General features: G+C 36.0%; 1 protein-coding gene across 1 annotated transcript; it reads left to right on the plus strand.

Annotated features, from left to right (window-relative positions):
- Positions 1-10,538: 10,538 nt before the first annotated feature.
- LOC129942839 (uncharacterized) lies at positions 10,539-80,932 on the plus strand. The gene is made up of 9 exons (XM_056051930.1): positions 10,539-11,048; positions 34,193-34,238; positions 62,918-63,364; positions 71,947-72,107; positions 72,219-72,420; positions 72,516-72,767; positions 72,828-73,762; positions 73,902-74,105; positions 79,824-80,932. The coding sequence occupies exons 3-9, from the start codon at positions 62,937-62,939 to the stop codon at positions 80,060-80,062; spliced, it is 2,421 nt and encodes an 806-aa protein (XP_055907905.1). The 5' UTR covers positions 10,539-11,048; positions 34,193-34,238; positions 62,918-62,936; the 3' UTR covers positions 80,063-80,932.
- Positions 80,933-144,179: the final 63,247 nt, after the last annotated feature.

Below are 144,179 nucleotides of genomic sequence, written 5' to 3' on the forward strand. Positions count from 1 at the left end.
ATTTTTTTAGAATTTAAAGATAAACTGAACAAAATGCACATAAATATCGTAAGGCTGTCTCATGTGTCATTTTTTGTTAGTTATCGTCGAAAATAAAGTTAAACCATATCATCCAAAAACTCTCTATGTTCAAGGCTTTTAATAAACAAAACTTGCTTTCAAACAAAACAAGTTGAGACAAAATCTCATTCTAAAAAAAATTCCATTATTTGCAACTTTATTTCAAAGACTATAAAAATACTTACACCTTCGATTCGATTGACATACATTCTGACTTTCATTCTGATTCGGTTATAATTCTTTTATGTTATGATGATGCTATATAGAAAAGCTAGACCTTAACCTAAATCTAAGTGATGCATTTCATCACGAAAGAACTTTGTCGAATTAATGTCATTTTATTTGTCATTAGAGATATACTTATATTCGTATAGGTATGTAGTTAAAAGACATGAAACATTCTTGGCACATATCATTTCCTGTGAAAAAATCTAATGGACCATCAACACAAAACCGCCACTTGCAACATCTGTTTGGATATAAAGAAGAGTGGTAATTTCATTGGAACTCTCTATGATGAACATTTCAATTATCACTGCAGCATTACTTAGACGCAGACGCAAGAATGTGCTGAGCTAATAATGGTATATAGAAACCTTTGTGTCTGCCGCGCACCATTATGTTGTGGCATAGGTACTACACCACTGCGCGCTACCAGTCTTTCAATATACTCGTACACAGTGACAAAGTCTTAAATTGCATGCATCAAGCTACCGTCGTCGTCTTCGCGGTCGTCATCGTCATGGTCGTCGTCGTCATGATGTCTTTTGCTCCCAATTCGCGCAACACCCATCGGGGACAATGGAATCTGCATCATCAAAAACCCTGAATGGGACACCACCACCGCCACTGCCACCGCTTTGACGCGCAATGGAAAAAGTATAAATCAGTCGTGGATGGAGTTGGAGTTTGTGGCTTCACTCTGACCTAAATAAATAAAACTAAAGCACTTAAAATGCAACCTGATTCAAAGTTTTTTACTTTTCTTTGTTTCTTGTGTTGGGATTGGGAATTGGGCTCTGAGTTGCAGGAATCCAAATCCCTCGCTGGCTTCGGCCGAAAATTCTTTGCCATTAACACACTTCTTTTGATCCTCCAGATGCATCGCGCCTCAAACAAAAATAAAATCCTTTCACCTTTTAATGGATTTCGCATGTCAGAAGGAAGTGTCTTGTTTTATGTGTGTACCTCTGTCAATATGTACATATATTTGGTTTAAGACCGTAAAGCCCTTTATGTTGAATGACATGCAACAAGCACATCCAAATCGATAACTACTATGCACGGACACACAATGTATTGTACACCGAATCGAAATCGACGAGAATAATGACCCCAATACTTTTAAAGGAGAGGGAAGTCCTTAATTTCTTTTTTGGGCGTTATCTTTCACATGCAATATTATAAGATGCAAAGATTCGAGATTCAAGATCGAAGATGAATTTTCCAGTTAATTAAAGTTTACTGACCCAGATTGTGCCTCAAGGAAGAAGCAGGAATACATAAGAAAGAAGAAAGGATAAGACAAAAATAAAACATTAATAATAATTAGGGACATGAGTGCATTGATTTAAATTTCGGTGTAAAAGAAAATTTGGGTTAATGGACTGGAATTTGACAGCTTCGGTGTTGGATGGCTTGACTCTGTACCTGCGTTTTTGTGTTTTCTGATTGTGGCTTAAAAAATGATAACCATCATTGGGATTCATGTTCTTTCTGTTGGTTTAACGATTAACAATATTTTGATTCCATCTCAAGATATTGATTTTTTTTTTGTTTTTCGAGTTTAATGAGTTACATTCATCAGAGAGGCCGAAATTTACCTTCCGAGATGTTTTGAGAGTTTACGTATAGAATAAAAAGATACAAATTTAAGTTTTTTTATTTCTGCATACGAGTTTTTGTAAATGTAATATATTAATTTAGTAGTTTGACTTGAGATAATTAAACATCTTCCATTTAATTCAGGATTGACCCACTGCTGAAAATAGAATATGGGTTAAACTTATAAATGGCCATCTCCAAGCTAAGTAAAAAATTGATATTTTTTCAGCTTGAAATCATACAAAATTCAGAATTTGTTTTTTAAGGTATGTCGAAACACAGCTCTTAAAAAACTAATAATAACTCTCCCGCAATCCGCTTATCACACAAAATGCAACACGAATAGAGGTACTCCCGTTTGCGCAAGAGAATAATTACTTATAACACTAACACCTAGCTATGAGCCTTAATTTGACGGCTTATTTTTACACGTGCTGCCCCTCGCATTGTAAATATAAACGCTTAATTTTTGAAATTAACCAAAAGGATTTATGCAAAGATACACTCTTTCTTATTTGGTGAAATGCTTCGAGTGAGTTCCTCTTTCTAAGCTACCAAGACATAACAAATTCACTTTTTTGTTAACCTATGGTATTGGCTTTGTCTATCTATATATTGATTTTTTGAGTAATGAAAAAAATCAATACCCTATAGGATAAACCACAGCCACCACGATACTCTCACAAATAGGCCATCCTAATCAGGGGGCTTTAACATATCTCGTGGTACCACGTCATCAGTAATATGACAAATTAGTCTTTGATGAAGTGACATCTAGGAAAGGTAACCATGGAAGTGGTGGCCCGACATCTTGTGGGGTGCAATCAGCCGAGCTTTGTCTACAATGTTCAATAAAGTTAAATATATATAGAGGGTACGCCAGAGAAACTTACTTATTTGAAAAAATTCCCGCCTGGTGAGTTGGGCGGGTAGAAGGGCAAGAGGGGTCGCATCTGGAGAAGGAAGTTCAAAAGTTTGTTCCTCCCTCCAGTCAGTTGACATCATGCTCTGGTCTACAGAGCAGCGGGCCTTCGCTTCTTTTCTAACGGTTGCTCACTTGTTGCTACGCAACGTGCCTTTCGCGCTCGCTTTGAAATTCCTCCTCACAGACTCGTTCCTGGCCGTAATTCGATTTTTTCGTGGGTTAACTCATTTCGGGAGTATGAAAGTGTCGCTAAACTCAGAAATGGACTTCAACGGACCATCAGAACTCTGGAAAATATCGAAATAGTGAGGCAGTCAGTTGTGCGTCCTTCCCGGCGGCGTTCGGCTCACAAACACGCAGCTGCTATGGGAAATTCTGACACCACTGTTCGACGAATTCTCCAAAAAGACCCTCAATTATATCTCTGTAAATTGGCTGCTGTGCAAGAATTAACTGAAGGCGATTTTGTTGACCGTCAAAATGCATGCGAAATGATAATTGACAACCTGCCTGAAGAAGCGGTCGTTTTTTTCAGTGACGAGGCTCACTTCCTTCCGGCTGCGTCAACAAGCAAAACATGCATTATTGGTGTGGTGTAAATCCGCGTGAGCTTCACCAGAAGCCACTTAAATGTGAGCGAGTTACTATCTGGTGTGTGATGTCGGTAATGTGAATAATTGGCCCTTATTTTTTTGAAGAAAACGAACGCGCAGTTACCGTGAATGGAGCTCGTTACAGGAACATGATCAACGATTTTTTTCTTCCAAGACTCGAAAAAATGAACGTTAGGAACGTGTGGTTTCAGCAAGATGGGGCCACAGCACACACAGCACGAGACTCAATGAATTTGTTGCGACAACATTTCCCCGACAACCTCATCTCTCTCAGAGGCGATCTCCAATGGCCGGCACGCTCTCCAGATTTGACTCCATGCCATTTCTTTTATGGGGTTATTTGAAATCCCTGGTTTATGTCGATCAACTACGGACCATAGCACACCTCAAGAACAACATTCGCGACGCCATTGCCAACATACTATTGATATGCTGAGAAGAGTGGATACGAATTTCAAAAATCGACTTCATCAGTGTATGAGTCGCCATTTATCCGATGTCCTTTTAAGACTGCATAAAAAAAATGGGGTATTGTATTCTCAAATTAAAAAAAAAATTAACACAATAACTAAAATACTTTTTTTTTATTGACCTTTCAAATAAGTAAGTTTCTTTGGCGCACCCTGTATAAAAAAAAGTGAAAAAGTACGACAGAAAATCATGTTGCGAAATTTATATGTAATAAACAAATCACACTTTCTAAAGATGACAATTTTTAAGGACAGATATATCCTTGAGAGTAACCAACACTAGATTCTCGCACTTAGTTTGGTGTCGAAAATAACATTCTCATTGACAGGGAACCTTAGTTGGTGCCTAGTGGAATGGTTTCTACTTTCCACCTTAGTGAAACCAACCCAGACAATCGGTCTGGTAAATTGGAAGCGTAAACAAGAAGCCACTCCAGATAAAGAATATTCCAAAGCAATGCCCAACGTCAATTGCACGAAGCTTTGGGTGTATAGTTTAAAGTTTTTTGTTTTAAATTCAAAAACTAAAAACGCTTTAGCACAAAATTTGAAAGAATAAGAATAACTTAAATTTACTTTATTTATAAATTAGAAATGTAAAGTCTTGTATTGAATTTACGAATGGACAGTTAAGTTATTTACAAATAAAATCCTCATATTTACCAAGATTGACAATCCAAATTCCAGAGCTATTATGTCTTCTCATTCTGTAAACATTTGTAGATTCTTGAGAAAAAATTTATGTATGTATATCGTCTTCGACTTTTCTTCTTTTTGTTTTTTTCGTTTTTTTGGTCGTCGTCGAGGTAAGAATTGGAGGTGGCTGAAAGCAGCTTTTGGAACTGTTCTTACCTGGAAGTAAATCCAACGGTCGGAAAATTATAGGATGACTTGCAATGAGCTGTAACTTTCAAAAGAGCGAGTAAGTAGGATCGCGGGAATCTTATCAAAAGTTGCTCTAAACAAACTGATCTTCGATTGGTTGTTGACCTGTTTCATCATCCCCTGTTGAATAAAGCTAAAAATTGCGGGAAAAAAGAATAAGAGACAGGTCAGATCTTGGAATCTGAAGGTTACTTCATTTTCAGCTTTCAAATGGAAAGGACGATTTCTTACAGTAGAAACAAATTAAGCCAGGAAAAAAAGGTGAATCAACGAAAAGTGCAAGTCTAAGGAAACAAGAGGCTATACATAATAAAGCCGTTGATAAGTCGGTTAAAAGCCGTTGATTAGCTGTTTAAAAGTCTATGATAAGCCTATGAAAACCCGTTTGTAAACCTTTTAAAAGCCATGTCTAAACAGCACCCGCCAAGTAACGTTAATGGAAGCTACCGAGAAATATGGGAAGAGTTAGAAACAAGAAGATGAACAACGGGTCCGATTTGTCAAATTGAAAATTTTGACATTTCAAGACGTTTCAAGGTCCCTAGAGTCGAAATAAAAGATTGTTAGAAAGATGTCTGTGCGTGCGTGTGTACATCCGTACGTCCGTACGTTCGGGACGTTTTTTTCGTCGTCCATAGCTCAAGAACCAGAAGAGATATCGATTTCAAATAAATTTTGTTTTACAGATAATAAGGCAGAAAGATGCAGAAAGAGCTCTCTCAAAAAATTGCGTGGGTGGTTTTTTTTACCACAGCAGTTTGAAAAAAAGGTGAACATTTTGGTTAACCCTACAGATCTTACGAACCAAAAATTGTAGGGAATTGAATTAAATTTTATATAATATATTGTAACGTGATATCAAGGAAGCGTGTATTTTGAAAAAAAAAATAACGGTTTTTTTATAAATCAAAAAAACTGAAAAAAAAAAAAATTGTCACCTCCAAAATTTTAGGACTGAAATATGATTTCATCTCCAAAACAATTTTATGCAAAGAAGAATAATGTTTTTGACATCTGATAAAATTTTGAGAAAAATCGAATTGACAGTTTTTTTTTATAAAAATAAAAATCTAAAAAAATATTACTCAAAGTTGGTAAAAAATGAATATCGATTCAAATATCTTTTCAAAAACTTGAAATTTAGGCTTTAAACTTATTTTATTTTATAAAAAATATTGTTTTCAACATTCTGAAAAATGTTGAGAAAAAACGAATATACAGTTTTCTTACAAAAAATAAAATCCTACAAAATTGTTTTTCGAATCAAATATCTTTTCAAAAATTTTAGATAATAGCTTCGAACTAATGTTTACTTATAAGAAATATTGTTTTTAACATAAGAACAAATTTTTAGAAAAATCGAATTGACATTTTTTTAAAAGAAAAACCTAAAAAAAATGTATAAAAGTTGGTAAAAAATGATTTTCGACTCAAATATCTTTTCAAATGTTTGAGATAATAGCTTTTAACTACTTTTATATTTCAAAAAATATTGTTGTCAACAATCAGTTAAATTTAAAAAAAAATTGAATTGACAGTTTTTTTTACAAAAAATAAAACTCTAAAAAAAAAAACAATACTAAAATTTGGTAAAAATTTATTTTCGACTCAAATAACTTTTCAAAAATTAAAAATATTGGCTTGGAACACAGAATATTATTTTCGATATTCAGTCATTTTTATATAAAAATCCAACAGTCCGTTTTTTCATAAAAAAAAGAGGACGCAAATTTGGTAAAAATTGATACGATTACATATAGACAAACTTTTAAGCAAGACAAATCGACAGACGGGGTGGGAAGTTATCAGTGTGGGTCGCTTCCCAGCTTCTTTTTTAAAATGGTGTCGTCTTGAGAGTTTCATTTTGTCACACCTTCCTCGCTCAGAAAAACTAGCATTATCGGAATACATTTTGCGGGTTAAAATTCCCAAAAGATTTTCGATGGGGTTGTAATCTGGAGAAATGAATGTTGTTTGATCCGAAAGAAACGACTTACATGAATTGGGCCAATATCTTCTTTTAAGAAATGCTTAACTCGACGAAATTGTCTTAAATATGGTACCAAATTCTCCTCAAGGACCCAAGTGTTGTCAGAACTGTTCATTCTTGTAAAGGTTGAGAAGTGCAACAAGTGCAACCTTACCACGCTCGCAGAAGTCCCCCAATACCATACAGCAGCTACCACCAAAGTTCCTCTTGAAAAAAACCTTTTTTCTTTTCTAAAATCATATGCCAATATCCGCTTAAACCATGTGGTTCATCAAGATTAAACTTTTTTTTATCACTGAAAATAACCTAATAAATAACGGTACTTTACTTTCCTCTCAATTTGCTTGATCTGTGATGCCACTTAAAAACAAAAATAGTAAGGAGTCACAAGGCGTGCGGTTATATTTATGCAAAGCACTGTACTATAGCCGAACACCGTACCAAGGTTGTGCATCAAGTGAAATCAGAGTTTAATAATGCAAAGACCTTTACAATTAAGTGACGAGCATGTCTCAGTCCAATATTCCATCACAATTGGACTGGTGTTAAACAATCCGTGAAGAAGACCAGCATGGTTGGGGCCCCAACACTGAGACAACACCCCTTAACAAAAATATACGGAACTACACACCTTTAAAAAGCTGCAATGAACAAATTCCCTAAGCTGTGACAATCCCGAAGGCCTTTGCTATATAATAGGGGACTTGAAGGAATCTGCAGAAAACCGCTCGTATCAATGTGTACATCACCACGTGGCAGGCCTCTACGATTACTTGATATCTTTAAGCTTTAATTGCATATAAGCTCAATAATCGGTGTCTTAAAAGGAAAACACACCACACGTCCAAGCGTGTTTTCAAATGACTCTTGCAGAAGTTGTATGGATTAGAAATATTAAGAACAAGTTCTTCACGTTGTCTGTGCATGACCAGTTCAAAAATTAAAAATCATATAACTATCTAAACTATCTCAAGCTCACTCATAGGTTCAATGAATCTTTCATGTTTCATAAGGAAATCCAATTGGTTTCATTGAGCTCAGGAGATTTAATATTCATGTTTTATCACAATGGACCAAAAACTGGACTAAGTGTGCCCTATTCCATCTCTAGCAGCCCCTCAAACCAAACCTCACTTTGGACGGGACACGGAAAATACCCTATGATTTAGAAAGAAAGCACAAATCAAAACTTTATAAGATTGAAGAAATTGAGATTAGAATTGTTTTAGAATTTTGAAAACATCAATTAACTTTTCATAAATTTAATATTCAGGTTACTTAACATAAAATTGCTTGCGCAAAATTTTATGTAGGTCAAACTCTAATTTTGTGTTTAAATAAAACTTTATGTTCAATTCAACTTGAGTATTTTCCAAATAAAACCTAACCTCACCTATAATTTTTTACGTTTTACATGAATTTACTCACCTTTAACTAAACTCAAGTACCAATTAGTATCCAACTTCAAATTTGTTATTTTCATCATTAAACGCAGATATCTAATTAACTTTAAAAATATTTTCTTAAAACTGCTCTATTATGAAATTCATTTTAAACATCAAAATTCCAAAACAACCCATTTTGAAAAAAAATAGTAACGGAGAGACCCAAGCCCCTTTAATGTGGTGTTGTGCATAATGTGCATACGAATTAGAGGTGTGCATAAATTCTTGAATGTTAAACAAGTATTATTGTATTACCAAGAAAAATAAAATCATTTTCCCATTGTTTAAAATTATTCTCATACCTTTAGTTTTTTTTGGTTTGTATTTTGATTTCCACTTTAACAGCAACTTTACAACATAATTGGTTTACTAACTCAAAGGTTTGAACATTAAATACACAAGAGAAGACTTTGTTTTTGTTCAGGTACCTAAACATATCGATTTTCGAAGATTATAATGGGTTTTGATAGAAATTAATGAAAGGTTCATATAACATAAGGCCCTTTGGACCGAAAAAATGGCCTAAGGGCAAATTTAATGGTTAATCGCGTTAACGATGCTCATGGTACTTTGCTCATGGTACTTTTTGAAGAACCATAACACTGTTTTTTTTTTGATAATCTATGAAATAAGGGGTGTGAGTTTTTTCTCGTGTGCTATAATTATTTATTTTTATCTCCAATCAACCAGAAGAGAATTAAATGAACTAGATCTTTTTTGTAATAAAATATTAAGATCGATTAAGTTAGTAAAATTATTGGTACAAATAAATATTTGCTTATGGAAGGAACGAGAAGATAAGAGAAATAAAGTTGTGTCTCAAATCCGAAGGATTGATTTTTGTATTCCCAATGTTTCTCTTATAGGATTTTTCCTAAGTCACTTCCTTATCCAAACTTTAACATGTCACAGTAAACTTTTTATTGACAAAGACAATTTATTTAAGCTCCAGCTTCCGTTTGACAAAATCTATGCCACAGTACAATTAAACTAAACATCATTAATGCTGTATTTTTGTTTACCTTTCCCATTATAGACGCATTCAAATGAATTTATGAAGTAGAAAGTATTAGAGCATATTAGTCACAAAATATCACGGAAGCCAGACTGTCACACTCAACCTGCTTCACAAAAAATCATAACATTCAATAAAAATCTTATCAAACAATCAAATAAAATATAAAATTCCCCAAGCTCCAATTCTCGCACTTCTTTCATGTTGAAGACATCAACACACCGAGAGATGATGACAAAATGTAATAATTCATCAAATGCAGCAAGATACCTGTTAACACCACCAACCATCGCACTGAAGATGACGGAGATGATGATGATTAAGATGAACAGGTGTTCTCTATATGATGATCCCTGTCACTCACTCAAATCCCAAAGCTTTCATATCATATCACTCACTCAAAACAAACCAAATGGATTTGTGAATGAAACTGAAGACAAAATTCACCAACGTCACGCAACCACCGCACCGACGTTCCTCATTCTTCGTTGGTGATTTTTTTGAGAACCAAAAGTCAAAACAAAACCAAAGAAATGCTTTCACACACATGTTTTGCTTATTTGGCGCGCTTTAACTTACACGCATGTTTGATTCATCTTTTCATTTAACTCAAACCACACCGGGAACATGTGTATGGGAGAAAGAAGATCTCTTTTACTATCGAAGACCGAACGATCCACGATAGTCGTGAGTTAAAAAAAAATGAAGAAGAAGAAAAGCACAACCTCAGAAAAGAAATGAAGAAGAATTCACTCATTCTAACACTTCTTAGCCGAAGAAAGTGGCCAAAAAGATAAGAATATGAAGAGAGAGTCTATCCTTAACATCATCAACAACAAGCAGCAGGCGCAGCACACTCTCTTCTTCCATAAAGAACAACAAAACCACTCAATTGAAGAATGAAACTACTAAAGTTGTCCGTTTTGGTTTTTGATATGGTGAACAGAAGACCAAAAAAAACAAAGACATATGCCAACAATATACCATCATATCATCTTTTGGTCGGCTTATGCTTTTATGGTAGCAATTGAAGCAACAAAAGCACTAGCAGCAGCTCCATCTAACAGCAGCAACAACAACAGCAGCATGAGTGAAAAATAAGTCAACAACTGCAAAAGAAATGAAAAGAAAAGAAAAGAAAAGAAAAGAAAAGAAAAACTGTAGCAACACAATACCTTACCTTGTGGCCTGATGGTGGTGGATGGCAATGGCAGCTCTATGTGTTGTGTTTTGTATACCACCACGGAAATATCTTCTTCGGTTTATTCTTCTTCGTTCGATTTCAAACGAAAGACTTACGTACGGCAGCACAGTGGTGTACCTAGCTATCTCTCGAGCGAGCTTGAACTTCTTAGTACACTACTAACAGTGATCTTGCTTTTAAAAGAAAAGCCTTCGAACTTATATAACTACTTATTAGCTTGGAGTATGCTTTAGTTAATCGGTCACCTTCCAACGGTCAAGTTCGCTTACCTTCCTTTTCTTTTCCAATAAAACAAAAGAAAGAATTTTTTCTTAAAATTAACAGCGAACAAAACAAAAATTGAGGAAATCGATCCTTCCATATTCAACAAAAAATAAAAAAAAAACTTGGCCGAAAGAATAAAAAAAAAAAAACAATCAAGCTCAAGGATATTTTTTCTTTATACCAACACAAATACGGGATTATTGTATTTTTGGTTTTCTTAAAAATTGTGAAGTGGTAAAATAATTTTTAATAAAGAATTAAGGATTTATAGTGTGTGTATCATCTATAAGTGATAAGACGGATACTGTGAAGTGAACTAAGGAGTCCTGCTTAAATAAATTTACAATAAATTGTAAGTGATAACATTAAAATGATTTGAAGTAATATTTTGGATTTGAATTGAACGGATTTTTAATAATTTGATTGAAGTTTAAGGAAAGCTTAGAGAATACTTAAATGATTCACAAAATATTTTTCTTATAAAACGAAAGACTTGAGGATAAATATTTTTTCGAATTTAACGGTTTTTACTCCATTTGATTGAAGGTTCAACTATATTAAGGCAAGTTTGGAGGTAAAGGACTTTAGTTTGATGATTTAATTGAATATTTTGTTCCTAAAATGAAAGACTTGACAAACGAACCTGAATTTAAATATATTTGAATTTAACGGTTATTACTAGACTTGATTTAAGGTTAAATGATATAAATGAATAATTTTCATATAAAACGAAAGACTTGATCCTCGAACTTGAAAATGAATATTTTTGAATTTAACAGTTTTTAACTCCACTTGAATGGAGTTTGAAATAAAGTAAGAAAAGTTTGAATCAAAAGACTATGGTAGATTCAAAGAAGTGAGATTTTTTGGGAAAAAAGTGTCACTTTTAGACAAAAATTAAGAAACGTAATTTAGATTGAGAAGGATATTTTTACCATTCAAAAATAAGTTTTCTTATTTACTTATGACTTTATTATATTTGTCAATTTATTTTTATAAGTGCAACAAAACTCTACTGAAATATTTCACTTAAAATACTTAGTAAAATCAACTCCACGTATGTGGCTATTTTACATTTTTTTAAATATTATTAATTCCTTACAATATTTTTTAATTTAATAATTACGTATATAGTTTATATTTGTTTATATAAAAAGAAAAATTTCATAGAAACAAATGAAGTTATAAACATATTCTGTTTTAAGGAAATGGTCAAAATGATAATAATACGTTTCGTGAACTCATATGCTTCAATGGTGATTTTTAAATCCAAGACGTGGTTTTTTGGCTTTGAATTAAATTAAAAAGCTTTTAAAATAAATTGGAAGAAGTTCATATTTTTAATTAAAAATCGTTCCAAGTATTTTTCTTAAATTTTATAACAAAAACTTAAATTTTCTATACAAGATGTCAAAGCAAAACTAAGACTGTTTGAAAGTTTAAAATGTATTTCCGAAATTATTATTTTTGAAATTTCTTTGTTTATTGAGCTTCGACAGGGTTTGGAACTGCAATTGTTTTAAGGTTTTTTTTGTTGACTAATTATATCCTTTTTTTAATGAGACAATGTATTTATATTACGTAATTAATTTTCTAAACTAGATGTCAAAGAAAATTAAGACTGTTTAAAAGTTTAAAATGTAATTCTGAAATTAATATTTTTAATTTGAAATTTCTATGTTTACATATTCTGCTTCGACAGGGTTTTCAATGGATTTTATTGAAATTGTTGTTAGCTTTTTGACTAATTGTATTTCTAAAGATTAAAAAACATTTTTTTTAAATGAGACGACGTATTTAACGTTGTTTTTTCTTTGTATGTCAAGAGACTCAACTTATTTTTAGAAATCAGTCAATTTGTATACTGACATATACGATATTTTTAAAAATTGAAAAATTCCCAATTCTGTGCCGTAAATCAAAACCAAGTGAAATGAGGTTAACTTTCAGCTTTTGTAATGTGCAAAAGGGGCATTTTTAAGCAGTTGGTCACTTAAACAAAGTAAAATAAAGCCAAACTATAATTATTATTTGAATTTTAATAAAATGATTTGAGATATATGCAGAAGAAACTTTGCATTGCATATACTCAACTTCGCACCTACTTAAAGTTTCTTATTAGGGGGGTTACATACCTTACTTTTTAACTTACCATAAAATGGACTTGGTCTTATTTTTATTTCAAAAGTGCACTATGACCAAGTACTGAAAATTTTAGAGATAGAAAGAAATTCTTGTACCATATTTTTTTAACTATACCAAAACAAATTCATTGAGTTATTACATTGGGCTGAAGTTACTTATTTTTCTAGTGCCAACTTAATTATCACACATTTTTTTGTGTGTTTATATTGATTGAAATCTTTTTTTTTCAAACAAGACAATTCCCTTACTTAAAAAAACATATTTGACAATTTTTAAAATCAACAAATACGAAATCAGTCTTTTTTTTCTTAAATTAAATTCTTGATTGACGAGACGAAAAATTTAAACGTGCACACGTAAGATTCATAAAATTCCTCGTATCATGTTATAGATGGTCAATGACCTGATCATTTTTGTTTTCAAATAGAATCTTTAAGTTCAATTCCCTCCGATTTCTTAAAAAAACAAATTTAACATTTGATGGTATTTAAAAAGTTTCATAACATGCTTATCAATTATTTTTGACACACAGACTTCTGTTCCAGAATTAAGAAGAATCATTTCTTAGATCTTTAAACTTGTAAATTTTTCAATACATTACATGAACAATGGAAGAATTTTGAACGAAAAAATATGTTCCTTAATTTATTATTCGAAGTTTAAAGGACATAAAGTTCTTGGGCCAGAAAATATAATCCAATGACAATTCTAATTTAGAGTGTTACTACCTGTTTTTGATAAATATTTTTTAGCTACACAAAATAAAAAATATTGGAATATAAGTTCTTTACTTAAGAGATAAAATTTTAAATTTTCTTGCAGTGCAGCAATTTTTGAAATCTTGATATCTTACAAAAGAATGAACCGGCACTTTGAACTTTATATAGAAATTACTTCAAATCAAAAATTAAAATTTTCCCAACCTCAAGGTATTTCTGCTGTTTAAATAAATTAAATAAATGTTCACATTATTAAAAAAAAATTCTGATAGCTTGATGGACAAAATTGTTTCTTAATAGCTTTGCCTCAGTCTACAATTCTTATTAGATGCAATTAAAAACCAAAATATGCTGCACGCACGCAAGATTTATCTCTTACAATCTTCTGTGACAGCACTTTCCATATTTTAAGAATTCGGATAATCTATCTTCAGAATTTTTGAATGAAATTTATTTTCATTTTTATTTTTAATATTTATCAAATCAGACATTTTTTTTACTGGCGTAAAATACCATGGTCTGTTTTAATAAGTTTCATAGATCTTGTTAGGTTTGTATCCACCTGTCATCAAGCCTGCATTTTATTTCTTTAAATTTCGTATAGCAGTACGCCTCCGAAAATAGATAAGAAATCTAGATACGTCTTTTCTTGTGCTTTGATGTCTAGCACATCATAAGTATTCATTATCTCTAAAATACCAAAAATACTGTATTAGTAGACATTTAAATAACAAGTCGTAAAAATGAAATAAAAATCTTAAATAATCTATTAAACTGTGTTAGACAAATTAAATAATCTACCTAAGTGTTCTACAAATTATACTGACCAACTTTCTAAGTAAACGTTTTGGTGAATGTAAAAACTTAAATGTGTCCAACTATTTAATAACACTCAAAAGTGATTCGGTTTAAAAATTTTAATTGTTTTTTTTTATTTTCTAAAGATGATTCTATGAGAGATAAGATCCTATTATATTATGTTAAACAAACATCAGATAACTTTTGAAGGGATTTTCCGTGCACGCGACTTTATCTTAAAGACATTCATTTCACTTTATATTGTCCACAAATCTTATACAAGAAATCTCATATCGTTCACCCATTCTTCTGAATGGGTTTTTATCTTTTTTTTGGAATAAGACCACCTGCTTATATTTTCAGCAGAATCCACAGCTATAAAAGCGTCTTCACTTAGAACCAACAAAAAATAAGTCATAGTTCTCATCATTCTTATTTCTCATAAAAATTATCTTGATACTCTCACTATTTTTTTCATTGTAATTAATGAAATAATAATACTTAAAAAATAGTAAAACCAAAAAAACAGTAGCAATAATATGAAGTTCAGAAAAAAACCTACCCATAAAAATAATTTTACTTTCGTTTCTTTTTCCTTTGGATTTCTTTTAACTTCATTTATTTTCCACAATTGAATAAAAGAAAAAATTGATATACTTAAAACGAATCATCAAAAAACAGTCCGATATAATAAAACGTTAACAGCCTCTTTCTTATGGTTAAAGCTAGAGAGGTCTTTGGGCCAACTGCGGAAAGACTTTAAAAACACAGGTACACAAAAAAAATACTAAAAGATAAAACGAACCTGCCTTACATTTCAAATCTTGAAATTAAATTTTTGTTGTTTCACCTCACTTCCGCCTTACTTAAAGTTTTAAAGAAAACAAAAATGGAAAGTGCTATCTACGTAAACTGCATGATCATTTGTAGAGCTTGAATTTTTCTATTTGTCAGTTTTAATGAGACACGAAAATGCTGCTTAGTCATTCATTAAAAAAAACATGGTTAAGATAACCCCAAAAGAATCCGCCATCAGCAGCGACGAGATGATGATGACCATTGACCAGACCATTCTTTTCTTAGGCTCGGTTGCACTGTAGTTATAGATAATCATATGACTTTTGAAATCATACACACATTAAATGACACTCAATGACGATCAAGTTCAAGAAAAATCAATCTTCTAACGGTACTTTTAACAATTCTTGAATAGTATTTATCTCCTGCATAGTCTGTGTGTCGAGATACACAAATTAATATGTGTAACAAAATGATGGACAGACAGACAAATATAAGACTGCAAGCAAATTTGATTATTATACAATTTTCTCTTAAGAAAAAAAATAAAACGAGACTACAATAACAACAACACTAAGAAGAACAACAACTGTAAAGTTGTCAGCTTCAAGAGAAAAACTAGCAGAAGAAATGTTAACTGGTTTGGCATACCAATGGACACACTAATTTCTATTTTACCTGGATTGTGGAATGCATCTATTATAATGCCATGCCATGGCTTGATTTGGCTTGGCTTGACTTTTTTTTTTCTCTTAGCCAAATAGCAACCAGGTGGTGTGTTTTTTCAAGAAGTTGTAGTTGTTTTTTTTAATACTTCAATCAGAGAAATAAACAGGAGAATCATCTAAATGTGCAATTATTTTGAACACCAGCTTACATTATAAGATAAGATACCACCACACCACTTACCATGAAGAAGTACATACTTATGTTTTATCAAAGGATGTTTTGTATATTGTATTTGTTGTTGAGCAAGCTTGAAAGGCATTTTGTCTGTCAAGTTTTTCGAACGAAGTTATTGCTGTTTTTGATACCTCAACTTTGAATTAATTTCACCATAAAAAAATACCCAAATAGCAACTATTCACATCATCACAGTAATTTTCAAAAGAAAGTTTTCAAATGCTTCTTTAAGGATATTTAAGACTTCTCGCGTGGATCCAATATAAGTTAAGGAAAGTTCAACAAAGGAAATATAACGGACTACTAAATTCTTTTTAATTCAATAGTTCATGTAGTTGAAGTGTTGAAGCCCTGCTTATTGACATAAGATGCCAGGCTATTGACATTTTCCCACTAGTGCATCATGCTTCAATACTATTGATATTGAAATAAGCAAATAGTTTTGAATATTTAAGAGACCCATTATGCCACCTTTTTTAACTTCTGACAAGTGTAAGAAATTACCTGCTTGGTTTGTTAATTTCCATTTGCTGGTCATTTGAGAGCGAGTTATGCACTTGTGTTCAATACATTCAATTAACTCGTAATGGGTCGAAAAGGTCTTTTCCCCATAACTCTATTTAAATAATGTCATCATACTCTTGAGCCCATCCGAATGAAAGATTCTGAATGCAGGAGTTTTATGCCTGTGTTTCTTTAGAGTAGATCCAATGAGGTTTTGATTTACCATTTGCCGGCTTCTCTTATATTTCAAAGCTTATTTTCTGTTTTTCTTTCTTTAACATGAAATAGTTTGCTGTTTTAGAATAGCTCAGATTCTAGTCGGTATGTTACAGGGCTTTTTAAGAAAAGGTTTCATTTTGATATTGATTCAGAAAATTTCTGATTGATAACTTTATGAATTCTATCAGGTTGATTGTGGAGCATTCGCTTTAAACTTGTCTTTGATATTCAGCAAAATAAGAAGCTAATAAGGCGTAACGCCTAGGTGGAAAATTGCAATCACAGTCGAGATTCTTACAAAATTAAGATTATTTCGTTACTTGTGTCGCACGAATTTCAGGCTGATTTCATAATGAAGATAAAAGTTTCAGCATCAATATTTTCTATTTCCAAAAAGAATTTTGATTAACTATAGCTCGGTAGCGCAATCCATTTTACTTTCTTACTTACTTATTATTACAGCTCGGGATGAACCTGGCCCTCAAGCAACATGCGACTCCAGCCAGCTAGCTACTAACAGTTTCACACGCCAAGTTGGTTCAAGTGCTTTTCCATTGCTAAAATCACCTCAGTCTATCTCTGCTACGCGCTCCCTCGGGATAAGATTCGACGACTTTCCGGGCTAAAGCATAGATATCCTTTGGCTCGCATGATGCAGTCATTTAAGTCTTTGGACTTGTATTCTTTTCACTATTCATCTATGTACATGAGGCAAAAAATCACCCGAAGAACTTTCCTCTCGGCGTCAAAAATGTCAAAACCGAACGAAAAGTTATCAGAAGTTATCGTCAAACAAAAAGTAACCATAATGAATTCAAGTAACTTAAGCAAATTTGACATTTGTTTAAGCTCGAGCCATTTAAATGACTCTTGCGTAATTGCGAGAAACTGAGCAGAACGTGCGTATTGATTCGTTCTCTTTAGCTAACTTAAGCTCGTTTAAGTCTATTATAGTTGGGCCTTAAGACGTTTTCATTTTTCTTTGATAAGGTCTAAGCCTTAGCGCAATAAATGAATACAGGGATGATAAATGTCTTATTGATAGTGACTTTAGATACTCGAGTGAGGACTTTACTTTACTCAGTTGCTCAATCGTAAGTCCAAAGAAAAAGCGATTTGAAAGAGTTATTCTCAGTTTGAATTTAGCGCTGTTGTCGTTGTCTAAATTAAGGAAGACAAAATCTTTAACTATCCAAGGTTATAGCTGTCCATGATTAAGTTTTGTCCAAAATGTCTCGTTTTGATGGCACTTTATTTAAGCACTAAACTTTACTAAACGTTACTGACATCACACTTTGATATTTCAATTAAGTCAATATCAACGCCGTATCAGAGTAACTGGATGGACTTTAATAAGATTTTTTCTCTAATGTTGACGATTGAGTTTTGCAAAAATTTTTACAGAATCATTTTTACAGAATAATTTTGAAGAATTCGTAAGGCAATGCATTTTTGTTGGCCTTGATAGAGCACCGTGAATTCTCCTTCGTCATTCTGCACAAACTAACAAGCTTGACAGGGATGCAAGAACTAGACATCTTCTTTATAGCTGTCATACGCAGTCTGGAAATTGATAAAAATGAGTTGAGTATCGATTGAAGTTTCTGGGTTTTTTCCAAGATCTGCCGTAATGTGAATATTAGGTCATTGGTCGACTTTCTTGGTTTGAAGCAACCCTGATAAGGACCTATTAGTGTATTATCCTTTTGTAGTTGGCAGAATTCAGAGGGTCTCATTTCTTGAGTATAAGGTGAACTATGCTGGGATTCTATTCATCAAGCATCTTCCGTCAATATTTTGCAGATAAGTTGGTGCATGTACGTTAACAATTCCAATTCCAATTCCGTAATAGTTAAATTACACTTTTACAGGCTTTCGTCAACATTACGGGTAAATCACTGATATTCGCCGATTTTCTTGAGCAGCGTTCACCACGGTTTCTAATCATCGCATTCCTATATCTTGTCAAAACCGCTCAAATTATTCTGCTATTTCTACTATTGTCAGTCGAAAAAGTGCTCAAATGACGATCGAGAAGTGCTTGAGTTTTGTTAATTGTTTCTGCAACATTTACACCATTTTCCAATGAATTTAAGTAATTTAATCAATTGTGTTGTTAAAACGAGTATCGTAAGATTTTTACAAAAGACGTCGTTTTTACTTATCCAATGTCAAGAATTGACAACTTCAAAAGTGATAAATAAATTAGTGAACTAACAGTAGAGAATAAGGATCTAGTGACTCACAAGTCTCTACCTTAACAGTGTTTGAGTAATGTCAAGAATGAATCTGAACTACAGTTCTTATGCCTGATGGGAATGACTTATTTCAGAGAGCACTTTTTATGACAAGAATTACTCTTGGAGGATAAGTCGATTTTCCGTAAGAGGAATTCAACCTTAGACCTTTGGCCTGACAGTCCTTCCACTAACCAATATGGCTAAATTGATAGCTTCCCAAGTATTGGACCATTTGAATTGAAACCTTTTATTTAAAATCATTTTTAAGAAATTTAATTCATTGTGTATGGCTTTTGTAGCCATAGGCTCACTAGTGATCTCATGGTTTGTCTCAAAAGCCAGTTTAGCAATGGTTTCTAGCAATTGATATTTTAGAGGCATGTGATAAAGTTGGCACCAAGCTCTCTTATCGAAAATGAGTTTATTTTGTATCGATCTCTTCTTAGTGAGGTTAGAAATTACCAATATAAGTACAGTTGGACGGGTTTAAATCTAACATCCACAAAATAAACGCTTTAATAACTGCATGTCAATATTGTTCAAATTTGTCGTGATTTATTTGCACCTCTTTTATTTCCTTCGTTTGCATAAACATACAAAATAGTGACAACATCACGTTGAGTTCTAGAATATTCTTTTCAAAAACAACAACTGTTAACATTTATTTCCGTCGATTGTCTAATACGAAAATGACCTAACCTAATCTACTATTTAATGGTGACTTATCAATCAATTTATTCCACATATTGGACTTTGTTGTACTAGATAAGGAAACAACATTGTAATATTTATACTATCATTAAAATTAGTGTTAGCTAGTTTAACCACTAATGGAAAGTGACTAAAAGAAAAACAACTATGTCTCCATTTCATACAAAACCAAACTATTATAAATACACCGGAATAGAGTCTTTGCTGCCAAGTTAAAAGCGGTTGACGACTTTATATAAACTCGTATTGTATTATATGCAATATGCTTTGAACAATTAATTAGTTATAGAGCCAGTTTTAAGAGAATCAAGTTATGCATTCAGCAAACGTACGCGATAAGACTTAATCGAAAAGAAAAAAAATGGGTCAACTTCGGTTATGTACACTTTACACATACCTACTTTTGTTCTTGTATCTTTTTCTTGTTGTTGTTTTTGTTTTTATTTATAGTCTGGTTTCTTTTGAATTCAATGAAGAAGTGTTGACCTACCGCACATTTTAGAATTTTGTTTCTGTCTCCGTTGTCTTATTTCTATCCTTCGCGAAAGCCAAAGCAAACACACAACTTCCATACAATAATCGTGATTGGTTTAATAAAATTCTTTGATATGTTTGTTCTTCTTTTTATTAGTTTTTTTTTTATTAAATGGAATTTAAAATGCAATACCACAGCCATGGATTCTTTATATTGAGCTGTATTTAAGCTAAGAATATGACTATGGTAGTTCTTATATTTTTATTGAGAATATCAAAATCAAATCAGAATCATGTATAATTTTGGTTTATTGGTCGTTGAAAAAGATTCAAGTTGATATTTATGGTATTTTGCTAGTTTGGTGGCATTATGGCCTCATTGTTATTTTTGTTTGTTTTGTTAGATGATTGAAAACAAGAATTTTAATAAGCAAATTTTATAGTCTGTTGTGATGATTGGAAAATTTTATAATAGACATTTGTAAAATTTGGGTTTATAGGTGATGGTATAGAAAAGAAAACAAACAATTTTTTAGAGAGACTCATATTAAGCTGAATTAATAGTGTGACTTCACAAGAGCCAAAGACTGGTTCAAATTAAAGAATATTTTTTGTTAAGAATTCTATAAAAATTGCATTCCATAGAATAACTCTCATATATAGGCGCACCTTTGAATAACTATGCAGAAGATAAACTTAATTTTTGTCATATTTTGTTGATTTCACCTTTTTACCTTTTGACAAATAAACATTAACACAATTTCATATTTTTCTTTACCAGTCTGTCGAAGTCAAAATACAGCAGACGCCCTTTGTTAAAAATAAGTTCCGGTAATTTCTGTCCACCTTCTTTTTAGATACACACCTACATACATAATGCTCACGGGCAGTTCAACAAATTTACAACCACTCAGCCTACATTCTTATTCATTTTTAAATGGCCGCTAATTATGTTATGTTTTGTTCGGTTAAAGATGTGGATTTAAGTTACCCCTTTTTAGATTTATAGCTCATAAATGTTTGAGTGTGTAATAAAAACCACACAATTTAAATAAGTTAAAGAAAAACTTATTGAAGTCAAACGTGGCATACGCAATACCGGCTCCTCTGGGTGAGAAAGTCAAACCAATTTAAACTTTTCTTTACACAAAACATATTAAAAGTTAAAAACTTCAATCATGCATCTAGGTTTCAAGTGAAAGGAAATATTGTCATTTCTACATCTATTAAAAGAAGTTGTGCATATATCTCTTAAGAAATTATTCTAACATTCTTTTCAATTTCCATTTAAAATTTCCACTTTTCCCTAATGGCTTATTAAAAATCCAGCATATCAAGTTTGTAGTTCAACTCTTTCGTTTTATTCTCATGTACGACTTAAACTTATACGAGTATTATTGTTTATAATTCTTCAAATACTCCGATGGCTGGTTCTTCTTCTCGTTAAGAAGAACAAGAAAAAAATAAAACATTCAACATCGTTTTCATGTATCGTTTCTGTGTCATCTGTTCAAAAAGCAGAATATCAACACAACACTAGTCAATTCGTCATCTGTCAGTCAAAAAGAAAAGAACCAAATGCCAAAATGATTGAGCGATCCGCCGGCCATCATGCGGTCGATGTTTTTTTAATATGGCTTTTCCTTTTGGTGCATAACATTATCATATAAATATAAAATGTAAGTAGATACAAGAACATATAGGTCATTTATTTAGAAGACAAGTCAAAAAGTGATATCATAAATCTCTTGTTACTTTGTAATGAAATCGAAGGTCGGAGAGGAAAATTGTTCGTTTTTTTGATAAATTTCTTGACTAAAAATCAAATCAACAATTCTTCTTTGTTTGAGTGATGGTCACAAGGAAAAAGTATTTTTTGTGTCCATCTTTTTTCTCACAGGAAGCTATTAAGCTGAGTCATTTTGCAAAAATTCCAAACAAGTTTTCTTTTCACAAGAAGATTTGTTTTGTTATTTCCAATGAAATTATTAATCTCATGGATATTTTATCTTTTTCTGCAGAGAAGAAATTCCTTTAATTTCGATTTCTTTTCTTGTGTCATCATAGCACATTTCGATTAATTTATAATCATTCTACCCATTGAGGTCAATTTAGCCTTTTGCAAAGTAAAAGATTCCATGTCTGAGTCCAAGTGCAAGTCTAAAGTTAAACTGCGCCATCGAAGCCACCATGGGATACGCTAATACTAAATGTCATCAAGCAAACATCTGCACAAGATACAAGCTGAGTGGGGAGATAGATAGACACACAACTCTTGAGAGGATACTACTATCGTATACAATATGAATGAGAAGCCTCGATTTCATATAAGAAAAACTCCATCCTATAAGCAAGCCTCTGCAATCCGGTGATTGGGTGAAAAGGATAGTCTACAGTAGAATACCACAGCAAGAGATCGTGGTTAGTTCCATGGTGATGCTGGCTACAATGAAAATGGAAGTTTTATTTTATTTTATTTGTTCATCAGTCCTGCACTTCGAACACCTGCCTGCCCCAACCCCACCGGAACTCTCTGACAAGTCAGACAAAAAACTAAAAGGAAAATCTGTATGTGGGACATGCTCAAGTCATATACAGCAACTATACCGCATTACAGATACTTCGGATAGGATGTGTTGTTTTTGTTTGGCGAGGCATCCATCGACCAAACTCACTCTTTGCCATATCGATACCCCCCCACGGTCCGTCTTCGTAGCATTTGGTAACTGTATCTTTTACACACTCTTCACTTCGTTGCTCTCGAAGACGAAAAATCCTCCATAGCTAGTCCAATAAATTAACGAATTATTCAGATTCTTTTAAGCTGCTTGTTGTGCTGGTGTGATCAAGGTTTTGTATTTTGGGCTCGTCTCTCCTACCCTCCATTACTGTTACAAGAATTGTAGAGAAATTTCGCTGTCACTTTCTTTCTGCAAATAGAAGACAAAAAAAAAACAAAGATACAAGTTGAAAATCCTGGCAAAGTTCAATTTAACTTCTGATGTTACAGCTAGATGGTGATGGTAATGGGCAATGGTTTTTGTTGTCTTCGACAACGTTCAACTACGAGGAGGAGGAGGATGGCGACGAAAAAAAAAGACAATTGCAATCCCCCTAATGAAAACAAATCATGCCTCAAAAAACATAACTTTCCCCCATGCGATGCAGTGGACGATGGACGAAAAGTCGAAAAGACGACCACCGACCGATCGACGACGACGATGAGACACCATGTGAAGCACAGACGCCTAGTGATGTTGGAACATCTGTTAGATACACATAGCAAACCAAATGACATTTATTCGCTAGATTCTTCTTCTTCTTCTGCTTTTGCTGATCGGTGCCCCTTATTTTGTGTGTCTGATGTCTGATATTCTTCTCGTGTTCCTTTTTAGACAAGAGGTATCACAAGATGTTATTCTGTTGTCGTTGCTGTTGTTTTTGTTGTTGTTTTTATAATCAAAGTTCGACGGTTAGTGATAAAGTTGAAGTTCCTTCTTGTGTCCACTACACCATAACACAACACATCACATCATACTTGGAACTCTAGTATATAGTTAAGATAGAATTAAATGTGGAACGTTAGAGAAACTATGTCACTGAAACGGATAGTGAGTTTGTTCTTCTTGCATTCGAATAACATTCAAACAAACAAACAAACTACAAAACTACATTAATTTTATCTTCGACAATCAGATGAGGGAGAAGAAATTTATAAGAATTAAATGATGACCAAGAAGAAACTAGCAAGCAATGTTGCAAAGCAAACGAATAAAACAAACGGGAAATGGATGAAAATTAACCCTAATTGCTGAGTTATATTTTGCAAAGTGATCAACTTATGATAAGTAGAAGATGATTTTATGATATTATGGGGGGAAGAGGGGGAGATTTTGGGCTAAGAGTATTTTTATTTTTTTATTTGAACAAAGCGTATTTTTCGAATGGGGTTGAGACAAATTACACGTATTTGCGCGTTATAATAGTGATTACCGCGTGAAGCACTTTTGCAAATATATTTAACGGACAGTTTGCAAAATTGAGGATTTTAGTGTTATAAATTAAAAAGAGAATTATTGTATTCAATTAAGGTTCATTTCTTTTCTGTTTTTCTATTAAAAAAAGTATAAAACTATATGAAAGACTAAAATCGAGTTCGGAAGCCAGCTCTTTTGTTTGATGTACAGAAATGATAATTATGATTGAAAAATAAGAAATATTTGTATTATATTTTATGATGATGCAAATATCTTAGGTAAACGTGTTTGAGCTGATTCATCATTTTTCAAAAAAAAAAAATATTTAATAGTAAAAAAGGAAATAAAAAGGAGGAAAATTGTTTCGTTTTTTGATACTGAATTTTGTTTATGTTTATACTTTTACTAAATTTGTGAGAAAATTGGTCTAAAATCTTAGTTTCAGGAAGAATTTTTGTGTTCATCGGAGGGCACTTAACTTTTATTCAATTAATTGCTCTATTGACAGTTTCATCGATGGCGGTACTAATTAATGTGTTTAAAAACTAAGCAACATTTTTTTTCTTCATAAAAATGCCCTATTTGGTGTCAGCTGATTTTTATTCATAGATTGATTACAATTTTGAGAATGAGCAAAGAGAGCTATTAAAGTTAGTTTGGCATGGCAAGTAACGTGTAGAACTATCATGTTAGAGGTATTGGGTTCAATTATTGTCTGTGCCGTCTAAAGTTCTTTTTACAGTTCTCTTGCGATCAATTGAAAAATTTTCCAAGAGTAATTCTTGTCATGTAAAGTTAGTTTATGCGAAAACAATTCGTACAGCTTTTTGTTTACAGATTCTATCCAGCTTGATACTATCCATCTGAAATGGATAAACATTTGATGTGATTTACTGATATCAAGTTGCGCTTCAATTAAAAAGGGCTTTCAGTTTCCAGTTTCATACACGTTAGATTGGTGGTTGTCCTCTTATGTGGTTCACCTCTACTGAACCTTCTATTATATGATCTTTTTGCGTGTTTATCATAAAGTGAAAATACAGTAGATCTAACAAAATTTCAAGTCACTAATTAACACCTATAAAGAATTTAACTCATATAGGGCTTAGAAAGGTACCTTAGAATTTATTTTTAGAGTTGTCTAGTGAAAGTGAAAAAACACGCATCTTCGCATTTCAAAATAATTAGGCTATTAATCATTTTAGAATCTTTTTTCTGTTCCCAGTTATGGTCTTGTGAGAAGATTAGAAGGTATTTTTAACTACGCTTGACTTAAGTCCAATACTACATGTCTAATTGAAGTGTTGCGATGTCTTACTTGGCCCACAGATAAGAAACGTGTCATGATACTGTTTTGATGATAAATTGTCTAATTTTGTTTCTTAAACAAGACTTGTAATTGAAAACTCTCGAATAGACTTGATTTCTTAGAATTAAAGTCATTATGTTTCTAAGGGTTCATAAATATGCAACATCGATCTAGTCCAACCAAATATATGCCTAAAATAAGATTCTTATTTTGTACTTAAAGCAGATATTTACAGGCGAACAAAAACACACTCAATGTTCCTTTGCTTCAATTTAAATAAGAAACACAAGTTCAATGTTTTTGAATCTTTCCTTTTTTTATAAAATTTCTTGGAAATAGCTTCGCGGTCAACTTTTAATGCTGACGAAAGTTTCTCTGTTTGGCAAAGATACATAAGATTCAGCGTTTATGAAGGCTTTTGGTGGGTCTGTCTTTAAATTGTATTTTTCTACTGTATAGCAATTCTAATTTGAAAAGTTTTAACTCACATAGAACTAGGAAAAACCATTTAAAAATATCAGTAATAAAAGCTCAGTTTAGGGCAACTTTGTTAACCATAAAACTGAAGACGGACTTTGTGCAGGATAGCACACAAACTTAAACTACGTGTTTCATTTGGTCTTACTAGTCACTGGCCGTCAAAGAAAAGTAATATCAACTACCGATGAACGCATCTTCTCCGATAGCCAAGCTGCAATAAAATCAATGGAATCTGTCTCTATGAACTCTCAAACAGCCTAAAAACGCCCATAATCTCTTGTGGTGATGACGGAATGGTCAACATTTAACTTATTTAGATGTCGGGTCATAGAGTCATTTCAGAAAATTGAAAAGCTGACGAACTTGCCTCTAATGGGATACAAATCTATCATTGGCATAGTATAAAGAAGTTTATGCTTGTAGACCAACTTAATTCATTTGGTTAATACTTGATACTAAACGCTATAAGCAACTAATGTTGGTTATTGGATTTTACAATAATTCCGTTCTAAGAGTTCTCACAGGGCACTGCTTAATAGGTTGGCATACTCTTTAATTTGGAGCTCCTACATTCAACTGTTGAAGAAGCTAAATGGATGAGGACGAAAAGGAGAAAGTGTCTCATTTTCTATGCCCTGTCCTATAACAAATACGAAGACTCCACCTTTTCCTACAATGTTGCTAGTGATCTAAGATATTCTCACTGCAACTGGTACAACGAGTAAGGTTGGTCTTAAGATCAGAATGTGGCTGTGACAATAACAGAACGAGGCCCTAATATTCGTGTATGAAATTAACTCTTAATTAATTTGGTTTCTTTCGCCCGAATGTAAAAACCTAGTTGTTCATAATTTTCTAAATCATTTAGAAATGGAAATGAAAAGAGTAATTTAAATGCGCTACTACTTCAAAAAACTTCTATCAGTTTCTAGCATGAAGGTAACTCAACCAAAAGAAGTGCACATTTAGAAATTGATTTGAAGCTGTCCTTAAGGCAAACTACTCAGATGGTATTTTTATAATGTTGGCTCTTTTAGATTCCTTTAAATGCACTCTGTAGGTCTTAGACCACACTCCATCATTGAATAAAAATCACTTTCTTAAAATGTATAAACTCGCACGAGGTGCGTTTTCCCTTTTATCGCCGTTTTGTAGTCATTAACATTGCGATAGTTTTTTTGACCTACTTAATTCAGCATTTTCCAAAACAAAGTTAAATGATGTTGTAGTTTTTTCTCTTAATCGAATTGAACCATTCAAAAGCCAAACTGACAGTCATAAACCAAATTCCTGCGGTCGCTATTGATGCATTTTTTAAAAAACTGCATTTGCTTTCCTCCTAATGACGTTTATGATACGTGCTGAAATAAACACCATCAGTTCAGCTCAGCTCAACTCAGCTCGGCTCAGCAAAACAACAAACAAAATAAAAAACTATTAATCCAAACGTTCGTGACTTCGAGAGTCTTAACCCCGTGATATCGATATTGCGCTCCTGCTAAGTGTTGAGTCTTCTCACAATTTAACTATCATTCATCGAACGTTTACTGATCAATTTGTTGCATTTTATGGGATTTCATCGAACATCGAACCGACCGACGCGATCCAACGATGATGATGGCGATGGTGATGGTGATATTGAATAAAACGTCTTTGCCAAGGTGAGGTCTGTCTATAGAAGATGTTGAAAAGGAGGAATAAGGAGGGTGTACATCCCATGAGGTCATTAGTGATAGATAATATTATAGAAAGCGTTGTTAAAAGGCCATTTAATTTCATTCAAACATTGCGCTATCAACATATCCTCACTCGTATAAAGAAGTTGCAATCGCTTAGAGCGGTGGTAGGCGCTGCGCTTATGCTGATCGGTGTTTGGGATCTAATTCTGCCTTTACCTTATACCAACAGCTATTAAGGTTAGATTGTGGATAAACTGTCACACTTTCGCTGCTGGTTCTTGTCACCAAGCAAGAAATCGATCTATAACTTTACTAAATTGTATCTTTTTTATAATGTTGTTGTTGTTTTTGTTCTTTTTTATTGTTAAGAAATAGAACCAACATAAATTCAGTATGGCACCCACGTCTGACGATGGCAAAGAATGAAAGCAATTACCACGAGTGACTCAATGACACCTATGAATCGTGGTATGTGACTCTCGATCGATTTAGATTGTTCTTTCTTTTTTTTGGTATAAATTTGAATAAAAATGCGGCTTTGAGGGCTCGTCGCGTCGTTATTGTCATCGAGGGGAAAGTTAAGTTTTGTTATTTGCAATTGTGTGATTGAACTTTTCCTCAGGAATTTGCCATACTATTTTCCCGTCGTCGAACGTAGAAGACGAGGAGTGCGGATGACATGAATAGTTTATGCATCCGATAGATACAAAGAATTTGCAAGTATCTTTATAGGATAAGATTCTTATTGTGTAGTTTATCTATTTTTTGATTGTCAATTTTGGATTCAATAGAAAGTAAAAAAAGGTCATAAAATTGGTTAAGCACTTTTGTGTGTCTTTAGAATACAAAATTAATCTAAATCTAAATTTTCGTTTTTTTTTTTAAATGTTTATCACTTCATCAATGGAAAACAAAAAAACATTGGAATTTGAACAAAAACAAAACAATAAATGAAAACTGTAACCACATTTGGTTGGAATCTATGCTTTGAGTATTTGATGACTAATTTACATAATTTTGTCTTTAAGAAAGTTCTTTTTCTTCTTCTTTCATTTTCTGTTTGATTTTTTATTGGTTTTTAGATAATTATAAAAACAAATGTCAGATACTTTATACCCAATCGATCCGATAGTGTTAATCATCATCACAAAATCAATATTTCCGAATTATTGAAGCCATTGTTCGATTTAAACAAAACCAAAAATAAAAAAAATAGAAGATTCATAAATTTCCTGTGGTGGCCCTTAGGATGGGAAAGCTTCAGTTTTACATACAGTGGACGTCCAATATAACGAATGCCCGATATAGCGAATTTGCGATATAACGAACGCTTTTGAAATTTACATTAACATCTCTAAATAACGAACGATGATAAAAAGTTGCTATCCGATATAACGAACGCGTATATATATTGCCTTAAAATGATTTTTTTTCTTGCCATTGTGATCTGTGCATATATTTTTATGTCAACACATAAGTTTATTCTCGTACATATGTATGTGTGTGCGCCAAAGGTTCAAAACTGTAACAAGATTTCTGTTTTTCGTTTAGTCTTCGCATCGCCTACTAAAAACATTTTTGTTAGAATTCTTATTTTTTGGTTTGTCTATCGCTATGCAGTTTTGAATTTTATGTACGGTCTTACACACACATATTCAATGACACGACGGCAAGATAATGTTAGCAGTTAAATAGTGTTTTTGTTGTTTAAAGTCTCGTCTGGTTGAAACGCTCCGTAATAATTTTGTAGATTTAGTTTTGTGTACAAAATATTAAAATGAATACAAAATCTCAACGTACTCGGCTTTCATTAAAGGACAAAGTCAAAATTATTGATGAGTTCAACAAAGGCGTTTCACTTAAGGAAATTTCAATAAAATTCCGTGTGCCAAAATCAACAATATGTGGGATTAAGAAAAGTCGCCCACAAATCTTGAAGAACCTGAACTTGACACACAATGGAGCAAGGTGATGGCAGCAATAATGTTGGAGATCCAATAAAACACGTTGACGCTGCCAGTTCTTTGTCGAATGTGTTACAATGGGGACAACAAGTTAATATTGATATGGCTGATATGTTCACTTTGAGGCGGCTTCAAGAAAAAGCTTTACAATTGAAATCTCAACTTGAAGTAAGACAAAGTCTAATAAGTGATTTATTTTCTTCAAACTAATTTTCAAAATTAGTATACTATAATGGCAGGACCATTCCATTTATCATTATCAATAAAAACATATTAATAAATAAATTAATAAATTAACCACTTACTTAAATTTTTTTGAATGGAAAAGTCGATCGATATAACGAACGCTCTCGATATAGAGAATGACCTCGAACATTATATCATTCGTTATACTGGACGTCCACTGTACTTGATTTTTCCTTCTTTTTTTGAATAACGTTCCACGATTTATTAGGGGCTTTTGTGTGGTTTTTAGTTATTTTTAATTTTTATTACTGAAGGGCTATTTTTATTTGTTGTATTCTGTAGCATTGTGTTGTATAACAAAAAGAACTTAATTTATTTATTGTTGTGGAGAAAATAGGGAAATGTTTTCTTTTTTTTCAAACTTTTTATGGGCTACTGTGAAGTTTGAATGTCGAGAGTGTGTTTTATTGTGGACTTAAGCAAACACATTGAGTATTGAAAAATGGCATTTAATTTTTGAAAAAGTGTAAAATACTAAGACTTGTCGTAAAATTTTGTTGAAATAATTTTTGAGAAACACATGTTTGTGGAGAGCTTATCCGATCAAAGAAGTATTAATAAAATTTCAGAAAAAAAGTATTTAAGCCGACATCACTTTATTAAAATTGACCAAAACATCATTAATTAAATATACTTCTTTTTAGGTATGAAAAACTTTAGGAATTGATTACAAGTAATAATGTTTAATATTTTTCATAAGGGTAAATAGTTTAAAATTTTTTTGGAATTTGTAGATCCTAAAACGAATACTTTGTTATCCACTGGAAACCTCAGGTCATATACTCGATGTCGCCAAAAATTCCGCAAGATGTTTCGGTTTTCTAAGGCGATGCAGGAAGTTTGTCACCCCCTCTGATCTTTCTGTTATCTACAAGACTTCTATACGTCCAAAGCTTGAGTATAACTCTCAAATATGTGCTGGTGCTTCTGAAACTTACTTAAGCCTATTGGACAGTATTGAACGTATAGCATTTAGATTAATTGGTGATAATAACATCATAAAATCATTTACGTCGCTTGAACATCGTCGAAATATTTCTTTGCTCACCCTCTTTTACCGTTATTTTAACGGTTTATGTTCTAGAGAAATAGCCAGCTGCATAATTTTGGTCTTTGAATTTTTATTAAATCTTTTCCTCTTGAAATTGTAAAATCCAGATATTTTGGTCAATATTGGTGCGATAGTAAAATTTAAAGCTTTAAAAGTGGAATGATCAAGTTGTGGTCAGTATACAAAGTGTTTAAGAGATATTTTGAACAGAATCTTAATTACATTCAGAAATGACGTCTTAAGCTAAGATCAACGTATTATAACTCAATTTTTTCGGACTTCTTTCAGAGTGCCTTCAATAGTAATATTTTGAAATGTGTTACTTTAAGATGTGATCCAATAAACTGTGATACTTCAACCTATGATCTCTCTGACTTAGTTGTTCAAGACTATTTATTGAAATCTTTTACTTACTTGAATGATACAAACTTTCATAAGATTATTAATAATGCTGACAACACTGCAAAGTTTATGTCTTACCTTGTCGACACTTCAAGGGTGCATCCAGACTTTTAATCAGTGGCGGGGAGGTCTAGAAAGACCTGTAATGGACATATACGAAGCATTGAATTATTGCATACCCAGAAATTACGGCAAAAAATACTACAATGTCCCAATGGAAGCACAATATTCTGGTCATTTGTAAAAAATATGTGTAACACTACGTCGGTTCCGACACTTGTTTCCAATGACACTGTGAGTGACATGACTCCGCCTGTACTTGAAAGCGTTAACGATTCTATGGGACGAATCTTCTGTCGCACTCGTTCAGTTACTAGAGTACTTAAAAATCTTGACATTCACAAATCCGCTGGTCCGGATAGTATCCCTGCTACTGTTCTGAAGAGGAGTTGTTCAACGCTGCCAAAACCACTGCGTAAGCTTTTCCATCTGTCCTATTCTACAGGTCTCTTTCCGACTGGATGAAAAACTGCATTTGTCCAGCCTGTCCCTAAAAAAGGCGAATCCTCCTCACTATCTAACTATCGTCCAATTGAACTTACATCCCTTTTTTCCAAGGTCATGTAAACGCTGAATAATTTTCATCTTAAGAAATATCTTAAAAAACGAAATCTTCTTAATGACCGGCTTATGGCCGGTCTTGCTTTCGTTGCAAAAGATCCACTGGTGGTTTAATGGTTTATCTTCCTGAACAGTGGAAACATCTTTACATCGTTTTGGAGAGAGTAAGATTGTTGGTATTTGGTAGATTTCGCATCAGGCTCTCTTATTAAACATGCGGGAACTTGATATTGAAGAATCTCTTCTTTGTTGGGTTAGAAAATATTTACCTTCCCGACCTTTTAATGGAAGTAGTATTGGACGGGGTTTAAATTTAATATCTACAAAATAAACGCTGAAGTACCTCAGGTCTTTTTGTATCCGACGCTCTTATAAATGATCTTTGTCTGAAACTTCTAACCCTTTAAATTGTTTCGCGGATGACAGTACCCTCAGCTTTTCATATTCGTTTTTAGATTCTCATCCTTGTTTTCCGGATGTGGATTATCAACGGCAGCGTGTGATAAGCTCATTAAATTCTTATCTGGACAGCATTGTTCAATGGGGAACTAAAATTCGAAAACTCAATGCTGTCTACTGTCGCAAAAGCGTAACCCTCCCCCAAAGCCATTATCCATGAGTGGTACTTGCATCGACGAGACTGAACAGCTATAAGTCCTAGGTATGTGCATTACAAACCACTTGTTGTGGAGTGATCACATATTCGATATCGCTTAAAATGCTGCTAAGTGTTAAGGTTTTCTCCGACGATGCAAGAAGTTTTTTACCCTTTCTGATCTGGCTATAATTTATAAAGCCTATATTCGTCCAAAACTTGAGTACAATTCCCACATTTGTTCAGGTGCATCTATAACCCACTTGAGTCTCTTGGGCAGAATTAAAATGAGAGCTCTAAAAATGATAGGCGACCGTTGTCTAACTGAAACTTTTGCATCTCTCGAGCACCGTCGTAAGGTTTCATGTCTCTCATTATTGTATCGCTACTTAAATAAGCAATGCTCTAATGAAATAGCCAATTGCATCCCTTCCCTCAAATAATTCAATTGTAATACTGTTCTTTTAGGAATGCCCATCGGTTTACCCTTGAGCCCAATTTCGGTCCTACTGTAAATTCTTTTTTTATTCGCACTACACGAATGTGGAATTCTTTACCAGACTCAATATTTCCTGCTCATTACAATGTTCATTGGTATCTCCTTTCAAATCCTATCCTGCCTTCCTAATTACCCGCACTGTGTATAATCATTATAAAGGTATTCATATCCCCTTTAGTGCGCGTACAATATAAAAAAAAAAATCAATCCCAGTTATTTAAATCGATTTTTTTTTGATAATTACTCGGGTATACACAAAATGTAAACAAAGTCTGTAAATCTTGTACTGAAGTGATTTAAATAAATGAATAAATTAAATATAACCTTTTCCCTATCGATCACAGAAATCATCAAGACTTTAAATGTATTAATTACATCCCCCATTCATGAGTGGGCAGAAACACGCCTGCTTAGCTATAATAAATAATAATGAATACAAAAAGCACCATAAACCTTATCTTATCAACTTTTAAAAGACGACTCCCTCATTAGGAAAAACAATATCATTAATAAATAATTTTTCCCTTCCGCTTTGTTAAAAAAAACACCCTATGATAAGTCATGAGGTAATGAATCCCACTCATGAGAACTCAAGAAATTATGTTGTTCATTAAAATTTAAAAAAAAAATGACCACTGCACTAATTAAACTGTTTAGCATATTTTTCGGTAAAGTTAAAAAAAAAAGATGGAAAAAAAACACCAGCCATATATTTCTATAGCCAACAGTACAACGGTCCTTAAGTGATATCTTATGAGTCGAATGAGGTGAAGAGTTATTATGGTCCAATTGCTTATGCAGAGAGAAAGATCACACACCAAAACAGTAGGTGTTCTTTTATTTTTCGTAATATGTTAATTGTTTGTTGCATCGTTAATAACAATTAACGTCTTTTATAAAGTTAAAGTTATGCACAGAGAGATGCATTATGTGGGAAAAGTTGTTGTTAAAAAAGCTCTATTTTCTTTTTTGAGAACGGCTGTCAATAAGTGAAAAATTGTTAATTACCTTCAAGTCTTTCTTATTTTAATATTCATAGAAATAGTAAATGAATTGTTAGCATTGAAAAATCTTTTATTTAAATTTAATTAATTTTAAGCATTTGTTATATGCATAATTTATAGATTTTTAACATTTTTTTTTTTATTTTTTGTATTTTTAGGTTCCCTATCCCTTGAAGGAAGACCGTTATTTTTATAAAGTACAAAGTAAGTCGAATATCAAACAAAAATATTAAAAAATTGGTTGTTTTGTTTTTGTTAATATTTAAAATCGAACAACAATTTCTGCAAATGTGGCACAGATATTACAACACCAGATGAAAAAGTTATTATTTATCAATCTATGTCAAAAAGACATACATTTTGCAAATTTCAAATTTACTCTAGCGGTTATAAAAAAAAAAGTTGCCTCTTCGGACACATTGTATCTTGTAATGGACTATAGCGATCTTTTACTCAGCAGCAGCATTTTTTGATGAGTTAATAATATGATTGATTGAGGGACTTAAAAACTTCTCTAAAATTTCAATTAAAAATGTTGATAGCTTTTGACGTTTCAAAGCCAATAGAAGCCATGGTTTTAAGAGACATAATTTTTATTTACTTAAGGTAACTTTACAGTGCTGTGTGATCTAGGACCTCACACAACCGAATTCTCCATCTTGTTCAGTCAATAGCTAGATATCTCAAGTTGCTGATTCCAAGTTGGGTGAGGTCACTTTTAAGTTGTTTGGGCCAGCTGATCAGCGGTCCGCCCCTGCTGCTCGGCAATTTTTGAATGGATTCGAGAACTTTCCGGATAGGATCATTGGTTTCTATGCGCTCTACATAACCCTTCCATCTCAGTCGTTGGACTTTTATCCTTCTGGACTTTTTATCTTCTATGCATAAAGGACCGTAGAACCCGCCAAAAACTTTTCTCATAAAATTAACATAGGTATTTTCATCCGCTTTTGTCATAATCTATGGTTCTGTACCTTATAGCAAGACTGGGTTGATAACGGTCTTATTAAACAACGCTTTGGTTACTCCAAAGAGCTACTGATCAGCTGCTTTCTCCCTTTGATCTCCGCGCTAGTATTTCTTACTGGATTCATAGTGGAGCCCAAGTAGCCAAGGTCCTTGACTACTCAAAATTATGTCTGTCGCTGATGGACGTTTTGAGCTTTATATACTTAGTTTTGCCCTAATTAACAACTCTGCCTCTATACTCACAAAAGCCCCATTGACAAAACGCTGAGTTCTTCCGATTATTTAAATGTCATCAGCATAGGCTAGTTATTGGCCACGCTTTTGAAAGACAGCACCTCTAGTGTTGAAGTCGAAGATCTTCACTATTATATCAACTTCGATGTTAAAAAAATCGCACGAGAGTGCATCACCTTGTCTAAAGCCTTTTTTGACATTGAAAGGTTCGGTTATGTTCCAACTTTTATGGAGTAGCGTGAATCCTCAATGACCATTCTTAACAAATTCAAAAGAGGCTGGGATGCGACCCACACTGATAACTTCCCATCCCGTCCGTCGATTTGACTTGCTTAAAAGTTTGTCTATATGTACTCGTATCAATTTTTCCAAATTTGAGTACTATTTTTTGTAGATTTGATTTTTTATGAAAAAACGGACTGTTGGATTTTTATATAAAAATTACTAAATATCGAAAACAATATTTTCTGTGAAATAAAATAAGTTTGAAGCCAATATTTTTAATTTTTGAAAAGCTATTTGAGTCGAAAGTAAATTTTTACCAAGTTTTAGTATTGTTTTTTTTTAAAGGTTTATTTTCTGTAAAAAAACTGTCAATGCGATTTTTCAATATTTCTTATAAGAAAAAATAAGTTTAAAGCCTAAATTTCAAATTTGTATATTCAATTTTTACCAACTTTGAGTAATGTTTTTTTAGATTTTTATTTTTTATAAAAAAGAACTGTCAATTCGATTTTTCTCAAAATTTTATCAGATGTCAAGAACATTATTCTTCGTTGCACAAAATTGTTTTGTCATACCACGTTACAATATATTATTTATTTATGATATTTAGGGTTAACCAAAATGTTCAACTTTTTTTCAAACTGCTATGGTAAAAACACCAGCCACGCAATTTTTTTTAAGAGCCCTTTCTGCATCTTTCTGCCTTATTATTTGTGTAACAAAATTTATTTGAAATCAATACCGGTTCTGGTTCTTGAGCTATGGACTACGAAAAAAAACGTCGCGAACGTACGGACGTACGAACGTACGTAAACGCACGCACAGACATCTTTCTAAAAATCTTTTATTTCGACTCTAGGGACCTTGAAACGTCTAGAAATGTCAAAATCTTCAATTTGACAAATCGGACCCATTACAATAACTTCCTATGGGAAGTTAACAAGTTTAGCAGGGATGCCAAAACTATACATGGCTCTATACAGTTCTTCGCTGTCTATGCTGTCATATGCGATGAAAAGATGGTGAGTGTCGACTTGATGTTCTTAATTAAGATTTTATCGACTGTGAACTTTCCTGGTCTAAGACCAGAGTGGTAAGGACCTTTCAAGTTTATGAATATGGATTTAAGACGTTCTCATATTACAGCAGAAAATATTTAAGAAGCGACGTTAACTGGACTTTTTTCTCTCCTTTTTTCTGGGGTTCCACATTGGGTATGCTTTCTTCTAACCATATTATTTCCAGGTGCTTTGAAAAAATAGACATTTAATTCATCTTGTCCAGTGCTTTGGTCAGACTTCAGCTTAGATATGGCGATCTTTACCCGATCTAGGTTTGGAAGCCTAAATGGTGAGTTGTCTACTTATCTTTCGGGTCTGAAAAATGGGAAGATTGAATTATTGGCTCTTATCATCTATATAGAATAGATCAGCCTGCTTGACAGCGGGATTCGGTTCGTCCTCGCTGTTATACAGTCTACAGAAATAGTCCTTCCATATTCTCAGCAGTAATATCTTCAAAAGATTTTATAAGAATCGGATTGGCAGATTCTTTGACAAGAAAGTGCAAATGTACAGAAACCTACTCAAAATTGATATTCGACTAAAATATCTTGAGAAAAATATAAGACGTCAACTCCTAATGAATTCTTTTGAGCAGAAAATTTTGATTTACTTTGTGTAAAATTTAATTTAACTTATTGAATTCGTTAATCGGTTTATTAAATAGTTGTCTCGAAAAGAACTCGCAGTATTCTTTTTCTGACCCCATTTGTGTGACGCAGAGAGCGCATTCATTCTAGCATATTCTCCGCAAAGACTCTATTCAAACTTGTCAACTTAACAATTCACAACGCAAAGGCCGTTCTCGATACATTTTACCTACCTTGAACTTTCTAGAGCACATAAAATTGTTAAATAAAAACAAGGTCTCTATGTCGTCCCGCATATCCGATCCAAATCGATTCTCATCACAATTCTGTCCACTCCTCTCAAAGACTCTACCAGTCTATCTTTCATTCATATTTCTGTGTCCAATTAAATTTTCTTGTTCGACTTCTCGACTTCGACAGAAGAGGAGCCACTAAACAGGTGACCAACGAATTCCAAGCAAATGTACTTCTGCCATCATCATCGCACATACATCACTCCCCATGACAATTTCCAGATCATTGGCTTGTATCCAAGCTTCACTGCTTGGCTTCGTACATTGACTGTGGGGCGCGATATGCTCTCCATAAAGGCCGCGCCATTTGCTCACTCATTTATAAACATCAGCAAAGTAATGTTATATAACAATTTAATAATGAAAATATAATAACAATTTATATTTTCAAAAAACATGCCTTGGTTTGGTGTGGTCACATCACATCTTGAAACTGGGATGAAGCCGGCGCGAGCAGTTATGGTCAACATTCGAAAACAACAATTCCGTTGGGCAGAGTGCAGTGCAACATGCGCTCAACATGCGCTCGTCAATCTTGTATTAGCAAACGGTGCAGACATTTTGTCACGCAAGTTATACAAACTCTGTAGGCCGCGCCGCAGTCGGTCGGGCAGTGCGGTTCAGATTTGCTTCGATACCACAATGGAATGCGATGCGAACCCAATGCGCCATAATGATAGTGATGATTCGTGAAAAGTGGATCACGAAGCTGTACTGGTTTCTTGTTGTTGTTGTTGTTGTCGATGGTGATGATGGTTAGTTATATTATGGAAGCATTTTGACTGAGTAGAGCTCTTGATGGAAGCGATGTTATCCACTATAATGGAGCATATCGAACAATATAATTATTATGGCTTATGCGCGCATTCAGAGGTAATGTTCATTCAATATGCAATGCATCTTTCTCCTCGTCTTTCTATCTTTCTCTCAAGTCTTCGATGATTTAACTTTAAAGCCTGTTTTGATTCGAATAAAAAAGACCAAATAACAACAATTATGGTTTTATAATAACAACAATTTTATAATATTCTTTTATTATTAAATTACATATACAAGTTGTTATGAGGCACATATAAGAGAGCGAATATAAGGACCTTGATGGAAAATAAAATTTGATAATTGAAAGGTAAAATTTAGTGAGGAACATGCCTTCGAAAATTTCCTTGTATCCCAAATAAAATAAATTATACAGATTAAAATATTTCAAAATTATCAACAAATTTCTTTAGATGATAGTTTAAATTATTCTAGAAGATGTTTTGTTCTAAAAGGGGAATAACCTTAAGTTGCATAAAAAAGGCCAAAAACTCCAAGGGTTCATTAATTAGCTATATGGCAAAAATAAATAGATGCTTCTTAAGGCACGAATAAACTTTCATATTTTTAAACTTTTTTTGAACTGATTCCAACATTTCACCAAGAAAAGACGAATGTGGAAGATTTTTCTTAAACGTCTTATTACAGTACCCGTGGCATGGTGGTAAGTTCGTTGAATTGTCATGCCAGAGGTCTTGGGTTACATCCCTGTCTGTGCCATCTAAAGTTTCTTAAAGGTATTGCTAGGAATTGACGTATCCAAAAACAGTTGTTTTTGTCTCTCAAATTTGCTGTTCGTACTCGGCTAAAAACTGTAGATCTCCTCTATCCCTGGCAACATTACTCACACACTGAAATGGTTGGTTGGGAATTGTTAGTGAATAATGCGAAACGTTATTTGTTTTCAGCATTATTACTATCATTATCATAATCGGCTCGCTAACCAGGATCAGGTCATAGCCTCGTGTCTCATGTCAAGTCTCTTGAATTATCCCCCAAAGGATTCCGTCATAGTGGTTTACGCTATTTCTTCAGCGTAACCATGGTCTGCCAAGCTATCACATACTATTAAATGTGTTACAAAGGATTTCTCGAGCTGGATCCTCTTCGCTCATAAGAGATAGTTTTCCAGTCCACCAGAGTTTATAGAGTTTAATTTCTGTCACAATATCAGCTTCGAGGTAGATTGCACATGGTTCATTATTGAGCGTCACCGAAATCGCTCTTCTTCACATAAGTGCCCAAAAATTCTTCACAATACCTTATTCTCAAACTTGTCTAAAATTTCGGAGTGGTTTTTAATAAGTACCGAGGTCTCGGATTCATATGCAAGTAATATAAGAACTATTTACTCGTACAGCAGCAGCAGCTTCAAAGTCATGGTAACGTTTAATGGATTTAAAAAGCTTTGACAAAATGAAGTAGGTTTTGAGCAATCGTCTGCGTATTTCTCCTTCTATGTTTTTATCACCTGCTAGCTGCTACTATTGACCGAAGGTATTTGAAGAAATGCACTTCTTGACATTCATGATTCACTACCTTCATTATTTGACCAACTGATCTTTTCGCAGTTGACGCCACCAAGTACTATGATTTTCCTTCACTCATTCAAGCTAATATCTGGAAGGATCTAATGACGATAGTCCCTCTTGTTGATGTGCAAGAGCCACGGATTGCTTTCTCCAGCACCAAGTTTCAAAAAGACAGGCCAAACCATCCCCTTGTCGGAGTCTATAGTAAGTATTGATTGGTCTGGATAGCAATCTAGCTATTTTAACTTGGCTTGTTATACTGGTCATACTTATTTACTTACTTATGTATCTAATGTGACACAGGTGGCATGATAGTTAGTGCGTTGGATTGTCATGCTAGAGGTCTTGGAATTGATCCCTGCCAGTGCTACCTAAAGTTTTTTTCACGGGTACTACCTCTTGAGAGGAATTGACAATTTCTCTAAGAGTTGTTCTTGTCATGAAAAGTGCTTTCTCAAATTACAAATTCCACTATATCCCTGCAGTTACTAGCACGCAGGAATGGTTAAAAGTTGTAAGTCAATAGGCCCTGGTTCTTTACGAATTATTGCGCCACCTAATTTATTTATTTTTTGCTTACTTAGTTAGTAAGACCTGGTAAGCCCGTTGGGAACCCCTTAAGGAGCATAGATCATTTAGTACCCCTACGCGCCATCGTGTACGGTTCTGGAGATGTGTTTCAGCTCCCTCTAACTCCTGCCTTGTAACGCTGATTCCACCCGACTGTCTTGCCCCATGTGCTTGTCGGTACTTCAGATCTTCTTCCTCTTGTTTGAGCGGATTCCACTACATTACTTGGCCTGCAATGAAGTCGTTAACTTTTCGAAGCGTATATCCAATCCATTGCTACTTAAGCCTTCGTATAATTGAGTCTAGGTTCTTGACCTGTCCTTCTATGAAGGACCTTATTTAAAATACGGTTTGGCCAGAAAATCCTAAAGATGCTACGTAGACATCTATTCACGAAGGTTTGCAGCTTTCTTGTAATGGCTGAAGTAACCTTTCAAGTGCTGCTCCGATTTGAAATTTGTGGGGAACAGTTGGAGCTTTGATCATAAGCTGATAGAGTTATATCACCAAATTTTCATGGTCATGGTCAATCTAAACTGTCGTGTCAATTTATTTGGGATGCCGAATTCTCTCATGCCTTTGTATATGTTCAAAATCTAGTTCATTTATACAAAAAAAAAGTAAAACAAAATCTAATACTTTTTCCTTGCTTGTCACTTTGACATGTACATAGTTTTTGCTTCCTTCTTATCTATCGATCTTTTGTAAAAGTATCACGCATTACCTCGATCTTAATCTTGTAAAATAAAAGTAATCTTTAAATATTATCAAAAGAGTATCATTTGAATTAAAATTAACAGTATAGTTGTACCCTTTTTGGACTTTCCTAGGCGAAAGCCTGTAAACAGGTGAAAACCTAGAACATAAAATCTGATCAGTTCTTGATTTGCTGGGATAAAGAAACACTAACATTGTCCGATGATAGTTTTAGTGTACGGCTTACCGATCTTGTAGGGTTGAAGCAGTATTCAACAACATGATACCTTGTGTAAGGGATTTTTGGCAGTCTTTTGGCATTTCTGCATTTTCCCATAAGTGCACTATAATGTCATGAATTACTCGATAGCATGTTGAAATAGTTCCGCTAATATGAAATCAGATCCTGAGGCTTTGCCTCTTTACAGTCCTCTCAACCTCTTCTTAGCTTGATGGCGATAGCACATGATCTTGCTCTTAAAGTGGTTGGTGGATCATCCATTTCTTCGATCCAGTATGCCCGCAGAATAAATTATCAGTTTTCACCCTTCGTCCTTGCAATATGTGCATCGGTCCTATTGGTAGAACTTCCGCATCTCATGTGGATCTCGACCTCGGCTTTGTTCAAGTTCACTGATCAATTTTTTCTCCCAGGCTGATTTAGTCTGACTGTAAAGCCGTTTTTCTGTTTTTGTAGCAAAATTACAAACGAAATACAACAAAGAAATCATGGAACAAAATTAAATAAAGTTATGGGAACGAAATAACTTCTGAATTGATGAATGCTTGTTCTCCAAATTGAACAAAATTCTATGCACATAAATGAAGAGTGTTTGACTGCTAAAGACTGATGTCATTTAAACAAAGTAACAAAATAGCTTCCAAATATGGTATTGTTGCTATTTTATAAACACATCTTTATTTGGCTTTTCTTAGGCAAAAACCACATTGAATTAGTACTCCTCTTTTTTCCCACACACGATACAAAAATTGAACTTCTCTGGTTTCTGGTATCCAAACCAACTACAATACCAAACATTTTCAATAGTTCACACGACTTTTAAAAAAGAGAACCCTATCCAACGACAACGACGACGGAGCGAACTCCCATCTTGTCCAAAGAAGAAGAGCTTCCTCATCTTAACAATAATTACCAGCTAATTTCCTTAATAGGTTGTCGTTACAAGAAAAGAACAAACATCGCCACAAACAAAAAACAAACTTAAACTATACAAAGTAAATATACACAAAATCGTGCTGTAAAATAAAATTGGGACAGCGACCTAAAGTACCTACCATGCCTATAGTATATCTTATTACAACAAAACCTTACTTACCATCTTACCCACTCTCTTACCTTTTTCTCAGCTATCTTCATGTCAGCCATGATGATGCTCTAATATGGGTCACTGAAACAGTTTTTTTTTTTTTATATTTTATTTTAAATTAATAAATTTTATATGATGACGACTTTTTTTCCTCGTAAACATGAAGGTATGCAAGTCCTATATGTCGAAAGAGTTTTTTATATTGTTGGATGCCTTGAACAGATGTTGAACCATTAAAACCCATGTTGGGTCTTATGAGTTTACATTATCGATCAATATCTTTGATCTTTTGTTGATATTTTTATTTTTGCTGCTGTTTTTTTAAAATAGCCACGAAATGGTTATAAGACTCTAGAAGGAATTCTTCCATTTCTGTTAGACCAATCAGCCTTATAATAGAATCCTCCATAGACCACAGAAAAAGCAAACAAAACAAAAATTAATTCTAACAACAAAACGATTAAGTGCTTAAAACCTCACTACGAGATTTCAGCGCCTTCTTCCATTGTACAATCTGCAATGTACTGTACACCACCTTCAATCACACACTCGAGCAACCCACTCGTTTTTTGGTCTGGTTCTCGAAGTGAGCTTGAGTGTTGTTTTGGAGGATCCTATATCCGCTTGCCATCATCATCATGAGCATAGCTAAGCAAGAGCACGAAACTCTTGTTAGATTTTATTTTACGAGGACATTACCAACAACAGGGAAGTTGTGTATTGTCGGTTTTGAAGCTTGAAACTTTTGCAATATGTTTTCTAGCATCGATATAGGTGAATACTGCACACTCTTTTTAAAGAAGAAATTGATACCAGAGAGAGGTTTGGTTTGGTTGGTGTTGTATTTGTTGTTGTGGCCGTGTGTTTTGGCTAATTTTTGTGGTAAATATTATTGGTAATGGTACTTCGGTTTGTTTGAAGTGGTTTTGGGTTTAGTTTTTATTTTTCGTAATCATCATTTTCAATTATTCGAAGCATGTTTTTGGAAAAAGTTATGGATTTTCGTGAAGAACTTTTTTACACGAATGAGGTTATGTTGTGGATAATTTAAAAGCGGTTATTTAATAATATGGTTTTAAGAATTTTTAAACAAACAAACACATTAAATCATGTAGAAGTTTGCAGAATCCTCTGAAACATTAGAAACAGAAATGTTTAATACTACTATAAACTGTAGGCGTAGCCTCATTGGTAGTGTCTATTAACTGTCGACAAATTGTTTGTTGATAGCTCTATTGAAATAGGAAGACAGTCAAAGAATTAAATTGAGTTTTTAAAAAGAAAGTTGGGGTTCCACAAAGATGAATTCCTGGTCCAGTATTTTTTATTTATTTTTATATTTATACAGTTTTCGCTTACTCTCTTTGATATTTCAGGGTAATGTTGGAGAAAATATGCATTTGATGGCCTTACTGTGTTGCTTTCCTTTTTGTTTTGAATCTGAATTAAAAAAGAGTAGACCGATTAAATACGAAAGAGGGCTATTTTCCGACCCTACTACGTTTTTTTTTTTTTTTGCTGTTTATCTAACTTTCTGTAAGATGTATGAATATTTAAGGGCCTAAATATGTCTCATTGTCATTCTAAAGGAAGAGCTGATGTTATTTGGAACCCCCCTGACGCGAATACTAGCGCGGGCCACACTTTTCGTCCACTAATAGTCTATTGTATTTCCTTACATGGGAAATCCGGCTCGAAGGACCAAAATGTTTTGTGCAATAAATGTTAATTAAAAGTGCAAATAAAATTGACAAACTCAATATTTGTTTTGTACTATGTTAACTCGTTTGAGTTAAAAAAAAAAAAAACAAATTTATAATTCAAGTACTAGAAATATGTGACCTTGTTTTATTTATTTTCAAGCAGAATAGAAGTTTCAACTTTGATTAAGAAAATAATGAGTATTGGTGATAAACACTGCATACATCTAACAAAATATCTTTTCCATCAAATTTTCTATGACTAATTCACGAAGAATTTCTTTTTGACACAGTTGGGCAAGGACGATATTTATCAGTTGACTCTAAAGCAAAACTCCAAAAGTTATAACTCTAATTTTCAGTTGACTCTAAAACAAAACTCTAAAAGTTATAACTCTAAACTGTAATGACCCCTTCGTAAAATACTATGGTCAGGAAACTTTTCCTGCAAATTGTGACTGTTCCTTAAATTGGATAGCCGATTGTTGAAAACAAACGTCTTCCACATTAATATCTTCCAATTCCAGCCTTCAAAAAACATTACGAATAGCTCGATAGCGCAATATTTTTACCATACCAGTTTTCACAGCCTAATTTTTGAATAGGTAAGGTCGAATAACTCGGCCACCACAAACGGGCCAATCTACGAATTACACCAAGGAGAGCCATTTCAATTACCATTCTAAAAATTACTTACTTACTTACTTAAGGTGGCTCTACAGTCTAGGGTGGACCTGGGCCTCAACCAACATGCGTCACCAGCCAGCTCGGTCCCTAGCTAGCTGACCCAGTTTCGCACCCCAAGTTGGTTGAGGTCCTCTTCCAACTGGGTGCGCCACCTGAGTCGCGGTCTTCCTCTACTGCGCCGCCGTCCATCGGGATTGGTTTCGAAGACCTTCCGGCCTGTAGCGTTGATGCCCATCCGCTCTACATGACCTAGCCATCTAAGCTGTTGGACTTTAATTCTGCTAACTAGGTCAGTGTCGCTGTACAGCTCTCGAAACATCCTAAAACGCTCTCATCTTTCTTTGACAGGGTCCAGCCCTCAGCGCCATAAATGAGAACCGGGATGATGAGTGTCTTATAGATGGTGATTTTAGATGCTCGAGAGAGGACTTTACTTCTCAATTGCCTTCTAAGTCCAAAGAAGCAGCGATTTGCAAGAGTTATTCTTCGTTTGATTTCAGCGCTGGTGTCGTTGTCTGTATTAATAGCGGTGCCATGGTAATGTTTTGTCCAAGACGTCGTTGTTCAGTGTTCTTTTTTGATGACAGCATATACTTGGTCTTGCCCTCATTGACCACTAAACCCATCTTCTTCGCTTCCGTCGCAATGCTCAAAAATGCTTCACTGATATCACACTTTGATCTTCCAATTATGTCAATATCATCTGCGTATCCAAGTAATTGGATGGACCTTTGGAAGATTGTGCCTCTAGTGTTGACGGTTGAGTTTTGCACAATTCTTTCCAGATTGATGTTGAAGAAATCGCATGACAGTGCATCGCGTTGTCTTAAATCTTTTTTGACATCAAATGAATCGGTAAGATCTTTTCCGACCTTGATAGAGCAGCGTGCATTCTCCATCGTCATTCTGCACAAACGGGTAAATTTGACAGGGATGCCAAACCTAGACATTGCTCTGTAGAGCTCTTCCCTATGGATGCTGTCACATAAATCGCTTTAAAATCGATAAAAAGATGGTGGGTATCGATTTGAAGCTTCTGGGTTTTTTCCAATATCTGCCGTAGTGTGAATATTTGATCGATAGTGGACTTTCCTGGTCTGAAGCCGCACTGATAAGGACCAATCACGTTGTTGACGAATGGCTTCAGGAGTGCACATAATACGGCAGATCTTTTACGCAATGTTAAGGAGACTGATGCCTCTGTAGTTGGCGCAGTTTAGAGGGTCTCCTTTCTTATGTATCGGGCACACTATGCTGAGATTCCCCTCATCGGGCATGCTTTCTTCCGACCATATGTTGCAGATGAGTTAGTGCATGCTCCCTACCAAATCATTGCCTGCTGTTTTGAATAGTTCGGCAACGATGCCGTCAGCTCCAGCAGCTTTGTTTGACTTAAGTTTAGATATAGCTATCTTCACTTCGTCAAGGTCGGGTAGGCGGAATTGTTGATCTGCGTCGCCTAGGTTGAGTGGTTCTATCTCCCTTACAGCGGAATTCGGTTCGTCATCGCCGTTATATAATTTGGAGAAGTGATCTTTCCATATTTTCAGCATCATTCTAAAAATTACCGAGACAATTTTGCTGATTGATGAAGCCTCATAGGTTTAAATGGGACTAACGAAAACTACTGGTTTTTGCTATGAAAATTCAAATCATTTTGATGAATTTCAGGAACTCAATCAGCAAATATAAGACGTTGCTGCTGGTCGACGAGCTTGGGTTTATTTCCAAACTGAGCACTAATAGTCACATTGATTTGCTCATTAATAAATAATTTAATGTGTATGTGAAATGTGTTATTTCCATTTTTAATTTTGTTGCGAAGTGCTTTCATAAAATGAGTTAATAATTCCTTCACATTGAAAACTTTCAACTTTTCGTTCAATAATACTTTGTACGTTCTTTAAAGTTCTTTAAGTAGAATTAAGTACCAAATTACACCTTTAACAAAAAGGCTAGAATTGAAATGCCAGAAAGGAGATATATCAAAATTTGTAGTGAAAGAAATGGTGACACTAAACTTTTTACATAGTTTAGACTTATAGAACTTTCAATTAATAACAGGAACAGCTATCGACATAAGTACTCATTTTTTACTTTAAAAACTTTTGTTCACAAAATAAGAAGAAAAATGCTCCAATACTTTCTGCAGTACGTGAAGCAGCTTTTTGACACCAAATATGGAGTCCACTTTTTCGCAGTCTCTATCATTGAAGTCGTTTATAGTCGTAAAAGCATTTTGTTACAATTCCGAACACGAGTTATAGACCTAACATACCTAAATCAGTAACAAAAAAATATAGTACCTACATTTTTCTTATGCTTAATTGATGTGAAAACCATCCCATCACTTAAATTCAACACAATTACATATAAATGCAACCTTTTAGAATAACCGATTGACGTATTTAAGAGATCACAGGAAACGAACAGTAGGATAGAATACATAACGAAAAGTTGATGTTAGGCTTAATTTGATAAGCTGTGCTATATTTTCTATGATTTTATGATGAGTTTGTTACTGAAATTTAGACAGAATACCAAAACATACCCAATTTTTTTGAAACGATACAATTTTCCTTCTTTATCTTTGATCTAGAATCATATGTCATGAAACAGAAACATCATTTTGAGAATAATTACAATAAACCGACAAAAGTATATGGTAAAAAATGTAATTGTGGCTTTTATTCGATGAGCATTTCCGTTTCCCTTCAAGCTTATTATATTGTTGAGGTTTACCAAAAAAAAATGTGTGAAAGTTGTAGGCATCAATTGTTGTTATATTTTTTCATCACTTTTTATTGTAGATATTAAAAAAAAAAAAAAAAACGTTGTGTGCACGCATTTCCTCACTTGAAGTGAAAACAAAATAAATAATAACAATAATTATTATACTCTTTATAAGTCTGAACAAAAAAACTATACCCACTCTCGAAAAATGTTAACTATGATAAATATTATTTTCTATTTTTCCATTCAATCAACAACCCATTGCCACACAAATTATAAAGACTCCACCTGTGTAACAAATTAATATCAAACTATTAAACACAAAAACAAAAACAACTTTCCATTAAACAATAATAAAAATAAAGTTCGACTTCCTATAGACAGATCGATCTAATGCAGCCTACCACAATCTAAACTTGAAATCTTCTTAATAGTCCACCACCGCACATTTTATTTAAAAATCTATTGGGTATATTTTCAATTAGCACAGAGCAAACACAGAAAAACACTCATACATAGTATAAACTATTAAACTATCAAAGAGAACAATTAATGCGTTATCCTAGTTTAATTTATGTTCTTTTTCCCAGAGGATTTGCAATGTGTAGAGGTTGTTGGATATTTTTCAAATCATTCGTTTTACTTTCTATTGAATTCTTGTTAAATTAACTACTTTTCGAAAAACTGATCGAGGAGTTGTACCATCGCGATATCGACTCGTATCTTGTATCTTGTTTTTTTATTTTTCGATTGTACTTTAGGATCGCGGTTAGTGTAACGCACAACGCATGGATGCGGATGCAGTAAGGCCATATCTTATATTCTATACGTGTTTTGTGTATTTTTGTTTTCTTCATTTATTTTATTGTTTCTTACAACAATATTTTCTCTTGTCAATGCGTTAATTGGCATTTGAAGTGAAATGTCTTGAGTACGTCGATGTGTAATGTTCACAAAATGTATGCAGAGAATTATGTAAATCTGTGAATAAATTGCTTTTCCTTTTATTTTTGAAGTCATTATACGCATAATGAGTAATAGCTTGTTGAATGTACGACTGCTTTAGAACCAGCTTCTGATATTGAGCTCGAACAGAAAAAACGTGACTCATGAATTTACATATCAATAGAATCTGCATTTAATTGGGCAGATTGAGGTAAGATGCTTAACCAACTCAAATTCAGGCCGAATATATGCATATCAATCAAGAATTTAAGTTTTTGTGAAGCTCGTTTCCAGGATGTGCTCATTTGCTGCATCTTCAGATATCTTAAGAAGGTATAACATTTTTTTGAGAACAAGGGTGGAGAAGGATAATTCAGATGAGTTATATGGAGAAAGGTTCAGATATCATTTTTATTCCCATTATTCCTTTAAAGAGGTAATCTAGCATCAATGCCAATATTTGTCATAGTAACTGTTAAATATTTAATGCTCAAGAAGAAATCAATTTTTTTGATGTGGTTTGAATAAATGAATTCAACATAAGAAAAGAAAAAAAAAAAAAGTTCGAACCTCAGCTCTTTCGTTTTAAAAATGAAAAATGTATTTCATTTGAAGCTAAGAACATTTTGGCCAGAAGTGATGTAACTTGCCTTGAATTAATTAACTTTTAATTCTTAAATTTTTTGGTAATGATTTTTTTTTGACCTAAAACAGCCTTCGAGGGAAGGAGTTTTGAATTAAATGATTAAGAAAAGAAAGAGAAATTTCTTCCCATGTTATTTTTGTGAATAATTTTCAAAAAATTCATTGGCATTACAATCTACATTTGTTTTCCAAACACTAGAAATTGGAATAAATTCAAACAAAAGAGTTGAGTATCAAACTTTTTTTTGTTTGTATTTTCTTAATTTAGAATTCCTTTCTTTTAAAATCAGAATTGTGTTCATCCTTCGAGTTTGTTTTTTAATCAATTAAGGAATCCATTGATTAAAATCAATATAAACTTATTGAACAAAGAGATTGCTAGAAAAACCAAACCTCTTCAAGCTATAATAAATTAGCAAATTTGTTGGCAATTAAGTTAATTTCACGCTGAAAGCATTTTTAATTATGATGATTGTTCCAAAAGGTTTAATTAAACAATTTTAATTCATTCTTTTTTCTTCATACTCCGTATACACTCTTTAGATTAATGATTGATTGGCAAAAGAGGAGTATATATATAGAACTATTTGGAAGATTTTGCAAATTGGACTTGCAATTTTTTCTACACCGCACTTAATTATATCTTGAATCATTTTATTGAAAGCAAAGCAAAACAAAAATGTAAGAATGAAAGTGTTCTTTAGATCAATTTAATAGCTAAAGTCATTAAATCGATGATTGAATGGTTTGATTTTAAGTTCTCACACTTTTATTTTTTGTGCTTATTCATTCTAAATAAATGTAGGATGTGCTTTAAGGCACAGTTACTTTCAATTTCAATTTCACACACTAATCGATAAATAGACCATAGCAAATCTATATCTCCGCCTTAATGAAAGTATAAAGCTTTTTCAGAGGCTTGTCGTATTTGTTTCATGGGAAACTATCTTCAAGCTAGGAACAATTGGTAAAAGTGTCTCTGCTAAGCATGGCGGCCTAAAACCGACAAAAGTCAAATAAGAACAAAAAAAAGAACAAACACAAAAAAAAAACGGATGCTAAAACTCTAAATTGCCATAAAATATGCAACAATCATGTCACCCCAATCCATGGGGTATCCAGCACGAATCCCACAAAAAGTAAGTAGTTCAAAAGATGCATGCATACAAATATCCCCATATCATCAGTTACTACTGCTGCTGCTGTTTCTTCTTCACCTTTTTTGTTATTTCCAGCTTTAGCTTTTCAATTTTCAACCATATATGACCTTCTTCCACCGATACTGACACTCAAATTCAAACTCCACCAAACCACTCCACTCGCAGCATGGGATCCAAATATATAAATAAAGCCTTTTCCTTCTAAAGAAATAGAAAAAGATTTCAATAAATTATGCCCACCAAGTTGAATGTTGAAAAGTCTTTTTTAGCTGCTTTTTGCAAAGACAGAACCTAGAGAGTTAGAACGAACGCAAAACTTGTGTATATGTTTAAAGCCGCGACTCGTAAATGTAACTTTATTGCTGGAGGAGATTCTTTGGCATTAATACCACACCACTAGTTCCAAATCCAAATCCAAATACAGACGCAACCAACAACAAAAAAACAACAACGATCTGCCGGTGAAGGTGACAGCCTTCTTCTGGGAGTGAGGGTTACAAATGCCTGCTGCCACTAATATCATCGTTCACTAAATAGGTTATTAGAACTTGTGACAATGTTCCGTGCTCGTCTTGGTCTTGGCCGTCTTCGTTGTCGTCGTCTCCTTGGTCTTCCTCGATGCGGTTCGACATTGCAAAAATTGAGGTCTTTGTTAGTTTTGGGTTTAAGTAAGTTTCTTCTGTCTGTCTGTCTTTTCTTTCTTTTTTTGTCTGTCTGACAGTCTGTCTGTTTGTCTGTATGTCTGCCTGTGGTTCTAGGCCGACTTGATGGAAAGGAAAGGTGTTATTTGGTTGAGATTCTTTTTTCAGCTGATTATGCATTCGTCATTTCAGGTTTTATTTTTGTATTATTTCTCGTTACACGTGTACCTTTATATCTACACTGGTTTTAGTCCGCATGTGGTATGCAACATGCAATTTTGTTGTATGTTACAGGAAATGATAAACTCCATTTCTATAGTTGTTTTGTTTTTCTTATGATGTTACATACTTGCGTGCGGTCGAATGGTTGAAATGGTTATATGATTACTTCTTTGACACACAGAGAGGCGCTCAGGCTTGTTTCGAATGAACTGGTTAGAGTTGGACGATGATACTGCTTTGGGTGGTAGTTTAATTTATAAGAGTTTGGATAAATTGACTTCCTATGTTATTGACCATAAATGCACAGAGAGAGGGTTTATTTTGATCTTATCAGGGTTGTGAACCTTAAGGGCATTACAAAACTCACTTTTAAAATTCAAGTGGAAGTATATGATCTGATAAAACTGGTTTAGAATACACCTGGTAAAAAATATATAAATTGGTTTTGTAGAACTTGGCTATTTATCTAATAAAATAAATGAATAAATTACATAGTTTTATGATCACTTAACAATTAACTTTTATACAGATAGTTCAAAAAACCAAGACGGGATAGTCGTTTATTTCATCTTCCTTATCACTGTAGCATGTTCCAGGAAGAACTTGTGGAAATCAATGAAGCCCTATCTTGGCTCATAGAAAAAGAAATATCGGCTAGCGATACACGCATCTTTTCAGATAGTCAAGCTGCGATACAATCATTGAACTTTGTCGTGATAAACTCGTTTTAAGCCGGAAACAATCGATTATCTCTTATGGCGATGACGATCAGTTCAACATTTAACTTTTTTGGGGCTAGGTTATAGAGACGTTCCAGGAAATTGCAAAGCTGAAGAACTTGAAAAAATTGAACAACTTTACCTTTGATGGGAAACAAATCCAACATGCTTCTTGTAGACCATGAAACCATAAACAAAGCAAACCACGGATGGTCTAATAGCACAATTTGTCAGTCAAATAATTCATTTAGTCAATGCTTGATGCTTAACACTCAAAGCAACTCATTTCAGCTGGTGGATTGAACAGAAGCTTCGTTAACAGAGTCCTTACAGGACACTGCACCATGGAGAATGATCTTAGTGCTAAAATTTTAAATAGAAGCAACAACAAATCTATTTAAGATAGACGAAGTAAAGGATAGTTAAATTTTAGGGACTGGTGTTGATTTCTAAGGAAACAGAAATTATTTTGGAAATTCCTATCATTTAATTTTATTATGATAATATTTGTATGGTTCAATTATGCGTGAATTAAAATATCTGCCAAATGGCCGCAACGACTTCGGTGGCACACCTCTATCCGATGGACCAAATTTTCGGTGACACTGAAGAATAATTGAGGTTATATACCCGTAAAGTACCGAATTATCTCATTCTTTAGCTCTCGAATTGTTAGTGGCTTATAGACGTACACTTTTTCTTCAATTGTATTTATGCATAATGTTCATAAGCCACGAGCTTGACGAGTAAAGGTAGACAGTTCTTTGACACATTATCCCAAACTGCAGCAGTATTTTGATGCGCATTTGGACGATTAAATTGTCCAAAAAAATCACGAATTGCACGATATGAATTTTGATTCGAACGCCTATTTTCATAATGAGCCAGAATAACTTTAAATCGCTGCTCGATTGTGTATCTTTCCATGATTCAATTTAAATCAGTCTAATATTAAGAATTGTCAAATGAAATGCAGAAAGAAACTTGACGTTTAGATGTGGTTTACATTAAACATCTTAAAATTTAATTACCTTTCAAAAGTGATATCCTCGAGTCTCCTCAAATGAGCTGCTAATGAGACATTTAATCTTTGTAAAAAGTAGTTGAAAACACATTCCATTATCGTAACTACCTCCACACAAAAAATTGTGGTATAATATTGCTCCGTTGCAATGTTAAGGACGGACAAACACGCAAACAAACAAGCTGACTTTTTCATCTATAATTTTAATATAATTTATGAAAAAATACCATGTTCGGGAAACCTTTCTTGCATTATTGCGATTGTGTCATTGCTTTTACTGCATTTTTTCTATTTTATAATAAATATTAAAAATTTATAAAACTTTGGCTATAGCGTCTATCGTAGGTTTAACTTGGCAAAAGTCAAAAGATAACAGCTTCAAAATTAGCAGTTACACAAATATGTAGCTTTTTTTAAATAGAATCTCTCCTTGGAAGACCCTATGCTATATAACTATATAATTTACTATTCTTCATGTATGGAAATGTGTGTTCCTAGACATCTGACAAAATTGTGGGTGTAAAAACAAAAAACACATTTGTGTACTGTGGCGTATACGTAATTTTTTTTTTTGAAACAATCTGGTTTGTATTTTCTATAGACTTTTCTTTTTATTTTGTATCTAAATAAGATGTGATACTTAATTTCTTTTTCTTTTTATGGGAAATATTATCTACGGTCCTTAACTATAGACAAAAAATAAAGAAAAACCTTACTAATAAATATGTACTTTTGTCTAATTACCACTTTACAGGATAAGAAATAAAATTAGGCAGTAATAAAATTCTCAGCAAGGTAAAGCTAATTAAGTTATAAAATTAAAATCATCATATATTCGCTGAGATGTTTTTTAATGTAATTTACTTAACCAGAAATGCTCACACGACTATCATCTGCATTGACTTAATAGCCATATATGTTATCTTGCATGTTGTAATAAAACTGTAAATATCCCTTAACATTGCGCATCATTTTCATCCTCACTATAAACCTTCAATTAAATACCCCTATCTGTCGCTCTTCATCGTCATCTTCATCTATATCTTTATCGACAAAGTCAATGACCATCAAACATGTTCCTTCACATAAATGCACTTTCTAGCTTCAAAGTCTTTCTGCAATGTGAGATCCATCTCTCCAAGTTCAGTTTTTCTTAGCATGATGACATAATTATGTTATATAAAAATTCCTAATTTAATTAGTTGTTGCTTCTGTACGAGGCATTAAAACTTAAAATCACAAAACAAAGGAAACCGAAGAAGAACAAGAAGTGCAATTTTGTAGCCACGCTTCTTCGTCGTTGTTATGTAATTTCCAATGAGGGTACCTTCAAAGAAAATCTTCACTGAATCTCAATTCAATTGGAATTTTCGCTCAAAAGGAAGTCCAGGAAACTCAACGGCATTCTATAAGGTTTAAGTGACCAACCATCCGCCATCAGGAGAATTACACACAGAAATGTATTGTTTTTCTGTTGTTTAAGTTGGTTTTGTAATGTAAACCTTCTGATCAAGACTTTGTTCTTTAATTCAATTTATTACGTGATCATATCCTTAATTCCAATGCCAATGCCACTACCATTTCATCTACCAGGTGATATCTCAAGATTACTTTGATTTTATTGCTCAAGATCAATTTGAAGCCAGGGTTGTTTCTGACTTTGATAACCACATCAATTTCTGAGGTATTGAAAGGGTCTGACTATCGATAGAAAAACAAAAAGAATTTCGGTTTCGGTTTCCAAAACGAATCAAATTAAGCTTGAAATTAAAGTCTAGCTTCCTGTTTTCTTAACAGTATACCAGTTTAAAAACTATCTCGGTTCCATTGGTTCAAATTGAAAGTTCTTGGGTTTTAAAGCATAAAACCGTTTCAATCACTGTTAATTTACCTCTTTTCGTGCAAATAACCCTTCTTTGGTCCATTCAAAATGACTGGCTCGACTTTCAATCACATTTGATTGAATTTTCTCTCTCAAACCGCATCTTGAGATTAATGTAACAGCAAATTAAAATCAAATTACCTACAACCCGGTTTGTTGAACGGTTTGTTGTTGTGATGTTATTGTTATTGTTTTATTTTTATTCTATTCCTTTTTTCAATATACCGTCGACATTGCAGGTCGATGTGGCACTGTAAAATGTGTACGTGCCACCGGAGATGATGATGCAATGCTACCCCATAGCTGATGCGCGCTATACAATTATTTAGATGATTTTTGTTTTTTATTTTCTATTTCATGCGAAACTACTGGACTCTGCCACCTCAGAGAACATGAATCTTAAATTGCAAACATTGCGCATCTTATTCTAAGAGTTCACCTGTGTTTTTACCTATAGATGGTGTATACAGAAGAAGATATAAGTAACTGTTAATAGTATCTTCTTTATATTATTTCAAGTACCGATGGACGGGAGCGATGGCAACGGCGGCGACGCGACGGCTGTCTAGTTGTAAAGCTCTGTACGGTCCATAAGAATGGAGATAGATAATAACAGAGTGCAATGCTGCAACCAAAGACTTTTAATTCCCTTCAATTTGGATACCTATAAGCTTAAAGTTTTAGCCAAAATCCGCTAGTTTTGAGATTGTGATAACAGAAGTATTGTTTTTTTTTTCGCCCGATAATCCTCACACTTGTAAAGAAGGAGCTAATGAGAGAATTTTAATTGGTAGATAAGAAACCACTGTAAAGTTTAAAGGACAAGTAATTCGTACAGGAATACAATTGAAATGCCTTTTAAGGGAAATTTAATTTTAGGAAGGACAATATGGCTTCTTAACGGCACACGAGTTGCTGGAATGTTCTTTTAATTTAAGTTTGAGATAAATTGGAAAGATAAAACGGTTTGGAAAAAGTCCATTTTAAGACTGATTTCTGCAAAAGATTGTATAGAATTGTTTCGCAATTATTTTTGTTTGAAGACTAAAAGGGAAAAGTGTGTCTAAAGATAAATAAATTGATTGAATTTTTGAAATTTTACTTTTCGGACGAATCTTAATTTGTCTGAAAACTAATTTTTCTAACCATTTTTGTCTGAACCTAGCAAATTTTACTTCAAAACTAACAATATGTTGATTCATTAATGTATGTTTTAAGACTTTATACTTTTAGCTATGATAAACTGTAATACGTCAACCTTTGATAAATATGATTCAATAGATCTTGATCTATTGAAATCATCTACTGATTTGACTGATATAATTTATAATTTCTCAATATCATTTTGTAAGTTTCCTTTAATTAAGACTTAGTTAAAAATATCAGACATTTTGCTAAATTATCTGTTTTTCTAAGCTCTTTGAGTCTTTTTTTTAGGTTTCAGTATGATTAATATTGAATCTATAGTCGTTCTAAATCAGCACGGTCTTACTCTGCTTCCCTTTTTTAATGGAACTTGCTAAACAATTGAAAAGCATTATGTCCAACTTCATTAAGGTATTTGATAGACTCTCACTTCCAGTTTTCATTGTTCAATTAAGGAAACTGAGTTCATCTTTTGGATAAATAACTCTTTGATTTTTGGAATGGTTATGCGAATCAAACAAGATAACTCTGGAATTCTTCAAGGCGATTAATGCCTTATGCTCTTTTTTTTAATTATAAGGGATTAACCTTCTGTGTTGAAAAAATACTCTATGTGCACCATTTTTGCCGATGATGTTACAATTTTGAAAACTGTTTCAAGTTCTTGTGATTTTGAAGAATTTAATTGTAATTTCAACTCTCTTAAAGGTGTTGTCATTACTATCTGATTCTTTAAGTTGATAATTGTAAAACTATGAGCTTTACGGAAAAACGTTCTGTTAATTCATTTAACAAAATTTATTTTTTATTTCATACATTCCTCATCTATATAATGTTAAAGAAATTGAAAAACCTTAGATAAGAATAGAAATGTAGGTAGAAATGGCGATCTCAAGGCAACCTAGCCTGAGAAACGCTGTAGTGCGTCGTTTTGATACCAAAAACTCGTTTGACCTGTGATTGAAAAAGACAGATTTATAGAGCGATTATGTTAGAGCCTCTAATCTTTGTCTCAGATAGCTCATCGAGTTCTTGAAAGAATGCTTTTCCAAAGCATTTCGTTCTGTTGTTTTCCAAGAAGGACATTTGCAGAGGAAATGGATTATGGTTTCACTTTCTATTTGGTCACTACAACTAGGGCAAAAGGTGTTGTAGGAGATACCCAACTTCTCTGCATGAGCTCCTATAGGCCAATATCCGGTACAAACCGCAACAATCCTGGCTATGTCTTGCCTTGGTACCACTATGAACCGGAACCCAGATCAGGGTGACACCGAGGTTAATATTCAGGCTCGCAAGCTCATCGCGACATTGCTGGACCAATTAAGATGAGGATGTGGCCAAGAATTTAAGGACTCAGAAAAGATCCCAGAACCAACTCCGCACTCCATCTTTGAGCCGTCAGTAAAGATGGTTGTGTTGAAATCTATCGACACGATGTCATCCTCACAATCTTCTCTGGATGGGAAAATAACCATAAAACCCTTACTAGGGCTCAAAGTAGGAGTGTAGTAGTCAGTGACTACCAAGATAATATCTGAGGGAATCAAGTTCGTTGTGTTGCTGTGACCATAAGGTTTTGACAACCAGCTGTTTGATTCCTTCAGCTTAATAGCGCTGCAGGAAACTATGTATTCAATAAAAAGGTCGGTTGGTAAAGGATCCAAAATAACATTTAAGGCGTCCGTTGGAAAAGTACGCATGGCCCATGTGGTGTCCACGCAAGCTGTTCTCTGAACCTTCTTTAGCTTATCAATATTATGTTAATATCGGACGAACTACAGCTGTGTACGTTCATAAAATCATCTTCGACTGAAGTCCCCACTTTTTGCCGAAAGTTTTGCTGCAGGCTTAGAAGGCAACACAGGCCTTCTTAACCCGTACTTCAATATTTAGTTTCCGGTTTAGTTTAGGGTCGAGTATAACACCCAAATATTTTGCACTGGAAGACAATGATAGGATTTGACCGTTGAGTCGAGGTAGCGTGAAGGGCGGTACATTAGTTTTGGTGGTAAAGAGCAACAGTTCAGTTTTACTTAGGTTAACTCCTAGTCCACAACTCGTTGCCCAGTTGCTAACTTTCTTCTTTCTCCGTGATTTCACTTATAGCAGAGGTGTACTTTCCTGACACCAATAGCACCAAATCATACGCATCATCACTCGACATCTCTCTAATTTAACGAAAATTGTATCCATGATCATAAGCCATAGAAGAGGCGAAAGGACACCACCTTGGGGTGTTCCCCTACCCACGTGTTTTGTTGCGATTGTATTGCCTAGAGAGGCTCGAATCTTCCTGCCACTGAGCATGGAAATAATCCATTCTCGAATGAAGTCTTCTACACCGAACTTAACGAGCGATTCTTCTACGTATTCGGTAAGGACGTTGTTAAAAACAACTTCTTTGTCTAGGAAGGTGGCAAGAGTAAATTTTTTATAATGGATTGTTTGTTCTACAGTACGCACAATCTCAAGGAGGGCAGTCTCCGTAGATATGCCCTTAAGATAAGCATGCTGAGAGCTTTCGAGAGGTCGTCCAAGTAGGATTTCTCTAATATGGTAATCAAGAATGCGCTGTAAGGTTTTAAGCACAAAAGATGTTAAGCTTATTGGTTTGAAATCCTTCGCGGATTCGTGACCTCGCCTACCTACTTTCGGGATAAAAACTATTTTGACCTGTCTCCACTACATGAGCACATGTTTAAGAAGGAGGCATCCTTTGAAAATTTGTTCCAGCCATGGATAGCTGCAACATCATGCGACTTTTGAAGCATAACTGGCAGTATGCCATCCATGCCTGGGGGTTTATATGAAGAAAAAGTGTTGATGGACCACAAAATATTTTCTCTAGTTATAACCGAATTGACTTGCTCCACACAAGCTAAGTTTAGCTTTGTGGTTTCAAGTGATTCGGGGTTATCACTCTCGCAACCCGGAAAGTGTTCTTCATCAGTAGCTCAAGAGATTCGGCTGGAGAGACTGTCCAGGTTCCATCAGGCTTTTTTAGAAATGAAGGATTACAATGTTCCTTCGAAAAAATTTTCCGAAGGCGTGGCATATCAATTAATTTTGGTATGATCTTTGGAAGATTGTAGAAAACAAAAATAAATAAATTGGGTGGCGCAACAGTCTGTTGAAATACTAGGGCCTCGTGACTTACAACTCTCAACCATTCCTGTGTGCAAGTACTGTTTTCAGGGATGGAGGGGACCTGCACTTTTAAGCCGAATCTGAACGGCTAATTTGAGAAAGAACCTTTCATGATAAGAATTACTCTTGCACTTTTTGTCAGTTCTTCGTTAGAGGCAGTATTTGTGAATAAAACTTTAGGTGGCACAGTCAGGGATCGAACCCAAGACCCTTGTATGACAGTCCAACGCACTAACCATCACGCTACGGGTACTACTTCTCTTAAGTAGAAGACATTAATTTGAAAACAACTAACTTAAGATGGTGCTTCAGTCCTATATAAGCTAGGGCCTCACCCAACAAACTTCTCCATCTAGCTTGGTCCATAGCTAGATGTCTTCAGTTTCGCGCTCCAAGTCGGGTGAGGTCACTTGTCAAAAACCTTTTTTGACATCGAAAGTTTCTGTTAAGTTGTTTCCAACCTTTATGGAGCAGCCCGAATTCTAGATGGTCATCCTGCACAAACAGACGAGTTTGGCAGGAATGCCAAAACTAGACATGGCTCTATACAGCTCGTGCTTGTAGATGCTGCCATATGTGGCCTTGAAGTCGAGAAAAGATGGGTTATATGGATTTGATGTTCTTGAGTTTTTTGCCCAGGATCTGAAGTATTGTGAATATGTGATCGACTTTGGACTTTTTTGGTCTACAATCACACTGATAAGGACTTGTCAGGTTTTGACAATGGGGTTTAGACATTCACACATTACGGCAGAGAAGAAAATAATTACTAAATCATTTTTGAGTCTTATAAGAATTGCAAAAACTAAATAAATTTAAGCTTAAATTAAGTTTGAAAATAATTAAAATGGTGTTTCTTCTTCTTAAAATTGTAATTTTCTGAGAATCAAACATTTAACAATTAGGTTAAATAAATAATATTGACCATTTTTTTTAGTAATTTTAGTGTTATATAACTTTGCTGATAAGTCCATTTCTTAAAAATTGGTTAGTCCAACATTTGGCCTATTAGAGTTATTGTCTTTTTGCCATTATTTACCTTTCATAAAATTTCCAATGACACAAGAAATCACGAAACACTCTCCTGTAACATTTAGGTTATAGTGGCTGTCAAAGATGGAAACGGACACACTTAGACCAGTTTAATGGCCCATTGTGATATCCTGTAACATTTGCTTTTCACGATTATGTTTTTACTGGTTTTAGATTAAAAGATATTGAAAAGTGTGAATAATGCCTTTAGTACCGATCAGTAATTTGTTGATGAAATGCGGTCTCAAGTCTCTCATAAAGATTATGCTTATTTCAAACACGAACATTTTTCTTTTTAACATAAACCTGTTAACTTGGAAATAACCTTCATTGCTGAAAAATTGTGAATCTAACGAAGAACTATACAGTCTTCAACTTTTGCAAAATGAACAAGTGACAACTTTAGTAGTCAAATTTCCACTGTTTGTTAACGTAGTTTTGATTTAGTCACACATACTTTCTTAGAAATCAAGACTAATAGCTACTCGTACTATTGTTCCCAAGAAAGAAATCACTGCCTTAGAGTATTTTTTGATATCTTGGGCAATTTTTGTCATTTGAGAGTAGAAAATGAAATTGCATTGATTTTCCTTAAAAAATATCAATAATTGTATTTTCCTAACCCAACCTCCATCTTTTCATGTTTTGAAAAAAAAAAAAAATGTCAACATTTCTTTTATCCACTCAATGCAACTTCTAACAAAATTCTTCGATCTGGTCTTGCTCTGGAATTTATTTGTTTTCTTTATGTACTCGTCCACTACCTAAGAGTTACCTATAGACTCCATCAAAGACGAAAACCAGAGACACTCTTCGAAATGTCTTGATAAACTTGTACCCAAACGGTATCTTCAATAGTTTTAAATGTGGTAATTAGCTAGAAATGCTTTTATTACAAGTCGAAGATTTAGCTAAACTTTCCTTCACACCAGCTTATGCCATCATATACTCTTAGAAGAGTGTCTCATCTCGATCTTGTCTTGTTTGGTAATGCCCATAATTAGCTCATGATGATGATGATGGTCACAAGTTACAAAACATCAACATTTTTCACATAATTGAAAAGATGTGTTTGATTTTCTGTCTGGCAAGCTTGATAATCTCATCTCTAGAATGATGAACAACATTAAAGAAAAACAAGACTACAAAAATAAAAAGAAGAAGAAGAAGCAGAAGAAGTGTTGTCTCACATCAAGAACTCGAATTACAAAAATGCCCCGACAACAACTCACACGATAGAAAATTACTGTTTTTTTTTTTACTTCATATTGTAACTTCAATTAAAGAAAAATGGCGCTGTTTTCCTACAAGGCTAACAAAAATATATAAAAGAAGAAGAAGATACTCTTCGCGTTTGGAATGCTCTGTGTCCAGTCCATGAAGTTTTTAACTACATCTTATATTGCTCCAGAGTTGATGAACATGTCTCAAACTTAACCGAACTATCAATCTGATGGAATCTTTGATCTTTTTTATCGACTCAAACATTTTTACACACAACATTTTTATCGAATTGAGGATGCGGACAGCAATTAAGCATAATTTTCAAGACTTTCAAAGGCTTTAAAACTTCACGCACGAAATTATTTATTTATGTTATTGTTAAGATTTTTGCGCGCACTAAACTACAAAATTAGGACCACGCTTGGGCTGAAGCTTGTCTGTTTGATGGGCTGATCCACTGTTCCGAAAACTCACATCTCAAGCTCAATTTAAGATCGTGCCTTGTCGTCCATGATGGTTTTTAATGTGATTTTTAGCATCATTTAAGCGAGCAAAACATAAATGCGGCCTAAATAATTCTGTGTCCTAAATCCATACATCAAATCTGACGCGCTCTTGACTTGACCGAGTTCCATTTCATGGTCAATCCCTCTCGGAAGTCTTTACCGGAAAAATTTCACTTAGTGTCCGAAAAGCAAAATTAAAAAAAAAAGTGATGTTCTTTACAAAATTTAACAAAAAAGAAAAATGTTATTAAAAAAAGAACAATCCATCATCAACAATTTGTTTTATGGGCCAGAAAATTACCATTCGTGCATAATTCTATATTTTCTTCTTCTTCTTCTTGTTTTTCCTGCTGCTTTTAAAGGTTTTGAGTTCTTTTGCTAATTAATTGCAGTTTTATGTAAACTTATAAGAAAAAAAAACCTAAGAAAAGAAAAGACGTGTCAAAAAAAGTAGCAGCTCACACGTTACATGACCGGCGGCAAGCGGCGGCGCGGCGCATCATAGGCATGATGGTGATGGTGGTTATAAGAACCATCATTAATTAGAGCCTCTCTTAGCTGAGCTTAGACCTGAAAGAGCCAACACCGTCACTAGTTCCCATTCATCATCTCTGCTGATTAGGTATTTTTCCGCAATGTAATTTAATTGTTGCTTTGGTTCGGTGGCGTTAGCCAAGAAATTTAATAGTGGGCCAAGCCATAATGGAAAATTAGGATGAAATCGTATTTGTCTTTAACTTTAAAGAAGTTTATGTTAATTGACTTATTCAAGGGATGAAGGTTGAAAACTGAGTCCCAAAAACTGCTGTTTTAAGGTTTTTCGTAAATGTTAAACATGAGTCTGCTCATTTTTGATCAATTATTCAATGATTTCAACATTTAATAGAATCTGTCCCACTGTGTTACCACATGACTTTGACGTTGTTAGACAAGACAGCCATCAATCTGGGACCATAATGATGACTATGGTGATGTTTGATGTTTGATGATGAGAATGAGTACGTCTAGCTTTGCTCTGATTGCCTCATACCATATAAAAAAAAAATTGCTAATGATGATTAATTAATTATGCAATCTTATTTAATTAAGTTACATATGTCACTCTTCTTATATAAAATAAAATTAATGATTTTTTACTTTTTTCTTTTTGCAGACTTTATTTTTGCTTCAAAATGTTCTTCCAACGCAAACAAATCGTCTTTTTGATGCTGGTGATGATCGTGAGCTCAGCGACAGCAGCGAAAAAGATGCGACGACCTGTCAAGCCAGCGAAAACATTTCCCCGAACAAATGTAACACCTTCGCCAGCTCCAATTGTTGCATCGACTACCGCAGCTCCTGCTGTTGCGGCTCCTGCTGTGGCAGCAGTGACAGATAATATTGCTGAAGAATCTTATCAATCGATGTCAGTTGTTGCACCAAGTGGGGCAGCTATTGAGGGTGCAGATGGTGAATTGCCAAAACCTTTGATTGGATTGAATGGTGGAGATACCTCCGGAATGTCGTCGGAGTCGAAGAGTGAAAAACCAACTATTAGTCCAGTGGGTATGATCGAGGAGGAATGCGATCCGGATATGATTGGATTCGAAATTATAACAGGGTAAGTTTGGAAATTAATACATTTGCTTGAATAGAGGATTACTTTTTATTCTAAATAAATAATGAGCCTATAGGTGGCACTGCATTATTTTTTATTTTGCATTCTAAAACAGATTTAAATCGACATTTTTGTTATTAAATGGTTATAGCAAAATGCTTAGAATTGAATGTTTCTTCGGACATTTTGTTTCAAAGAACATTTTAGCAATGGTTGACTTTACGCCAATTTAAACAAATATGATTTAAAAAAAAAAACAGAATACAATTTTTAAAAAATAAATTAGTTGGTGCAAAAGTCCGTAGAGGACCAGGGCCTAGTGACTTACAACTCGCAACCATTCCTGTGCGCGAGTAATTGCAGGGGACCTAAAGGAATCCGACCGGCTTATTTGAGAAAGTACTTTTTCATATCAAAAATTATTCTTGAAGAGTCTTTCAATTCCTCGCAAGAGGCAGTACCAGGGAATTCATTTTTAGGTGGCACAGTCAGGAATCAAACCCAAGACCTCTTGCATGCCAGTCCAATACATTTTTTTTAAAACTTTAATCTTGAATGCATTTTGACGTAAAAATTCATAAAAACCTTAAAATCGTCTCTAAAATAGTTCGTAGTAATTTATTTTTGTCAAGAACCGGAATGTGTAAAGACATGTGTTCTTATATAAACCTTATGAAGAATAAAGTACTATACAGATGTTTTTAAAACATTATTAAGTATTTTTACAACAACTTAAATTTATTTGTTTGTTCCTTAAGAACTATTGCAACATGCGACGTGGTATAAGCTTGCATGAAGATTGGCATTAGCAAAATGTAACTAATAGTTTGGCTTAAATGCCTATCAGTATCTTCAAACTAAATTTATAAAGGCACTGCTTTTCTCACTCAAGAGATTTGGCGGTGCTAGAAGATACCGAATTCTCAATACCCTTTTATTTCCGAACTTATTAAAGCTCAGTTATTCGAGGAAAAAATCACATCTGGTATTCAAACCAGGTAGCATATTCTTTTAAAGATAAGCTTTTAGTTTTGAAAACTACGAACGATTTTTAACTGTATTCGTTTTCAAATTGACACAACTTGGCCCTATTAGTACTTGATAACCAAATTATTTGATACCGATTTTAGTGATTTAAGCAAGTACCGTATTCTATTACAAGTGCAGAGCCACCTGTCAATCAACTTACGCGCGACAATGATGGGGTGAGCCCCAACTTTTCTCATCATTGTAAATTTAAAATTTTATGCTATAATATCACGGGTCTTCAGTTTTTTTAAAATTAGTCTTAAGTTATAAGAATCTTTCTTAGAGGAGGGAAAAGAACGGGAATATCTAGAATATTTGGAAAATTTAAGCGTAAACTGCTTTCCAGCTGTAAGAAATAATAGACTTGGGAGAGCAAGTAGTGGAATATTGTGCGGTTTTATGTTTATATGTGTTGATAATAAAAGTTTCAACAATTATGGAAACTAAATTTTGATTGATATAGTTTTTTGGTTCAAATCATTTTCAAATTTGTCCTGTTTTTAAATTATTCTAATTGGAGCACAGAATATGATGAGCTACAAAGTTTTTTAGTAAATAGTAATTTAAAAAACCTCATGATTATTGGTGATTTCAATGGTCGTATTAGCAATTTTCAAAACTCTCAGATTCAGAACGATGGGAGGTTTTTCAATACGAAAAACTCACTAGATGAATGTTATAAGGGTAACGGAAAGTTACTGTTAAAAAATGTTTGAAAATTTTGGTTTTTTGTATTAAATGGGGTTACGAACGAAGATTCTAGTGGTAACTATACATTTATTTCAACCCAAGGATGCTCTGTTATAGATTTGTGCGTAGTAAAGCGAGATTGGCTCAATTTAAACAAAAGTTTTGAAGAACACCCAGAGAACTTTTCAAATCATTTTACAATATTAGTCTCATGTGAGTTCCATTCAGAAAAAAAAATGGAGAAGTTGAAGAATATCCAATTAGCAATAAAATAAGATGGGTTGAAAACAAGGCTGGTGTGTTGATGGTCTGTTATCAGAATGTATAGAATCTGATACAGTTTCTTTTTTTGAGCTAATAAGACTATCAGCAACCCACAGATTTCGTCCCTCAACACTAATGCCAAAATCAAAGTGGTATGACGATGAATGTAAGAAATGTAGGGAAAAGTCTTTCTCTTACCTAAAATTATTTAGACAATCTAACAACGAAACTCACAGAGGAAATTACTTTGAACAGAATAAAAAATATACAGATTTGTGTAGACAAAAAAACCTGGCAAACTTGTAGACTGTAAGGATTCAAAGTTATTCTGGTACAATGTACGGATTTTGGGAGGTCGCAGCAAGTCTTTTTCTTTAAGTATTAGTGTTGAAGACCACATACTTTGAAGGTTTACTACTGCCAGATCCTGACCAGAATTCCATCAGTTTTGCCCTGCAAAATGTTTTAATGGATGAGCTAGACTCTTCTTTTACCATGGTTGTGATGTTGGCACCTATAAGCAGAATGAAAAATAACAAGGCAGTGGGTTTGGATGGCATTCCTATCGAATTTTATAAGAATTAAACAAAATGTTTACAGAAGAGAAATTTCCTAACTACTTAATTAATATCTTTAAAAAGGGTAATCCGAGTTCACTAGAAAATTATAGAGGCATTTCAGTTCTAAGCTCACTAAGAAAACTGTACGCACAAATGTTGTACGTTAGGCTTGTAAATTGGATTGAAATAAATAAATTGATAAGTCGATATCAGGCTGGTTTCTGGGTGGGCCTTTCAACGATTGACCTAATTTCCCCCATACGAGCCTTGCCAGGAGTTTTATCGACAAAAAGAAGCCTCTATACACTTTTTTCGTCAAATTTAAAGCTGCGTTTGATACCATCAACAGAAGGTCACTTTTAAATAAGCTAGCAGTTATTGGTCTTTCAACCAAATTTATTCAGATTTATGAAGACATTTTATTAAACACATCGAAATCCTTTAATACCGAAACAAGCGTTCCACAAGGCTGTATATTGAGTCCGCTGATGTCCGCTCTGATAACCCAGTGACATTGCAGCTTCAGATAAATAAACTTAAACAATATTGCTGTTGGTGGGATCTCAAAATCAAAACTTCTAAATCTAAAATTATGATTTTTAAACACAAGAACCGTTCAGATAATATTATACGAAATTGGATATTATGTGGTACCACTATTGAAGTTGCCAGCGAGTATTAATATCTTGGTTTTACTATCACTCATAATTTGAACTTCAAAAATCATATTAAAGAGAACTTGGTACTAGCCACATCAGCCTTAAACTCGATGTGGTCACATTTTTTTTTTCATTAAGCTTCGTGGACCCTACATCGCAATTTAAGGTCTTTGAGGCTTCCGTGAAAAAGTTGCTTTTGTTATGGGAATCAGGTGTATGGATACCAATTTCTAGAGGAAGTTATTCAAAGATACTTTTTCAAAAGAATTTTCCGGCTGCTGCGTAGCATGCCTTATTACACCATACATATATGTTTAGTCCGGGCTTCCGCAAACATATGTTAGAAATTTAAAGGCCAACGCATACTATTTTATTTAAGTTATACATAGACCTGATAGTAATCTGCACAAGCAAATCCTACTTATATCACTCCATTGTGGATATTCCCCTTTTAGAAATTGGCATGCTCTTGCGACAGCACATAATTTAGCAATGAATCTAAATGCAAACATCAAAGAACTGCATTTCGATGTTTGATGATGAAATGTGCAAAACTAATCTCAAAAGTGCTAGAGAATCACTTTCTAGAGCAACCTATATCCGTCTCAATTTAACTTTGGGTAGTTGTAATTATTTCTTTGAGGACCTTTATTTTTCTGATATAAGATTGATATTCAAAATACGGACTGAAACTTTGAGCTTAACCAATAGTCATATAGAATTGACAATGATGCAATTTGTTCACTCTGCAACTCAAACCAAAATGAAGATGTTTACCATTTTTTAGCAACTTGTCTTATTTTACAAGAAATCCGTAGACTTCATTTTGTTAAAAGCTTCTTTTCGTCGAAAGAATGTTTACGTGTTTTAAACGGGGAGTAGGTTGGAAATTGCTGATACACTATGTCGCCCATGCAAATAATTACAGAAGTTCTTATATGAGTTTGTTTTTAGGTATCTACTTAAATTAAAAAAAAGAAAAAAAGTTTTGTGTTAGCTAAACTAAAACCCTAATATTTTAAAATTTGAACCTCTTAGAGTTTGCCTTTTTCCGTTTTGACTGAACTAAAACCCCATATTCCCGAAACCTTTCCACTCCTTCGCCATCTTCGGTTTCTTCTTTTAATTACTTTGCCACCATAACAAAACAGCATTTAAAAAGTTGATCATATTTTTGTAATATTATTTATATACATATGTATGTTTGTTCTTTATTTTATATTCCATAATTGTATGCTCTTTTTTATCAATGTATATGTCTTGAAAATATTCGACAGACGGCTCAAATGCCATGCTTGTAAGTTTTTTTTCTATTGTTAGTTATTATGTACATATTTATTTATCTTTTTTATTGACGAATTGGAAAAATCAGCAACTATTTTATTAAATAAAAAAATTTAATTATAAGTAAAATCTAATTACTACTATCAACACCTAAATGGTTTTTATATTGATTTTAACATAACCTTAGGGACATTTCAAATAACTTCAACAAAAAAAAACACTTCAAAGTGTAAATTGATTTGAACTGACAATATAATCGTAGAGCTTTAGATCGAATACGATTTTAAAATCACTTCAGAAATACCTTCTTTTAGTTTTTATGGGATTTTCTTCACTGGATGGCGTGCATTTAAAGGTCCATAATCGGGCTGAATTTGACTGATGGCTGCGATGGTTTGTGACTTATTTTTGCACTTTAAGAAGAAAAACTGTAAAGGAACAGATCACACGATCTTGGTGGTGTCTTGAGCTATGTGGCATGTTTTGCCATAATTATAAAACCATACATCTTCGGTTCCATATCATTCATTTCAGAACACAAGAAGTTGGTTATAACCGGCTGATAGCATCATCTTTAAAGAAGTACGAACCGATAACGCCTGCAGCTCAAAACTCACAGTAACATCACTTGGCACCTCTTGAATTTCATGTAAATTGGTGTCATGCCAAATTTGTTAATTTTGCTTATTCGAGAACTCATTTATACAAAAACGGGTCTGATCGCTAAAGTTGATTTTCAGATTAAAATTTGAATCATTTTCCAACTCCTTTGAAATCCAAACACACTTCACTGCATATACGTCGAAAATGGCCGCCACAAACTGTTCAACCCGTCCCTATTGCACATGCCTTAAAAGGCTAACACCACAAGTTTGAGGGGAAAGGGATTTTTGAACCAAGTCGAGGTTAGAGCAATAAATTAGCACAAAAAGAGCCCTAAATCACCCTATCATTAGAGTTTCGAAATTCGATTGTGGTGTTCTTGCTTTACGGACCTGTAAAATTATAAACAAGTTTTATTATTTCAATAAAAATCTTCTAAAATCTTAAGTCATATAATCAACATTTAATATTGTTTTTATTTCGTCTAAACTAAGCTATTCGATCAAATTCTCTTTTAATGTAATAAAATAATATAATTTTATTGGATTTTTCTAAACATCCTTATAGTCGTTCAATGTTTCTTTAACGTTATCCTTTAGAACATGGCATTACAATTTTGTACACATTTAAGGAAGTTGCTTTCATAAACTTGATGTGATGGGAAAAAAGGTGACATTTAAATTTTAGACAAGAAAATTCTTCAAAAAGTTTTCTCATTTATAAATCAAAACCATATTTAATTTTTTTGACCAATGTCTTAAAATAATAAAACTTCAAAAGATCCTAAAACAGTCACCAATATATTTGCTGCCTTCTTCAAAAAATACTTAATCGATGACTCTCTTGTTCTAGATTCAGCATACCTACCTTATTACTGCCTCATTCCATTACTTCCTCAAACAGTTAATCTAAATTGATCAAATATATGAGTAAATCAACTGAATGACGAATTCCCACTAATGGGCCTGACAGATTGCTTGCCATATTTCTTAAAAAAAATCATCTTAACTAGTTTTTAATCTATCTCTAGCTCAAGGAGAATTTTCACGTGTGGGGAAAAGTTCACTTGTTACCCCCGGTCACAAAAAAGGCCAAAAGATAGTATTATAAACTATATCCGATTTGACAAACTGTCCCTTATTTCAAAATTATTTGAAACCATCTTGTACGAGTTTTCATTGTAAAGCTTTCATTTCTTCTAAACAACATTGTTTTCAGAAATTATTCAATCAGATCTCTCGATAGTCTCTTAGTCTTAGTCTGATATTAAAAAACCGCTTAGAGTTAGAACTTCCCACCATCAATACTTTTTCCATAACCACACCATTCACTCTATTAAAAATATTCGGAACCTTGTACGATTAAGTTACCGATAACTAAATATCCGTTTTCATATAAAAGATATAATATTTTTAGCCAACAAATAGCTCGGATCGTTGGTCAAAGCAATTTTCGCACCTCTATACTTTACCTGATCTCTTTACATTAACTTTGTTCCTCCCCTCCTCGAATACACCTCTCAGGTATGGTTCCCTTCCCAACCCACATATATTTCAAGAATTGAAAGCGTTTCCTTCGATTTGCTCTTCAAGGCCTACCTTGGCAAGGTCCCCTGATTTTTCCTCCGTATCAAGACCGCTTTAAACTAATTAATCTCGAAACTCTAAAAGAGCGTAGACAGATATATGACATCATGTCCGTGCAAAATCTGCTTTCTGGATCTACTAACTGTCCTAAACCTTATAACTCTATCTCGTTTTTAACATTAATACCCGCATTTTAAGAAATATTCAAATCTTTTATCTTCCCACCCACCGCAACTCTTATGACTCAAATAAATGCTTCTACCAGCAAGCTACAGAATGTCAATTTAAATGAAATCTGTTATTATTTTAATGTAAGAACTTCTTTCCACGAAATCGTCTTCAAAGCTGTCCCTTTCATCAGCCTCATTCTTGCCTATAAGTTACTTAGTTCTTAAGTTATAGTAAGTTTATAGCTTGAATTAAGCTGAATAAATCGGGGTTTTGCCCCCAACCCAAAAAAATGAAATCAAATTATTAAGCGTTAGAATAACCCAAACTTGAAGACATTTGTTTTTATCCCCTTTAGATTCCAAATCTCAAATGGAATGTTTAAGATTGCAAACGTCAAAATTAAAAACAAGAACAAACTATAACTTTTACTATAATCAGACCACACAGTTTCTTTTCACAAATGCCTATAGTCACAGGAAGTGTTTTATCACCAACAAATTATCATACTCCTACGATTTCATTTATTCACGCCTTATACCGTCCTCAAAATAAAACATTCCATCAAAAGGTTGACATTTCTGTAAAGGTGACTTTTATTAATTTCTACTACTTTCCTGAACCTATCTATTTCTATAAATTATACAAATAAATTGACCCAGAATTATTTATTCCGAACAAAAATTTAAGAGAAATGGTCAATCAATATTGTCTTCTGATTTCTCCGTGAATATTATTTTGACATCTGACATGTATTAAAAAGTGATAGTTTCCTCACACGAGCGAGGTCAAAAGATGTTCCAAAAAAAAACTTAATACGATTAAACCTTTTTGCCATCTGATCTTCTAAAACGCTCCCATAATGCTACAGAAGTTTAATAATTCAAAAATCTACATCTATTAATACCAAAAAATAAACACAAAAATGTGAATAAAATATCGCTTTCTGAGCCCATTATAAAGTTTAGTTCTTTTTTGTTCTTAAAACCTTTTTTATTTCACTAATAAAAGATTATGCATAATTTGGAGTATATTTTCTGCTTATCAAAATTATTAATTAAAAGATGAGAGAAACTTCCCATGCCTCTACCTTTAACATCAACAGAAGAAGATCTGATAGCTATAGCCTCATATAATTATCACAATATTTTTAATCCCATCTGTATCCATATTCATAAAACCATTAATCATTTAATTCACACTGTTTACTGTTATTTTAAAATATACCACCTCATCAATATTAATTCATGAAAGAAAAGATTGTTTTGAAGATACAAAGATACAAAGAAATATAAAAGTGAAACCGAAACCGAAACCGAAACTGAAACCATAGACAAAAATTAAACTTTTCTTAACGCCTCATTAGCTTCTATTCAAATGCAGTCTTCGGGTCTGTATAATCTCTTAACCTGCTGCCTTAACCCGCAGATACTTTCAGTTTTCATCGCTTGCTTGAGGTTCTATGAAAACACGTCCAGTCCAGGCCGTACGCACCTAGATTAGCATATCCAAACCATGGTCCACGGATTGGGATTCCAAGGCTTGATGTTACTTTCACCTGTGCGTGCATTTTTGATATCAAAAACATTCTAAATAAATTCTTGAAAACTTGTCCAAAAAAACTGAGATTAAAATAAAAATGTCGACTTAATTGCTAAGCACCAATATCTCACCTGCACCTCAAAGAAATTGAAAGTTAACTTAGATATTTATGTATATTTTTATATTCCCGCATTCCACAGATACGTTCTGTCGGCGCCATCAAAACTCCTCGATACGATGCCGGGAATTCTTATGCTCACCGATTGCCTGGAGGCGTGCCAGCTCAATGAATCATGCAGTGCTGTCAACTACGAAACGGGACTGTGTGTTCTCTTCAAGTCCAATGCCGATAAGCTGCCAGGTAAGGTCTTCACGCCACGCATTTTACATCAGGACTATAACGCTAACGCACTTTCGTTACCTTAACGTGGAAACGTGTTTTATTATTTTGTTTTTTATTTATGTCTTTTAGGTTCTCTGTCCCGTTCGCAATTCCCTGTCTTCACCATCTACGCACAGAAATCCTGCCTGGGAGTGCGTCCGTGCTCGAAGGCTTGGTGCATTGACAGAGTGCAGAGTCATCGTTTGGTTGATCATATCAAAGCCAGTCATACGGTCTACTCACGACGGGATTGCCTTGAGCTGTGTTTGGGTGAAACCGAATTCACTTGCAGGTCAGTAGTTGGCTGAGGAGTGGTGGTTTTTTTTTTTTATTTCTTCTTTGTCCCAAACACTTTCTTTTCAACTAACACTTTGTGTGGCTTTCTAGGTCAGCAAACTACTATCACCATTCGGGACTCTGTGAGATGTCTGACATGGACCGCATCACTTTAACTGGCTCATCTCACTTCGAACCCTATGAAGGATCGGACTACCTGGAGAACAACTGTGCTGAGGAACCAAGCAAACTTTGCGAATTTAAGAGGATTTCCGGAAAGATCTTGAAGACCGTTGACTCTGTCTACCAGGACATCAACAGCATTGAGGAATGCCGAGATCTCTGCTTAAACTCTCCATACAGGTTTGTCAAAAAAAATCGGGGACACCCTTTCGAACACTTATTAAACTCCATTTACTTTAGATGCCACTCATATGACTTCAACGATACCGGAGATATGGTTTGCCGCCTTAGTCATCACAGCCGCGCCACCCTCACCGACGTCCTCGACCCCTACCTAGACGTCCCAGAGGCAGCAACCTACGAGCTCTCATCCTGTTACAATGTATCGATCGAATGCAAAGCCGGCGAAATGATCACAAAGATCCGCACCTCGAAACTCTTCAACGGCAAGGTCTACGCCAAGGGCTCACCCAAATCATGTTCTTTCAATGTGAACAACTCGCTAGAGTTCGACTTCCGAATGGGCTACAACGATCTCGAGTGCAATGTTCGCCAAAGTGCCTACGGCCGTTACATGAACGACATTGTTATCCAACACCACGACAAGATCGTCACCTCCTCCGATCTGGGGCTAGCGGTCTCGTGCCAGTACGACTTGACCAACAAGACCGTCTCGAATGATGTTGACCTCGGAGTCACTGGGGAAATTGAATCTTCACTCAGTGAAGAGATCATCATCGAATCACCAAATGTAATCATGAAGATCACTTCACGCGATGGCACAGATATGAAAAGGATTGCCGAAGTTGGTGACCCTCTTGCGCTTCGTTTCGAAATTGTCGAACAGAACAGCCCCTACGAAATCTTCGTACGCGAATTGGTGGCAATGGACGGCACCGACAATGCCGAGATCACCCTGATCGATGCAAATGGCTGCCCCACCGATCATTATATTATGGGCGCCATTCAAAAGCACTCCGGCAATCGCAAGGTCCTCCTATCCCAATTCGACGCCTTCAAATTCCCTTCATCGGAGGTGGTGCAGTTCCGTGCCCTGGTTACGCCATGTATTCCAAGGTGTGAGCCGGTTATTTGCGATAATGAGGACATTGCAAGTGGTGAATTGAAATCTCTGGTATCGTTTGGACGCAGGAGGAGGTCCGTTAATGCCACAGGTAAGATCTCCACAATTGTTCTTTTTGTTGGTGTTGTTGTTTATGGATGGTGATGGTATGATGGCTCTTTGATTATTATATTCATGCGGTACATTCCTTTTGGGTGTCGATGTCGATGTCCATGTCTATCTTCTTCCAGAATTTACAACAAGCCGCCGATCGAAACGTGATGTCAGCCATAAGCCCGCCGATGATAACATCCTGTTGGTGCAATCAATTCAAATTACGGACAAATTTGGATTCAATCAAGAGGACGACAATACATTTGGTGATGCCGATGCCAAGGAGAAGATCTATGCTGCTGTCGCTGGTGATGAGGTGTTCGGTTGTCTCAATGGCTATGGTAAGTTCCATTATAATTCCGCGGACTGGGGGGGTTTGGAGAACTGTTTTTGATTCTTCGATTTTGTTGTATATTCTTTTGTTTTGAGAGAGTGGGTCGATCGGTCAGTCGGGTGTGATTTGCGGTTTGAGTTCATGACTTCTGGGGACTAGATAATTCGTTTGTGGTAGTGGCGGAATACTATCATGGACAACATCATGAACTGGTTCTTCTTCTTTATTTCATACTTCAGTTTGGTTTCTCTGGATGTAGGTGCGATGATTGAAGTACATTCTCAAGCCTGATGAGGTTAACCGTGTGGAACGAATTGAAATTACTGGTTCACGCGAATGCTCGTAATGATTCAATTTATTTTTTTTTTATGAAGATATTTTTGTTCTCCTTTTTTTTTATTTCATTTGTTTGGGTTGGGGCTAAAAGATCTATGAATTACCTCAATTTTAAAATTTTAAGTGAGAATTTTTGAAAGAGATGCGGCTTTTAATAAATGCAATGGACAATGGGTTCATTAAGGATGAATAAATTGAGATTAAAAATTATAAATAAAATAGTTTAGTTAAAGCTAAATTTAAACTAAAACAGGCAAGCAAGCGTCATTTGTCCATTAAGAAGTTCCTGGAATTTTTTCTCACCACTATTCCCTTGTTCAGGAATCAGTGCAGCTTTAAACATCTGAGAGTCTGATTTATCAAAGTCAGACCTAAAATCTTCATAAATGAAGGGTTTTTAAATTGGTGCCGGTAGATTTTGGTGACAGGTGTCAAATCGTTTGCTTATTATTCAGCTATTTATGCCGAATCATGATGGTAAGTTACACGATTGAACAGAGCGTTCAAATGATAAAACTTTATTATTAAAATGAGTGTTCGTTAACCCAAACGGTGCGTTTATTGCGCCAATTTAACGATAGACTGAGATACAGAAGCTCAAAGTTCATAACCATAGACAATGACACTCGCTCACTGACTGGGCCTCAATTTTGGCTGGTTTTAAATTTTGGCCCAAAAATCATCTTTAGTGAAGAGGTGCATTTTAGGAGGAATGCCTGAATCAACAACACACGCGAGTTTCACCAGGTTACAATTGATCCTCAAAAAGTTACCGTTGGTGTGGATTTTGGGCCGGCGACGTAATTGGTCTGTACTTTTTTGAAAACGACGTTAGTGAGGTGATCACAATCAACAGCGAGCGGTACATAACGGTAATGACTACTTTTTATGGCCCAAATTGAACCATATGGACCTATACGACATGTGGTTTCAGCAGGACGGTGCTTAGTGCTACACAGTAAACTCCACGACATCCACACAAAACATCTTCCCGCCTTTATTGAAGAACCCATAATTGATCTTGGAGTTAGTTGTTGTAAGTTCCTACCAAAGGTAAACATTTAAAATAATTTTGTCATTTAAAAGTCTGCACTAAGTTAGAGCTTTGCATGCTTTCAGATTAGAGTAGCTAGGTTTTTTTAACTGTCAAGAACTTAGTTGCTTCTTTGTCATAAACCACTTTTTCTGATGGCTTTTTAAAATTACATGCATAGATTTTTCCCATTAGAAGATTCATTTTGTTAAAAAGTGGTTTAATTTTAAGGGCCGATGTTGTTATTGAATAAAACACATTTTTTTATAAAATAAGTGTCAGTTTTTTTTTATTATGATAACGTTGGTATGATACAATTATGGATGGAAGAAAATTTTAACTGAATGGCTGCCTCGAGCACTGCGGAACACCTCCATCCGATGGTCCAAATTTTAGATAATGCCTAGGCATTCTTGAAGTTCAATGCCGTAATATGCATAATTGTTGCTTTGTACTCTTGAGTTATTGACGTATACTTATCTTCTTTTAATCACTGAAGATGATTCCTCAAAAATTTAAAATGCTCTTCAAGGGCCTCATCAACGAAAAAAAAACAACGTTGCTTGTGATCTGCTAGCTTGAGTTGTTATCTTAAATAAACATTTTAATGAAATGTTGCAATTCCACTGCAAATCACATTTGTCCCTTAGGTAGCGTTGTTTTCTCAAATAAATGTCTACAACGACTGACCTCATTAAATTTTTGTATTTCACCCTCTCTGCTTTTGGAAAAGGTTACAAAGTTGACGTTACTTTAAGTGAATTATACCTTTTGAACCTTCGTTTATGTTTTTCCTCCTACCTTGAAAACCAATATTACAACGTTAATTTCAGATCTGCTACTTTATACCCTTTTTTAGCTTTCTCTATGGTGTTCCACAAAGCAGCCACATAGCGTTCTTTTGTTTATTCTTACAATCAACGATCACTTTATACTGATGTTTCAAAATTATTTAAGACCATTTCATCATGACTCTTACCTTTTTTAACATGATCTTGATTTATTTACAGCTTTGAATCTTAAGAACTGCTTCGAATTTAATGTTGCCAAGTGCCAATTAATCAGTTTTACACGCTTAAAGGCTCCACCCCGTCTCTAAGTTTTGCACGATCAACCCTTTTTACTTAATAACATCAATAAAGTCCAAAGTTCAGCTTGTTTATGTATAAGCAGATTGCTTCGCACCTTCCCGTCTGCGGCACTGGACACCTTGCTCTACCTTACACCTCTTGACATATTTAGCAAACAAATAGCTACTGCTATTCGCCTCAAAGCTTCGTTACAGTGGACTAACAACAATATTGGCCACTCCGTAATTCTAAGGTATTTAGGAATCAATTCCAAAGCACACAGATTACACCATCCCCCAACTACAATTCGACAGAAACTTCCAGATTTCTATACCTACCAGATCTTTTTGAGAGGATGGGACATTCTTGGAGGATGAGTCAAACCATTTTTACACAGATGGCTCAAAAATCAAAGGAGGTGTGTACTCTAAACGAAATTAAGTCTCTCATTCCGCCTTCCCAATCATTGTAGCGTGTTCCAGGCGGAACTTTTGGCGATTAACTAAGTCTTGTCTTGGCTCAAAGAAAACATGATATCAACATCTGATATCCGTATTTTCTCTGACAGCAAGGTCGCTATCAAATCTCTGGACTCTGACTCTACAAACTCTATAACAGTCCATAACTGTCGATCATCTCTAATGGAGATGGCGCAACAGTTTAATATTAACCTTTGCTGGGTGCCGGGCCATAGAGACATTCCAGTTAACTGTATGGCAGATGATCTCGCCAGGAACGGTACAGTACAGCCCATCCTATCACGTTTGGCAAGTACTGGCATACCAATCGCTACTTGTAAACTGCTGCTAATGCAAGACGCCAACACTGGATCTAAAACGTTCAAGGTGCTTGCTCTCTCTAAACAGATCATATATAAGCTCGATAATATGTGTCGTAGCCGGACACTGTCTAATAGGAAAGCACGCTACGCCACGAGACTAAGCGTATTGTTAAATGACTCTTGCAGAAGCTGTATGGACGAGGAAGAGGAAGAAACGGTTCTTCATCTTCTCTGCACATGCCCTGCTCTGGCTAAACGCAAGAATTTCCTAGGCGAATTCTTCTTTAACGATCTAAACGATCTAAATCATATCGGTATATTCAGCCTCTCACGTTTCGTAAGGGAATCAAGCTGGTTCCATTGAGCTTAGGAGGAAGCCTCAAGATTCATGTGGTATCACAATGGGTCATTAAACTGGCCTAAGTGTGTCCGTTTCCATCTTAGACAGCCACTATAACCTAACCTAACTTATCATTAGGGACCTTGGCATTTTATGTGACCAAGAGCTTAATTTCCTCTCACATATAGATGTTATGATTCTCATTCCAAACTCAGCACTTGGTTTCGTTAAACATTGGCCCAAGGAATTATTCGACCAAGGTCTATTTATGTATATAACCTCCTCGAAAAGGCGTCTAGGGTTGTGTCTCTTTCCCAAAGCAGTCATATTTCCGAAATCGAGAGCAACCAACGTCGGAACCTTGGCTTTGTTCTTCGTGGTTTACCTTGGATCAATCCTTTTATCTTCTTCCCTATGTTGACTATCTGAATCTTCTCAACTAGGGCTCTTTGGAACAAAGTGCTCGAATTTCAGAAATTCTATTTACTCATCGACTACTATCTGATTCCATTGATTGCATTTACCTCTACAACTCTATCCTTTTAAACACTAAACCTCGTAGCATAATCGACTCTTTTACGTTGCTACCCACTGAACCTCCTATGGTTCCAACGAACATATTTGAAGTATAAATTGGTACTTGGATTCTCTTCAGTCCCACTTGCTTAAGATACGGTCTTCTACGTCGCCCTCACTTTCATAACCTTAGGTTGAGTTCTAAGTTAGTTTATGCTAGTTAAAGAAAAAGTTTGTATTAATCCAAATAAATTGGGGTTTTGCAATAGCCAAATTAAATTACGGAGTAATGATATCGTTTGTGGACTGCCTGACTCAAGGAATCGACGAGGAACCAATAAATCTGAGTTTTCATCAAGACTACGAGCTTTAGCAGCAATATTCTCAAACAAAAGAACTATATTTTGGTTCTTCACATCCCCAACTTGTCCCAAACGCTTAAATCTTTTCAATTATTTTACTATTTAACGCCGGAAGGTATTTCTCGACAATCCAAAATTACGAACTGTGACTGCAAAATTTCCAATATTTTTAATAATGGTGTAGTTTTTTCTTGTCGGATGTTAAAAGTTGACAGCTTTGAAAGTGTCAACTGTTCAAATAGCAAACATTCTAAGAGGAAAATCTTTTCTACGCATCTACTTTTAGCGCAGAATTCCAACCATTTATTTTATTTTCTTAGTAGAAAACAATCGCTTACAAAAAAATTTCTGAAAGAAGTCGTTATAATTGTATAATAACATATAATTTTCCCTCAAATTAAGTTGTTAACAAAGTTAACAGAGATTAAAAGTGTGCCTCAAGACTCATATTTAAGCGATTTCAATTTCTTTCAATCACCATTTTCACCTTTATTCCAAACACGTAAACGTGCAATCTTCCAATTTTAAAACCCTAATTAAGATTTTACTTTCTTATTTGAAATTAATTTTTTTAATAAATTCTTATAAAATTCGCATCTTTTCTCAAAATTCTCATCATCATCGTCGTTCACTTTAATTGTGTATAATAGCACTTTCTTCAAGACTAAAATCTTAATAATTCAATTTAAAAACCCCAAACTACCATTGACCACTAGACAATTATTATTGTTTTTGTATTTTAATGACATATCACACGAAACCCCTTAAAAAGCATTTAAATGTCACTCCATCTTATAACCAGTACCTATTTCTTACATACCTACTTAACCTACGACCGGGGGCATAAAAGTCTCTTTTTATTTTATAACTATCCTATGCGGCCACGGCTATCCATATCTATTCCATATAGAAGACTTGTTTAAAAAGTCATATACCTACTAGCGCACATGACAAAGAGGCCATAAACGTGTCACCGTTTCCGTTTTTGGTAATAAAGTATTCATACCGCCTGATGTGAACCCGTACAAAAAGAAGAAGTGGAAGTCGTCTGAATCAATCCTAAAACGAAAACAACTTTCTCTGTCGCTTCTTCTGCTGCTGCTTCGGTGGTTCTGTATGCAAGCAAAGTAGGTTCTGACCAAGTTCGAGGTTCAAGGGCGTCCCACTTATTCAAAACTTAGATATCCCCGAGATATTATTGGTACCAGTTTTCAATTACTTTCTCCAGAAAAAATAATAAACTTTTGTAATAACTTTCAATTTATTTTGTATCATTTTTTGTTGCAGGACTTATAATTGCTTCAGCTATGTTCCTGCTAGCTCAGCTCACAGTCATTGCAATTTGGAAGAAGGTCCAGAAGCGAAACAAGAAGGAGAACTATCTTTATAACCATCAGACGCATCCTAATACCCCAACGAATTTCGCACCCAACATGGTCTATGGTCAGCCCTGTGGAAGTCCCAGTGACACATTAGGTAAACTTTACGACAGCGGTATGTCAGGACGATATGGTCAGCAGTTTTGAGTCAACATCTCCAAAATCCCTTGAAGCCTTGAATGCAAATAAAAGGTGGACAACTAGATATTATTATACTGGAAGGAAACTGGAAAACTGGAGAACCCCAGTTACCCTTTGGTGGAATTAGATTTAAAATTTAAAGCAACTTAAGACTTTTTATTTAAATTCTATTTATTTAAATTAATTTAGTCTAATTTAATTTATATTTAATTCTATTTATTTTCCCCTATCATTGAGTGCAATAGAATAAAAATTGCACAATATTCTATGCCCGGTTTTAATAAACAAAAGAATGGAAAACAAATGACGAAAAAATGAACTACAAACCCAACATTCCCACATTGAAAAACAAAGTTTTAGATTTTATACCTCATAGTTTACTAAAAATTATAAAATTCTAAAACTTAAACAAATTTTTAAAATTAAGTTTTTAAATAAATTTGTTAAAATCGGGCATCGACATTCAACTATAATGAACTTTTAAGTCTAATTTTAAGAAGTATTCTATATTTTAAGTTTTTGTTTTGTACTGTTACACCCTAATGAGCGTAATGATGCTTCACTTATCTGTAAATAAGTAGTATCCATTTTTTTAATTTTTATTTTAGATAAATAAGATTTTTTTTTTTTTAATTAACTTTAACTTAATTCTATCCTTTTTTCTAATAACACATTTCTTTTGATTTGAAAAAAAACATGGAAATTGGAATTTTTGTGACAGTTCCTTTGATTTCAAAGAATGAAGACTTTTGTATCAAAATGTTTTCGGAAAAGTCCAAAAATATCCAAAAAAAATATGTATTCAAAGAAAAAAATAACCTCTTTTTTTACTAAAATTATTTAAAATTTAAAAACTCCTTCTAAATATTTTTTAAATTAGAAATTTTGACCAGTTAAGGTGCTAACCTAATTTGTATTTAGTACCTTTTTTTCTCTTAATAAAAAAAGACAACTTTATTTTATAATGAACAGAAAAATAAAATGGTAAAGAAATAAAATAAAATGTACTGACTTAGTGAGTAATAAAAATTATAAACAAAGTGTGTTTTATTTTGAGAAATTGATTTAAAATTTAAATGGTATTTTCAGAAATCTGAAAAACTTTTTGAGATCAATATTATTAAAATTATTGAAAATTTAGAAGTGTAGTGTCAAGACATTCATATAGTAGCGTAGAATAGACAACGAAAATTTATTTAACTGTCTACGATCAATTATAAATGATTGAGGCCCAATTTTTCAATGCCTATATTCCCAGAGTTTCAAATATGACGTACAGTAGGGTCGGCTGATTACAAGTCGTTGAAGTTTCATATTATTATTTGAAGCCTAAGTGCCTCCGGATTGTTGATTAAGTTTTGAAGGAAAGCTGAATTTTACCTTAAAATCTCACATCCTTTGCTCTGCTTATTTTTATCGAAATTCACTAGAAATGAGGCCTAATTTTTCAGTAAAACCTTTTGAAAACTAAATAATATTACTACTATAATATATAATATCATTCTTAAAATTGTGGTAGTTGCAAAATTGGGAGTCGTATGGGCGAAATATTCTATTCCTATAGTAGAACTTATAAACGATTCAAGGTAATGCTTCAAACATATCATTTGAAGTGCAAGAACCTTCCTAAGTTTCACCAAAAATACCGGAAAAGAAGTTGTACGAGTTTTGTGTAAGAAGTAAAGTATTATTTGATAGTTCAGCTTGCAAATGCCAAAATTAACTTACATGTACTTGCTCTAAAAACAAAAAAGTACTTGTTAGGGAACGCAATTTCATGGTAGGTAGGTGGGTAGAAATGGCGATCTCAAGGCAACCTAGCCTGGGCCCAATTAGCACTGTAGTGCGCCGTTTTGATACCAAAAACTCGTTTGACCTTTGATTGAAAGAGATAGATTTATAGAGAAGCTTCATAGCGATTATGTTTGAGCCATTTTGTCGCATTGGGAAAAAAGATTAGGTCTCTAATCCTTGTCATGTCAGTTCATGAAAGAATGCTTTACCAAAGTATTTCATTCTAGTGTTTGCCAAAGCAGGTCATTTGCAGAGGAAATGGATTATCGTTTCACATTCTAGGGCAAAAGGTGTTGTAGGAGATACCCAACTTCTCCGCATGAACTTCTATAGGCCAATGTCCGGTACAAACCGCAACAATCCTGGTTATGTCTTGCCATGATACCATTATGACCCGGAACCCAGATCAGGGTGACACCGAGGTTAATATTCAGGCTCGCAAGCTCATCGTGACATTGCTGGACCAATTTAGATGAGTATGTGGCCGAGTTAATAGCTTTCACAGCTGCCTGACTGTCTGTGAAGATAGCCGCATAAGATATTTAGCTACATATAGGGACTCAGAAAAGATCCCAGAACCAAATCCGCACTCCATCTTTGGGCCCTCAGTAAAGATGGTTGTGTCGTAACCTACCGACACGATGTCATCTTCCCAATCTTATCTCGATGGGAAAATAACCTTAAAACCCTTACTAAGGCTCAAAGTAGGGGCGCAGTAGTCAGTGTCTGCCGGGAAAATATCTGAGGGAATTAATTTCGTTGTGTTGCTGTGATCATAAGGTTTTGACAAGCAGCTGTTTGATTCCTTCAGCCTAACAGCGCTGCAGGAAACTATGTATTAAATAAAAAGGTTTAAGGCATCCGTTTTGAAGCGGTTCCCAAGAAGAGCGGCTTCTGATAATTTTTTGGTTCCTCGAGTTGCACTGCTACTTGAGGTTTCGGTTTTGTATACGGTTTAGGAAATATACGGTAAGGCAGAAGATAAGACGGACCCTGCCAAGGCATCCGAATAAGCTCGTTAGCGACTGGTTTGTCCCCCAGCCTTTCATTCTTCGGCACGGATTATGTAAGACGCTCACACCACTACTGAAATTAGGGACCCCTTATCTATGGTCAAATTGCATTGCTAATGCTTGCTACTATTAAGGAGTAGGAAATTTCAGCAATTTAACCTGACCTTAGCTGATATCCATCTTGACAACGTGCAAGACAACTGTGGTGATCATTACCGCCCGGAACCTACTGGGAGGGTTTGAAACGAGGATTTTTGCAGGCACGCAATTTCATAATAGAACAAAACAACAAAATAGATGACAAAAGTGCTGAATAGAAAATCGTTACGAGAAGAGAAAAAACAACAAAAAGTAGCTAAACTATGTACGGAAAGGTTGAGTAGCACATTTGAATCCGGATGTGTCCAAACGGATTGCGAACAATCAAACTTTCGATTGGCGACTCCAGTGACTGAATCAGTGAGCACTTCCAAAATTTCAGTTGATTTCGCTTTACTTTCAAAAACATGAGATAGATTTGGAGTGTCAGACAGTGTGGGAGCAGCCATTGCCTAAGTAGTTCTTTATGCATTGATAGACAAAATAATAGACAAAAATAAGCTGCGTCGAGAAAGACAGGTAAAATATGATTTCACAACAAACTGTTTCACTGATTCCCGCATGGTAGTTCGATGCAAGAAAGGACCAGACTTTAACTTTATTTGAAAAAGATGGCAAAAAATACAGACAACGCATTCTTGAGGAACACATATTTTATTGATATAAGAACCTGACGCGAAGTTCTTAGGCTACATTGCACCTTCTTCAGGCACTGCAAAGTGTATAGAACAAAAAATATTAAATTTTTGTATGAATGCAGATATATCAATGGATAATTTAATTGCAATCGGATGTGATGGCACAAAAATATAAATGTTGGTAGAAACGGCGGAATCATACAGATGCTGGAAAAAAATATTAAATAGGGTATTGCAGTGGATCATTTGTTAATTGCATATGAATGAGCAACCATTCAGGCATATATTTCAACATAATGATGGCAGTACTACTGGGCCACAGACGTTTTCAGGCATTATTGCCAAAGAACTCGAAAATGTGAAAAACTACCATTAACCCTATTTCAAACTATTCCGACGAACTTACCTGCACTTTCTGCTGATGATATTAGCAGAAACAAAAAATACCTAGTAATTTAGCAAACAAATACCAACAGAATTCTTCGGCTTTATGTTTCAACAGAGTCTGCTTCTGCAAATCTTATTACCCTTGCAACGTACATCGTCAAGGTCTCCGGTATGGTTTTCTTTTAAAACTAACCCCAGTTGTAAAGATGGATCTAGACACTTGTTCAAACTCATCGAGCAAAGCAGACAACAAATTTAAAAGCTGCTATCGACACAGTTATTCAAAGGAACAGCTATTTTGCACATCCGGAAAACTTATTGCTTGCAAATCAAACCTGTAATCATATCAGCGCTGGCGTTAACGTCACTATTGACGAAGCATAGTGACCAGTTAAAGATCATAAAATAATTATTGAGACCGTACCAGTTGGCTTTAAGGAGCTCTTTATTTAACTGGAGAGTTTTTACACGAGAAATTTGATGATATGACACAATGGTCAGAAGCGGCTAGAGGAGATAGAACACTAATATTGTACCTACCAGGGTCATAGGTAAGAAACAAGTCAAGAGTGTTTTCTGCTCGACCTTCCACGTCCGATATTCGAGTGGGCTCGTTGACCAGCTGAGTTAGGTGGTTTAGTTGAGATCTCAGCATACGCTCCTTCGGGTGTTGTCTGGCCCAAATGTTGAAGCCATGAAGAATTGTGTACATTGAAATCGTCCGTAATAACGATTTCAGTATGAAGACACAGGAAGACAGAAAATTCGATCTCATTGCAGTATATAAGAAGAATCACTGTATAAGATTACTTAAAAGGTCTTCTACAATAGAACCTCACTACTACTATAGTATTATGCCTTTAGTAGTGACGTTAAATTTGTCCGGACCCTAAAAATCAAAACAGTAATCTACAATCCATATGTAATTAAGTGAACCAACACAACCAATAGACTTGGACCAATCGTTAGTCCGTATTGTTATCATATGAAACTTAAGATCTATACCTTATTCGAAGCCTATGACACAAATGATGTTGGAATTTCTTAGATCACAAGGAACATTATTTTAAAAGTCTTCAACGTGGGGCTTCGTCTGTGTGATAGGGCATGAACATACATAGAATGTAAGAAATTGTCTCCTCTTCTTCTTCATCCATGAAGATTCTGCAAAAGTCACACGCTTATCCATTAAGCAGTGTTCTATAAGGACTACTATTACAGAGCTAATGTACAAACTAGAAATAAGTTGTGTATAGGGTCAAGCATCAATCATTGGCCAATAAATTTAGTTCAGACAAGTGGTGGTGTTAGACCATCTCTGGTTTCTAAGCTTGTCAGCTCTGTAGTTTACTAAAATTTCTCCGTCACCTAAATAATGTTGAAAAACTCCACCATCTCCATAATCGACAATTTCGGGCTGTTAGTGTGTTTATTGAAACAGAGTGAAGTGGTTTTATGGCAGCTTAACTATCTGAGAAGTTGCGTCAATAGATAGTTGATATCACGTTTTCTCTACGGCTAAAGAACGAATATCTGTACTTGACAGTAAGACCAAAGTTGGGCTCGAGGATATATTGATGAGCATTCCTAGAAGTGCCAGTATTTCTATTAAACTGTTTAAGGGGAGGAATGCAGTTGGCTATTTCTCTAGAGCATAAACCGGTAAAATAACGGTAAATGAGGATGAGACAGTATTATGATGGTATTATTACCAATCAATCTAAATGCTAAATGATCTACGTTCACTGCTGTCCAAGAGGCTTAAGTAAGTTGCAGAAGCACTAGCCCAAAAATGGAAGTTATACTTAAGCTTTGGACGTATATAAGTCTTGTAGATAACAGCTAGATGAGAGGGAAGAAACACTTCTTGCATCGCCTCAGAAAACCCTAACATCTTGCCGCATTTTTGGCGACATCGCGTATGTCCACAAAAGGTGGTTGGTGATCATACCTAGAATATCGAGGTATTCAGTCTCATTGATGCAAGTGCTATCCATGGGTAATGGCAACGGGGGTAAATCTCGGTTTATCGATACAAGACAGCATTAGATTTTCAAAACATTAAATTAAACGCGGTTTCTTATCAATGGTCAATGGTGTTTTGGGCTGGAAATAAATGAGCTTATCGTATTTTGTCGTTCGACAAATTCGAAGGAGAGGGATGTTATCAGAATTATAACAAATGTATTGGATTAGAAGTTGCAGACAGGAGATAATTAATAAACATATGAAAGAGTGTGGGAGATAGAACAGAGCCCTGGGACACGCCAGCTTTTATTTTGTGGTTCTCAGACTTGAATCCATCAAATGCAACTTGTATTGAACGGTTCAAAAGAAAAGAAAACGAAGAAGAGATTGGTCTATACCAAAAGCACGCATTTTCGATTAGAGAGCAAGATGCCAGACTTTAACAAATGCCTTTGAAATATCAAATGCAATAATCTTACTTTCTTCCAAACGATATAAAAATCTGTTCCACTGTTCGGTGAGATGAACCATGAGATCACCAGTGGACCTATTGCTACGAAAGCCGTATTGGCGTTCATTAAGAAAATTCCGTTCCTAAAAATATTTTTTAAGTTAGTAATTTATCAGTGTTTCCATGACTCTTTCTTCTAGGGACGAAAGTGCAATCAGTCGGTAATTAGAGGGTGAGGACGATTCGCCTTTTTTGAGAAAAGGCTGGACAAATGCGGTTTTCCATCCGCTCGAAACGAGACCTGAGGAATAGGATAGATGAAAAAGCTTACGCAGTGGTTTTGCCAGCGTTAAAGACCACCTCTTCAAAACAATAGCGATGATACCATCCGGACCAGCGGATTATATTTTGATCTTTTAGGATTCTCGCCACAGTACAAGTGCGAAAGAAGATTGTCGCCAATCATGCGGAGTCATAACACTCACTGGGAGCGTTGAATAGGCGGCGAACTGCCTATCAAAGAGATTAGCTTTTTCTAAAGAGCTAAGAAATGAAGTGTCATTGACAACGAGCGTTGGAACCGACAAACATGTGTGGTGCCTTTGGGACCACAAATGATTTGGCGATCTCTTGCGATTGTAGCCGTTCGACGTTATACCTTCTCCTAGCATCTCCCTGTTTTGCCTTGGGTCTAGAAACCTGAACTGCTACCTTGGCTATAACAAGTCAGTGGTCTGAATTGATGTTAGCTCCTCGGAAAGTTCGGACATCAATGATACTGGAAGCTTGGCTGGCTTCGATCGCATTATGGTAAATCTGATTAAGGGTTGATCTGGAGATCTGCAAGTTCCTTTGTTGAAGTTTGGAAAACGCGTACTGGTTACCATGTCATTTCGCTGTCAGAAGTGTTGTCGTGCAGGCTGTTTTTCTCGATTATTCCACCAAATATGTCTTCCGTTCCTAGCTTGGCATTAAAATCGCCCAGGACAATTTTTTATCTTAGCTAGGACACTGCTCATATGTTTTTGTCTAAGACCTCGAAGAACATATCTTTTGTGTTGTCATCCTTCTCATCTGTGGGGGCGTGCGCACATATTAGGCTGATGTTGCCGAATTTAGCCTTGATGCGTATGGTCATGAGGCGCTCGTCAATGCACCTATAGACAAAACCGCATCCGAATGAATGTGGTCTGTTAAAGGACTTAACATTTTACGTACAGATCCGAAGTTCGTTGTCCTTAATTTGTTGCGTAGGTTGTCAACAGTAAATCCGTCTGTATCCGAGGCTTGTTGGAGATTTGAACCTGTCCATTAAGTCACTCCGACGGCACAACCCCCAACCTGAAGGGCCAGATCCTTATTATAACTCCAAGGACGAGGAACCGGGTACACCGTTTCCTATAGGCCTGGGCTTTGAATAAGTCTTAGGAGCTCTTTAAGGTGTTTACTTAGTAGTTCAGCGTTGAGGAACTGTAGACGCCACCGTTGATTCCATCTCGGGAATTCCTCCGCTGCCGTCTAGATAAGAAGAGGTGCCTTAGTGGAAACTCTCCCCGTCTCTCGTTTGCTGCCCCAAACTTTATACTGGGGTTACTCTCCCCGTCTCTCGTTTGCTGCCCCAAACTTTATACTGGGGTTAGAACCCAATCTTCAGTTCAGGTACTAGGTACAGTATGTTCCCCACTGGGAGGTGAGAGTGGGAGGTAATATACAGAGATTGGGAAAAACCTGTGAACGCTTGTATCCTCTTGAATGCACCACCGCGTACCGAACTCGAGAATCCCGACAGATAAATTGATGAAGAAAGGGCGTGGAAGCATAATCGAAAAAGTGGAAATTGTTGATGGAGTTCAGCTAAGTTTGGTGTCCTTTGTCGGTAACAAAATAGTTACTCTGGATATCACCATATACGGGAATGAATCCAGTAACAGAAAAACGTTGTTAATCATGAAAGGATAAAGCATATTAAATTCTTCCTGCTCCCTGACTTGAAATAGCCGAGCATTTATGCAAAGCTAAAAAGGAAGCAATAAAACTTCGTGGACGACCCTGAAATATAACTCGACTTGGATTTTCTGCAACACTTTCTTCTTTTGTCACCGATCCTAAAAATCATGCCGAATCAGCTGCATTAACAACACCAAAAAGAAATCTTCCTGAAAGGTATTAAGACTATCCTCAACTTTCAATTCGTTTCGACACTGTGACAAATTAGAAAAAAATAGACAAATTTTGTCAAAACGATTGCTCTCCGCTCTTTCACCTTTTGAAGATATATGTAAATCTCATTTAAGTTACAATGAAAAAAGAAATTGCATTTCTAAATTTCATGGAGCTCAAACTCAGGAGGACTCGTTTTTTTACTTAATATATTAATTAATTAATTTTTAGTTGTGTTCTTATAAATATTTTTCTTTACGAAAATGTATAAGTTGTAAAACCTTTAAAGCATACGAAGCCAAATTTGGCTTCTCTCACAAAAATTTAAAGAAATTAACTTTTTTTTTCAATTTTTTTCACAAAACAGAAGAACTTTTCTCACGAAACGACAAAAAGTGCTTTTATCCGTTGTTGTCAAAGCTCATGCTTCTGCACCCTTTAGTAGGAGGGAGGTGATAAGATCCTCTTAAAAAGACTCATTGATTGCTCGAGAGAAAACTTTACTACTGAATTGCTTTCTTAGCTCAACGAAACAGCGACTAGCAAGAGAGATTATTCGCATGTTTTTAGCGCTCGTATTATGTTCTACATTAACAATACTGAGGTTCCATTCATCGATCAGGCTTATACATATGGCAATCTTTACCTTGTCTAATTCGGGAAGACAGGATTGTTGGCTTTTGTCGTCTATATTAGTTGGATCATCCTGCCTGACAGTGAAAATACACATTGCAGCTCATTTAACTCTATGGTACCAAAATATTGATCTGTTAGGCATTGGTTGAAAAAATATACAAAATCCTACTTTCATGTCTAGAAAATATTTCCAATCAGAAGACCAAATTTAATTTTGTTCCAAAACTTTCAAGAAGCTTATTTTTTCCCAAAATTATCTGCTAACAACATGCAGGTAGGTTTATATATTAATTTATTTCAATTACTTCTTCTTAAGTTGTAGCTATGCAAACTTAATTATTCCGTCAAGAGGGTGGTAAGAAGACTTTTAAAATGTCTGTCATTTCTCTAATACCGCTTTTTGTCATAATACTTGTTACTTCTTTAAAGTGCTTTTAACAATCGCACTGTGCTGTAAAATAAAAAAGCTCTGAGGCTTGCACACTTGGCGATAACTTTCTTGATATTGATGGCATAGGGCTCATTATATGGTATCTTTTAAAAGAGGTTATAAGCATTATTAAAAAAAAGAAAAAGGAAAAAGGTCTTTTAGTACCCGTAGTACCCGTGGCATGATGGTTAGTGCGTTGGACTGTCATGCCAGTTTTCTTGGGTTCGATCCCTGATTATGCCATCTAAAGTCTTTTCGCGAGAACTGCCTTTTACAAGGAATTGACAAATTCTCCAAGAGTAACTCTTGTCATGAAAAAGTGCTTTCTCTAATTAGCTGTTCGGATTCGGCATATAAAATGTAGGTCCCCTACATTGCTAACAACATTACTCGCACACAGGAATGGTTGAGAGTTGTAAGTCACTAAGCCCTAGTTTTCAACGGACTGTTGCGCCACCCAATTTATTTTTTTATAAAGGTCTTTTCAGATCAAAAATAAACATATACTCTATGTAGCTTTAGCTTAAATTCCTTCCAAAAACTTAACTTCGATTCTAAGGCTTTCTTACCTTAGGTATAAGGACCTTAATATATAACCAGGTGTCAGAATTGGTTTGAATATTTCTTGTCATCGTCGATCGTTTAACTATAAGATGCAAACGTGACCGATATTTTTCGTGATGTTCAAGACCTAAACGACATTCCTAGCACAATCACTCTGATGTTGCACTATAACACGTGCTGCATTATAGCGGGTTGGTTGACGGCCATGGCCAACTCTAACTAAATAATACATAACATCCAAGCGGACGTAGTTACTCAACTTACAGAATAAAAAAAAAATCCATTTGAAAATCCAGGACAAAATTCGAATACTAAATCATTTTGATTTCTATATAAATATCCTGGTTCCCTCATGGTTTCTGTTCACATCCATGGTCAATGCGGTCCAGCTCCAGCAGCATGCTCTAAGTTCTAACCATCTAACTTCACCTAGATCAGTACATCATATATGTTTTACACCATGGCTGGCGTGTGTCGGATATGTTGGTAGAGTAGAAAATCTGATTTATAGCCGGCTCTGGACAAGGAACGATTGAAATCGTTGCAGCGTGAAATCACGAACGACGCACTTGCGGCCCATAACTGTCATCGATGTGTGTGCAATCATTTATCCGCTCTGGCGCATTGCGAGGAGCGTGATTCCAAAAACTCAAATCACACATCGTCAGTCTTTAAACTATTTATAAGCTGTGGATATAATAAAACGAGTGTGCCAGAGCATAACAAAATTTCAAGATTCCCTAAGGTCTATATTTCAACAGGGCCGTATTTCGAATCAATAGCGCCTTGTGGATTTTTTTTTGGAAAATTTTGCATCTTTCTGCAAAATTTATAAATTCGAAGAAATAGTCGAACGTAAAGTTTTTCATTTTCTATACTTGGCAGTCCGTGCGAAAATGAGCTCAAAGGTAAACTGAAAGGCATTTTTCGAAGTGCGAGTAGTCATGAATTTTTCCATTTTTTTTTCTAAAAATATCACTGTAAATGTTTCTGTTACCATTTAATTTTCAAAGCCTTTTTTTATATTGTGTTTAAAAGACTTAAACTTGTTAAATAGGCTTCTGCCCAAATTACATCAACTATAGAAGAGGTGATCAATTTCTTACGGCCTCAAAGAAATTGTAAACATCTGACAGTGCTTTTAGCTGTATGTGATCGTTCCGTAAAGAGAGATCTGTGATTCACATACTGAGTATTGGTAAGTGCCGATGAAAGGCAGCATTTTATTTTTCGAGCAATAAGTTCTACACGGTTAATAATTCCTAAAGGACAATTCTATCGAGATCGGAATTTATCATATTGTAGCGTGAAAGTTCTCTTCCAAAGGTCAAAGATTTGATTCTAGAAACAAATATGCAAAGCTGTGTCAAGCAAATTGCACACTAGATAACGAATATGCGGAACAGAGCCCTGGGGTAGTATAGCATTTATTTTGTAAATGTAATATTGAAACCAACTATTAAAAGATAAACAGAGTGAATTTAAGGTTAGATTATAATCTTTCAAAAATTTGATTTAACTAAATCAGTACCAAAAGCACACATTTTAGATAAGAGAGCTTGGAACGAAAACTTATCAGTATCAAGTACAATAAGCTTTTATTAAGGTTAAGATTTTTAAAACGGTTTCATTTGATAAACCATTCTGAATATTATTAACAAGCTTTATTTCTTTAAAATACTTCCAATAATTCATCTGCTTTTCCATGACCTTGAAATAGGTTGATTTTGAAGAAGATTTACCTTTTTTGTGGATTGGCTATTGGCTATAGGTTGATTTTGAAGAAGATTTACCTTTTTTGTGGATTGTACTGTACTTGGAAGAAGATCAGAAGAATAGGACAGATATAGTGACTGACAACTCTCAACCATTATTGTGTGCGAGTGCTGTTGTCAGGGATGGAAGAGACCAACAGTATCAAGCCGAATCCGAACGGCAAATTTGAGAAAGCACTTTTCATGACAAAAATTACTCTTGGAGAATTTGTCAATTCCTCGCAAGAGGCAGTTCCCGTGAAAAAAACTTTAGGTGGCATAAGCAGGGATCGAACCCAATACCTCTCGCATGACATGCAATCGCACTTTTTTTTGTAAATTCATTTTTATTAATTCAATCTTAAACCTATCTTAAAGCTAGAACGATGATGCCAATTCTTGCACCTATCCCTCGTGACCCTAGCCAACGGAGTCCGGAGCAGAATTGTCTCCGACTTCTGGACATTTATTTTCAGTTTCTAGTCATCGCAATATCGCTGAATCTTGTCGAAATCACGCTGCAAGAGATTTCTAATAACCTCAACCTTTCGGGCCGTTCCGTACGCAATAAGATCGGGCGTACGAAATTGCCTTTGTAAGGCTACTTATCAGATCGCTGGTGTAAATACTGACACCAAACTATCTACCGTTAAGTATGTCATACATTATACACAACAATGGCTTGCTTATGCCAAGCCTGCTCAGTTTAAGGTTAAGACCCTCTAACCATACGGTGTAAAAGGTCTTTTCCAAATCAACCAGAACATCACCCATGCAATGCTGTTTTGATTTATTCCATTGGATATTAGAAACGAGTTTAGACGCAGCATGAATTGTGACATGACCCGCCTTGAACCCGAACTGTTTATCCGGAATTATTTTGTTGTCCGCAGCCCACTTAGTCAGAGCCCTAATAATGATCCTTTCGAAAACTTTGCTGATGCTCGGAAGAAGACTTATCGACCGAAGATTTGACGGGTTGGAGTTGTCCTTTCCCTTTTTCGGGAGAGGATGAACTACAGCGGTCTTCCAATGCATTGGATAATATACATTATTCAGTGCATTGTTAAAGAGTGTGGCGTAAATTTCAATTGCTTCCATCGGTAAATATCTTAGTACAACGTTGGATATACCATCGACACCTGCTGATTTTTTATTGAATTGAAGATGATCTGAAGCTCAACGTTCGTCACTAACAAGGGACTTGGTCCCGTTTGCTCAGCAATTATGGCATTTGCCAAGGAATCGTCATTGAACCGCATGAAACTGCTGTTCTCAAATCGGTAAAAGTGATTAAGTAGGGCTCTGTTTTGCATGTCGTGGTTGGTTCGAATGCTAACATTCACCTTGTACACTTGCTGGAAAGCAGCTCCCACCGCCTCCACCTTTTCCTTCGGATCTTCAATTATGTAAAAGTCATCGTCAAAGATGGCTTCCTCTGGATCCATTTGCGCTGTCATGAGTACGTCTCTGTTCTCTTCAGTTCTTTGGAGTTTCAGACACGGAAGGTCATTATCGTTCTTTTTCCTGAATATCTTGTTGATTTTAGGGAACATACTACGGTCATTGGAATTAACTGACCGGATCTTGCGGTCCCAGTACTTGTTAATTGATAACCTGTAGTTCTTCTTAATCAGCAGATTTACATTTTTTATTGACGACTTCAGTGTCCTTACCCCCAAGTCGTGTGGCTCTGTAAGTCGTCTATACAAGTTTTTGAGTCTTGTCAGTAAGCCATTTTTGTGCCTGCGTAGTGCGTCAATAGTCGCGTTTCTGTAAGCCTCCATTTGTTCCCGTTTTTTGTACTTTGGTATTGTTCGTTTTCTTGTTTCGTCCATCTATTGTAAGTATTGGTCAATTTCTGTATTTGTCAGGTTTCTGTTGTTTGGTGGGGCTATGTCACTCGAACGAAGTTCTCTCGCTTAGGCATTGGTGAAACAACGCTGTAAAGATTCGTCAAATTAAAAAGATGGTTACCTCTGGGATTACTATGTTGAATTCCCCAATCTTCATGTTTTGCATTAAAATCGCTGGCCAAGATGAAATCGTTTTGCTCCAAGCTCAGTTTCAGTTCCCTTAATAGAATCTCGGGTTCTGAAGCAATGTAAGTAACCTGCGGAGCTCCAGCCGCATAAGCCGCAATCATATACATCTGCTTCCCTTGAGTGAAAGAGATACATACAACGCAAACTTCTAGCGTCTTGAGCTTTCGCAATTCATTGTTGTATTTGATTTTATAATGAATACCTTTTCCTATAAAGAGAGCTACACCGCCCCCTTGAGTGGAGTCAGGCTGGTCTCTTCTTACGATAATGTAATTTGTATGAGTCAATTTGTGTTTGTGGTTTAGCTTGGTTTCGCTAGCCATAAACCCATCGGGACTGTAGTCTTTCAACAATTGGAACATGTTTTATCTTTGTTCAATCCTTATCAGTGAATTTACATTCACTGTCTTTGGCAGCGCGCCCATTATGGTCTAAATTGGTCCAGGCCAGGCAAGAAAGAGTAGAGATAATCTACCCTTTTGCCTTGCTCCTTTTTCTGACTTTGCAGTTGACCTTGAATGCTCAAAAACAGGGCTATAATGCCAGGCTGCACCTATGGTGCCTTAGGCAGGTGGCCTTTGGGACAACCGGCGGTGGAGCCTCTCCCGTAGTCCATCGCACTAACCTTCATGCCACGGGTACTACAGGGGGATACCATCTGGCCTAGCGTATTTATTTTTGTTGATGGCACAATAAGGCAAGGTGGAATTTGTGGCAAAAAAGCCAACTTTTTCAATAAAGCCTACTTATGAAACATTTTTGACAACAAGCGTAGAGATCAAGGAAGAGAAAGAATTCTTCATGTTTTTCTACGAATTACCAACAATTTTAGTTGACTTTGGGACATTGCAGTATTTTTTCGAGACATTTTTGGTCATGCGTAAATTTAGTCCTTCAAATGCATTGCATTCTTCCACTACCGAGGAAGAATAATTATCAGTTAACGATCTTAACAAAATTAAGACCGTTTTAGTCAGTTTTTCCTTATTTCCAAGCCGTGCTTCAAGAACCATATTTTCTTAATGGATTTGTTTGACCTGAATAATTAGCAGATTTATCGTCTTCATTTGCCTAGATAAAAAACCGTCCGTAACGTCCTATGCATTACAGTATAGACCATTAATCCTCCCCTGGAACGATGGCGTAAATGAGGACGCCTGGAACTTATTATTAGAAACTTCATAGAGTCTAGGAGAGGAACAGAAGCATATTGTAAGAATCGGAACGTACGGAGTAATTCCCCTAAGATCTTCATATCAACATTTTTTTTCTCCGTTTCGTTCATTCTAAATTTTCCTCCCCGTACTCTAAGAGTTCGCCCTTAATAACTTGTTTAAATCGATAAACAATTACAGCCCTGTGGTTCAGCCTCCGTAAAGATGTCATTGGATATATATAGTTTGGGTGGCTACGTCTAACATGTCTATATAAGTAACGATTAACACCACAACCGAGCTCCTACCAAGCACAACGAATCACAACAGAAAGTGCAAGTGTTTAAATGAGGCGCCTTGCGCAAGAACCATGCGTTCGATATAGAGGCAAGGTAAGGTAAGGTATAGACCACGCGAACGTTAAGGTGGCTGAAATGACAACTTGATGCGCGAATGTATTCATGGAGAAGAGTGCGCCAATTAATTACTCTAGCTACAGGCTTAATGTGGTAATTAAATGGCCGATTAATTATCACAACGATTATGAGCGTTAGCGTAGACGAAGGCGCTGGCGCTGCTATACCTAGCGCAGTTTTATAGGTGTCTATGCTACGCGCACGTACATCGTGTCGGTCGACAACGCGTCGTCAAGTCGAGTCGAGTCGTGTGCCACAGAGTGCGTAAGGAAATCGGTTAAGGACCGATTGAGTTGTTAATTGGTTCGTTAAGTCATGTTACTACACACACAGACTTCCAGCCAATTGGCTACTGAAAGAGGTTGTGACAAGCGATATTTCTTATAACTTCATGATTTAAATTTAAATTTTAATTGAAAATGATATTGAACGAATAAAATTTATATCCGTATGATCGTACACTGCGCATTCATAAATGAATCAGGAAGTCAAAACTAGGAATGTTCGAGTTTAAACATTAATGTTAGGGGCGTTGGTGTTAAGTTGTTGATGTGCTTTTCGTTTTCACATACCTACTCAATGAAGTGCTGAATGTTTTGAGATAGATTTAATGATTTTAAACTAAATAATGATGGTAATTACAATATATGTGTTTTTAACGTGTATACCAAGGAATTAAGCGAATGAAGAAAAAACTATCTTTCGAGCATTTTTCAAATAAAGTACTGCTATCAATTGTTGTGTCAAGTTAATACGATTCAAAAATGTTTCTGTATCGGGACTTGATTTTGAACACGGTTATGTGGACAATAATTACAATAATAATGCAACTACAACGCAATGTACATATTTAATATGTTATATAATTCAATATTGTCGAAATGTGAGCAATAAAAAAGTTGTGGTCCATACAAAGTCCACTACAAAAAAAAAACAATCCTATTCATGTACTTTATATACATATGTTGATTTATATACTTTGACAAACCTACAAAATACCAAATTATAGAGGGACTGTTATAACACTAAAATCGGAAGATGTCACTCGATTGTTAACCACGATAGAGTAAGTAGTAGAGATTCAATTAAGATTAACTATGAAATAAACATTAAAAAGTAATAACAATTATCGGTCGAATTATTTTAATAATTGAAAGTAAATGTACAACAAAGGGGAAATACGTGTGCATAGCTGAAAAAAAATAAAACAAACAAAAGTACAGTCACACAATGTCTCATAGTCAAATTATGGGTAAATTGTAAGTGTTCAAGCCTGGTGAGGATTTTAAAACGTATAAAAAACGTCTTCAAATTAATGGAATTAAGTTCAAAAAAAAAATAATCCAAGAAGAAGGGCAAAGTATCCAGGAGTTTATCATCCGTCTGAAAGAAGTCACACACACGTGTGATTTTGGTGATTTTGCTAGAGAATTTAATACCAATACAACTTAGTGCTGTGAAAAAATGCAGGAACATAAGCCACTTCAATGCAAGTCGTTTGCCTTGGATGATGCCCTTACGGATCAATTTATAGCAGGTGTAAGAAAGGAAGAGATTCAACATGCCTTGTTAAATGACTCTTCACTAAATTTTTAAAAATGATGTAATGTCGCCTTAACAATGGAAATGTCCACAAAAGAGTCCAAGGCAATACATCCAGTAGTCTCAACGCAGTTTGCTATCAAAACGTCATCATCAAGTCCACAAATTAAATATAGTTCTGAAAGTCATAAGTCAAAGTATAGTTCTAGCAATGGTAAATTTGGAAAATGTCAAAGATGTGGTCGTCATCATAACTACGAAACTTGTCCCGCAAACAATTGGAAGTGCTATAATTGCAATCAAATTGGACACACATCTCACACATCAGTAAAAGTGATCAAGTCAATCGCGAAAGTCGAGTCCACATGTGTCATACAAAACATTATCGTCAAAGTTCAGCCGCTGCCAATGTAGCTAGATACAGGAGCTTGTCATAGTTTAATTAGTTTTACTGAATATAAGTCAAAATTTTCTTATCATAAATTGCAACCCGAACTTAATACTCTTATAACTTTTACAGGTCAAAAACTTGATGTTCAAGGTAAAATCAGTGTTCGCTTTGAGTTTCAAGGACAAATTTATGATCTGGATTTAATAGTTGTTGAACGTTAAAATTATCAAACATGGTTACAAGTTTTAACACCACATTTTAGAGAAAAGTTATTTGGAGATTGTCGAAATTCGGTAAATAAAATCGAGGTAAATTTTGTTGATTTTATCAAAAATAACTCCGAATGTACTTACGTTCAAGCCAAATGAAACCATTAAGAATTTCGAAATTAATATAGTTCTTAAAAAGAACACTTCACCCATTTTTCACAAAGCGTTTTCAGTACCCTTATGAATCAAGGACAAAGTGGAACAAGAATTAAACCACTTATTGAAGAACAGTACCTTGATTCCGGTCAAGTCAAGTTCGTGGGCAAGTCCAATAGTTTGCGTCCCGAATGGAGATATAAGAATTTGTAGGGATTGTCGAGGATGTTCAAACTTGTGGAAAGTTGTTGGGGGCAGCAAACGAGAGAGGTGGGGAGAGGTGTTTCCACTAAGGCACCTCTCCTTATCCAGACGGCAGCGGAGGAATTCCCGAGATGGAATCAACGGTGGCGTCTACAGTTCCAGTAAGGTTGAACTACTTAGTGAACACCTTATAGGGATTATTCGACTTATTCGGGGCCCAGGCCTGTAAGGAGCGGTTTTATCCGGCTCCCCATCCTTGGAGTTATACTTAGGATCTGGCCCTCTAGGTTGGAAGTTGTGCGTCGGGGTGACTTCCTGGCCACGTAAAAGCTATCAAAGTTGCGAAGCACCAACAAGCCTTACGGACGGATTTACTGTTGACAACCAACGCAAACGAATAAAGGACAACGAACTTCGGATATGCACGTGGAATGTTAGGTCACTTAACAGACCACGTGCGGCCGAAGAATTAGCAAAGGCAATAGAACGATATACAGTAGATGTCACCGCCATCCAGGAAATACGATGGGATGGACCGGGCAAAAAGAGGATGAAAAACTGCGATATTTACTATGATGACTGCTACCACGAAAACCAACAGCGCTTATTTGGATGCGGATTCGTCATTGGAGCCAGACTTAGGCAAGAAGTCTGATATGCACCCACGCCCCCACAGAAGAGAAAGACGACAACATACCAAAGATATGTTCTTCGAGCTCTTAGACAAAACATATGAGCAGTGCCCTAGCTATGATATTAAAATAGTCCTAGGCGATTTTAATGCCAAGCTAGGGAGGGAAAACATCTTTGGTGGAATAATCGGGAAGAACAGCCTGCACGACAACACTTCCGACAATGGATTCAGGCTCATAGATTTTCCTGCGGGGCGAAACGTCATGGTAGCCAGTACGCGTTTTCCACACCTCAACATCCACAAAGGAACTTGGACTTCTCCAGATCAATCTACCGTCAACCACATTGACCATATTGCGATCGACGCCAGACACGTTTCCAGCATTATGGATGTACGAACTTTCCGAGGAGCTAACATCGACTCGGACCACTACCTCGTTGTATCCAAGGTAGCACTTCGAATTTCCAGACCCAAGGCAAAACAGGGAGGTGCTGGGTGAAGATACAACGTTGAACGGCTACAATAGCCAGAGATCGCCAAATCCTTTTCCGACCGAGTTACAAGTAACCTCTCTCGATGTTCTTTGCCGCCAACACAATGTATCGAAAACCAGTGGCAACATTGCCAAGATGCAATCAGAGAAGCCGCCTCTGATATGCTGGGTTTCAAACAGTCACCAACAAGAAACCCCTGGTTTGATGAGGAATGTCGGCAGGCAAATGCAGCCAAACAACAGGCACGCAAAGCGGCGCTGCATAAAAGGACGAGAGCTGCTCGTGAGCTCTATGAGCAGAAGAGGCGAGAGGAACGCCGACTTCTCAGAAGGAAAAAGAGAGGGCATGAGAAGCGTGCGGTAGAAGATGTTGAGAGGTATAAGAGCAGGAATGAGGTTCCAAAGTTTTATGAACAGGTGAAACGAAATTCACAGGTACATAAACCTAGAACCGAAGGCTGCAAAGACGAAAGTGGGAACATTATAGTGGAACCGCAGTCAATGCTGAGGACCACTTCTGCAGACTGTACAACGGCGACGACGAACCGAATACCGCTGTCAGGCAGGATGATCCATTCAATATAGACATCGAAAGCCAACAATCCCGTCCTCCCGACTTGGTTAGGAGCATGCACCAACTTATCTGTAAGATATGGTCGGAAGAAAACATGCCCGATGAATAGAACCTCAGTATTGTTTGCCCGATCCTGAAAAAAGGAGACCCTCTAAACTGCACCAACTATAGATGATTAAGTCTACTTAAAATCGCCTATAAAATCTTCTCTGCCGTAATATGTGAACGTCTTAAACCCATCGTCAAAAATCTGATAGGTCCTTATCAGTGTGGTTTTAGACCAGGAAAGTCCACAGTTGATCAAATATTGGCACTGCGACAGATCCTGGAAAAAACCCAAGAACACCAAATCGACACCCACCGTCTTTTCATCGATTTCAAGGCTGCATATGACAGCATCTACAGGGACGAGCTGTATAGAGCCATGTCTAGTTTTGGCATCCCTGCCAAACTCGTCCGTTTGTGCAGGTTGAACATGGAGAATTCACGCTGCTCCATTAAGGTTGAAAACAACTTAACATAACCTTTCGATGTCAAACAAAATTTTAGACAAGGTGATGCGCTGTCATGTGATTTTTTTAACATCGTGCTTTAAAGAATAGTGCAGAGCTCACACGTCAACACTAGAGGGACTATCTTTCAAAAGTCTGTCCAATAACTGGCATATGCTGATGACATTGACATAATCGGAAGAACTCAGCGTGATGTCAATGGGGCTTTTGTGAGTATTGAGGCAGAGGCGGCAAAAATGGGTTTAACGTTTAATGAGGGCAAAACAAAGTACATGCTGTCGTCTAGAAAAGACATACAACACCGACGTTTTGGTCAAAACGTCACAATCGACTGTAAACGCAGAAAACAACACCAGCGCTGAGATAAAACGCAGAATAACCCTTGCTAACCGCTGTTTCTTTGTACTAAGAAAGCAATTGAGTGGTAAAGTCCTCTCTCGAGGGACCAAAGTGTTGCTATATAAGACCCTTATCATCCCCGTCCTGCTATACGGTGCAGAAGCATGGACCATGACAAAAGCGGATGAAAGCACCTTGGGTCGCTTCGAGAGAAAAGTTCTTCGTATGATCTACGGTCCCGTATGCATCGAAGGGGAGTGGAGGAGAAGATGGAACGACGAACTGTACGGGCTGTACATCGACGTAGACTAAGCAAAAAGAGTAAAAGTCCAACGACTAAGATGGCTGGGTCACGTAAAGCGCATGGAAACCAATGCTCCGGCCCGGAAAGTCTTCGAATCCGCACCCACAGGACAGCGCAGTAGAGAAAGACCGCGGATCAGTGTTACGGTAAATTTTACCGCAACAAAAACCACAAGTGGAAGGTGACCTCACCCAACTTGGAGCGTGAAACTGGAGACATCTAGCTAGGGACCGAGCTAGATGGAGAAGTTTGTTGGGTGAATCATTGAATCTATCATCATCCATTGCCTTTAACTGAGGAAATATTTGCAAGTTTTGCTAATTGCACAAATCACAAATGTTGATGGATATCCAACACATCATAGAAGAAATCCTCATAATGGCGGACAAATATTTGATTAAAATATTAAGAGCGCAGACATTTACATATTCGCCTCTTTTGAGTAAAACATTCAATGCTCATATTAATGTTGAATTCTGCAGTATTCAGTGAAGAGCATCCGGTAATTTTGCTTCTTAATTGTTTTTCACACGGACAAATTTACGTGGCGTGCTTTTATTTTTTTGTCACAATGCTCTATACCTCTCCCACTTATATATCAAATCCTAACACACAATAAGTTAGTTTTTTATTTCTAGCAGAATATTATCAAGAAATTATTTATAAGACAGTGCAACGTTTGTCGGGTCAGCTAGTTTTTTTATAAATAAAGATTTTTTAAAATTAAAAAGCCTCAAACAATCTTTTAATTATGATTTTACAAATTCACTCTAACGAAGTGTTAACTTGTAACCCTCATTTAAAATTCTCTATGTATACCAACACCACAGGCCTCTTGGTTAAACCATCAAAAATTCCGAATAGACCCTCTATAGTTAATTACTTCCTCATCACTCTTTATAAAAGTACATATGCATAAACCTAGTTAATGTAGCCTACACCTGTTCTATCTTAAAAATAGCTAACTAGTTTTGTGTATCTCGCCCAAGTCAAATCTATCATCAGGAAACTTAAAATTGATTAACATCGGATTAATTCCTCACCATGAGGTCTTCGAATAGATCTAAATTATTAATTACATATCTTCAAATATGCATACTGTGGAAGCAGAAGATGATGATGGCTTTGCATTCAAAAGTTAAACTGAAGAAACCCGGTCTAATATTCGTTGTGGAGTCTTGGTATGAATTCATGATTTGAATGCAACTTGTTTGAAATTATAGCAGAAATGCCAGATAAAAAGATTTTACTGTGAACTTTTAATGATCTTATGTGTAAAAATCTCTTTTTAATTAGCTCAAAGAAGTCTTATACAATTTTTATTAGTGTACCACGCAGAGACTAATTATGGGCAAATTTGTTTTTAAGTTAAAGGCTGGTGCAACAAAACTTAGGAACGTGATGAAAAAAGACTTTAAGACTACTTTCAGTTCAAGTTCAATTTGAGCCTCCTCACCTTGTAAGAACATTTTGCTTAAGTAATATAAAGATCTTATACGATTTGTAGCATAGCCTTAGGAGCGTTTTTCATTATATCCGATACGTCGCATTGAAGTTTTTTTTTCATTTCTCGACGTTTCAAGGCCCTAGAATCTAAATGAAAGATTTTTAGCGAGATGTAATATGTGTTATGTATATCGAATCAATAATTTGAACATTGCGATGGAAGCGAAGAAGATAGGTTTAGTGGTCAATGGGGGCAAGACCAAGTATATACTGTCATCGAAAAAGGACATTGAACAACGACGTTGCCTGATGCCTAGACCCTGTCAAAGAAAGATGAGAGCGTCTTAGAATGCTTCGAGAGAAATATTCTTCGGGTGATTTTTGGTCCCGTACGCATACATGGTGAATGCCGAAGAAGATATAACGACAAGCTGTACGGGCTGTACAGCGACACTGACCTAGTTAGCAGAATTAAAATCCAACGCTCCAGAAGGAAGGTCTTCGAATTCCGAGGGACGGCGCAGTAGAGGAAGACCACGACTCAGGTGGCACACCCAGGTGGGAGAGGACCTCAACAAATTTGCCGTGCGAGACTGGAGACAGCTACCTAGGGACTGAGCTGGCTGGAGACGCATGTTGGTTGAGGTCCAGGTCAGCCCTGGACTGTAGCGCCACCTTAAGTAAGTAAGTAAGATTACTTTACTTCATAAATAAAACTTCAATATATTATTTAATAGATTGAGTCACGTTTTTTAATTAAATTTAGTCGATACGCTCTTAAATTGGTGACCCTGACGTGATCCACCGACTAATAAAATTAAATATATACATATGTATATACGTATATTGCGTTGAGAATTTTTTTTTTGTCACGGTGAACAAAGAAAATGCCTGGAACCAACGAAAGTTTATTTATTTAACTTTCGATATTATTTATTTAACTTTCAAATTTGAATATTTGAAATAACGGGCGTTAGTTTGATAGACTTCTACAGCACTCCCCTTCAAGTGACTTTGTTACGATAGGGTTACAGTTACTTCTTATTTATCCCAAGTCTGTCTGAAATTCGAACTGATCTACCTGATCTAGTTTTTCTGATGATAATGCTATCAGCTGTTTCTGGAAACACGGGTAGAGATGATGGTTTTTCTGAGCTGGGATTATTATTGTCTGAAAGTAAAAAAGCCGGTTTTAAACAATTGATTGGAACTGTTACTTTTTTTCCTCTGATCTTAACACCAATTAATTTATTTGATCTTTTAACGCCGAGGAATGAACCTTCATTTGGTTGTTGTAGTCCGATTCTGATAAAAACGTGGGATGATGTAGATAAAGGGTGATTTTTTTGAGGTTAGGATTTTCATGCATTTGTATTTGACAGATCACGCGGGATATCAGACATGGTGTCAAAGAGAAAGATGCTCAGTATGCTTTGACATTTCATCATGAATAGACTTACTAACGAGGAACGCTTGCAAATCATTGAATTTTATTACCAAAACCAGTGTTCGGTTCGAAATGTGTTTCGCGCTTTACGTCCGATTTATGGTCTACATAATCGACCAAGTGAGCAAACAATTTATGCGATTGTGACCAAATTTCGCACACAGTTTACTTTATTGGACATTAAACCAACCACACGAATGCGTACAGTGCGTACAGAAGAGAATATTGCGTCTGTTTCTGAGAGTGTTGCTGAAGACCGTGAAATGTCGATTCGTCGCCGTTCGCAGCAATTGGGTTTGTGTTATTCGACCACATGGAAGATTTTACGCAAAGATCTTGGTGTAAAACCGTATAAAATACAGCTCGTGCAAGAACTGAAGCCGAACGATCTGCCACAACGTCGAATTTTCAGGGAATGGTCCCTAGAAAAGTTGGCAGAAAATCCGCTTTTTTATCGACAAATTTTGTTCAGCTATGAGGCTCATTTCTGGTTGAATGGCTACGTAAATAAGCAAAATTGCGGCATTTGGAGTGAAGAGCAACCAGAAGCCGTTCAAGAACTGCCCATGCATCCCGAAAAATACACTGTTTGGTGTGGTTTGTACGCTGGTGGAATCATTGGACCGTATTTTTTCAAAGATGCTGTTGGACGCAACGTTACGGTGAATGGCGATCGCTATCGTTCAATGCTAACAAACTTTTTGTTGCCAAAAATGGAAGAACTGAACTTGGTTGACATGTGGTTTCAACAAGATGGCGCTACATGCCACACAGCTCGCGATTCTATGGCCATTTCGAGGGAAAACTTCGGAGAACAATTCATCTCAAGGAATGGACCGGTAAGTTAGCCACCAAGATCATGCGATTTGACGCCTTTAGACTATTTTTTGTGGGGCTACGTCAAGTCTAAAGTCTACACAAATAAGCCAGCAACTATTCCAGCTTTGGAAGACAACATTTCCGAAGAAAATCGGGCTATTCCGGCCGAAATGCTCGAAAAAGTTACCCAAAATTGGACTTTCCGAATGTACCACCTAAGACACAGCCGCGGTCAACCTTTATATGAAATTATCTTCAAAAAGTAAATGTCATGGACCAATCTAACGTTTCAAATAAAGAATCGATGAAATTTTGCAAATTTTATGCGTTTTTTTTTTTTTAAATTCTCAAGCTCTTAAAAAATCACCGTTTAGTTCTTTGGACACAAAGATTTTTCTAGATTCGTGACGAGATAATAAAACTGGCGTTAGATGTTCAAAATGTAGTCGAAGTTGGTTGGTGACAAGAAATCACCGGGGATTCTGATGGATTCTCCATACAGCATTTCGGCTACTGTAGCTTGTAAGTCGTCTTTGTATGTTGTCCTGAGGGCATGGAGTACAACAGGAAGTTCATCGGCCCATGCTGGTGATTTATGGCACTCTTTAGCGGCTTTGAATTAACGATGGAACATTTCAACCATGCCATTAGCGGCAGGATGGTAAACAGTTGTCGTCAGATGATTGATGAAAAACAGTTTTGTCAAAGCCTGAAATAAGTAAGATGTAACCTTGAGTGGTACTCCAAAACGGGATATTCAATTAGCGAGAAGTGTTCTTGCATGTGTCTCGGCAGAAGAATCTTCTAAAGGGTAAGCTTCAGGCCAGCGTGAGTACCTATCGACAACAGTGAGGCAATATCTGAATCCTCGTGGTCCAACGAAGTCGACATGTATATGCTCAAACCTCGCCGATGGTTGATCAAAGATTCTAACAGGGGATGGACTGCATGACTTTGCCCAGGCTCTGCAGTCTTTTCGGATCGAGTGCCAGACGAATTTTGACAAAACCAATTTAACTGAAGCGTTTGTTCCAGGATGACTCAAGCTGTGCAGGGATTCAAATACATGATGGTGAAAAGGTTTTCTTACAAACGCTCTAGCAACACCTTTTGACACATTATACAATATTTGCAATTGAGAGTAAAGAAGTGGAACTTTTACAACCTGGTATGCAGAAGCAGATTTAATTATGTTTTTAAGTTCTCTTGAGACATTTCGAGCTCGTCAAAGTTCACTGACTTGCTGATGCCTTCAACTCTTGACAACGTATCTGCTTCAATGTTTTCCGTTCCAGCAATGTGTTGGATATCAGTTGAAAATTGACAAATGAGATCAAGACATCTAAAATGGAGAGGTGATGCTTTTGCGGGCTTTCGCTTAAAGGCTAACACGAACGGTTTATGGTCCGTGAAAATGTAAAAATTTCTAGCTTCCAACATAAACTTGAAGTATTTTACAGCTGAGTAGATCGCTAAAAGTTCCCTTTCATTTGTGCTGTATTTACGTTGAGAACTGTTGAATCTCTTTGCAAAATATGACAATGGCTGCTAACCGATTGAGTGTCGGATCAGGATGTGCGAGCAAGGCGGCTTTAAAAAGTCCCTCTTTACAAGCGGCAAAAGCTTGCAAAAGTGGTTTTTTCCAAGTAATGGATTTGTTACCTTTGATGTTCGGTCCTTTTAGGCACTCGTTCAGTGGAGCTTGAAGACTGGCTGCGTTTTTGACGAAGTGCCTATAGAAGTTGATAGAACTCAGAAATCTTCTTAGCTGCTTAACTGTGTTTGGCGGCTTACAATTACTATTTGCCTGGATTCGTTCTTCGTGCGGTCGTAGCCATCGCTTGATATCAAATAACCTAAAAATGTTAATTTAGACTTACCAAACTCGCACTAAGCAACATTAATGACAACGCCAAATTTGTTGAGTCGTTCGAAAAGAGTTCGAAGATGGTGAAAATGTTGCTTATCCGTTGCCACCAAAATATCGTCCACGTATATAAAGCAAAAGTCGAAACCATTTGTGCCTTCGTCGATGAACCTCTAAAAGGTCTGGGCGGCATTTCAGAGGCCAAACGTCATGAACGCAAACTCAAAGAGCCTAAATGGTGTAACTATGAAAATCTTAGAAAATATTTTCTTGCCTGAGAGATTAGCTGAACTGAACAATCCTGAAGATTTCTTGGAGGATAGTTGTCTTGAACCGTGCGGTCGTTTAAAGAGCGGTAATCTAAAAACGGACGCCAATCACCTGACTTTTTGGCAACGAGATGCAGAGGCGATGAGCAGCAGCTTTCGGATCGGCGAGCTATTCCCATTTTCAGCATGGTCTCGAAAGTTGAGTCAAGTTTTTTAATTAAATTTAGTCGACACGCTTCTAGACATGGAATGCAGAATGCAATGTCACTCTTCTCCCACTTTGGTTTCTTTCTACCGTACGACTTTCGACAGAATTTCTCGAGTCACTCAAGTTTATGTTCAATAGATTGCGTAGCCATTTCTCTGAGCGAGACCTGTCTGTCAATCTAAACAAGTCAAAAACAATAACACTTCGGGTATAATAGGCTTAGCTCAAAACTAAAAACTGTTATATGGTCCGGATCTAAGCAAAATATTTAAAGAATACCTGTACTCAGGCCTTACAATATGAAGCCAACCTCAACATTAAAAAACACTTTATGAAAAAGCTATTGGCATCCAAAAATGTAATAGAAACTTTAAAGAAAAATGTGTAAAGTAACATGTACCTCCGTTTCTTCAGCATATGCAGCTCAATTTTGGGAGTGGTGTTTGTATGAGTCCACTAAAATCTTCTTCAATTCCGGCTTGCAGACAGTACCAAACTATATACTCCTCATAGGAACAGGGCACTCGCTTTTATACATGACATCATTAAACCTTCAGCTAATGTACAGCCTGAAAAGTCAATATATCCGCTATCAAATCCACAAATTCCGTGTTTGAAGAGTGCACAAATTTTGTTGATGTGCGTATACTGCCGGCTCTGATTTGGTGTAACACCTTTTTCTTGTCTCTTTCGTGTTACACTTAAAACTTAAATTAAGAAAAACTGCTAAGTATCGTATTAATTCAGTCTTTAGACAATAAGCAAAGCTTATTACATATCAGGGGAACTTACTCCGAGTGGATGGAAAACTGCATTTGTCCAGCCTGTCCCTAAAAAGGCGAATCCTCCTCCCCCTCTAACTATCATCCAATTGCACTTACGTCCCTTCTTTCCAAGATCATGGAAACGCCGATCAATTTTCAGCTTAAGAAATATCTTGAAGAGTTGAAGCTTCTAAATGACCGGCAGTATGGCTTTCGTTGCAATAGGTCCACGGGTGATCTCATGGTTTACCTCACCGAACAGTAGAACAAATTTTTACAACGTTTTGGAGACAAAAACATTATTGCACTTGATATTTCAAAAGCATCTGATAGAGTTCGGCATCACGCTCTCTTATCTCCCTTCTTCGTTGGGTTAGAAATTACCTTTCTGACCGTTCAATTGAAGTAATATTAGACAGGTTCAAATCTAGTATCCACAAAATAAACACAGGGCTACGTTTTGTCTCCGAATCTCTTCCGTATTTTTATAAATGATCTTTTGTCTGTAACTTCAAACACACTAAATTGTTTCACTGATGACAGTGCCCTCAGCTTTTCATATTCGGTTGTAGATTTTCATCGTTTTTCTTTGGATGTGGACAGCATTGTCAAATGGCGAATCAAAAAACGTGTAGAATTTAATGCTTCGAAACCTTAATGCTGTCTACTGTCGCAAAAGCATAACCCTGCCCCAATGTCACTCTCAACTATCAGTTCTAGATATGTGCATTACAAACCACTTGTTGTTGCGTGATCACATATTTGACATCGCCAACAATTCTGCTAAGTGTTTAGGTTTTATCCGAAGATGCAAGAAGTTTTTACCACTTTTGATCTGACTATAATTTATAAAGCTTTTATACCTACGTTCAAAACTAGAGTTTAACTCTCATATTTGGAATGGTGACCCAATAACGTACACGAGTCTTCTGGATAGAATTGAAAAAAGATCGCGAAGAATGATATAGGAGATCGTTACCGAGGCATTTGCATCTCTTGAACACCGGCGCAAATTTGTATGCCTGTTATTGTTTTATGGTAATTTTTTAACAAATTCTGCAGTAAAATATCAGAAATAGCATTCCTCCTCTTGAACAATTCAACCATAATACACGTACTGTAGGAATGCCCATCAGTTTACCCTTGAGCCCAATTTCGAAGGTACTATTTAGTACAGAGATTCTTTCTTTTACCAGGCTCAGTTTTTCTCATTCTTTACTCCTTTATAATCCTATCTTACTTTCCTCATTGCTCACACTGTGTCTTATCATTATAAGGGTACTCATAACCCCTTTAGTGCGCACAATATAAAAAAAGTCTTCTTCGATTAAAAGTGCCAACCAATAGGATGAGAGGCCATACATTTTGGAATCGATTTTCGTTTTTTAATTCCTGTCCGAAGTTTTGTACCCAGAAACATTTACTACCCGTGAATAACTACGTTTCGAATTTATGAAATTTAAAAGTAAATTTGAAACGATCGGGCAATTTTCCAAGATTTAAAAATCAAACGATAAAAGGGTATACAAATTACGACACAAGAAATGAAATCTTAACTTGATTTTACAACAGTTATTATCATATCCCAAGGCCCAGGTGTTACGAAAAACTTTGATGAATGTGTCTGCTAATTGTCTGCCACATCAATAAAACTTCCAACAATCCTAGAAGTGATGGATGGGGGTGTTTTATCATTATAAAGTCCAAGGTATAGGTCATTTTTGGAAATGACCGTCCCAACAACCATTTATGGTAGTTCCCGTTCATTATTGTGGACAAAAACTCAAGACGATTGTGCCATAGTAGGTTAAAGCTTTCCACGTTATTAAACAAGATCTACGGCTATGATGTCTTGCCCAAATAATTTAATTTTTTCTCAGATCAAAGATGTGGCCATCAGGACCGTAGAGGTGGATTTTTTTCATCCGAGAATACAATTCACTGATAGAAGGATTATGACCTCTTCCAAAATTCATCAAATCGTACAATTCACCATTTTCTCAAGGCGTTGTTGTTTTTGATTTTTCCCATATTTTTGTCGATCAGCAAAATGATTGCTTAGAACATTCTTCATTGTTCATTCTTCTTGCTTTTTCACACCCAGAGAGTCCTTAATCCTTAAAAGCATCTATTTTAGCGCTATCTATAGTTGTCAAAGTCTTTCCAGAAAACATGTGTTTTGCAAATTATATAAAAACTGTTGTTTCAACACTCTCTAAGGTATTCTACACAAAAATTTTCAAAAGATCGCACATGTCAACTATTGGACGAAAATAATCACAATGGTCTCATCCAAGTAGACCAATTCTAATATAACTTCCTATGGGAAGTGGAAAATCAATTTTCTTAAAGGCTGCAATAAATGACAATGGCAACACTTCCATATTCAAAATCAAACACATACTTTGTTTTATATGTCATCAGTCGCAGTTGCAGTTGCAACTTTGCAAGACTCGCTATAAGGAAGTTAAGCAAAACCCTTTTGCGATTTAGTCGTGATGTTCCTTCACGGGTATGAACCAACCATACCCCGATACATCCACATACTCCTGCAGGAACACTGCTGAAGATGACGATGCTATGATGCTGTGACGATGAAGATGACGACAAGGAAACAAGTTGAATTTTCATCCTCATGTGTTAATTATGCCATAAGCCAACATTTAGATAAGGAAAAAAAGAAGAAATATTCTCAATATGGAAAGAGGGAATTTGCCTCAACCTAGTCAACTTAACATCCGTAGAAGACACAGAACACACCGCATACATAATTGTGATGTTGGTGGGAAATAAGATTTTTCTTCCTTTGGCTTTGGAACAAATGTGTCTTGTCTCGGCTTCAGCATCAAAATGGCAAACTAGGCACCTGCAAAAGAGGCATTATAGAGAAATAGATACTTTTACAGGATAAGCTAGTGTTCACGATCACGCGTTTGCCTTTTAGGGTTTAGCTTGTAGAGAATTAAAAAAAAGCAACTCTAGCAACTTACTACCAGGTACTCTGTCTTCTGCCTATAGTATATATAAAACCTATAATACCTACCTATACTTGGCAGCCTGTGCCTACTACTTATCCTATTCGATCGTTAATAACATTTTTCTAATGAAGATATTAGCTAGCTGTACAGTTTTGTCTGCTGTTAAAAGTATTTATAGATGGTATACAAGTTGAAGTTGGGGGTGTATGGCTGATGTGCTGCCTAATGCCTATGGCTTTAGACTATAAGCTTAAGCTTGCTTCTATTATAGTGCCGGAAAGTCAGTGATTGGTGGAGATTCCTTTCGGGTTAACGAATAAATTATAAATATACACAACATTTTTCCTTTGTCCAGAATCTAAGATACGTACATTTTATTCATACATAAATGCCTTAGCCTATACCTTACCCAAGAAGGCTTTTGAAGAAGCATGTTCTTAATCCATAAAATACCATTATAATGGCTAATTGAAGTTAAAGTTACATGTTAATAAATTGTGTAGGCATAATTCATGTAGGCAAGGATTTTAAATATATGGTAAACATTATAAATTAAAATAAAATAGTATGGGAAAAGGAAGTTTGAGTATTGGTTTAGGTATTTGCAAAAAGACACAAATTCTCAAGAACCATGTTTGGACTTGGACTATAGGATATTGATACTTGCATTCCTTACATATTTTTTGTATGAGAAAGAAGCTTAAGGTAAACGTTTCCAGTTTATAATTAATTTCCCTTAAAAAGATCTGCCTTAAGACTGTAATAATATTAATTCTAAAATGTATCCAAAAGCAACATTTACAACGACTTTAAAGATATTTAAGTTGAAAATCAATTTTAATCAACTTATATTAATTTTTCTTTTGGTTTTTATTTTTTTGCAAAAAAACTGAGGATTCGATTTTTCTCAAAATTTTACTTAATGTTGACAACAATATTTTTTTCGAAAGATAAAATTATTTGGAAGCAATATTTTTAAAATTTTAAGAAGATATTATAAACAATTTTTACCAACTTTAAGTAATGTTTTTATTATTTTTAAAACTGCCAATTCAATTTTTCTTAAAATTTTAGTAGATGGTTAAAACGTTATTCTTCGTTGCACGAAATTGCTTGAGAATAGGCTTTAGTAAAAGCGCTGAAAATAAAGCCTATTCTAAGATTGTTAAAAATGTGTGGAAGAATGAAGAGACTTCCATAAAAGAAATGCTACAACTAATTTTTCAAAGAATTGATAAACAGAATTTGAATATCAAACTGCTAAGCCAAAAAGTCACTTTTCAAAAACAATGATGGACAGAACACTCAAAATCGATACATGGAATGCAAACAGTCTTATAGAACATTCATCCGAATTAAAATTCTTTTTAGATCTAGAACATATCGAGATTTGCCGAAAAAACTTGCTGACAAAACTTGATATTGAAATCTCATGATGGGAAACGGATCGGTAACCTGAAAGAACATCTTGCAAATGTTTTTAGGCCATACTCATCAAACGCGGCTGAAAATAGCTTACAGTTTGTTGATAAGATAGATGAAAGTGAAATACAAATTGTAAGACTTAAAGAAATAAAAAGTATGTGTTTCTATCAACTATCAAATAAAAAATCACCAGTTTACGATCTAATTACTGCTCAGGTTATGAAAGAAATGCCATTGAAAGCCTTCATAAAACTCCAATATATAATAAATTCATGCCTTAAGCACCGGTATTTCCCGCACCATGGGAAAATTGCTGAAGTAATTGTCATACCAAAGCAAGTTAAATCACCTATAGAAGTGACGGCTTACAAACCAATATCGCTTATACCAATTATGGCAAAAGTTTTTTAAAAAAGTGCTTCTGAAGAGACTTAGCAAAATCATAGAAGAAAGAAGGTTAATCCCAAACCATCAGTTTGGCTTTAGTAATAAACATTCCACGATAAACCAAGTTCATAGAATGTCGGATGTAATAGGAAACGCATCAGAAGAAAAAGAGGTATGTTCAACTTTTTTCTTAGCTGTAGCTCAACCTTTTGACAAGGTTTGGCATGAGGGACTTGAGTACAAACTTCGAAGGGATATTCCCAGGCAGTACTTTGAAATAATAAAATCGTTCATCTCAGACCGATTGTTTAGAGTAAGGTACGATCAAGAATACTCGGAATTGATGAAAATTGAAGCCGGTGTATTTACTATACACAAGGGAAATTCCAGTTGGTAATCACACCATAGGTAATGGCTACTTTTGCAGATGATACCGCAATTTTGGTACCCGACAAATGTGTCTCTGAGGCAGCAGTAAAACTACAAAATGCCGTCGACACAGTAAGAGCTTGGACCGAAAAATGGTGTATTAAACTCAATGAAACAAAATCTTCACATATCAGCTTTACAAATAAGAAGATAAACAATATTCCAATAATCATTAATAATTAAGCTGCACCTTACGCCAATACGGCCAAATACCTTGGAATGACTTTGGATGCAAAGTTTTGAACTAAACTTGAAATATAGAAAAATGTACTGGTTGCTTGGTAACAACTCTGATTTATGAATTCATTTTAAAATCCAATAATGGGGCTGTACAAAGAGAAAAAATACCGAAATCATCCAAAAATTCCAAAACAAACTCCTTCGTGGAATAGTTAATGCACCGGTACATATTAAATACTGATCTACATCGTGTTTACAAATAGAAATGGTTACAGAAGTTGTTTAAAAATACGCTGTATCGCACAACCAGAGATTGTAAAGTCATACTTATTCTGAAATGGAGTTCGTCTTGAATATAAGAAACCATGTTCAGAGACTAAGAAGAACCAAGCCTCATGAGCTTATGGTCGGTCTAAAAAAAACATGGGAAAGTATTAAAAGTTTAAACTTCCCTAAAGTGTTTTTACAAAGTTAAGAAAGACTAATTTGTAGTCGATGATTCACACTCAGGAGTAAAGTGCCACCTAATTTATTTTTGTATTAATATTAATATATAAAAAAAAACTAGCCATTGCGCCACAGGCGCTACAAACCTAAACTTCCGATCCTGGATATTAGATAATTCAATGAAATTCTCACAAGCTTTATTTTCGAACAAGTACTGGGTCTCAACACTTTCAAATGTCAACATGTTAAAAGCGTAAGCCGTTATTGAACTAGATGAAGATATCTATGTACACTGAGTTTAAAGTTAAGTAAAGTGAAAATATTCGGTTCTATCATTTTCAAAACTTATTTTTGGATAGCAGTATTTTTGAAATGTTGACTATGTGATCTTTGCATATGATAAACATTTCGAGTAATAAAAAGTTGATAAGTTCACTCAATGTCAGTATCACTTACGAAAGTGGAATATGTTTTAAAAACAGAAGGCTGCATTGTTTTTCAAAGAATTTAACTTAACATGGTAAATAAGTTCCCCATTGGGCATTATTTCTTAGATTCGGATATACTGTCTTTGAAATTTGAAGTCTTTTGGACTTTCACGTCATTTGCGTAGCGTATAAAAAGCTTTTGTTAGCTATCACGGATTTTACCAGCTTTCAACAGCTTGAGCAAGCTATCAACAGCCTGGGTTTTCTATTAATGATATAAAGTGACTCCTTGACACTAAGGTGGGAGCTTTCGTCTTACGCAACTTGTTTGTTACTCTGTCTGGCAGTTCTGCTTCTGGTGGACTGATTGACTGTGTTGAAGTCTATTTCGTACTCTTCGGTCTACATACTTACAAGTTGGTTGAGGCCTTCACCAGCCTGCGTACCCCACCTAAGTCCAAGTCTTCCTCTATTGTGCCGTACCTCTGAATTGGATTCGAAGACCTTCGGGCTAAAGCGTTGATGTAAATTCGCTCTACATGACCCAACGATCTAAGCAGTTGGACTTAAATTCTATTAACTAGGTCAGTGTCGCTGTACAACCCGTACAGTTCGTCGTTATATTTTCTCCTCCATTCTCCATCTATGCGTACGGGACAAAAATCACATGAAGAATTTTTCTCTCGAAGCATCCTATGACGCTCTCATCTTTCTTTGACAGGGTCCAGGCCTCAGCGCCATAAATGAGAACTGGGATGACGAGTGTCTTATAGATGGTGATTTTCGATGCTCAAAAGAGTACTTTACTTCTCAATAGCCTTTTAAGTCCAAAGAATCAGCGATTTGCAAGAGTTATTCTTCGTTTAATTTCAGTGCTGGAGTCGTTGTCTGTCTTTATAGCGGTGCCTAGGTAGACAAAGTCCTTAACTACCTCAAAGTTATAGCTGTCCATGGTGACGTTTTGTCCAAGACGTCGTTGTTCAGTGTCCTTTTTTGATGCCAGCATATACTTGGTCTTGACCTTATTGACCACTAAACAATGCTTAAAAACTCTCCACTGACATCACGCTTTGATCTTCCAATTATGTCAATATCATCTGCGTATCCGAGTTATTGGATGGATCTTTGGAAGATTGTGCCTCCAGTGTTGACTGATGAGTTTTGCACAATTCTTTCCAGAACTATGTTGAAGAAGTCGCATGACAGTGCAATGCATCGCCTTGTCTAAAACCTTTTTTGGCATCAAATGAATCGGTAAGATCTTTTCCGACCTTGATAGAGCAGCGTGCATTCTACATCGTCATTCTGCACAAACGGATAAGTTTGACAGGGATGATAAAACTAGACATGGTTCTGTAGAGCTCTTCCCTATAGATGCTGTCATACGCGGCTTTAAATTCGATAAAGAGATGGTGGGTATCGATTTGAAGCTCCTGGGTTTTTTCCAAAATCTGCGGTAGTGTGAATATTAGGTCGATAGTGGACTTTCCTGGTCTGAAGCCACACTGATAAGGACCAATCAGGTTGTTGACGAATGACTTCAGACGTTCACATAATACGGCAGAGGGGATCTTATACGCAATGTTAAGGAGACTGATGCCTCTGTAGTTGGCGCAGTTTAGAGGGTCTCCTTTCTTATGTATCGGGCACACTATGCTCAGATTCCACTCATCGGGCATGCTTTCTTCCGACCATATTTTGCAGATGAGTTGGTGCTCCCTAACAAGTCATCGCCTGCTGCTTTGAATAGTTCGGCAGCGATGCCGTCAGCTCCAGCAGATTTGTTTGACTTAAGTTTAAATATAGCTATCTTCACTTCGTCATGGTGGCGAAGATTAGAATTGTTGATCTGCGTCGCCTAGGTTGAGTGGTTCTATCTCCCTTACAGCGGAATTCGGTTCGTCATCGCCGTTATATGATTTGGAGAAGTGATCTTTCCATATTCTCAGCATCGACTGCGGTTCTACTACGATGTTCCCCTGATCGTCTTTACATGCTTCGGTTCGTGGCTGGTACCCTTGGGAGGTTTTTTTTACCTTTTGGTAAAATTAACGAAAATCATTTCTGTTGTGACATCCCTCTATCTCCTCGATCGCGCGCTTCTCATGCTCTCTTTTTTTCCATCTAAGAAGCCGGTGTTCCTTTCTCCTCTTCTGCTCGTAGAGCTCGCGAGCAGCTCTAGTCCTTTTGTGCAGCGCCGTTTTGTATGCCTCTTGTTTCGCTGCGTGAGCTTGCCGGCATTCGTCGTCAAACCAGGGGTTTCGCTGTGGTGGCCGTGTGAAACCTGGCAGTTCAGAGGCGGCATCTCTGATGGCCGCAAGGCAATGTTGCCACTGGTTTTTAATGCTTAATGCAGGAAGCATAGGACTCCTTAAAATGTTATTAGAGACTCGATCGGAAAAGGACATGGCAATCTCTTGCGATTGTAGCCGTCTAACGTCGAATCTTCTCACAGTACTTCCTTGTTTTGGCTTGGATCGGGATATCCGTAGCCGTACCTTGGCTACAACGAGGTAGTGGTCCGAGTCAATGTTGGCCTCTCGGAATGTTCGGATATCCTGGATACTGGAGAAGTGTCGTGCGTCGATCGCAATGTGGTCAATCTGGTTGACGGTTGATTGATCAGGAGATTTCCATGTCCCCTTGTGGATATTAAGATGCGTGAACTGCGTACTAGCTACCAGAACGTCTCGCCCCGCAGCGAAATCGACCAGCCTGAATCCGTTGTCGGAGGTAGTGTCGTGCAGGCTGTATCTCTCGATTATCCCACCAAAGATTGCTTCTCTTCCTAGCTTAGCATTAAAATCTCTTAAGACAATTTTAATGTCATAGCCAGGGCACTGCTCATATGTCTTGTCCAAGAGCTCGAAGAATATGTCTTTGGTGTCTTCATCTTTCTCCACTGTTGGGGCATGCGCGCATATTAGGCTTATGTTGGCGAATTTAGCCTTGATGCGGATTGTCGTGATGCGCTCGCTCACACTGTTGAAACTCAAGACTTTTTGCCTGAGCCTAGTTCCAACAAAAAATTCGCACCCAAATAGACACTGTCTTTGTTCTCGGTAGCAGTCGCCGTAGTAGATATCGCAGTCTTTTAGTTTGCGTTTGCCCGGTCCATCCCATCGCACTTCTTGGATGGCTGTAATATCTGCCTTGCAGCAGTTTAGGGCTTCCGCTAATTGTTCGGCTGCACGTGGTCTGTTAAGGGACCTAACATTCCACGTACATATCCGAAGTTCGTTGTCCTTATTTCGTTTGCGTGGGTTGTCAACAGTGAATCCGTCCGTATCCGAGGCTTGTTGGTACTTTGCAAAGAAAGGTATTTTTACGTGGCCAGGAAGTCACCCCGACGGCACAACCCCCAACCTAGAGGGCCAGATCCTTAGTATAACTCCAAGGAAGGGGAGCCGGATAAACCGCTCCTTACAGGCCTGGGTTCCGAATATGTCGAAGAAGCCCTATGAGGTGTTCACTAAGTAGTTCAACCTTACTGGAACTGTAGACGCCACCGTTGATTCCATCTCGAGAATTCGTCCGCTGCCGCCTGGATAAGGAGAGGTGCCTTAGTGAAAACACCTCTCCCCCCTCTCTCGTTTGCTGCCCCTAACAACTTTCCACTGGGGTTGGAACCCAATCTCCAGCTGAGGTACTAAGCACCCGATGTTCACCGCGGGGAGGTGAGAGCAGGAGTTGATAGACAGAGGTGGGTTATGGGAAAAACCTGTGGACGCTTGTGTCTTCTTGAATGCACATGTATACCATTTTAAATTTTCTCAAGAGCTAAAAGACATAAAATCATCTAGTATTTAGTTCTTGATCAACAAAAAATAAGAGCAATATATTCTAAAAGAAACAATAGCACGCAATCCTTAAGTAATGAAAAATTCGAATGTATCTTTTTTTTAACTTTTTTCCCCAAATTTTAGAATTAAATCAATTTTTTTTTAAATTGTCCCTACCGCCTAAAAGGGTTTTCACCTTTCTATAAAAATCCGCAATTAAACTTTGTCCCCTGAGATATCGTACTCTCCCCCATTCAATCTATAAGTGAATATGTTAGTATTTGTTAAGAGATTCCTCTTGAATTTGTTGACCCATGTTACTACAAGACTTCATTATCTATTTTCTTAACAACTTGAAGGCTTGTCAAATATTTTTCTTTCACTGCATATAATTTTAATGGCGATTTTTTTGTTTAACATAGTCACGCTTAAAGTTAAGTTTTTTTTAATTGTTTGAGAAAAAACGTATCGTTTTAACTTTGTTTGATTGTTGTTGGCTAATTACTGACTGATAAAATAAAACTTAACATTTCTTATTTTATGGCTTTGAGTGTTCTAGGTTCTTTAAGTATCGATTTGTTGGTGTCTTATTTAATAACATTTTAACAATGTTTGCAATGTAAACTTGCAAATAGTACTTAGTGAAATTTCATCACTAAATGTTTTATCCGCAATATAAAATACTCAAATGAGTTTCAAGAAATAAGACAAGAAGAGTTTTTAATATAACCGACTATGAAAAAACTCTCTTAAGCCAATTCGTAGTCGTTTAAGAAACTTTGAAATAAAAGAAAATCAATAAATAGAATATAAGCAGTCTTTTGTTTTTGATGTTCTATAAACATGTAGTACCAGTAGAATAATGGTTAGTGCGTTGGACTGCTGAAGTCGTCAATAAAAAATGTCAATCTGTTGATTAAGGAGAAATACATTGTACCAATTTACAAGTACTGGGACCGTAAAATCAACAAGATATTTAGAAAAAAGGAACGATAATCACCTTCCGTGTCTGAAACTCCATAGAACTGAAGAAAACAGGGACGTACTCAGGACAGCGCAAATAGATCCAGAATGAACCATCTTTGACGATGACTTTTACATAATTGAAGATCCGAAGGAAAAAAGTGGAGGCTGTGGGAGCTGCCTCCCAGCAAGTGTACAAGGTGAATATTAGCATTCGCCCCAACCATGATCTGGAAAACATAGCCCTACTTAATCACTTTTACCTCCGAAATGATGTCACTCAACGGCGATCTGAGAACCGCGGTTTAATGCGGTTCAATGACGATTCCTTGGCAAATGCCATAATCGCCGAGCAAACGGAACCAAGTCCTTTGTTAGTAACGAAGGTTGAGCTTCAGCTTATCTTCAACTCAATAAAAAACAAAAAGTCAGCAAGTGTCGTTGGTATATCCAACGTTGTACTAAGACATTTACCGATGGAAGCAATTGATATTTACACCACACTCTTCAGTAATGCACTGAATAATGCCGCTGTGGTTCATCCTCTCCTGAAAAAGGGAAAGGACAACTCCAACAAGTCAAATCTTCGATCGATAAGTCTTTTTCCGAGCATCAGCAAAGTTTCCCAAAAGATCATCAACAGGGCTCTGACTTAGTGGGCTGCGGGCAACAAAATAATTCCGGATAAACAGTTCGGGTTCAAGGTAGGTCATGACACAATTCATGCTGCGTCTAAACTCGTTTCTAATATCCAATGGAATAAATCAAAACAGCAATGCATGGGTGATGTTCTGGTTGATTTGGAAAAGGCCTTTGACACCGTATGGTTAGAGGGTCTTTACCTAAAACTGAGCAGGCTTGGTATAACCAAACCATTGTTGTTTATAATTTATGATATGTTTAACGGTAGAAAGTTTGTTATCAAAAGTGGCAATGTAACTTCTACCACAACATTCCAAATTAATAATGGTCCTCAATAGAGAGTTGTGAATTCGCCGATTCTCTTCAGCATTTTCAACAGCGATCTGATACGTACGCCGACGATCTAATTGAGTACAGAACGGCCCGAAAGGTTGAGGTTATTAGAATTCTCTTGCAGCGTGATTTCGACAAGATTCAGCGATATTGCGACGACTGGAAACTGTAAATAAATGTGCAAAAGTCGGACACAATTCTGTTCCGGACTCCGTTGGCTAGGGCCACGAGGGATACGTGCAAAAATTGGCGCCGATCGTTGATCTTCACGGGCAGCCATTAGCGATCAAAAGTTTAGTGAAGTACCTTGGTATCTGACCAGGGCCAGAGGAGCCTTTGCTCTGAAGAAACGGCTGTTTTTTAGCAGTCGGCTTGACCCTAGAGTGAAAGTAATTTTCTACATGGCCCTCATACGGCCGATGATCGTTTATGGTTGTCCTGTGTGGTTCAACGTTGCCCCTTCCCAGATGGTGAAGTTTCGGGTGTTCCAGCGACAGTGTTTACCACGATGTACTGGCTTAAATCGAACAGCCGAATCTTCTTATGTGCATTACTATTCCAACGAGTTCCTGTACAACGGGGCTCGAATCAACAGAATTGACAATTTCGTGATAAAACTCGTTCGTGGTCACACTGCAAGATCTATGTCTACGACTAACAATTTAATTTTGCGGGAAGTTCTATCCAAACGACGAAAATTTTGAAAGTGCACGCTTGAACTTGAGAATTCCACCAGAGGCATTCCTCTTTTTAGATAGATGCGATCTGATACAGGAAATTAGCAGATCTGCTAATCTACCACGTCATACGATGAACCGTGGATAGGCGACTCCTGTACAATCGGGACGTCATAGCACAAGGCGGAGCAGAGCTCCTTCGGTTCAGTAGGGCTGTGTCCCAACGGGACTGAACTGATAGGGTGAAGCAGGAGAACCAGTTTTGGTGGCAAAAAACGGCACTTGAAAGTTTCTGAGCCAGTTTAAGAGCGTGTACGCTCTTTTTCAACTTCCAGATTTTGTTGTGATGTTCTATATCAGGCGGTGAAGTCACGTAAATTTGGTCTTGTAACTCACCATACAAGAAAGCAGTTTATATGTCAAATTGACGCATGTGGAGTTGCAGATTCGGCATAAAATTGTAGGTCCCCTCCATTCCTGACAACATTTCTCGCACACAGGAATGGTTGGGAGTTGTAAGTCACTAGGCCCTGGTTTACAACGGACTGTTGCGCCACCCCATTTGATTTTGAATCCTGCCTTATAGCGTCTTGGCAAACCATTAGAGCTATCTTTCGTTTGCGAATCCATTTACTTTGAATTGGTATTCATCCAGGTTTGTTTTTCTAGTACTTCATATGTGTCAGATTCGCGAGGTGATACTTGCTCTTCAGATATAGCACTTAGCCATTGAGATTTTTCATTACCTGATATATCTTTATCATAAGATGGACTTTCTGCGGCTGCAGCTATAGCACACATATCGCTTATCATTCTATTCCTCGATGAGTAACGTTCTTTAGTAGTCCTATCATTACCTTGTGGTGTGGTGTCAACATCTTTAGTAGTAACTTTTTGAGGATCATCCATCGGAAATGTAACTTTATCATCGCACTCTTGGTCTACGTTTGGTTGATTTTGTTGAGGGCTTTGCACAGATTCGCATTCAAAAATGTTGACAGGGAATCTACATAGATTTGGTGTTTGATTTAAACTGGTATTTGTAGACTCAAAAAATGATTTGTCTTCGTCAAATCAGACGTCTCGAGTTATTAAAATTTTCGATCCATTGTACAGTCTATTACCTTTAGTTTCATGATTGTAGCCTACGAAGGCAGCATGCTTACTTTTAGCATCCAATCCTTTACGATGTTCTTTTTGAATATGATAGAACTCACTGCATCCAAAGGTGTAAAGAGTCTTTTAGCTAGGAGCTACACTTTTCCATAATTCAAAGACGACTTCCAATTGTTTGATCGGACGTGACAAATATTTCGAATCTGCACCGCTGTATTGACAGCTTCATCCCAAAGTAACTGTGGGGCACTAGAAGCATAAAACATCGAGAGAGCAGTCTCTTTTACTCTTTTACATATGGTGTAAAAGTCTCATGACGAACACAATGCTTTCCCAAAATGCCTTTGAATGCTCTGCACACAAACTCAGTACCATTGCCTGTTCTTAGCGCTTTCACAGTGTTTGAGCTGGGGCGTGCTTTAGTCAGAAACTAGTCTTGCAAGAAATAGACTTGAATGTAGTTTGAAAAATCATCTTTGATTAGCAGAAAATACTTGGAGCCTCATAGAGAAGGAATCTCCATTGGTCCGCAGAGATATGCATGGACCAATTCACCTGTCAGTTTCTTTCTTGATTTTTCACCTATAGATAGTTGTTTGTTCAGAGCAGATTGCTTGATTGTGTCGACGCTCAGATGTCCAAGGCGCTTGTGCCATCTTTCAATGCTAGGACAATGCTCAGAGAAAGCTTATACAACTGAGTAGATTCACAACGTTGTCCACCTAGAAGAGTCTGTCCATTCTCAAAACTCGTAGCAGCACCTTGGCTTTCAGGTGAGCTGACGCTCAATAAATTGAATAAAATGCTGGGAACAAAGAGTACATTTATGAGCGTGTTGCAATTGCACCTTACCTCACGTTGACTATTCCATGTGCATACACCGTTTCCATATTTTCTAAGCAAACTGGATATTCGTGTTCATCAACAGCTCGGAAACTACTGAACGCACTTCTTTGGAAGCACACATGGCTCGATACTCTAGAGTCAGGGTACGAGCATCTACTTTTTCTGTCTGTGAAGTGAGCCATTAACGTACCTTGTTTGTTGTCTTTTTGTTGTGCAAGTCGGGTGCGACATTCTTTCGACCAATGCCCACGTTCCTTGCAAAATCCACAGGTTGAATTCTTCTTCTTATCTGCTATAGATGTCTTTTAATGAATCAATGCCTGATGGTCTATAGCAAAATCGTCTGATGTTTTCTCAAATAGAAGCATCTAATTTTTCATTAGACGCAGGGTCAAATTTTGGAGCGTTTGATCGGACTGGGACACGGAAATCCATGCTAATCTGGAATGGATCAATTGTAATGGAAGACTGCAGAAGATTTTTGTAATTATTGCCGTTTCAGCCATCGGAGCACCCAATTCCTCAAACTGTTTAGCCATTTGTTCTATATCTGATATGTGGCTGGCCAAGTTGTAGTCTTCCGACTTTCGATATTCATAGAACTTTTGTTACAGTGTGCTGATTGAGACTCCTGATTTCTGCTCAAATATGGAAGAAAGTTTGGTCCACACCTTGGTTGAAATGCATTGATAAAGTGATTATCAGTTGTGCCTTTTTGTCTTTCTGAATCCAAGCAGCAAGGGCCAACTCCTCCGTTGGTTTATTGATTCATCGAGCACGCAATCTAAATCATGGGCACGAAGATATACCTAAACCTGAAACTTCCACAGCGAGTAATATTTTCCATGAAATTTTTGCAAATTTATACTTTTATCCATCGTAGTTAAGTAAAACCTTTTACGAACAAATTCGTGCTGATAACGTGTTGAAAATAAAAGAATAAGTTGTGAATAGAGTGATTTTGTTCGACAATGTTTTATTCAACAAGAATGTATCACTGTCGGTTACATTCCAACCTTTTCTTGTTTTTAATTCATCGACATTGACAGGTGCAGATGAAACATTTAGTGATGTAGCTTCACTAAGAACTAATTGGATTCAACATTGCAAACAATGTTGAAGTGTCATTAAATAAGTTTAAAATGTTTGGGATACATTGAAAATAACAAATCGATAATTAAAAAAGCTAGAACACTCAAAGCCATAAAATAAGATATGTAATGTTTTATTTTTTTCAGTCAGTCATTAGCAAAACAACAATAAAACAAAGTTAAGAAGATATGTTTTTTCTCAAGCTGAGAACAAATAAACTTGACCTTAGGCGTGACTCTTTTAAGAAAAAGTTCAGCAATTAAATTACATATATCCAGAGAAAGAAATATATTTACCAAGCCTTGAAGTTGTTATAAAGAAATATATAATCTTTGGTAACATACAGAAACCGATTTGTAAAGAATTCTTTTAGAAATACTGACACGTCTTTTAAGCATCTCACAAGCAATAAATTCTCTTGATTCTTGAAGTTAAAAGTTGATGTGAAGCAAGACCTATTGCCAAAAGGTTGCATTCGATAGATCATTTTTCACCATCAGTGATGATAGGGATATGAGTTATTAGTGATCCTGATAAAAATAACGAGTTTTCTTTTACGCCTGAATCTTAAGAAAATTATACTAGGGATGAAATTTGAAAGCCATTTTTTTTTTCATGACAAACTGAGTCATCTTTTCTATAACGCTGGCTAAAATTAAACTTCACCGTGATTAAATTTTGTACACCTACTTTTGCCAACAAATAGGTTAAGAGATACTCCAAGGAAGCCATTGAACCATGAAAATAAAAAAAGACTAAAACACAGCCAGTCAGTTGACCAGGAACAGAAGCGGCAGACCGAGCAACAACCAAGTTCCGTAACAAGAAAGCTCCCCATTTAGTGGCAAGGAGTCGCGAAGCAAATGCTTAAAATGGCAGTACCCTCAGCTTTTTATTAACTTCCCATAGGAAGTTATTGTAATCGGTCCGATTACGAATTGAAAGTTTTGACATTTCTCCACGTTTCAAGTTCCGAAATAAAAGATTTTTAGAAAGATGCATGTGCGTGCGTGTGTAACTACGGTCATTTGTCCGTACGTTCGCGACGTTTCGTCCATAGCTCAAGAACCAGTAGAGATATTGACTTCAAATAAATTTTGGTCATGAGAGAAGCCCTTAGAAAATGACACATTTAGGTATAACTTGTTTGGAGAACGTGCTGAGCTAGCGTCATTCTTATTTACTTACTTAAGGTGGCGAACTAGGGCCTCACCCAACAAACTTTTCCATCTAGCTCGGTCCCTAGCTAGATGTCTCCAGTTTCGCGCTCCAAGTTGGGTGAGGTCACTTTCTACTTGTGCGCGCCACCTGACCCGCGGTCTTCCTCTACTGCGCTGTCCTGTGGGTGCGGATTCGAAGACTTTCCGGGCCGGAGCATTGGTTTCCATGCGCTCTACGTGACCCATCCATCTTAGTTGTTGGACTTTTATCCCTCTGGCTAAGTCTACGTCGCTGTACAGCTCGTACAGCTCGTCGTTTCATCTTCTCCTTCACTCCCCTTCTATGCACACGGGACCGTTGATCACACGAAGAACTTTTCTCTCGAAGCGACCAAAGGTGCTTTCATCCGATTTTGTCATAGTCCATGCTTCTGCACTGAATAGCAGGACGGGGATGATAAGGGTCTTATACAGCAACACTTTGGTCCCTCGAGAGAGGACTTTACCACTCAATTGCTTTCTTAGGCCAAAGATCTCAGAGCTGGTATTGTTTTCTGCGTTTACAGCGGAGCCTAGGAAGACGAAGTCCTTGTCTACCTCGCATGTACTTGTTTTGCCCTTTTATGCGAATAGCATCAGCATATGCCTGTTATTTTACAGAATTTTGAAAGATAGTGCCCCTAGTGTTGACGTGTGAGCTCTGAACTATTCTTTCAAGCACGATGTTAAAAATATCACATGACAGCGCATCACCTTGTCTAAAACCATGTTTGACATCGAAAGGTTTTGTTAAGTTGTTTCCATCCATTATGGAGCATCCTGCACAAACGGACGAGTTTGGCAGGGATGCCAAAACTAGACAAGGCTCTATACAGCTCGTCCCTGTAGATGCTGTCATATGCGGCCTTAAAATCGATGAAAAGATGGTAGGTGTCGATTAAGTGTTCTTGAGTTTTTTCCAGGATCTGCCGTAATGTGAATATTTGATCAACTGTGGACTTTCCTGGTCTAAAACGACACTGATAAGGACCTATCAGGTTGTTGATGATGGGCCTTAGACGTTCACATATTACGGCAGAGAAGATTTTATAGGCGATGTTAAGTATACTGATTCCTCTATAGTTGGTGCAGTTGAGAGGGTCTCCTTTTTTCAGGATCGGGCAAACAATACAATACTCAGGTTCCATTCATCGGGCATGATTTCTTTCGACCATATCTTACAGAAAAGTTGGTGCATGCTTCTAACCAACTTATCTCCAGCTGCTTTAAAGAGCTTGGCATTGAATCCATCCGCTTCAGCGGCTTTATTAGACTTTAGCTTCGATATGGCAATCTTTACTTCGTCTAAGTCGGGAGGACGAGATTGTTGGAGAGATTCCATGTTGAATGGATCATCCTGCCTGACAGCGGAATTCAGTTCGTCGTAGCCGTTATACAGTCTGCAGAAGTGGTCCTTCCATATCCTCAGCATTGACTGCGGTTCTACTGTGATGTTTTCACTTTCGTCTTTGCAGCCTTCGGTTCTAGGTTAATGAACCTGTGAATTTCGTTTCACCTGTTCATAAAACTTTCGAATTTCATTCCTGCTTTTAAACATCTCAATATCTTCGACCGCACGCTTCTCATGCCCTCTCATTTTTCCTTCTGAGAAGTCGGCGTTCCTCTCGCCTCTTTTGCTCATAGAGCTCATGAGCAGCTCTCGTCCTTTTATCCAGCACCGCTTTGCGTGCCTGTTGTTTGGCTGCATTTGCCTGCCGACATTCCTCATCAAACCAGAGGTTCCTTGTTGGTGGCTGCTTGAAACCCAGCATTTCACAGGCGGCTTCTCTGATTGCATCTTGGCAATGTTGCCACAGGTTTTCGATACATTCTGTTGGTGGCAGAGAACTTTGAAAGAGGTTACTTGTAACTCGGTTGAAAAGGATTTGGCTATCTCTGGCTTTTGTAGCCGTTCGACGTTGTACATTCTCCCAGCTCCTCCCCTGTTGTGCCTTGGGTCTGGAAATCTGAAGTGCTAACTTGGCTACAATGAGGTAGTGGTCCGAGTCGATGTTAGCTCCCCGGAAAGTTCGGACATCCATGATGCTGTCTAACGTAGATCGCAATATGGTCAATCTGGTTGACTGTACATTGAAGTGGAGAACCCCAAGTTCTTCTGTGGATGTTGGGATGTGGAAAACGCGTACTGGCTACCATGACGTTTCGCCCCGCAGCAAAATCTATGAGCCTGAATCCGTTGTCGGAAGTGATGTCGTGTAGGCTAATCTTCCCTTATTAGCTTGGTATTAAAACCGCCCAGGACTATTTTAATATCGTAGGATTAGACATATGTTTTGTCTAAGAGCTCCAATAACATACCATTGGTGTTGTCAACTTTCTCTTTTGTGGGGGCGTGCGCGCATATCAGTCTAATGTTGCCAAATTTTCCTTGATGCGTTTGGTCATGAGGCGCTCATTGATGCACTTATTGCTCAAGACTTTTTGCCTAAGTCTGGCTCCACTGTCAAAGCCGCTTCCAAATAAACGCTGTTGGTTTTCGTAGTAGCAGTCATCATAGTTTATATCACAATACTACTAAAATTGGTAAAAATTGGTTTTTGACAAAAAATCTCGTTAACAAAAATAGATTTTGAAATCAAAATATTTCATTATATGCAAAATATTGTTGGTAATATTTAAAGTTTCAACAAAACACGAAAACCAACAAACTTTTAAGGAAGACAAATCAAAAGACGGAATGGGAAGTTATCAGTGAGGGTCCTATCATTTTTTATTCATTTTTATATTCACACTGTAATTCTTTAGTTGTCGAACATCAAGGACGATATATAAGGAACTTAATAACCACCTAAATCCTTTGAAAAATCAATGCTGTTTTTAAAACATACATATGTCACCCCAATATCATTATCTATGTGCTTCACTTACAGGGAGGGAACATATCAACTTTTAGTAATCGGTATATTTGTCACATACTATCTCTTATGGAGCGATCACATACTTGAAGATGACAAAAGTACTGCTATCCAAAAAAAGCTTTCAAAATGATTGGTGATAGAACTACAATCAAACATTTTTCAGTTTTCATTATACCAATATCCTTACAAATAATGTTTTGTCGAATCTTAGAGATGAATTCATCCACCCTCCCAAAACATTATTAAGGTATAATACGATCTGGCGTTTAATTTCTGACGTACTTTGCAGTATGAAATTCCTTTTTTAACCGCACAGCAAGAATGTATAATACTTTACCCAAATTTGCTTTTCCTCCTGTTTTGATATAAGAAACCTTACGCCCAATGTGCTTCCATAAATTCTCTTGAATTCAATATTTCAGTGATTAGAAATCGTGTGAAACATTATAATACTTAAATATCCCTTTGCAACAAAGCACCGAAATCGAAATCTAAGGGTCAAACAAACGTTAACCAAATCGACCATACTAGCTTATGGCTTATGACATTCCTCTGAAATCATGACTGTCCAAAAGTTCCAATAGACCAAAATTTACTGTAACCACTCCAATGTATAACTTTCCCTACAAAAAGGCTACGATTATGGTCATTTCCTAAAACTTACAAAAAAAACTTACAAATACCAAGCTATTCATAAATTCCCTTAAAAGATCGAAATTCCTTGACATTCACACACATCATCATCATCATGCGAAAACATGGCAGACATTACCATTTTTCTCACCGGATTTATGGAACATGATTTCCTTAGCTTTTTTTTTCTTAACCAAAACTGTCCTTGATGCCGCTCACGAAAATGTGTGTTCCTGGGACTTTGAAATCTCATGATTTATATGCTCCATCATCGACCGAAATCTAGGAGATGTGTGTTTTTCTATTCGTTGTACAGCTATAGCGAGCTCCCTGACCTCATGCTCGCTATCATCACACAATGTCTTCTTAAGCTGCATATAGCTGGGTCAGCACAAAAATTGATTTCGAACAAAACTGCCTACCTAACCTATTCAAAGATTGTCGTTCACATGCTGCGAACTGTGAAGTCCTTTGCGCTTCACCCGGCCTTCAACCGAGAGGGTTACAATGCAAAAACACAATGCCCCGATCAAAGACTATGCTATACTTGGGGCTTACCTTGCTACCTAGGTACGAGTAGGTATAATGAGGCCTTGCGCACAATACCCTGTGAGCCTGACTCTGTCCGGATGGTTGGTCACTGGTCAGTGGTCTGAGCTCTATTGCTGTCTTCTGGGCGCATTGTTTGCATGGTCGGTCGAAGTCGAAGCGCTACATGATCCATCGTGGCGGTTTGGCAGCGTGGCGGCAGCCGGCGCAGTGAAGCTTCTTCATATCACAACACAGTGGCAAAGAATAGAAAAATATATTTTTTGTATAAGATGTTAGCTCCAACCCCAGATCCTTCTCCCGAATTAAATTTGAATATGAATACCAGAAGGAGGCACAAGTCTTTGGCCCGGTCGGTCGAGCTGGCAGGCAGGCCGGCCGGCTGGCTGATCGTGTATATGTTTATATTTCATTGTGATAATGTGGGTCATTAGAGCTCGCTAACAGTATCGACTGCTTCGATGGAAGATGGAAGACCGTTGGTTGCTTCGGCACCTTTTTTCTATATGAGAGTTCCCAGTTAACAGTGGTTGTTTGCCATCCTTCAGGTCTTTGATCCCCCTCCCCCCTGCCTTTGGATATCAACTCTAAGCGAAAATTCATGGAGTAATCAGGTCCCTGGGATGATATTGATGTTACAACCAAATTGCATTCGCGGCCTGTCTTGTTGTGCATAATGAAGTGCACTCCATACGAACCAACTTGGCAATTGCTTTACCTGAAATTGACTTTACTTGGACTAAGACTTCGAGTTGGACTTTGTTGTAGCTGTTCGTATATATCTAGATGTATGAAGGAAGATAGGTACAAGTATATGCGAGGATTTTGCATTGTGAAAGCGTTGATCTTATCAGTTTAACGCGCGCTTGCCGTTCGTCTTCATCTTCGTCGCTCGTCCACTCGGCCTTCGTTGCATGAATCTCTTCTTGTATCAAAGATTTTTGACCAAGCTAAGCCATATGGTGGATACATATTCATCTATTATGGGTTTTTATTGGAAGGCTGTGTTGTGCTTTGCTGATTTGGATGCACAACAATATTGTGTACGCATAAATAAATAAATTTTAATTATTATTTGTTTTTGAAACTTGAGTTTTTAGCTAACAAGAAAGGAGTCGACTTGTGTGATGGTTTATACAAGTCTCATGAATTTATTAATATATGTGATTGGCTATAATTTAAACAGGTCGACATTTATAGTAATAATGATGGTCTAATGTAGTTCTAAGGATGAACAATTATTAAAATGTTACATATTGTTACACAATAAAGTGGCAACTTGGGGCTGAACACAACCTTTGCCCATATGTCAAGAAATCTTGATGACAAATGGAAAATGACCTTTAGTATTATAGACCGAATTACAAAGCGTGTTAACGATTTTAACCTCGAATCAAAAATTAAGAAAAATTGAATGATATTAAAGAGTATTTTATTTAAAATCGATTTACACTACTGGCGACGAGGTAGAAAAAATGAACGGTAGCACAATGGCAAACGTTAATGCAGAAGTTAATAGAACACCGGTTTATGCCAATTAGAAAAGAAGAAGGCATGTTTCAAGCAAAAGAAGACGGGTAACTTAGTTCATCACCAAATACCCAAATTAATTATAAATGAAGGTAGCAAAGAGCTTGAAGTTGAATCTGGAGCATTTCGTACAATTATATCAGATGTCATCTGGAACCGTATTAAAACACCAAATTAAGAATTGAACACATCACCTCTTATTCTTCAAACCTGGTCAAGTTTTGGGATCATCTCGGGGGAATGTTAATTATAATTCAAAAGAATTTAATGTGCTCGTTGTTGTTGTTTCAGGTGGCGGAAGGAGTTTGTTGGGTCAGGATTGGTTTAAACTACTGGAAATATCAATCAAAGAGTGCATGTGATATAAACAGGTGGTAGTTGGAATGGGATTTTAGAGTGCATGTGGGACAACCTGTCAATATTGAATTGTTGCAAGAGGTTAAACCCATATTCTTAAAACATCTTCAGGTTCCATTTGCCTTAAGAAATAAAGTCGAGGCTGAGATTGCCAAGTTGGTGCATCAAAGAATTTTGGAGCCGGTGGAATTTTTACGTTGGACAACACTTTAAAAAAGATATAACCATGCGTATATGTGGAGATTTTAGAGGTACAGTCAACGTTGTAATTAAGTCCAATTCATACCCACTACCATTGTTTGGCTGCGATTACTACTGGAAACGTTATGACGAAATTCGATCTGCAACAAGCCCATGAACAGCTTATTGTAGATGGTGAATCTGCCGATGTACTGACTCTCAATACCCACAGAGGGTTATTTAAGGTAAGAAGACTTCTTATTGGGGTGGCTGCTTCACCAGGTATTTTCTAAAAATGTATGGACAATTTATTTCATGGAATAAAGGGTGTAAGAGCTTTTATTGATGATATAATAATATCGGGGGAAAATGAAGCTTTACATAACACAAATTAAGAACTCGTATTAAATAAATTTGCTGAATTAGATAAAACTCGTAAATCCAAATGCATTTTCGGTAAACAAGAAGTTCATTTTCTTGGTTATAACATATCGGGTGATGGCATATGACCAAATAAAACAAAAGTAGATGCTATTCAAAATACACCATTCCTTCCGAATATAGAAATGCTACAATCTTTTTACGACTGCTTCATTTTTACAATACATTTTTACCAAACAAGGCTACTATTGCCGAAAAACTACATTGATTGTTGGACAAAAACGTTAAATGGTTCTTGACCAAAGAGAACACGATGGTTTTCACCGAATTAAAAGACCTTTTGAAGTCCGACACAGTTCTAACGCACTACGACGAAAATAAACTTTTAATTCTGTCATGTGATGCCTCACCATATGGTGTGGGAGCTGGTGTTGGCCATCGAGACGTAGATAATAATGAACGTGCTGTTGCATTTGTTTCACGTACTTTTGGTTTAAGTAAATGAAACTTTACCCAAATCGATAAAGAAGGCTTGGCAATTATCTTCGGTGTTAAACATTTTCCACAGTATGTATCAGGTAGACAAGTCCTGATTATAACCGATCACAAACCATTATTAGGAATTTTTAACAGGCACAAACCTATTCCGGTTATGGTATCACCAAGGATGTTTTGATGGTGTCTTCTTTTATCAGCTTACAATTATAAGCTAGAACATCGACCGGGTAAATTGAATGCAAATGCATATTGCCTTAGTAGACTTCGTTTGTAGAGTTCTAAAGATGGCCCAAGTGAATTGCTAAAAGGGCCAAGTGATATTTGTCATGTTTTCTTGCTAGAAAATTTAAAGGATACATCAATACGAGCTGAAGTTGTGGCTCACAAAATTGCTCAAGATAAGAAATATAACAAAGTTATGCAATGGATACTTCATGGGTGGCCATTTAAGATGGATAAGGAATTTAAATTTTTTTTCTAACGAAGAACTGAATAATCCGCAGCTAAAGTTTGTATCTTGCATGGTACTCGTGTGGTTATACCAGCCACTCTTCAGGCAAATATTTTAAATTAACTACATGCAAATCACCCGGGAATGAGTCTTATTAAGTCCTTGGCACGAAACTACGTTTGGTGGCCAAAATTAAATGAACATATTGAACAGGCTGTGCGAGTTTGCAGTCAATGCCAATTGAATCGACCAAATCGTTCAAGTGCTCCTCGACAGTTTATTCAAGTAGAAACAAATCCCTGGTCAACTCTACATCTAGATTTTGCAGGACCTTATAAAGGCCACACATTTTTTTTCCCTTGTCACCCTTCGAGTAATGGCCAAGTCGAATGAATGGTGCGTTGAACAAAGTCATCACATGGAACATTATCAGAATTCCATTTATTTTAAACTACAGCTTACAAGCAGTACTCATAAGGCTTAGTTAGCAGTGTGGTGCTTAACAAAGTAGTTCTAAAACTCAATGTTATCCTGATTACAATATTTTGTACATTGTTTAATATACTACATAAGTAAAACCTGTTTTTCTTTCCTTATATTTCAAAATGTCTGTAGGGCCCGTGGTATGTTAGTGCGTTGGACTCTAATGCCAGAGGTCTTGGGTTCGATCCCTGCCTATGCCAGTCTAAAGTTTTATTCACGGGTCCTTGCTCTTGCTAGGAATTGATAAATTCTTCAAGAAAATTCTTGTAATAAAAAGTGCTTTCTCAAATTAGCCGTTCGGACTCGGCATATAAACTGTATGTCCCCTCCATTCCTACAATTACTCGCACACAGGAATGGTTGAGAGTTGTAAGTCACTAGGCCCTGGTTCAATACGGACTGTTGCGCCACCTTATTCATTTTATTTATTTTTATTTCAGAATTTCTATGATATATGGAAACAACTAAAATTGTCCCTTTTTATACAAAAGAGCTGAGCACCGAACTTTATAATTATTAGTTATTGTTCATGCTTATTTTATTTCTCCTAAAAAAGGTAAATTAGCCTGCCTTGAATTTAACAACTTTACAAAAAAATCTTTATTTAGTGTTTTAATGGATTTCAAACTGCAGAACGGGAATAGTAGTTTCGTAGGAAAATACATTTATTTTTTCTTATATAAATGTTCAGATTACAAATCAAAAAGGAGTCAGTCTAACAATGTATCATTCCTGACAGTCTGTCGAACACACGCAGATACAGAATTCTCTCTTAAAATCTTTAATTTAGCTTCTAGGCACCTTGAAACTACGAGGAATTCCAGTTTTCAATTCGACAAACCGAACCCATTACTATAACTTTTTTTGGAATGCAATATTTAAATAAAGTTTGAATTTAATTTATAAACAAAGAATTTCAAAAATGAATGCATAACTTGATGAAAACGGGGTTCAAGAAGTAAACTGTAATGAACTAATTTTGTCAACTGTTAACTAGTGCTTTCAATTATTCCCACTTTTAACGGCTTTGATGAAGTCATATTGTGGTTTAACCTAAATTCATACAAGGACTGATATAGATGGGGGAGGTGTGTTGCTTTTTTTGGTTATTGGGGCCCTAGTTCATACAGACTTTAAGTAAGCACGTAAGTAAGTAAATAAAGCCAATGCTTGACTAATTATAAACTTGGTTAAGAAATGTCTACAATTTACGAGAAACAGTTTTAGGTTCTAAATAATCCGTTCTCTTTATGTTATGAAGTATTAATTTCTCAAGAAAATTTAGAAAACATTTAAAATGAATCTTTTATTTGAATCTTAAGAAAAAAAACGTTTATTTTTAATTGAACACATATAAAAAATTATGTATCGAACACATGGCCCTACAGGTTGGGGGTTGTGCGGTCGGGTGACTTCCTGGCCACGTTAAAGCTTTCATAGTTGGGAAGCACCAACAAGCCTCGGATGCGGATGGATTTACTGTTGACAACCAACGCAAACGAATTCAGGACAACGAACTTCGGAAATGCACGTGGAGTGTTAGGTCCCTAAACAGACCACGTGCGGCCGAAGAATTAGCGGATGCCCTAGAATGCAAATGCAATAAAGCAGACATCACCGCCATCCAAGAAATACGATGAGATGGGCTGGCAAAAAGAGGATGAAAAACTTCAATATTTACTATGATGACTGCTACAACAAAAGCCAACAGCGATTATTTGGAAGCGGCTTCGTCATTGGAGCCAGACTTAGGTAAAAAGTCTTAAGCTATAGGTGCATCAATGAGCTCCTCATGAACATACGCATCAAGGCTAAATTCGACAACATTAGCCTGATATGCGCGCACGCCCCAAAGAAGAGAAAGATGACAACACCAATGATATGTTCTTGGAGCTCTTATAGACAAAACATATGAGCAGTGTCCTAGCTACGATATTAAGATAGTCCTGGGCGGTTTTAATGCCAAGCTAGTAAGGGAAGACATATTTGATGGAATAATCGGGAAGAACAGCCTACACGAAATCACTTCCGAAAACGGATTCAGGCTCATAGATTTTGCTGCGGGGCGAAACGTCATGGTCGCCAGCACGCGTTTTGCACACCTCAACATCCACAAAGGAACCAGGAACTTCGAGTTCTCCAGATCAATCTACCGTCTACTAGATTGATCACATTGCGATCGACGCCAGAAGTGCTTCCAGCATTATGGATGTCCGAACTTTCCGAGGAGCTAACATCGGCTCAGACCACAACGCCCTTGTAGTTTATGAGCACTTCTATTTTCCAGACCCAAGGCACAATAGGGAGATGCTGGGAAAAGGTACAACGTAGAACGGCTACAATCGCCAGAGATCGCCAAATCCCTTTCCGACCGAGTAACAAGTAACCTCGAAGTTGTCTGCCGCCAACAGAATGTATCGAAAAGCAGTGGCAACATTGTCAAGTTGCAATCAGAGAAGCCGCCTCTGAGGTGCTGGGTTTCAAGCAGCCACCAACAAGGAACCTCTGGTTTAATGAGAAATATCGGCAGGCTAATGCAGCCAAACAACAGGCACGCAAAGCGATGCTGGATTAAAGGACGAGAGCTGCTCATGAGCTCTATAAGCAGAAGAGGCGAAAAGAAAACCGACTTCGCAGAAGGAAAAAGAGAGGACATGAGAAGCGTTCGGTCGAAGATGAAGGAATGAAGTTCGAACAGGTGAAACGAATTTCACAGGTACATACACCTAGAACCGAAGGCTGCAAAGACAAAAGTGTAAAATTCATAGAGGAACCGCATTCAATGCTGAGGATATGGAAGGACCACTCCTGCAGACTGCATAACGGCGATGACGAACCTAATTCCGCTGTCAGGCAGGATGATCCATTCAACATAAACTACGAAAACCAACAATTCCTCAAGACTTAGACGAAGTAAATATTGACATACCTAAGCTGAAGCCTAATAAAGCCGCTGGAGCGGATGGCTTGAATGCCGAGCTCTTTAAAGCAGTTGAAGATAAGTTGGTTAAGAGCATGCACCAACTTATCTGTAAGATATGGTCGGAAGAAAGCATTCCCAATGAATGGAACCCCAGTATTGTTTGCCCGATCCTGAAAAAAGGAGACCCTCTAAACTGCACCAACTATACAGGAATTAGTCTACTTAACATCGCTTATAAAATCTTTTCTGCCGTAATACGTACACGTCTAAAGCGCATCGTCAACAACCTGACAGGTCCTTATCAGTATGGTTTTAGACCAGGAAAGTCCAGAGTTGATCAAATATTCACATTATGGCTGATCCTGGAAAAAACCGAAGAACACCAAAACGACACTAACCATCTTTTCATCGATTTCAAGGCCGCATATGACAGCATATGCAGGGACGAGCTGCAGAGAAACAGGTCTAGTTTTGGCATCCCTGAGAAACTTAGTAGTCAATGAGGGCAAGACCAAGAATATGCTGTCATAAAAAAAGACACTCAACGACTACGTCTTGAACAAAAACGTCACCATGGACAGCTATAACTTTGGGGTAGTTAAGGACTTTGCCTACCTAGGTACCGCTATTAATACAGACAACGACACCAGTGCTGAAATTAAACGAAGAATAACAATTGAGTAGCAAAGTCCTCTCTCGAGAATCTTAAATCACTATGTATAAGACACTCACCATCCCAGTTCTCATTTATGGCGCTGTGGTCTGGACCCTGTTAAGGAAGATGAGAGCGTCTTAGGATGCTTCGAGAGAAAAATTCTTCTGGTGATTTTTATTCGCGTCTGCACCGATGGAGAATGGAAGAGAAGATATAACGACGAACTGTACGGGCTGTACAGTGACACTGAATTAGCTAACAGAATAAAAGTCCGACGGCTTAGGTGGCTTGGTCATGTAGAGCAAATGGACATTAACGCTCCAGCCTGAAAGATCTTCGAATCTAATCCCGAGGGACGGCGTAGTAGAGGAAGACCGCGACACAGGTGGCGCACGCAGGTGGGTGAAGACCTGGAACTGGAGACCGAACTGGCTGGAGACTTTTTTTGGTTGAGGCCCAGGTCTGACCCGAAGTGTATTGCCACCTTTAGTAAGTAGGTAATGTTCTCACCTTTCATCATTATAATCATACTAAATTCATCAACGCAAAAGAAGCAATTTTGGAGACTTTTGATATTTTGATGAGAACTGAGAATTAATTTTTACGACATTGCAATCACTAAATTTCATTTTATTTGTTTAGAGTTCAAGTCCCTTCTTTTTCAGACTACTATAACTACTATAAGCTCTATTCACAACTATTTATTCTGTTTTAGTTTGTTTCCACAACATGTTTATTTTAACATATTTATGGTACTGTTTTTCATAACTTGTTCCGAACCAACATAAAACCTCCGAATAAACAACAAAATATATATATAATTAAAAATGAAATAGCTGAGTAGACAAACCTATTAGATCCTTTTATTCCAGTTCAATAATTTAAAACAACGATAGTCCATAGTAATGCAAAGAACATGCTAGCACTCAAGTTGTTAGATAATTAATTATACTCTCCAAAACTAAAACTTAATTAATTAAAAAAAAAAATAAAAATAGTTCTTTATATTTAAATGGCAAATTTCTAAGCTTTTAAGTGTGCTTTAAAAAAAATGTGCAACAAAATTTCGTTAAAATATTAATTGTTGTTCTGTCTGATAAAAGTGTCAAGTTTTTTGGTTTACTTCCTGAATAAATGTCTGTTGTGTTTTTTAAATGTTGATCATAAGTTATATGTTCCTAATTGTCTAAAATCAATAAGCTGATAATAAAAGCCGAAGAATCAAAAAAACATAAATATGCTTAAAAAATACATTTGTTGCCTTATAACGGATGCTGGATAAAATCCTTGTGAATTGATTTCCAATGCACAAAACCAATACGTGCTCTTATAATTCAAATGTGTAATAAATATCAAAAGCCTCCTCCTATTCAAAAACAAAAAAAAAGCACAGAAAATATTTTCTTCAATCGAAAGTAGCTACAATGCGCAATTAGCTAGGATTCTTACATTTTTGTGTTGCCTTCAGCATCACCATCAGACAAAGGCAACAACAACAACAAAAAAAACAACAAGTGGTGCCTTACCAACCTTGACAGTGACCATCAGGAACACGCAGAACAAATTCCTTTCTTTGCGTTCTTCTTCCTGTAGGTATACCGAAGTCCAAGTTGAAGTCGAAGGCTTAGCCTTAGCCTATATGAAGATACCGATGCGGAGTACTATACCTAATACCGAAACCTACATGAAATGCAACTCCTTAGTTGAATTATTCGCAATGTGCTCTACAACACTCACATTGCGAATTCCATGTTTGGTAAATCGACCACTGACCACCATCAGACGACAGAACTTGCAAAATCCAAGCACCTGGTTGACAATTTCTTGCGTGCATCGAGACCATATTTGTCCACTATACCAAAGTCCACAAAGGATCTAACTCTCTAATTGTGCAACTACTATTCGATGTTATCACACTTCTTCTAAGAGTCCATTTGAAAAGGTATCTAACTATCTACCTATAACCTTTACCTAGCCTTCTAACAAATTGGATTACAAGTCTTGAGTTTGGCATTTGGAACAATATGCGATGGCCAACCAACGCTGTCTTTACTGCACCGCACTGCGCCGCGCCGCTGCCGACCGACCGACCGACCGATGACGACCGAAAGAATACCAACCTTATAAAATTTTATCAGTTTGGTTGGAAAAATATTTAGAAAGTCCTGAGGGTTGTTCAACTAACTTCCAGTATACAGGACTATGGACATTGGGAACATTATTTCTGATCTCTGTTGTTCAAACTTCATAATGAGAAATTATTGTCCTTTGCGTGAAGTTAAGACCTTTTGTTTTGTGGTCTTATCGAATCGGCTAAATCAATAGTTTGCTGAATGCTGATGTTCTGCTCATGCTCATTTCTGCAGAAACTTCAATTTCTGCGTTCAAGTCCGAGTCTTGAAGTCTTTTCTATGTGGGTATGGGTATCCGGTGTACGTAAATTCGCCTGTCTTGAGGCTCTCTCAAAAAGGGCAAGGGAAATTATTTATATTTTTCCATGTAGATTTTTATTTCATTTCCTGGACCTGAACTGGAAGTGTGCTGCGCACTGGTTACGCTCACAGTGCAACAGTGAATTCTTTTTCTGAACTGCAATTGAAACGCTTTCTACCGCTTGCATCGCGCAAATGGAAGCAATTGTTGCATTGTACTATTATAAGTTTTGAACAGCTTGGGCGGCCCTTAGGCCTGCGACATAAGTTCTATAGAACAGATTCAACATTGAGCATTTTTGTAAATAAATTGTAATGAAGACGAAAGAGAGCATTATTTTCTGCGTTCAAGATTAACCAAGTCCAATAGCTGTTTAGGTTAGGTTTGGGTTAACTTAGAGATAGATATGAACCATCAAGGATGCAGTATTAGGTTAGGTATAGGCAATAGAAGCAAATGAGTTAATTTCATTGTTTAAAGGAGCAAATGAGGAGGGCGAAGGTGGAGGAGATAGCTGAAAAGAACTCTAGAGCATTAATAATCACAAAACGTGCATCTGGAGCATTTTATACACAAGGGACATAACTAAAACTGCACCGCACCGCACCGCACCGCACAATGTATAAAAGAACAAGAAACGTGTTAGATCTTAAAGGGAATATTCAAACACTTCTAACAGTGTTGCCACTTTGTAATAATTTTTAAAAGAGAAAATAAAAAACTTTATAGCAACATGTGTTTAAAGTGGTAAGTGTTTAAGTCCGAGTTTTTTTTAAAGCTAACCTTGATAAAAAAGGGCTTCAAATGCCCTAACATTTCTTCAACACCTTATATGAAGTATCTGCCACAGGTTTTTGTTGGAACTCCATACATATAATAGGTGGTTAAATTTTAAGGCCGACTTAGAATGTAAACCATACCTTAACGTCAAGTTTTTTTCTGCTTTTAATTTGACATTTCCCTAATTTTAGGCTTATTATAATTTGAACAATGGAAAGACACGAAATCGAGCAATGCGTTAAAGTTATTTAGACTTATAATGAAAATGGGCGTTAAATTCAAAATGCACTTCAAGATTTTGTCGGTCTATTTAATCGTCCAATTGTGTGTACAATCGAAAAAATCCTGCGAAAATTTGCCGCGGAAAATATTGCTGCTGTTCCAACAGTTGCACCTGTCACGCTTGTCCTTGATGAACATTATGCATAAAACCCCTTGATCATTTCAAGCGTCTCCATTGGTCAGAATGATGGCAAGAAATGGTAAAAGTAGATGATCAATCTTCGAAGAAAATCATCCTCAGTGACGAGGCACATTTTCACGTCGTCAACAAACGATTTTCTGCATTCCTTCAAATGATAATTGATTACGATTGTCAAAAAACCATTGCACCAACAAAGGAAAACTGTTTGATGTAGCTTATGGGCTAGCGGCATCACCCGGCCGTACTTTTCTAAAATGGAGCCGGTCATAAGAAACTTTATTATATCGATCTTTTTATGGCTGGAATCGTAAAATATGGATCTGCCGCCAAGATCATGTGATTAGGGTCATTGAAAAAAAGCTGTGCTTCGATAAGTCAGAAACAATTCCAGAGCTAAAGGATGAGATAATTCAGCATATTGACGGTATATGACCTTGATTATTCCTCAGCGTCACTAAAAATTTGGACCATCGGATGGAGGTGTGCCGCCGAAGTCACAGTTGCAATTTGGCCGGTATTTTTGTTCCTTCCATTTTTGAACTACACTGCATCAAAAAATTGCACGTACATCTGACTGTTTAGATTGAAAATGCACATACTTTATCAAAAATACTTATTATATATTTATTTTTTCATTAATTATTTTCTTTATTATGATAGAAGTAAAAACAAAATAAAATTCTGTTACATAGACTTCATAGGAATAAAAAAACAATAACAAAAAGGGAAGAAACTAAAATTAACATAAAAAATTGCACATACACTTTAAAGTTTAATAGTTAATTGCTTCGTTTAGTACCTAGTATGGTAACCTTTTGCCTTAATAACATTCTTTAAAGGGTTTTGCATGGACAGGACTAGTTTTGAAGTCACTTCCGGTGGAATTTTGTTCCATTCTTCAATTAAAACGGCTTTCAGTTGATTTTTGTTTCTTATTTCCGATTCTCGGATTTTCTTTTCCAAATAATCCCAAAGATGTTCGATGGGATTTAGATCTGGGGATTAAGGAGGATGAGGCAACTGCGATTTCACATTATACAACAGCCATTCTTTCACAAGCCTTGAGGAATGCTAAGGGTCGTTGTCTTGCACTAATGCAAAGTCCTCGCTTAAGCCCATTTAATTGGCGCTGGCTTTTAAGTTGTCTTTTAGTATTTGCAGATAAACCATTTTATCCATCGTCGACTCAACAAATACTAAATTTCGCACCCTGCTAGCCCCCATCACTCCCCAGACCATGACATTTCCGCCTCCATGCTTCACTGTTGGCTGCATATTTCTTGTCTCCAAGGCCGTGTTTGGTTGCCGCCACACAAACCTTCTTCCATCCGACCCAAAAATGTTGAACTTACTCTCGTCAAGGAATATCACGTTCTTCCAGAAATCATCCGGCTTCGAAACATACGCATTTGCATAGTCCAAACGCTTTTGCACGTTTGTCTTCGAAATATAAGGCTTTTTTCTTATTGCACGTCCTTGATAACCCTTTGAATGCAATACGTTCCGGACTGTTTGTGGGTTTAGTGATATTCCATGACTTACTGTGATTTCTGCAGCTATCTTAGGAGCACTTATTTTTGGGTAAACCTTCACCGTTCTTACGATTTTGCGTTCCATTTTGTCATTTAAAATTTTTTTTCGACCTCTTCCTGGGGCCATTTCGAAGCTTTTGTTTTTTTCATAATTTTTTATCACGCATTGAAAAGTTGATTTTGATCTCTTAACAATGGATGATATTTCAGAATAACTTTTTCCATCCTTTTTGAGATCCACAATTTGTTTTTTTATTTCAATAGGAACTTTTTTATGTGATGATTCCATAATTAAAAAAAAATTTTTAATCGCAAAAAAAAAAAACACTTTTAGCCAGATCAATTTAACATAACAGACTGAGTAAGAGATTTAATCTTTTGATCGTACGAGTTTTTGGCTTGGAAAAGAACCGTTATTTAATTTTTGTAGAAAAAAACAACCGTGTACGTACATTTGTTTGGTGTACGTGCAATTTTTTTATACTCATAGAAACATATGTCTATGAAAAAAAAGTTATAAGAAGAAAGGTCGAAATTTGTATTACCTGTTAATACTGTACTTACATCTATGTATCATTTTTTGTTCAAAAAAAGTCAAACGGTACGTGGATTAGGTTATAAGTACATTAAATATAATAAATTTATTTCAATTCGATTGATGTACGTTTAATTTTTTGATGCAGTGTATACGAATATTATCAACCAATTCTCAGGTTTGAAAACGTTCGTGAATTCTATTTTTCAGCTCTTGTACCTTTATTTTAAGACGTGAAAACATACCTACAAATTAATCTTAAGTTGAAACATTTAAATGACATTTGATTTCTCACAATAAATTAAATTCTGAAACTTTTTTTGAAAATCGTTAAAAAAAGTTTTTTTTTAGAGGTACATAACTTTAAGTTGGCAGCATTTTTTTAACTGGCTTGCTTTTTTTAGCTGTCAAGTGTTTCATTGATTTTCCATACGAAAGTATTGTTATAGGTCCGATTTGTCGAACTCGAATTTAAGGCATTTCCCGACGTTTCAGGGCCCTAGAATCTACATAAATCAAAGATTATGATTGACCAAATATTTTTCGAACCAATGCTAGTGACTTCAAATAAATTGTATATCGTACAATACAACGAGACTGTTGACGGTTTTTTTGAGCGTATTTTCTGCATCTTTCTGCTTTATTATCTGTAAAACAACATTTATTTTAAGCCGATATCTCTACTGGTTTTTGAGGTATGGGCTGCGAAAAAAGCTTCGCGAACGTACGTACAAACGCGTACGAAAACTTATGTAAACTTTCTTCCAAACGCTCAAAAGTTTAAAGCTATATTGCGGTTTTATAATAAAAAAAACAATAATTATCACCTCGAATATTTTACGAACACAAATAATGTTGACTCCGAAACCATTTATTGGAACAAAGAATAACGTTTTTGAAATTTAAAAAATTGTTGAAAACAATCGAAGCAACGGATTTTTTAATAAAAAACGCCTTTTATAGGAAAATCGAATTTGTATTTGTGTGCAATGTACATACATACATACATACATATATAAGAAATAAAAACTTTCAAAAACTGCTACATACTTAAATTGGTTAAAACTTGATATCGACTATAAATCTCGGGAACAAAACATATATTGACATTAAACTTACTTTATCTTATGCAAAATATTTTAAATTTCTTTAGTTAATTTAAAGAAAAATTCAAGGGCCCTACTATGTAACTCGATTCTACAATGAAATTACTCGAATTCGAAAAATTGGTATTATGTATCTATTTGACTACTTTCGAAAAAAACGAGAATCAAATAGTTCTAGTAGTGGCAACTATATTCTTATGAAGTTTGGAATAAACGAGGAACTACGTAACTCGAAAGTAGAATTCAAAACAAGGCAAAATCGAAAACAATTACTCTACATCAAATGTGTTTGCGAGCAATTTTTTTTTTGTCAAATTATAAGTAAAATGTTATAAGAAATTGAGTTTGGACTTTCGTTTCTCTTCCTCGTTCATTTCAAAATTCATCAACAACGTGCACATGACTCTTTCAATTGAAGTCAAAAAGCGGTAAGTATTTATGACATATTTTGCTATGCACGTCCAGACTTCTTGTCACCACCGAAACTTCAATGCTGATGCTGATAAGTTAATGATAATCGGAAAAGCATTTTGTCTTCTGCGAGAAGTCATGCCGGATGATATGGCGTTAAGTAAGACCATAAATCCGTCTTTAGAAAGACGATAGTTCTTAGAAAAACTAAAACAAAAGTTTATATTTTTCATTAAGAATGATTTAAAATATTGTACCGTATACATATATAAAGGGTCCACAAAATAACTTATTTTTTGAAAAATACAAATCTAATGTAGCTTCGGCTGTGTGGCACGTAACGCCGCGGTCCTGTTGAAACCAAATTTTGCCAATATCCCCCATCTCCTTTTGTGAACAAATATTCGTTCAACGTGGCCCGATAACGATCGCCATTGACAGTAACGGCCACTCCTTGATCATTTTCGAAGAAAAATGATCCAATTATGCCTCTGGACCAAAATCCGCACCAAAGAGTGATTCGTCTTGGGTGTATGAGCTTCATCTGAAAAGTTGATAAAGCGTATACTCAACCATATTCTTTCAGCGGAAAGATAAAACCAATTATCTGTGAAATCAGACATGAGCTAAGTGTAACCATTCACGAAATAAGCACTAGTTGAAAAAAAAGGTCTCCGGCGGCCCCTATAATTGCAAACCTTTTCTCACTCAGCTCCATTATTTAGAAATTATCTCTTATCCTTCTGCGTTCAATTTGCTCGTAATGTTCTTC

This window comes from Eupeodes corollae, chromosome 1 (assembly GCF_945859685.1).
Source record: "Eupeodes corollae chromosome 1, idEupCoro1.1, whole genome shotgun sequence".
Taxonomy (NCBI): Eukaryota; Metazoa; Arthropoda; class Insecta; order Diptera; family Syrphidae; genus Eupeodes; species Eupeodes corollae.

Excerpts from the sequence above, each read along its gene's own strand:
- LOC129942839 (XM_056051930.1), top strand. The coding sequence starts at position 62,937 with ATGTTCTTCCAACGCAAACAAATCGTCTTTTTGATGCTGGTGATGATC. Across the intron at positions 72,421-72,515 it reads GAAACCGAATTCACTTGCAG|GTCAGCAAACTACTATCACC; the intron begins GTCAGTAGTTGG and ends GTGGCTTTCTAG. Across the intron at positions 74,106-79,823 it reads CGGTTGTCTCAATGGCTATG|GACTTATAATTGCTTCAGCT; the intron begins GTAAGTTCCATT and ends TTTTTGTTGCAG.